The sequence below is a fragment of the Dunckerocampus dactyliophorus genome, chromosome 16 (assembly GCF_027744805.1).
Source record: "Dunckerocampus dactyliophorus isolate RoL2022-P2 chromosome 16, RoL_Ddac_1.1, whole genome shotgun sequence".
NCBI lineage: Eukaryota > Metazoa > Chordata > Actinopteri > Syngnathiformes > Syngnathidae > Dunckerocampus > Dunckerocampus dactyliophorus.
This window is the reverse complement of record NC_072834.1, coordinates 21621930-21736727: the sequence shown is the minus strand read 5'-3', so window position 1 is coordinate 21736727 and position 114798 is coordinate 21621930. Positions and strand designations below refer to the sequence as shown.

The 114798-nt window shown below is 40.8% G+C and overlaps 3 protein-coding genes across 4 annotated transcripts; 1 reads left to right on the top strand and 2 right to left on the bottom strand.

Annotated features, from left to right (window-relative positions):
* Nucleotides 1-10171: 10171 nt before the first annotated feature.
* eral1 (Era-like 12S mitochondrial rRNA chaperone 1) lies at nucleotides 10172-23468 on the bottom strand. Its single transcript, XM_054755990.1, has 11 exons — nucleotides 23246-23468; nucleotides 19707-19865; nucleotides 19482-19609; nucleotides 17235-17312; nucleotides 17121-17167; nucleotides 16977-17038; nucleotides 16775-16887; nucleotides 15444-15752; nucleotides 15205-15354; nucleotides 13065-13145; nucleotides 10172-11712 (listed from the first exon to the last, which is right to left on the bottom strand). The coding sequence occupies exons 1-11, from the start codon at nucleotides 23349-23351 to the stop codon at nucleotides 11587-11589; spliced, it is 1359 nt and encodes a 452-aa protein (XP_054611965.1). The 5' UTR covers nucleotides 23352-23468; the 3' UTR covers nucleotides 10172-11586.
* Nucleotides 23469-33392: 9924 nt separating this feature from the next.
* fam222ba (family with sequence similarity 222 member Ba) lies at nucleotides 33393-85725 on the top strand. 2 transcript variants are annotated; one of them, XM_054754176.1, is made up of 3 exons: nucleotides 33393-33519; nucleotides 73604-73731; nucleotides 82386-85725. In XM_054754176.1, the coding sequence occupies exons 2-3, from the start codon at nucleotides 73650-73652 to the stop codon at nucleotides 84038-84040; spliced, it is 1737 nt and encodes a 578-aa protein (XP_054610151.1). In that variant the 5' UTR covers nucleotides 33393-33519; nucleotides 73604-73649; the 3' UTR covers nucleotides 84041-85725. The 2 variants fall into 2 exon arrangements, with proteins under 2 accessions (XP_054610151.1, XP_054610152.1); XM_054754177.1 differs by lacking the exon at nucleotides 33393-33519 and adding an exon at nucleotides 33531-34675.
* On the bottom strand, nucleotides 85510-113228 carry trpv1 (transient receptor potential cation channel, subfamily V, member 1). Its single transcript, XM_054754175.1, has 16 exons — nucleotides 113065-113228; nucleotides 105794-106018; nucleotides 104956-105113; nucleotides 104733-104885; nucleotides 102612-102749; nucleotides 101437-101735; nucleotides 99119-99295; nucleotides 98889-99044; nucleotides 98717-98812; nucleotides 98557-98627; nucleotides 95757-95922; nucleotides 94456-94522; nucleotides 92470-92795; nucleotides 92270-92391; nucleotides 89004-89125; nucleotides 85510-88927 (listed from the first exon to the last, which is right to left on the bottom strand). The coding sequence occupies exons 2-16, from the start codon at nucleotides 106000-106002 to the stop codon at nucleotides 88821-88823; spliced, it is 2367 nt and encodes a 788-aa protein (XP_054610150.1). The 5' UTR covers nucleotides 106003-106018; nucleotides 113065-113228; the 3' UTR covers nucleotides 85510-88820.
* Between the last annotated feature and the right edge of the window lie 1570 nt (nucleotides 113229-114798).

Below are 114798 nucleotides of genomic sequence, written 5' to 3'. Positions count from 1 at the left end.
TTCATTTGGAGCCGTCAATACACACACATAATCCTGTCCTGTTCATCAAGGGCTGTAATATTTTAGACATAGATGCACATTGTAATTAATCACGAGTCATCTGAAAACTGTGATTCATTTGTTTAAAAACAGCAATTATTTGACAGCCCTAATATTATGTAATGGAGTGTAAATGTGCTGTAATAAATTATGGCAGAAGTGTTGCAACAGCGCCTGTTGCTGGTGAGTGGTGGCATGTGCGGATTGCTGCAGCGAGTGCCCAGAATTGTTAGAGGAAAGACATGATTATCCCAAAGACCAATACGCTCACCTGTTATTCCCCTGTGGAACTGTTGTTACAGGACAGGACGTACGGCCAATAAAAGAAGTTCATAATCCACCTGACTGTGTGGGATGCATTGTGGAGCTGCATTCCCCCACATCAAGTTGTGGACCGTCACAATTAGACCCTTCTAATTAATATGATGTAATATGAATGATTAAATAATACATTCCTGTATTAGCACCTTTATCCAGATCCTCACCAAAATCCTTCTCCCTTGATCTCTGTGTGTTTAATGGCAATCGTTCTGGCATTCCTAAATAAATAAATACGACTTTTGCACAGCATTGTAGATGTTTTGTAATGTGGGAGGAATGGGGTGGGGGGGGGGACAGAGCGGACAGATCAGATTAAGAGGAGTGGAAAAGCGTTTTTGCAGCAGATAAGTCAGCAACAGACTAATACACCCAGATAGTTGCTCGTGTTTCTTTATCTGTGCCTGCTGGAGGGCTCGTGATACACCAAAGTACGCGCCACACCCTAACTCGGGAGTGTGTTACCATGGAAACACCCAGGTTCCGCCTCATGATCAAACTTGGGTCCAAATATAAGGGGAATGTGGAGAGAAATGTGTAGTTCAAGGACCTTTTGGTCTTCTACGGATGTTAGCGTCACATAGAAATGTTAACGCGTGCTTTGAAATGCTTTTCGTGACCAACATTCTTCCACTGGAGTTTACTCAGCTGTCGTACTTGTTGCTAGTAGGAGAACATCTTCTTTTAGTTGACCATTTCTCACAATTTCTTTAATGACGTTCCTTGCAGAGACTAAATGTTTACAATAAACACGACACTTGGATTGCATATTGCAGAATTTGTCTTATTTGGTTTATTTGTGGCATCACAGTAAAAGAAGCATCATGTGTTCATTGAGGGAAGACAATATTGGTATCGGTAATAAAAAGCCAGTATCAAGTATCTTATGGCTACAGCCTTATTCCAAAATGGAATATATTCCATTTTCCCTCAAAATGATTGACACAACATCCCATAATAACAACATAAACACATTTTTTGTATTAAAAATAAAAGTAAAATAAATATGAATTGAAAGGCTATTTTAGTATAATATTATGCAATAATAATATGATATAAATAATATTTTATAAATAAAATATTTTAATATATTTAAAAATAAATACTTTTATTAATAATAAAACAAGAAATCACAGGCTCATTAATATTCGCAGACTTTGGCCGTGTGAATTCTTACACTTTTTTTCTTTCATTTTGAATACATTTAGGTTCATCACAAAAGTGATATCAGAAATGTGTAGATTAATTAATACTGTATCGTATTAGAAACATTATATTTCAAAAATGAATCATTTGATTAAAAACAGAAATAAAAGAACTCACAGGCACATCAGTATTCACAGCCTTGCTCCTTGGCAGCGCGAGTCCATACGCAGTAAAAGTAGTCAAATAATAAAACAAATATACTATTATATGAATAATTTGTATATTAATAATATATATTTCATTGGAAATCACAGCCACATTTGATATATTCACGTGTTTCATATGCTCACATATTCACAGCCTTGCTCCTTGGCAGTGTGATTTCTTTTTTCTTTTTTTAATTGTAAGAAATTTTATTAAAAAAAATATTTCATGATATTAATAATTTTCTATTAATAAGAAATATTTTATTGTATTATGAATATATTTAATATTTTATATATATACACATGCATATACTTATAGAGTATATACAGTATATATATATATATACATATATATATATATATAGATAGATATAATTTTTTAAAATAAATTTGGGATAATAAAATAATAAAACAAATAGTTTATTATATTCATAATAAATGTTATTGTATTGTATATTAAAAATACCTAAATGAACAATAAAAATAAAAGAATTACAGGCACATAAGTACTGACAGTCTTAGCTCCTTTGGCAGTGGGATTTCCTACGTTTTGTTTTTTTAATTGTCATAAATTTGCAAACATTTTTAAAAAACTTTTTTTATATTGTCATTATAGGAGGTTATTTGTAGAATTTTGAGGGGAAAAAAATGAATTTATTCCATTTTGGAAACGGACTGTACCATAAAATGTGGGGAAAGTGAAGCTCCGTGAACACTTTCCAGATGCGCTGCACAGAATATCTTATTTACGTCAATGCTTTTCCTTTTCCTGGCTTGAGATGAAAAGTTTATCACGTCAGAGATTCAGACAGATGTGCCACAAATCCGACCAAAACCTGAGCTACCCTCGAATGTAGGAAAATAAGTCTAAAAAGGCCGATAACGCGTCGTCATCTGATGAGAGTGTGACACGTTTATCTCCGGAAGCATCGTGCGTTCATCCACCGCTTGTCAGCAGCTCGTCAAGATGCTCATCACGTTGAAAATGCAAACTTTATTAAAGCACCAAACTTGTTTCAAACCGCTTGCTGGCCCGCACAGGACCGAATCCACAATAAACAAAACAAAATACAATAAACAAAAAAAATCAGAGCTTTTGAGAATAAAGCAAATTTACGAGAATAAAGCCGTAAATTTACCAGAATAGCGTTGAAATTTACGCGAAAAAAAGTCATGCCTTTACAAGAAGTGGAAGTTTACAAGAATAAAGTTGTAAATTTCCGAGAATAAAGTCTCAAATTTATGAGAAAAAAGTGGCAATATTGCTAGAAAAAAAGCCGTAAATGTACAACTTTATAAATTGACTTTATTCTCGTAAATTTACGACTTTTTTTCTAAAGTGCAAAAGAGTATTAGAGCCACACTGAAAAAAAAATCTTTGATTTTGAGAATAAAGTACATTTACGAGAATAAAGTTGTAAATTTACGTGAAAAAATGTTGCGATATTACAAGAATAGAGTTGTAAATTCCAGAGAAAAAAGTCGGAAATTTACGAGACTAAAGTCGCAAATCTCCGACAAAAACGTTGTGATATTACGAGAAAAAAAGTCGTAAATTTACGACTTTATTTAAAACTGTTTGACTTTATTCTGGTAAATTATGACTTTAAAAAAAATTGCTGCAGTATTAGGACCACATCGGAAAAAAAACTCGGAGATTTTGAGAATAAAATCGTAAATTTACGACTTTATTTTCATATACAGTTTGTACGACTTTTTTTTTCGAAAATACGACGTAGTATTACGGCCACATTGAAAAAATAAGATCTGAGATTTCAAGAATAAAGTACATTTCCAATCCAGTCCACTTTATTTCTATAGCGCATTTTATAAACTGTTTCCAAAATGCTGCACAGGCTAGTAAAACCATAAATAATAAGTAAAAGTACAAATGACTACAATAAAAACTAAATGATCAAATCAAAACAAAGAAACTTACAATAGTAAAATATTTATAATAAGTAAAAACAATAAAAGAAATTTAATAAAGTCCAACTATGATGGGAATAAAGTCCAACTATGATGGGAATAAAGTCAAACTATGATGGGAATAAAGTCACACTATGATGGGAATAAAGTCACACTATGATGGGAATAAAGTCAAACTATGATGGGAATAAAGTCAAACTATGATGGGAATAAAGTCCAACTATGATGGGAATAAAGTCACACTATGATGGGAATAAAGTCACACTATGATGGGAATAAAGTCACACTATGATGGGAATAAAGTCAAACTATGATGGGAATAAAGTCCAACTATGATGGGAATAAAGTCACAATATGATGGGAATAAAGTCACACTATGATGGGAATAAAGTCCAACTATGATGGGAATAAAGTCCAACTATGATGGGAATAAAGTCACACTATGATGGGAATAAAGTCACACTATGATGGGAATAAAGTCCAACTATGATGGGAATAAAGTCCAACTATGATGGGAATAAAGTCACACTATGATGGGAATAAAGTCACACTATGATGGGAATAAAGTCACAATATGATGGGAATAAAGTCACACTATGATGGGAATAAAGTCACACTATGATGGGAATAAAGTCAAACTATGATGGGAATAAAGTCCAACTATGATGGGAATAAAGTCACAATATGATGGGAATAAAGTCACACTATGATGGGAATAAAGTCCAACTATGATGGGAATAAAGTCCAACTATGATGGGAATAAAGTCACACTATGATGGGAATAAAGTCACACTATGATGGGAATAAAGTCCAACTATGATGGGAATAAAGTCACACTATGATGGGAATAAAGTCACACTATGATGGGAATAAAGTCACAATATGATGGGAATAAAGTCACACTATGATGGGAATAAAGTCACACTATGATGGGAATAAAGTCACACTATGATGGGAATAAAGTCACACTATGATGGGAATAAAGTCACACTATGATGGGAATAAAGTCACACTATGATGGGAATAAAGTCAAACTATGATGGGAATAAAGTCCAACTATGATGGGAATAAAGTCAAACTATGATGGGAATAAAGTCACACTATGATGGGAATAAAGTCACACTATGATGGGAATAAAGTCACACTATGATGGGAATCAAGTCCAACTATGATGGGAATAAAGTCCAACTATGATGGGAATAAAGTCCAACTATGATGGGAATAAAGTCAAACTATGATGGGAATAAAGTCCAACTATGATGGGAATAAAGTCCAACTATGATGGGAATAAAGTCACACTATGATGGGAATAAAGTCACACTATGATGGGAATAAAGTCCAACTATGATGGGAATAAAGTCACACTATGATGGGAATAAAGTCACAATGATGGGAATAAAGTCACACTATGATGGGAATAAAGTCACACTATGATGGGAATAAAGTCACACTATGATGGGAATCAAGTCCAACTATGATGGGAATAAAGTCCAACTATGATGGGAATAAAGTCCAACTATGATGGGAATAAAGTCACACTATGATGGGAATAAAGTCAAACTATGATGGGAATAAAGTCCAACTATGATGGGAATAAAGTCAAACTATGATGGGAATAAAGTCACACTATGATGGGAATAAAGTCACACTATGATGGGAATAAAGTCACACTATGATGGGAATAAAGTCACACTATGATGGGAATCAAGTCCAACTATGATGGGAATAAAGTCCAACTATGATGGGAATAAAGTCAAACTATGATGGGAATAAAGTCCAACTATGATGGGAATAAAGTCCAACTATGATGGGAATAAAGTCACACTATGATGGGAATAAAGTCACACTATGATGGGAATAAAGTCACACTATGATGGGAATAAAGTCACACTATGATGGGAATAAAGTCACACTATGATGGGAATAAAGTCACACTATGATGGGAATCAAGTCCAACTATGATGGGAATAAAGTCCAACTATGATGGGAATAAAGTCCAACTATGATGGGAATAAAGTCAAACTATGATGGGAATAAAGTCCAACTATGATGGGAATAAAGTCACACTATGATGGGAATAAAGTCAAACTATGATGGGAATAAAGTCACAATATGATGGGAATAAAGTCACACTATGATGGGAATAAAGTCACACTATGATGGGAATAAAGTCAAACTATGATGGGAATAAAGTCCAACTATGATGGGAATAAAGTCACACTATGATGGGAATAAAGTCCAACTATGATGGGAATAAAGTCACACTATGATGGGAATAAAGTCACACTATGATGGGAATAAAGTCCAACTATGATGGGAATAAAGTCACACTATGATGGGAATAAAGTCACACTATGATGGGAATAAAGTCCAACTATGATGGGAATAAAGTCCAACTATGATGGGAATAAAGTCACACTATGATGGGAATAAAGTCCAACTATGATGGGAATAAAGTCACACTATGATGGGAATAAAGTCACACTATGATGGGAATAAAGTCACACTATGATGGGAATCAAGTCCAACTATGATGGGAATAAAGTCCAACTATGATGGGAATAAAGTCCAACTATGATGGGAATAAAGTCAAACTATGATGGGAATAAAGTCCAACTATGATGGGAATAAAGTCACACTATGATGGGAATAAAGTCACACTATGATGGGAATAAAGTCCAACTATGATGGGAATAAAGTCCAACTATGATGGGAATAAAGTCACACTATGATGGGAATAAAGTCCAACTATGATGGGAATAAAGTCACACTATGATGGGAATAAAGTCACACTATGATGGGAATAAAGTCACACTATGATGGGAATCAAGTCCAACTATGATGGGAATAAAGTCCAACTATGATGGGAATAAAGTCCAACTATGATGGGAATAAAGTCAAACTATGATGGGAATAAAGTCCAACTATGATGGGAATAAAGTCACACTATGATGGGAATAAAGTCAAACTATGATGGGAATAAAGTCACACTATGATGGGAATAAAGTCACACTATGATGGGAATAAAGTCCAACTATGATGGGAATAAAGTCACAATATGATGGGAATAAAGTCACACTATGATGGGAATAAAGTCACACTATGATGGGAATAAAGTCCAACTATGATGGGAATAAAGTCAAACTATGATGGGAATAAAGTCCAACTATGATGGGAATAAAGTCACACTATGATGGGAATAAAGTCAAACTATGATGGGAATAAAGTCCAACTATGATGGGAATAAAGTCACACTATGATGGGAATAAAGTCAAACTATGATGGGAATAAAGTCACAATATGATGGGAATAAAGTCACACTATGATGGGAATAAAGTCACACTATGATGGGAATAAAGTCACACTATGATGGGAATAAAGTCACACTATGATGGGAATAAAGTCACACTATGATGGGAATAAAGTCCAACTATGATGGGAATAAAGTCAAACTATGATGGGAATAAAGTCACACTATGATGGGAATAAAGTCCAACTATGATGGGAATAAAGTCACACTATGATGGGAATAAAGTCAAACTATGATGGGAATAAAGTCACACTATGATGGGAATAAAGTCCAACTATGATGGGAATAAAGTCAAACTATGATGGGAATAAAGTCAAACTATGATGGGAATAAAGTCACACTATGATGGGAATAAAGTCCAACTATGATGGGAATAAAGTCCAACTATGATGGGAATAAAGTCAAACTATGATGGGAATAAAGTCACACTATGATGGGAATAAAGTCACACTATGATGGGAATAAAGTCCAACTATGATGGGAATAAAGTCCAACTATGATGGGAATAAAGTCAAACTATGATGGGAATAAAGTCACACTATGATGGGAATAAAGTCACAATATGATGGGAATAAAGTCACACTATGATGGGAATAAAGTCACACTATGATGGGAATAAAGTCAAACTATGATGGGAATAAAGTCACACTATGATGGGAATAAAGTCACACTATGATGGGAATAAAGTCACAATATGATGGGAATAAAGTCCAACTATGATGGGAATAAAGTCACACTATGATGGGAATAAAGTCACACTATGATGGGAATAAAGTCACACTATGATGGGAATAAAGTCACACTATGATGGGAATAAAGTCACAATATGATGGGAATAAAGTCCAACTATGATGGGAATAAAGTCACACTATGATGGGAATAAAGTCACACTATGATGGGAATAAAGTCACACTATGATGGGAATAAAGTCACAATATTATGAGAAGGAAATGTGTGGAGATTATTAAAGAAGTGAGTTGAAATATTTGGAAAATTTTAAAAAACAAAAGCAAAAATGGGGAAAAAAGAGACCGAAGTTCATACTAATAATACGCATTTTTACCTTTACGTCACAAAGTTGCAGTTTTTTTTAAAATACATATCACTTCTCAGCATGTCTACACAAAATATCAAAGTGGCAAAGTTGCATCCTTTCATTTTTCGCTATGTGGGCCTCGCTGGAAAACTGCACTGAATGAATAAAGGGTGTGGACAAGCAGGTCGGGACAAGATAAGACAAAAAGTCCAACCCCAGATGTCATGACGGTATGCTAATGAACTGGGGGAGGCCTTTTAAGATGAGGGGATGGAACGGGCGAGCCAGTTAGAAGCTGCACGTGGACAAAAACGCTGAAACTAGGAAGGGAGATTCTGCAGGAGCACATGTGAGTATTATTCCCACGGACCCTGAAGACTTGTGCCCCGGACAGGATATCATCTTATACTGTAAGTTCAATGAAGAGACACTACAGTATAGATGATGTACTATCCAGGGTGGCATTCTCTCATCTTGGGGCGGGGGCGCCTGGACGGATGACGCACACAATGCAGAGGGGTGGCCGTCAAACCGTTACCATTACTGAGTTTTAGTAATGGTAAGGGTTCAATGGCTCTCGCTCAACACCGGCTGCACCCGGCGGGACGACGGAAGCGGCGGCCACTGCTGTTGTCGCTTTTATTCATGTTCATAATCATCGTTTGGAAGATGTGAAATAAAAGTTCTCCAATCAAACGTGTTCAAAGTGCTTCTATTGGGTTGTTCGTGTGAGGCGTTCAAGGCCGCTCCTTGTCACTTCATGTGTTCATGTGTGCTTATCTTCAGGATGGGCGAAGGGGTTGACAGGTGTAGCCCAATTTAAGGCTTTTGGAAGACTAGAATGAATTTAAGACCCATTCCACATCCATACTGGCAAAAAAAGACAACTGTGGATGCACACGTACTTTCGTTCCGTTTTGTTGTTATGTCATGTCATAGATTCAGGTGTCATAGATTGCAGACATTTGATGAGATTTCAAGGGAATTTAAGACATTTTAGAGCCTTGAATTCAAATAATTGAATGTTAGACTGTATCAGACCCTGCGGGTACACTGATGTAAGACCCATTTCACTTCCATACTCTTATCTGTATCTTTAAGGGAATTTTAGACATTTGAAGGCCTTAAATTCAAATTACGGTCGTCCCTCACCACTTCACGCCTCAAATTTTGCGGCTTCACTATCACATCTATTCAACATATATCAATGAATAGATCATTGCTGTTTTGTGGTTGTCTACGGACTATTATTAGCCAAAAGTAGGCATTTTTAATGCATTTTTGCCCTAAATTAAGCATTTTCAAGCACAAAAATGACCTGCATACAAAGCAAACGCATTGGAAGACGCATTGATGTGTCGTATTTTATACTTTTATACTGTCAGTAATGTTCCATTAACCACCTCAAGAAGACCCGGAAGTAAAGAAGAAACAAGGAACTCTCCCAATGCTCACGTGTGAATCAATATGATGTCTTTTATATTGGGAAATATGAGTGCAAAGGTACTATAAAGGTGATTATAAGGGTGTTATTTTATGTCCAGAGGTCTATAATAGTGTTAAAAGCCGTTATGAGGAGGTCCTAAACAGGTTTTTATGCTCCAACTACGAACTACGACACTTATAAAAAGGAATCCTACTTCGCGGTTATCAAGCGATCATTGTATTGAATTGTGCACTTTTTTAGAACCATTTGACAGCTATACTGGTAGAAAAAAGTATTATTAGTCCAAAGTAGGCATTTTAAAGGAATTTTTAAGTATTTTTGCCCTAAATTAAGCATTTTCAAAGCATAAAAATGACCTGCATACAAAGCAAACGCATTGGAAGACGCATTGATATGTAGTATTTTATATTCGTCACCAGGTGTCAGTAATGTTCCATTAACCACCCCAAGAACACCCGGAAGTAAAGAGGAAACAAGGAACTCTCCCAATTCCGATCTCCCAATTCTTGATCAATTCCGACTACTTCATTTTCCGTTTTGTAAAAAATCTAAATATTTAAAAGCAAGACTGAGGTTTATGCATGTTAAATAACCATAACGTTAACACATTTTTAAGACCTTTAAAAAATCGTATTGGAGACATTTGATGAGATTGGATGAGGGAAGTTTAGACATTTTAAGGCCTTCAATTCAAATGATTGCATTTTGGAAATGCAGTGGATGTGCAATGCAATGGACGTTTGGAAATATGAACAAAAAGGTTGGACACTTAATTAAAAAAAAATTGTATTTGATTAGTTTTTGCTTTATTGTATCAGTACAGTAGTTTAGTTCTTTGGAAAATGTGCTTACCAAACATTTATAAATACACTTATTTTGTTTATACAAGGCAAAAAACTATAAAAAAAAATCTTCTGTTACTAAAAACAAGGTATATAAAAAGATGCTAAAGATACTAAAAGACACTGAAAAAAAATACTACACAGAAAAGTTTGAAAAATAAAAATGTTAAAAACACACAGATCTTCAAATTAATTTCTGAATAAATAATACATTCAGAATAAATAAAAAAAAAACACTCCACCAAAGCTATTATTTTTGATACAGCAAATGGCCTTCATGATTTTTTTTGTTCAGTATATATTTCTACAAATCCTAATCATGATTATTCTCTTTTACGCGTGTTTCACCCTCCAACTTGTAAGTACTTCAAATACTGCTGAAAGAGCCTGTCTTACGAAGCAGAGTTCAAATATCCTAAATATAATACTATATTTATAACGATAACAAGAATATAGAAATCTAATTTGTGAACTATTAGAACATTTATAGCTTTACATGCAGAAAACAATGTGAAATAACGTTTTTTGGCCACTTTGTGTCAGGTTATGATACACATTTAACAGACAACTCACTTTAACACCAAATTTGTATGGAGCATGAATAATTAGGGTGTTTACTGTATTTGCTGTGATGGAAGCCAGGTTCCCAGGTTAGAAAATCCATCACATTTGCATTTTATTTGCTTAGAATGATAAGCAGGGCCTTTGCACACTAATGATAATGATAATGACGCAACTACTGACCTTCAATTGCTACTTTTATTCCCGCTAATTATCATTTACGTCCATCACTTGAGCTGCAGAAGATGACACAGCAGGCTGGACTTGAACGTGCGTGCGTGAGGCGATGCCAGTACAACCTCCTGACAGTCGCAGATAAACCATCAGTTTGCCAAAGCACGCTGCGAAGCTTGTGTCAAAAAAATACATAAAAAAACCCCAAAAACAAGGTCTTTATTTTGTTTTTTCGCTGGATGCAAACAGTCATTCCTGTCCAATATTGAAAAAGTGGCCACAATATTAGGTACATCTTCCAATCTTGACATTGAATTATTCATTCAGCCAGGAAGACATTTATTTATCTGAATATGTTCCAAGTGCATTGCATCATACTTTAATGACCTTATTTAATGGCATGAAGGGCAAACTACAACCACAATAATAAACATCATGCCACCTCTCGGTGTTGTATGGGATCGCACTTGAGGGTGCAAATGGTGTTATTGGTTACAGAAAGGGATCTTCATGTGTCCACATACGTCTGTGTCCTTCGCTCGGTCCTGCAGGAAGCGTCTCCGATCCTTTCTTCCTCGTCATCCCTTCTTCATCTTGACCGAGAGCCTGAGCTTGACCTCTTTTAGGAAGATGTGCGTGAGCTGCTCGCTCGCCTCCTGGGCGATACGTGCGACCATCTGGCCCGCAGTGCCGATCACCATCCTCTAAGACGTGCAAAGACAGTAGCAGATCGCCACAAATACATTTGGACCACCACAGATACATTGGCAGCTCCTTTTTTTTTAATTTTTATTTGTTTTTAAAGATTTGTCTCTTCTTGTTTACATCTTTACACACCAACATTATTATGGTACTGTCTGTGTAGCTTGTCGTTCCGCTTTCCAGCACACCTCATAGCACAACTGACTTGGCTGCGCTGTTGTTAAACCCGTTTTAAATAGAACAGTAAGAAAAAAGTACACATCACGTCTTCCTGCTGGAAAATGTTGAGTAGGGATTAGGGTTGTCACAAGACACCCACCTCAACCCCATGAGAACGAGACGAGACAAGATTTTAAAGTTAATTTGAAGAAAAGTACAATGAAAAAAATATCGCTGGACAAACTTTTTTAATTTAACCCAGTCCCAAAACAATGCAGTGTTTTCAAATTGATGCTAATGATATCATTGTCAACATTTTTCGAGATCAAATAAGCCACTGTTATGATAATAATATATCCTAATGTGGCAAAAGCTGTGGACTTGGTGTTTGTGACGTGTTTTCTCACAGGCGATTAGTACTGTCTGTCAAACATTTGCAGCATTTCTTCAAATGCTGGCTTTTCAACTTGAAGAGCAGTATTTCTTTTGCCGTGACTTTCTGCGACCGCACACCATTTTGCGCTGTTTTTTGGTATTTACTTCGCCGACCAAGCGTCTGAGTGAGTGTTGACTGTCAGAACAAAGGCTCTGCATCTCCATGTGTACTTCTTTTTCCCAGATGGGGAAAACGGTGTCAGGTGGATCTATTTGAGGTGGGCAGGTTCCTTTTGTTGCCTTTTATGTTGCTTCCGCTTTCAAATAAATTTGTCATGCTGGCTCGTTCGTGTTGTTGTGCTCATTATTAACAGTCCCACACGGGCGCTGTGGCATTTGGCTTTGCAAGCATCTTCTTCCCTCCTTCCTTCTACGACGTTACCTTGCATTGCACCTCACGAGGCTCCACACTTTTACCGTGTGTATGCTAGGGACCCCGCCTCCCGCACAGAGACAAAACGAGTGTATGACTGACAAGAGGTGTCACTCTGTTAGCTATTGTTCAATAAAGCGTACAGACGCAGAACCAATGCACAAAGTGAACTCTCTTCCTGCCTGTTTGGAGGCGAGAAACGAGGAAAACAGACACGCATGCGCACGGCAATATATGGAGGCCGGCAAAATTGTTGTGTTGAGAGAATTGACTTGAGACAACACCCTTTTCCCCCTGCAGGTAGCACCACCTAACCACTTTCTATTTAAGCTACTATGGAAGAAAAAAAAAAGTATTTATAATTTAAATCAGAAAAAGTCCACTTACCAAATGAGTTTCTTTCTTGGTGTGAATTTTCACCAAAATGTGTAGCTGTCCGTTTTCATCCTCTTGGCAAAGCTCAACAGACTGAAACCAGAGATGTTAGAAAGCGATTATTTCTACACACGTGAAAGTAATTACGTGCTAACGCCTCCGCTACAATGATAACAAAGCGTTTCATACATGCGCCAATATTTTTTCCAGTGGTTAACAATCTAGACAAAAAAAAACAATGAAATGGGTGTACAGTGGTCCCTCTCTACATCACGTTTTTCACAAAGTCATTAATAAATGAAGGCTGTTTCATGGTTGAATACAGTCTATTAGTAAAAAACATTATGCATATTTAAAATTGTACATATTCTTGGCCTAAATTAAGCATTTTCAAGCATAAAAATGGCTAAATGAACTAAAATGCAAACACAAGGCAGAAGAAGCATTCCAATTGTGAACGTAGTGTTCTACACGGGCCACTAGGTGTCAGTAATTGTTGGGTGAGATAAAGGACGGACGTGATTGCAAGAACAAATTATAATTAATAATAATAACATAATAACGGGCTACTGTTGGGCCCATAACCCTCAGCAAGCTAAAACTCAGCTCTGAACCTCCGACATCTCTTCCTGTCCTCTACACATCTGTCCGCCTGCCACTAAGGTCCGCTAGGGAACACATTTACTGTGACACACACGAACAGGGGTTTTATTTACTCTTATTATGTCTACTATATTACGTAATATAGGTGGTAACGTTGGTGTAACATTTAAAGCTACCATTACAATACACTGAGAAGACATTAGCCACTGCAGGAAGTACGATGCCCAAACAAAAACAAGGAACTGCCAACATGTGAGTGTTATTTATGCTTGTTATGTCTAATATGTCTTCTTTTCTCTTATGTCTACTATATTGGGTAAAACAAGAGTAAAGGTCATTATAGGGGTGTTAGTTCATGTCCAGAGGGCTCTAATAATGTAAAAAAAACATTTAGAAGATGATAAACAGGTTTCTATGCCATAACTATGAAAATATTCCATTTATTAATATTGAGTCCTACTTTGCAGATATTCACTTATCGCGGTCGAGGTCGGTGGAGCCAATTACCCGCGATGAACGAGGAACGGCTGTTTTGTGTTAGTTGCTGTAGCAGAATCCAATACTGCCATGCTTTTGTTTTGAAGGTTACTTGGCACTTGAACAGGAAGTCAGTGTGTGCACGTTTAAATGCCGTGTAACCAGACCAGTAGTTATGTCGCTGTTGTCGTTGACAGTGAATTTATGCAAAGTAAGAATCTTTATTCATAAATGGAATATTTTCATAGCTGGCGCATAGAAAACCTGTTTTTACAGCCTTCTAAATATGTTTTTTAACATTATTAGAGCCCTCTAGACATGAAATAACACCCCTATAGTCACCTTTACACACATATTACCAAATATAGTAGACATAATAAGAGAAAATAAGCCATTTCTGTGATATAAATGTCTTCCGGTGCTACAAGGCAGGAAATAATAATAAATAATACAAGGCTGTCGTTCTGGCAATCAAGTCTGGTAGAACGGAACATTACTGACACCTAGTGACCAGCGTACATATCATCACAACATGTCTTTGAATGAGTCTTGTGAATGCCTTATATTTTGCATTTTACATCATTTAGCCCACATGTGTCAAACTCGTGCCCTGGAGGGCCGAGACGCTGCAGGTTTTTTCTCCAACCAGTTTCTTCAGCAGGTGATTTAATTGATGAGCTCCTTCCCTCAAACTGAAGGTGTTGATCATTAAAATCACCTGCTTTAGTGACTGGCTGGAAAGAAAACCTGCACTGTCTCGGCCCTCCATGGCACGAGTTTGACACCCGTGATTTAGCCATTTTTATGCTTGAAAATGCGTAATTTAGGCAAAACAAAATGTGTACGTTAGCTTAAATATGCATATTTTGGAGTAACAATAGGCTGTATTCAACCACGTAACAGCATGATTTATTCATATTCTTTCTTTTTGTAAGTGAGTGAAGCTGCGAAGTGGCGAGGGATGACTATATGTGGCTGAAAGGGGCACTTTTTAGTAATCAGAACTTAAGTAGGACAACATAGACGGGTTGTCGACATAAGCGGGTGGGAGTCATCGCCACGCTTGCGTCACCTGTGTAATCGCATATGGCACCTCCTGCGGCAGGTGCTCGAGAAGCTTCTCTCTGATGATGTTGGTGCACAGTTCCTCTGGACTCTGGTCTGTCAGCACCTCACTGTGGTACTGCCACGACCCACATTTGGCTGCAACCAGTAAGTACCTCTGGGGCAGAAAGAAAGGATTAGCTATTAATAAAAAAAAAAACTTTGGACGCCAGTGAGATGTACTCTTGTTCCTCATTTGTGACGCACCTTGAGCGTCTCCACATCCTCTCTGTCCACGGATGAGAGCATGAAGACATCCTTAAAGCCAGCCCAGCCCTTCTGGGTCCTCAGTGTCTTCAGCTGCTCTTTGTCCAGCCCGGTCTTGTCTCCATCGGCATCGTGTTCGAGCTCAGTGGCGTCCTCGTCCTGCAGCTCTTCAGAATACCGCTCGGGACTCTTCTCAGCACACGGGGGCTTGGTCAACCGTCTGACATGCAGTCGGCGGCCATTCACAACTCCACATGTCAGCTCTCCTGTGATGTCCAGCAACCTGTCCTTCGCCTTCACCTTGTCCACCTTTAAGACAGAAGAAAATGTGGTTTATTTGTTTCGGACATGCTTAACAAGTTACATGAAGGAGCGTCACATGGTTACATTTACCACTTAACATGCTGGAAGAGGAATAGGCAGAAGCAGAGCTTATTGAAAGGTGCATTTTGTTAGTTGCTGTGCTTGAATCTAGGCTAATACTGAACAGGAAGTCACTGTGCGCACATTTCAATGCTCTGTAAACAGTAGTAAGCGATAATGAATTTGACAATACTGCAAGGCATGTCGACATAAGTGGACCCATTTCTTCACAGAAATGATCCCTTTGGGTCTCAAATTTTATGTTGACAAAAGCAGTTTTGACTTTGCGTGTCCAATTTCACGGCTTCACCCTATCATGGTTTTAAAAATAATATATTACAAAATCATTGCTGTTTCGTGGTTGACTGCAGCCTATTAGTAAAAAAAAAAAAAAAAAAGAAAAAGCTTAATTACGCAAATTTTACGTACTTTTGGCCTAAATTAAGCATTTTCAAGCATAAAAATGGCTAAATTAAATTTACGACAAATACAAGGCATTCAGAAGACGCCTTCAAATGCATGCTGGGTTATGTAGTATTCTACACTGGTCACTAAGTAGCAGTCATGTGACATGGATGAGACAAAAGCCACTGCAGGAAGTACTGTACAGAAACCGGAAGTGAAAAAGGAACAACAAGGAAATCTCCCACTGCTAACATTTGAGTCCGTGTTATGTCTTATTTTCACTTATTATGTCTACGATATTGGGTAATAGAAGTGTAAAGGTGACTATGCTGTAGAGGTGTTATTTCATGTCAAGAGGGCTCTAATAATGTTTCAAACTGTATTTAGGAAGTTGTAAACAAATATTCCATTTCTAAATAAGGAATCCCATGTGTGGAAATTCACTTATCCCAGTCTGGTCTGGAAGCAATTAACCACGATAAACGAGGGATTACCGTGTATGGTAATGTCATGTTTTTGTCATGAGGGACACCTTAGGAGTATTTTATTCTAGGACAAGATACCTTATTGAGGACGAGCACAGCTGGGATGTTCGGGTGTCGTGCCAGGCATTTGAGCACCTCAAAGTCCAGCCTTTTGCACATCCATCTGTCCGACACATCAACCATGACCACCACTGGGAACAGACAGTTACAGTGGTTAACCTTTGATATCCAGGCCGCTTATTTCCTTAACTGAGGCAAAAAAAAAAAACGCAGCCCATACTTAAGTCGGCCTCCTTCACCGTGGTCCAAGGATCCAAAAGCAAAGATTTCTCCAGCTGGTGTCTGTCAAGGCGAATGGTCCATACACACGTTAGTAATAACCCGCACATAAGCAGCTTTCTTTCAGGCAAAAACAGCAGCGCACCTTTTGACTTTTGATTGCGTGGTGAGGCCTGGTGTGTCCAGTAGAATCTGAAATAAAACATATTAGCTTCAACATTGGGCTTTCAAATGGCATTAAATACATTAGAAGTCTTACGATCTGTGTCTCATGTTCTGTTAGGACCCCCAGGGAACGTCTCCTTGTTGTGTGTACTTTCTTGGACACAGCAAACACCTTTAATGGAAAAACACATAGGACTTTAGAATACAAAACTACATTTTTTTTTTTTTTTGTTAAACAGCAGCAAAAGATGGAAAAAAAAGAGTAACAAGAAAAACTGAACATGTTAATTCTTCTAATAATAACCATAATAGACTTTGTCAGCTATAACACATAGCTAACATGCAGACTGTTATGCTTTAAAGAGCATATCTACCTGTGTTGGTTTTAGCCTGTTTAAAACATACCCCAGCATGACAGTTTGATGCGCACTAAAACTCTTTAGAAAAATGAAGTTATGTACAGTAATCCCTCATTTATCGCTGTTAATTGCTTCCATACCCGACTGTGATAAGTGAATTTGCGCAAAGTAGGATTCCTCATTTATAAACGGAATATTTTTGTAAGAGCAGACAAAACCTGTTTGCAACCTTCTAAATACGTTTTTTAACATTAGAGCCCTCTAGACAGGAAATAACACCCCATAGTCACATTTACACTCGTAATACCCAATATAGTAGACATAATAACATGAAATACAACATTTCAGACATAAATAAGACTCGTGCTGGTGTGCGTTGCTGTAAATGTGTTCCAGTGCTAATGGAGCCGAGTGGGGGACAGACAGGAAGTGACGTCGAGGGTTTAGAGTTGAGTTTTAGCTTGGCGTGGGTTATGGCTACAACTCTAGCTCATGTTAAAGATTATTGTGCCTGTTGTGAGATAATAAAGTATCTATCTATTAACATGACTGACACCTAGTTGTAACCCGCCCTGCTTCACACTGCCCGCTCCGGGGCTCGAACACAGGACCTCTGCAACGAGAGACGAGAGCGCTGGCCACACGGCCAAAAGCCCGGACTGTCAACCGCGTGTTCAACGCAGCTCTCGAGGCAGAGGGAGTGAGGTTTTACCAACGTACACTTGCGCAGCCTCATAGGCTGGCATCCGTTACATAGTGACCAGTGTAGAATGCTACATATCATCACAAAGTCTTTGAACGAGTCTTCTGAATGCCTTACATTTGTATTTTAGTTCATTTAGCCATTTCTATGCTTGAAAATGCTTCTTTTACGCCAAAAAAGACAAATTTGCCTGAGTATGCCTATTTATTGACTACTAACAGGCCGTATTCAACCACAAAACAGCAATGACTTATTAATATATTTTTGAAAACCAGTGGAGAGTGAAGCCGTGAAATTTGAAACGCGAAAAGCCGAGGGATTACTACATTCTATTTCTAAACAATTTCTTTGTTCATAAGTAAATTTAACTTCACAACTGCAGAGAAAGTCCTGCAGGAAATTTCACAATTATTCCTGACTTCCACTTTAACTCATTCAATTCCAGCCATTTTTCAAAAGACAACCATTTTAGACCATTTTGACTGATCTTTCTAGGCACACAGATTATTGTGTTCTATGGCTATATCACCATGGAACCTACCAAAAGAAAGATTAGACTCCTGTCTTTCATCAGAATAAAAAAAAGGTTTGTTTCTACTTTTTTTTTGCTCTTTAGTAATCAGCAGTAGAACATAGGTAAGTTTCAGGAAAATATCAGTTCCCGACTAAAAAAGGGAGAAAACCAGCTTTTTGTGAAAAGATACATTTTAAGCATAACTTTCACTTTGACACAAATATTTTTTGCTTTTGTGGCAGCTCAAATATCTAAACAACTATACCACAACATAAACAACACAAAAAAAGGGTTGTTTTACATCAAAATAACAATTTATTTACAAATATCACACCATGAACTATTTACAATTTTCACATTTGGAACTGAACTACTCTGCGTGTGCACGTGTTAAAATCTCCCTACAATGTGTAACCTTCTGCAGGCTTACACTCCTCCACGCTCTCACTTCCTCCTCCCTGCTGTGTGTGATGTTCCGTTCACATGATCCCTGTCGAGCTCTTATCAAATGCACCTCTGCCACCTTGTGGCTTAAAAGTGCTGTGAAATGTCAATGCAGAGTTGCATCATCACCTCTTGTTGCCTCTCGTGCAAAAAAAAAAACAAAACGTAAAAGACGTATAAATTAGGTTGTTGGGACCCGGCGTTCGGGATTCTAAAAACGTATAAATACGTCTTCGGTATTGAATGAGTTAAGATGGCTTCATCAAGACAAAATGCATTGCGATGTGATGTCATGTTTAAAAGGACAATTAAAACAGACACCTTTCTGCCAAGAAGCTGGTTGGACAAAGTGGATTTCCCAGCATTCGGGGCACCAATTATGGCCACTTTTAATATCTTGGAATTTTCAGGCTGATCGGGACGTCTCAGCAAGAGTGACATTTGCTCACCTAAAAAGGAAAATACAAATTACATGGAAAGCCACACAATCCCCCTGAAAGATCAGGCACGTGGTGCCGTTCGTATTGGAGGCATCGGTCGGCTTACCGTTGTCTGGAGGAACGGAGGCGGGAAGGCGATAACAGCTGTCATCTGCCTCTGCAGGGTTGCCTTTCAGCAGCGTGTTTAGAAATGCATCTGATGTAATAAAACAGGCTGGAGTGAAGAGAAATGAGTTGCTTCTTCCAGAGTTACAGGCTGCATTTCCTGTAATGACACCAGCATCTCCATGACTGCACTGCCAGGAAAAAGGAGCATAGGCTGTGTCGCAAATGGATGACTTGTCAGTACACTTCCATATGTATACTATCTACGCTGCATACGTCCTTCCTTCCTTCCAGAGAAAGGCTGGTCATCTAGTCCAATTAATTCAGCTATTTTTCCAGATACAGTGTTCCCTCGTTTAACGTGGGGGTTAAGTTCCAAAAAATACCAGTGTTAAGTGAAATCTGTGTAGTAGAAGTTGAGTTTTTTTCAGGTTGTTTTATGTTTTTTCATTCATTATATATTTTTTTTGTTTACAGGATATGTTTTTTTCATTTATTATGTTTTTTTCGTTTGCAGTGCATGTTTTTATGGTTATTATATAGGTTTTTTCGTTTACAGCCTGTAAAACCCCTCACCCCTTGCCTTTGTCCATGGGCGGAATCAGCGATGTAGTGTTTCCAAAATAAGCCCTTCTCATCCATATTAAAAACTTGTTCAGGCTTATATGCCCCTTCCTCGGTGATGGCTTTACATTTGTTCACGTACTGTATGCCTCTGCCCCGGCATCCGCAGGGGCGGCCTCTCCGTGGTCTTGTTGCGGACCGTTAAAACCCTTTTTGTATCCTTGTTAAAACGTATTGCTGCTGTCGTCCTTAGATTCATTTGTTCCGTAACGGCGCCCTACAGCTGCGTACGTTCTACCTTCCTTCAGCATGTTCAGAATTCCAACTTTTTGAATGGTTAGCATCTTCCTCTGCCTTTTGGGTGCAACTGCAGGTGCCTTTGTCGGTGCAGAGCGTTTAGTCGACATTGTGAGTTTTGTCGGGGAGAAAACTTACAGCACTTAAAGAGCATCGCTGCTAGCGAAAATAGGAAAATAATAGTAAATTAGGCAAGCTGAACGCATTCTGTACTGTACAGGCCACATAGCGAGGCCGCGTAAAATGAACCGCATTATAGCGAAGGAACACTGTATTCACTTAGCCTTCTGACTGTCACGCACACACGGGCGAGGCAGTACTGCAAATTTTGGTATGGACCTGATACCAAGTAAATACAGTGCCAGTACTGGCGATTCCAACACGTTTTACTTGACATTTTTTCAAGTTCACTTCATGATTTAATCTTTTAATTAGATAATCAGAATAACACAATAAAACACAAAGACTTTAGGTCAGGGGTGTCCAAACTTTTTCCAGCGAGGGCCAAATGAAAGGATGCAAGGGCTGCTTTGATATTTTGTAAAGCAAAGCTAAGACATTTTTATATTGATTACATGAAAAAGGTGAAAAAGCCCATTATAAGTATCAACTTCGATATTTGATCTCCTCTCCCCCATTTTTTTTAAATTTTCCAAACATTTCAACTTTCTTCTCAAATAGTCTTTGGAAATTTTCTTTGGAATATTTTCACTAAACAGTATTCCCATAATATTCTAACTTTTTCCCCATCCCATTTTCCAAAAACTGCTTTGTTTCTCATAATATTATGACTAAAAAAAAAACACTTCATGTATTATTTAATATTTCAACTCTGTGCTCCGAAAATGACTGTTTTTCATCAAAATATTACAAGTTTATTTTATCATTCATTAATATTTTGACCTGACTTTGACTTCATTAATACTTTTACTTTATTCTCGTAAAATTAGATGTTTTTCCCCATTTCTGCTGTTTTTTCCCCCCAACTATTTCAGCATTCTTCTTGTACATTTTCTTCTCATAATATTATGACTTTATTACCCATAATATTTTCACCTTTGATAATGTCAAACTAATTTTCCAAAAATTTAAAAATTTAGTTTTGTCTGATTCTCATGTTACGACTTTTTTTTTTAGTGTCTATTTTCTTTAATATTTAAACTTTATGCTACTAAAATGAAGTTATTTTTTTCCTCATTACAATACAATGTTATTTTCGTATAATGATATTTTTCTCATTAGATTACATCTTTTTTACTTTATTTTTGTAAAATTACTGCTGATTTTTTGTTGTTGTTTTTCTTTAAATTATATTGAATGTGCCAATAAAGAAAGGAAAAACAGCAGCAGGGTGCAAATGGCCCCGAGCCGCACCTTGGGCACGCCTGTTTTAAGCCAACAAACACATTTTTTTTTCTTCCAATCAACAAAATTACTTGTGAACAAACTAACAACATATAAATGTAACAATATAAGACAATGTAACAAAATCAACAAATTAAAAAAAGACAACTGAAAAATATCTTGCTAGTATCATTCCAACACTAATACGACCGAGATGTGGCTCTTTTTATGACTGCATCTGGCTCTCAGACATTTCTTAACACCATAAAATGTGTTTATTTTCATTTGTTTTCCTGACATTTTAAAGTAAAAAATTTCAGAAATCACAGTGTTAAAAGTAACATTAAAAATATGCATTCTAATGCATTTTAATTCATCCATTTGATTTTGTACCGCAATGCCAGCTGTCCTTCCCATGTTTTCCGTGTCAGACACCAAAACTTTATTATTGGGGTCGTTCCTCCTTTAATCAAATAGTCAGCTAGCTAATTGTGCAGAGACAACCCTTTTGACGAAAAAGAAAACTAAAGAAAGATACGGAGTAGGGAGCAAAACCATGCAGCACCAGAAGTCGCATTAATGGTAAAAAGTAATTTATTTATTATTGGTTAGCTTCAATATAACAACATTATTAAAAACAATAAATTCAGAGATTTATTATATTCTAAAATTGTTGGTCTTCCTTAAATACACACACATTGGGTTGTATTCGAAATACATTTTAAAATATGAGGCTTTCATGGCTCTCTTTGCCAAAAAGGTTCCCTACCAATGCTCTGAGTCTATAACAATACGATCGCAATTGGGATTGATCCGCCCTCGTCTAATGCACTCTCATAGGCTGCTCACTTGAATATGTATACAATGTACAGTAGGTCGTGCACTTAGTTCTTCTGGACGCCAATTTTGACAGTCTAGCGCCATCCTAAATCGATTGCTGTCGTTGTGCAATTACCGGAAATGACGACAGCAATACGTATTGGCTTCCTCCTCTTTTTTAATTGTGAATTGCTGTCACCACTCTAGTTAGCAAGATGGCTAGTTTGAGGGTGGTTAGGGTTCATTGCTGCAAACTCACCATTTGCAGAGTGTTGAGTTAAATATCCGTTTGCCGTAAAATGTGTCAGTATGAAAGTGCGCGAATTGTGACACAATCGTAGTACACGTATTGGAATATAATCCAGCATTTAAAGGTTCACTGCCATGGAAAGAGCACTTTGTTCCACAGGACCCTGTTGATATAGTTGTTTGATCAAGTATGTGTGTGTGTTGAATATTAAAATGTAAATTCACAACAATTTGAGGACAGACCGTCGTACGATGTTCGAGCCTCACCTTTCTTGAGAAGCCATGACGCAGGTTCCTGGCGGGCAGACGCGACGAGCCGTCTGGGGAGGACAGTCGAATCCCTGCAGAAACGCCAGCACACTCTGAGCGCCATGGCACGTTATTGTATATTTATAACTACATATGACTCCAAAGTAACAAGCTGCGTCGTTGGTTGGTAGTCACAATGTTGTCAACAAGGAGGCCGCCATGTTTATATGACCAATGAGGCACAACTTCCGGTTTTGAGATTACTTATTCATAAGACTGCCTCCTAGCGACGGACATTGTAACTGCAAAAGAAATCCTTCAGTTATGCCAAAACTTCAGTGCGGTCAACTCATTATCTCCCCATTTGACCTTTAGTGACATTGTAGCAAAATTGTTTTAATTTGTTTGTATTAAACGTACACACAACATAGCAGATGCATTTGAAGACTTACATAAACTAGTTCACGAAAGTGCAAAGCGTTTTGAGGCTTCTTTTGCTCTGCTGTGCTACCTACTGGACAACATGTGTAAAACAGGCAAATTTGTTTAATTTATTTTAAATGTTTACATTTTCCATCCATCCATTTTCTATGCCGCTTCTCCTCATTAGGGTCGCGGGGGTATGTTGGAGCCTTCGGGCGACAGGCGGGGTACACCCTGGACTGGTTGCCAGCCAATTTAAATTTCTAAAATTACTACAATTATATATTTTTTACAAAACAAAGTGGTACATTTTTTACAATTAAGTCATAAATTTATAACTTTATTCTCATAAATTTACGAGTTAATTGTAAAAAATTAAAAAAGAATAAAGTTGGAATATTAGGTGTCATACGTGTCAGAGGGAAAATAGAGCATAGCTCTTCAGGAAGGAAGGAAACTTTCATCTTGCTTGCAGGCAAGCTTTTTTTTATAACATGGCAGCAAAACAGAGCAGTCGAGCACAGACAGATTAGCATGGCTAGCTAGCCCTTCTCACTTCCGCCTCCCTTACCCCACCCCCTTTGCATGCCAAAGGTCACATAAGTCTCCCCTTTTCATAGCTGTCTCAGGCAATGCTGGTAATTTAAAGTTGCTATTATTGTAATGTATGACTTTATTCTCAAAATCTCAGATTATTTTAAAACGCCGTCTTTACAGGTGTTGCCTGAGACAGCTATGAAAAGGTGGGACTTATGTGACCTTCAGCCTTGGGCAAAGGTAATATTAAAACTTTTTTTCTCGTAAATTTACTACTTTTTTCTCATAAATTTGCGACTTTACTGTTGCAAATTTCAGACTTTTTTTCTCGTAAAAATTTCTGACTTTATTCTCGTAAATTTACAATTTTACTCTCGTAAACTCGACTTTTTCTTCCTCATAAATATATGGCTTTTTTTCTCGTAAATGTACGACTTTATTCTTGTAAATTTCCCACTTTTTTTTCATGAATGTAACACCTTTTTTTTTGTAAATTTCCAACTTTATTCTCGTAAATTTACAACTTTGTTCTCGTGAATTTGTGACTTTATTCTTGTAAATTTATGATTTGTTTTGTCGTAAATGTTTCTCATAAATTTACGACTTTATTCTCATAAATCTACAATTTTTTTCCGAGTAAATTTGCAACTTTATTCTTGTAAATTTCTGACTTTTTTTTTCGTAAATTCAACAACTTTTTTTCTCGTAAATTTATGACTTTACTCTCGTAAATTTAAATTTTTTTCTCATAAATTTACAACTTTATTTTTGTAAATTTGTGACTTTTTTCTCGTAAATTTACGACTTTATTCCTGTAAATGTACAATTTTTTTTCTTGTAAATTTACCACTTTATTCTTGTAAATTTCAGACTTTTTTCTCGTGAATTTAGCAACTTTTGGTCTCGTAAATTTACGACTTTATCGTCATAAATTTACAACTTTTTTTCTCATGAATTTACGACCCCAAAGGTCATAATGGAAATACATGGAAAGACTGAAAATAATCATAAAAGGGAAAAATTGCTGCTACATTAAACACGCGTCTTTTAGTAATGACATTGGTCTTCACGCGAGTAATTAATGATAGCCACAAAAGAAATAATCAGAACCACTGGAAATAATCCAGCCAGTCAGGGAAGTGCATTAATTCAGCATGATGGCTCAGTGTGAGTGCGCTGTAAACCTTGTTACTGCCTTTTGCGCCATCGCTTTTTAATTTGGGAAGACACGGTGAAAACAGAACATTTATAGAGGCTAAAAACAGCACTTAGAGCCCATCATATGACATATATCACATATCATGTGACACTGCACAAACACACATCTGCTGACATGAAGTGTTAAAATAGATGACAGTGTTCAAAGGTTGCGTCTTCGTGAAGGATGGAGCGTCTTAACGATGAATCACGTTGCACTGCAGTCGTTTCTCTCCCTCTTCTCCCTTGAGCGTACAGAACAGAGGTGGTCCCGGAGGGGGGGCTTGAAGCACAGTTACGACAATGTTGTTGAGGATGTGTCATCCATGCTGAAAGTTAGAAAAACGCTGCACTGTCATGCAACGCTTTAGTACAGGGGTGTCAACCTGCAGCTTTTTTTGTTGCTGTACATTTTACCTACGTATATCATCATGTATTTAGACATTTCTCATTTATGGTGAATGAGAAGTGTTTTCTGCAGAAAAACACGTCCTTTTTCAAAGAAAAACTAAATTATTATGGGGTTTTTTTCGGCAAAAATCCGTAAATTTGCAGGGCTGTGAATGCAGAATCGCAAATGTATGGTGATCCCTTGTTTGTCAGGGTTAATTGGTTCCAGAGACAGCCGTGATAAGGAAGTAGCATGCTTTACTTATAAATGGAATATTTTCATAGTTAGAGCATTGAAAACCTGTTTACAACCTTCTGAATACATTTTTAACATTATTAGAGCCCCCTAGACATGAAATAACACCCCTATAGTCACCTTTACACTCATATTATATGTCTTATATTATATTAGACATACTGAGAGAAAATAAGACATTGCAAGACAATATAGACTCACACACATTAGCACTGGGAGAGTTTCTTGTTGTTGTTGCTTTCTTATTTCCTGTTTCTGTTTCATGCAGTGGCAATTGTCTCATCAGTGTAACATTACCGACTCCTAGTGACCAGTGTAGAACACTACATACCATCACAACGTCTTTGAATGCGTCTTCTGAATGCCTTATATTTGTATCTTAGTTCATTTGGTCATGTTTATGCTTGAAAAGTGTTATTTTAGGCAAATTAATACATAACATTTTCTTAAATGTGCATTTATTTTTACAAATAATAGGCCATATTCAACCATGAAATATGATTTATTAATTAACATATTTTTTTTAAAGTGTGATGGAGTGAAACCGTGGGCTGTTTTTTAAAAGTAATTTTTTATTAATATTTATATTTATTTTTTTCACTTTTATTTAAGTCACTTTTATTTTTAATTTTTTAAATTTTTGTCATTTATTTATTAATTCATTCTATTATCATATATTTGTAATACTTTTATTGAAGTCAAACCAAGCAAATGTATTTGAGTTTCGCCTATGTCATCTATTGAAACATCTTAATACAAAAAATGGCATGTCCAAAGCACATTTTAGAGGAATATTATTAAAGCATTTTGTCAAGGAAATGAGGAAGGACATGATGGCTGCATGCAAATTATCACACACAAACAAAAAAAGTCATTGGTTAAATATAGGCCTGTCACGGTAACAAATTTTGCTGGTCGACAATTTTGCTACAAATTATCGGCGATAATCGATGTTATCGTCAACATTTTTTAATTTTTTTTTTAGTTTTTTAATTCACATTTCAACCACTACAGTAGATGGTACTGAAGCATAGTGTACCTGTGTGAGCCAGAAATTGCCTGTATGTATGTATGTTGTTGGCTGAATTGCAAGCTGTTGACAGTAAAAGACGTTTGAGACAACCACGTTGTTCTTAATGCTTCACGGAAGCATCACAGTTATATGGCATAAAATCGTATTGAATGGTAGCATTTCTTTGGCAATGTAGCGAGCGACACTGTGAGCGCGCACAATTTTGCACTGTTTTCTTTATGTTTCCTTTGCCGACCAAACGCCTCAGTCAGCGTTGAATGTCGCCTTCATTTGCTTGTGCCTTCGTTCATGTTAGCATATGCTTTCTCACGAGGCTAATTTGGTGCGAGCACTCTGTGTTCACTCACTAGTAGCCCCGCCTCCACAAAGAGGCTAGTTAGATATTACATACAGTATCTTAATGTCATTTTTGACTCGCTGCCTGCGACCCACCCAGAATGGATCCGCGACCCACTTTTCGGTCCCAACCCACCATTTGAGAATCACTGCTACAGGATATGTGCATGTAGCATATATTGACCTACACTGGCTTGGTTTTAGCATCTTTAATGTGCAAAATGTATCCGAGTGTCCACCCTGCATCGTCCAGTGTTTCTGTATGCGGCCCTCGGTGGAAAAGATTTTAGTCCAGTGGCTTTCTAAACATGATGCATATGAATGAGGTTAATGATCAGCATATTGATTAATTAACATAACATGTTTTTTTCATGCGCCGTGCAAAAGGCAGGCCGAGCAGATGTCTTCACATCGTCCGTCAAACCTGCCGCCTGTTTGTTAGTCCTGGAGGACTTGCTCAGGGTGGAACGCACACCTCCAGCGGGGAAGATGATGAAGGATATCAGGTAGCTCGCAATCTGTCATCATCATAACACTAAAAGCTCTTCAACGACGAAAGAGAAACACAAAAATGTGAGCTTTAAGCTGACACTTGCTGCAGAATTCAAAGTGAACCAGACACCGAAAGGATATTTGAGGATCTAAACCTTCACTCCCACTCTCTCTCTCTCATTCAAGGCCTGCTCTCCCTCGGGGTTTTCTTCACATGGCCGTTCCACGTGGGCATGTATCATAGTTCTCGCTATGACTGCATTAACTTTGGCCTTCAGGAAGAGCACTCTCGCTTAAAAAGGTTTTGCCTGCAGACCATGAAATCATGAGCGTATTCCACTTTGCCATTTGAAGCAGCAGCCAATGACACTTCACATGCTGCCATCCAGTGGAATCAATCGACTGAATGTAGTTAATGTGCAGTAGGGTCGGGCAGTACCGCAAATTTTGGGGTTGATTCCATACCAGGTAAATACAGGGCGCGAGATCAACAAACAGGCGGATTGGTGCGACATCTGCAGTGATGCGGACTCTGCATCGGTCCGTTGTGGTCAAGAGGGAGCTGAGCCGAAAGGCAAAGCTCTCAATATACCGGCCGATCTACGTTCCTACACTCACCTGTGGTCATGAACTTTGGGTAGTGACTGAAAGGACAAGATCGCGGGTACAAGCGGCCTAAATGAGGTTTCTCCTTCGGGTGGCTAGGCTCTCCCTTAGAGATAAGGTGAGAAGCACTGTCATCCGGGAGAGACTCGGAGTAGAACCGCTGCTCCTCCGCATTCAGAGCAGCCAGATGAGGTGACTCAGGCATCTGGTCAGTATATCTCCCTGGGGAGGTGTCCAGGGCGCGCCAAACCAATAAGAGGCCTTGTGGAAGACCCAGGAGACGATGGAGAGACTATGTCTCTCAACTGGTTCGGGAAGGCCTCAGGATCTGCCGGAAGAAGCTGGACGAAGTAGCCGGGGAGAGAGAAGTCTGGGCTTCCCTGCTTAGGCTGCTGCCTCCGCGACTCGGATAAGCGGAAGAAGATGGATGGATGGTAAATGCAGGGCCAGTATTACCTGAGACCATCACTTTTTACTAAAATTTTTTTCAGGGTCATGGACCGATTTTTTTATTTCATCATTAATTTGTTGATCATGAGTGTAATCAGAAAGTTTTCCAGCCCTGATAGCCCAGAAGCTGCATGGGGTCATTAAGCAAGTAACATTCCTGCTAATGCTGTTGGCACCGTTCGCTCTAAGCCAGTGGTCCCCAACCTTTTTTGACCCACGGACCGGCTTGTGTTCCCACAAATCTCCCGCGGACCGGGGCGGGGGGGTTTCATACATTATAGCAATCTAATTTATCTTATTGTGTAAAACTAAGACATGAATAACATCAAATTAAAAGCACAAAATGAATGCCCACCCACCATCCACCAGTTCAAGCCTGGAGTTTTTCCAGAGAGATTATTACATGGCTGTTTGACGTGTGTGGTAAAAGGCAGTGCGCTAGCATGAATTAACTTGAGACAAATGTGCACATTAGCACTCAATAAGTCATCAAAACTTACCTTTATGCATTCACACATAGTGTCAGCATTTGACACCAAATATGAGGTGAAAGGAAAATGCTAAAAATACAGTAGTAGTCTATCTGTGCGGCATGAGTTAGCACACGCACAATGGACATCTGCAAGTAAGACGGATGTAACAGAGAGAATCCGGCCACTTTTCAAAATAAAACATTTAAAAAAAAAAAAGGAAATTATTATTTTTTTCTGTGCGGCCCGGTACCAAATGACCCGGGGATTGAGGATCACCGCTCTAAGCTGCACGCGTGCGCAATCGCGCACTGATCTTGTGCTCTCAGCGCACAGCAAGTCCTTGCAGTGCAACAAAATAAAATCCAACCTGAACTGTAAATAAAAAACACATAATTGATTCTGTACCATTTTGCAACGCAGCTCAGTGAGTGACAGGGAACAGCAAGCGGTAGCAACACAGTGGCGAACACTGTCCAGCCAATGGTGCGATCCTGTTGGTACATGTTTACTTACGCAGCCAATCAATTCGTTAACACGTCGTACATGCTGCTGTTTTTAAGGTGCAGCAGTTTTAAGAGAGCTAAATGCTGGTGGACTGGATGAAGGTGGCCTGAATGTCGGAGGATGTCAGGAAGGAACAAGAGTTGAATCTCGGTGAGATTTTGTTTTATTTTCCAATGAGAAAGGGCTGCTCTGAGCCAGTTTTTTGAGTTAAAAGTGCGGACTGAATGTGTGGCTTAAAGCAGGGGCGTGGGCCACATCGCAGTTATGGTTACCCTCAGAGGGCCACTTGTATTTTGTAATTTATAATTTTGTTAATAATAAATAATGATTTATTATTACATTCATTTTTCATTAGTAATTAATACAAAATAGTCAATTTAATTTGAATTTGACAACAAAAAATATAGTTTTCTGTCAATATTGACAACAAATACATTTAGCAAGAAAGATTGTCTTTTTGATGAAAAAAATGTTTTAAAGTTGTTTTTCTTAGTAATATTAATTTTGTTTTTACTTTGATAAATATATTATTGTATTATTTATTGTAAATGTAACTGTAAATGTTTATTATATTATAAGTATGTTTAAAATATTACATTTGTTGTATTAACAATATTTTTTTATATATAATTTTTTTAGTTATTAAATACATTTATATTAAATAAAAAAATATTAAATTTCAGCATACAACTATTCAAATAAAACTTAATACATATTATTTTTACAATAATATGAATAATATAATATAAGTAAATTAATGAAAAATAAAGCTTTAAAAGTAAAGACAAAATTAATATCAATAACACATTTACAATACATATGCAAATATACAAAAAAATAATACTAAAATAAGTGTCCTTTTGACGTGCATTATTTCAAGGTTTTTGCAGGACACCTAAAATGATATGGCAAATCTGGCCCTCGGGCCTTGAGTTTGACACCTGTGGCTTAAAGGGTCCCGGGGGCAGGCATTAGGACCCCGGGGGAAGCTGTAGAGGATCATGATGCAAGGGTAATATTCCTGGTAATACTGTTGGTATCTTTTAAGTAGGGGCAAATCAATCCGATACCAAGTAAATTCAGGTTCAATTTTGCCAATACCGATACTAATATGGGTCCTTTTTAAAGCAGGTCAAAGATGTTAGGCCAACAATATGAAGGAAAACCACAGCTATTTCTTAAAATGCACAGAGAAGTGAACAAAAAAATATCCATCTCATCATGCTCGTGTTGATCCGATACAGATACTACCCTGTGCGCAATATTTGTATTGATCCGCCCACCCCTTAATGTGCACCATGTGACGTACATAACAAACAAGGTGATGTCAGCTTCACTGCCACATCAGGTTCCGCTCCACTGATAAGACCAGCCGGGATTAGACATGCAATAACTGGCAGCTTCTCAACTAATAAGACCTGGCTGCTCATGAGGAATAACAAAGTTCATGGAATGATAAGCGCAAGCGGTGGAGGCATGTCAACAGGGAGCAGGGGTGGAAAAAAAGCAGCGTGTCAGTGCGTCAGAGCAGCCATCACTCTGTGATTGCAGTCAGAGGTGCGATGCTGCACAGCTGGCAGTCTGCAACCTTTCCCTTTTCACACTCACACATTTTTCTCAACAGATTAATGAACAGATGGATAACTTTATGCAGCTTTATCAAGGAGCCACAGCTCAACATCATGGCCGACTTATGGGATGAACCCCCAAGGTCTCTGAAGCCAGCAATCAGCGCTCTGGCCTTGCTCTTTTTTGAAAGAGGCAATTTAGGCCCCAAACTAAGCATATAGGTCACACTCACGCTCTGATTGTACAATCTTTCTCACAGCGGTGGAGCTCTAGTAAAGACTCGCAATCGATGGGACTTGTCTGTGGTGCGAATCAATAATGCCTCCCTTTGAAATCGTCCGTCATGTCATTGGTGAATATAAAAAGCATAATTGGGAACAGCGTTCCTGAGCATCCTGTATTGATGTCGTCTTTGCTGTGGAGAAAGAGACACCATTCTGCATCATTAACTTTGTATTATTTCCTGATGGCGCCTGCTGCTGCTGCTGCTTTCCCCACCTGCTGAACTTTAAGCGTTGCATGTGATTGGGCTTTCACAGCGCATTTTCGCTTTTTTCTCTCGCTGAAGCGGGAAGTGAGGCTTGTGGGATGAATTTAGGAGGAGTATTGGAATAAATGCAGTGCTACCCAGAGTTAGTCTTTGCCCGTGGTTTATTCCATAAATGTTGGAGAAGTTGACGACATGTCATTTCCTGTGGTTGGGTGGGTCGAGCCAAATATCGATTATATCGATACCAAGGGTAGGATCAGTATTGGATTGACGCTAGTATCATGAGATGACTATTTTTCAGTTCTCTTTTAGGTTTAGTTTCACAAATAAGTCTACTCAGATTGTTACATTGTTGATATTGTATTGTATTGTATGTAGGAGGGCTTTGGGGGTGAAAAGCAAAAGGATTTGAATCATACCAGTCGACACTCACGTTTTCTCCAGGAAACTCCAATATTTTCTCCTTTTTTCCTGTCGCCCTCCCGTTTTAATAGTTCATATTTCATAATAGTTCATTTATCATTTTCCCATATTTTCACATTCATGAAAAAAGATCACAAACCTACACAAACCTCGGGGTGACGTATCCTGTAGCAAGTCAGGCCTTCAAAGTAAAAGCACGGCTCAGAGAGTCATTGTGTGGTCACCATAGGCCAGGGGTATCCAAAATACGGCCCGGGGGCCACTTGCGGCCTGTGGCTTATTTTTTATTGGCCCGCGTTGTATTGTAGAAGTGAAATAATTTTTTTTTTAATACAGCAAAAATTGGAAAAATAGAGCAAAAAGGCACAATGTAAAGAGAAAAAGCGGAAATGTTGATACTAATGACGAATAATAACACAATGCTAAACATTTTTTTGGGCCTTTTTATAAAATTAAATATTATATATTAAAAATATCATAGTGGCGCCTCGCATCCTTTAACTTTTCGATATGCAGTCCTCACTGGACAAAGTTTAGACACCCCAGTAATAGGCTGTGCATTCAGTGACAGCTAATGTTAGTAGGTAAACTTTGCCAAATCGCTATCATGAGCTGACAACAGACATAAGTAATGCACGTGCGTGTGTTGCATCTACCTTCTGGGTTGTAATGCCTGCCCAGCAACTTAGGACTGGGAAACAGAAACATCATTTTAATCAATAACAGCTATCATTACTTATGTCGACTTAATTTTGTTGCTTTGTGTTTTTTTTAATATATAAAAAAAATCACCTGTAATCATTGCGGGGGACTTGGGAACTTTTTCGGGTGGCTGCACCCCCATGAAACCGGGCCTCGGGACGTCCACGCCTCACAGATGTCGCTATTGACTTGGTAATGATAGTATAACGTAAGCGTATAGTAAGCTGACTGTACCTTTAACTGCTGAGGAGACGTCGCCGGGTACTGCGCATGCGCCGGAAGTTGCTGCCGCAGACAGCAGCAGCAGCAGCAGCAGCAGTGATTCGGCATCGCAGAGCAACCGGAGTAAATCTGTCCGTTTTGAACCATGGCGACGAACTAAACGATGCCTTTCGCAGAGGTTGACGGAGAGTAAGTAGCCGCGTCTTTGCTGCGCATCCTGCTTGCTCCATACCGGGTGACACCGTCACTGTTTTATCCGCACAGATATTCGGAGAAGACGAGGAGGGAGAGGGCAACAATGGGACTATATGTTTGAGACGAGCTAAGTTAGCTAGCCACTCAGCTGGCACTCTTATTACTAGCAACCTGCGGCTTTGTAGCTCCGTTACTGCTCACCCTGTGCTTTCTGTACGTCTGCCCGGCAATCGGACGGCCTAGCGGCTCATTGTTAGCCGAAATATGTCATTCCAGGCCAGTCTGTGCATTTATACATTCATATGTCATATGCATAATAAGTACTGAATGAAACCGGTTCTTTATGTTATTGAGCTGCTTAGGTCAGGGGTATCCAAAGTGTGGCCCTGGGGCCATTTTGGGCCTGTAGATCTTTTTATTGGCCCTTGGCAATTAAAAAAATAAAATGAAATGAATTCATTAATGATGCTAATTTCACGTATGGCAAAAAGCTAAGATATTGTTTTGTTTATATAGTTTAACATATATTGGCCTGCATTGGATTGGTAAATTTAACAACGCTGGATTGTGGAGTCATTCATGACGCATCCATCTATCATATATTTATTTATTTTTATGGGTTATGCTTTTAGTTTTATGGCTCCGAGCAACTTACGTGGTGCATGAGCTGTGTCCCGGTATCAGAAATATCCACGTACTTCGGTCGTGTTTACATGAAATGGAAGTGGCACACACGTCAGTGTGTGCCCTGGTGTGAGTTTTCATCCGTAAAAGGCAAGTGTTAAAGGTGATAACAAAAGGTTGACGTCACCGGGCTCGTCCTGCTTGATCCTGCTTCACATCGACCTCGGAGTGAAGAGGAGGAGAAGAGGAGTGCTGTAGTTTGTGAGGAGCAGCCTTTTTTACCCACTCTAGCATCTAATGGTTGGTGTCTGGAAGGAAGAGGTCTGCCTCTGATCAAATTTCGGGTATCCTAAGGGCGCACTTAACTAATGGGATGCTATCGATGTTTCTCCCCTGATCTTTACACGGCGGAATGTTAATGCCGCTGCTGTTTTTTGGCTTCTCTGAGTCATGTTTTATTGTAATGTCATGGCCGGAGATGATTAAGGACTATGAATGGATAATGCTGAGGAATGCTTTCCATATGGTAAGATGACTGAAGTGTATGCATTGAGCTAAATCCATGTTTACAAGTGTATAATGGTCTTCGGCGTGATATGTGCTGAGAAAATATGGCGTTATCTTTGCTTTAACATAACAAAGGTTAGTCTTTTTTTTTTTGTTGTTTACGGCAGCTGGGAGGATCTGCCCAGAGAAATGTTTGCTTACTCAAGCAAGAGGCTGACCTTACTTGTCCAAAAGTGCAGTTCTGCAATGTAGCTTACTTCCCTAACATTTTTCCAAAGAGCACATAATTAAATTTCAGAACGTGTTGTCTGAGAAACTCAGGCCCCCAGACTGTGCAATTATCGAGTAGAAGGAAACCTTTTTGCAACGAGGTGCTATGTTTCCCAGCGCAATGAAGATTAATTAGGTCTTAGAAACAAATGACTCTAAGGCCTTTTCCATTTGTATAATGCTCTCATGTCACCTCTATCAAGGACAAAGCCTTTATGGTAGATACTTGGCGATATTGTGATGCTAACAACCTTAAACTGTACCGTAGAACCTCAAAGGTTGATCACAATCTCCGCCGATTTCATGTCAAAAGGAAGGAAATTGAAAGGGGTCAAAATGCCCCCATCATAAAACCTTTTATTAACTGCACAGGAAGTGTTTGAAGCCACATTATAACATACCAATATAGGCATGGGGTTCCGATACCAGCGCAATTCACTGATCGGAAATTTGCGATCCAGCCTGCGTAGATTTGCGATCCGTAAGCCATGCAAAATTGCCTGCAAAATGTAAGTGCAGTGTAAGTTACTAATCTGTGCCTCCACGGCGGCAAATAAACTACGTTTCTAACAAGCACGGAAGAGCAAGGTAGGACAGTGAAGCCATGCTACCCGCTACGTGAGCTTGAATGTAAAGTAGAGAGCATACAAACCGGACACAAGTGTCATGGTTTTATTGAGTGTCTCTGATATTAGGAACTTTTGATTTCTGCGGAATTGTGGAATTAATAAACTAATAAAACAGAATCTACTCTTAAACGCAAAACCTTGTGGAAATTGACAAATTATGAATGATGTGCTGTCATTGTGAGGGAGGTAATTCCCCGGCGGACCGCTCAATTGTGGCGGAATCTCATCACAAACACTAACCCGTACCCTCCCGCACCAATCATGTCAAAACAGCGACCTTTAACACTGGCTGAAGTTGCCTTAAAAACTTCGGAGCTAGTCTCTTACGGAGCATGAATGGAAGCTAGCCGGGTTAGCTTAGTTTAGCAGAGCATGCTAGTGCAGCTCAGGCTGTGTGAGTGTGTTTACACCGTGTTGTCTTGTTAGTGCAAATGACGTTGTGCAAGTTGTGAGTGAAATAAGGACGAGAGGCACGTTTATCCTCACTCCCAGCTCATCCTAACCGTCAACAGACATTCTCAACACTTACAACACACTTACGGACTTCAAAATAAGAGTGCTGTTCACCACATCCTGTCTAATTGTGTAAACAAAATAAGGGTGTCATAAAAAAGTATGTTACATTAATAACGCAATTGGAATTGCATTGGTGACGCCGTCTTCCATTAGTTTGTTAAGGATTTGTAGCAATCCCATTAAAAATAAAGCTAGCCAGGCTACATCAGTTTCTGAAATACTGGGCAAAATTGTTCAATGATGTATATTGCATCAATAAATGTAATGATTCTAAAAAAAATTTAACGGGGAAAAAAATGAAATGGAAAAGATAAAACAGACTTTTTTTGTGTCCTGTAAAATTATTTTCAATCGAAATCATTATTGATAAATGTGCTGTTTGCAAAATACGTACACAATTTATGCTGCACAGACAATATTGACCAAGTACAGGAACTTTGTAAATGCAAAAAATAGCTGCTTTCGTGTCCTCCGCCATCACGCTCGTTAATTAGCATAGGAAGCGCCTTGAGCGCCTTCTGTTTTGCTTCTAACACACACCAGCTACAAAGCAAGCTAGGCTATAGTTATGGCAAATAAAATCTTATTAAGTTAATTATGTATTGATTTCCTGCGATTGGCTGGCAACCAGTCCAGGGTGTACCCCGCCTCTCGCCCGAAGTCAGCTGGGATAGGCATTTGCATAACCCTAATGAGTCAAATTTGGACGCCCTTGCCAGGTTTTTAGTCGGCAGGTTTGTGTCATAATCCTACTGTGGCTTCCTGGACATATCACCCATCCCTAATCACAACATAGAAATATTTTACACTTTCCTGTTAACAGGACTTCCTGTTTTTCTGGCTTCCATTTCTGACCTTCAATTTACCTGAAGTTGCTTTTTGGGACATGCATACATGATTACATTTGTTCGTGTCTGTAGAGAGGAGGTTAATTAAGCTTCATAGAAGATAAAGTAATAATGCTCATAATATTATTAAAGCAAACAGAGCTCCTGTATTGGAATAGTACCTGTATCTTAGGTATCGGGATGGACTCGGAAATGAAAAAATGTGGATCGGTGCATCCTGATTGTTAACGGTGAGAAATAACCACACGGTCTGCTCACACTACAGCTAATGCTAGCAGTCACCGCATACCCTGGCGTCGCAGCATCCCTGGCATTCGATGAGTCCACTTACTCAACATGACTTCCAGTAACGATGACCTTGCAAGATTTGTTGAAGTCAGTCATGATGATGTTCGACGTCCGTGGATTTTTCGACATTTGAATTCCATTTTCCCCAAAATGTCGATCGGTTTAGGGGTGCTCCAATCCGGGTTTTATGCTGCCGATACCGATCATCCATGAGTGAATCGGCCAATACCGATCACATAGATTAACTCATTCAATCCCAGCCGTTTTTCAAAAGACAACCCCTTCAGTAGCGGCCATTTTAGACTATTTTTTTTTTTTTACCCCTGTCCTGTCCAGCCTTTAAAGCAGATAGAATTGTAGATCTAAATGCCCTCAAGTGCTCAACAGATTTACTCTGCCAGGGAGAAGTGTGATATACACTTCCCCTGTTATACAGAATTGATTTGACTTTGATGCTTGTTATTATGCAAATTTGGAGCAGCCGGACCGGAGCAGGAGGGGACAGAGAGGAAGAGAAAAGAAAACAGGGGGGGGATTAGACTCCCGTTTTTCATCAAAAAAAAAGTTTGTTTCTACCTTTTTCCGTTCTTTAGTAATCAGCAGTAGAACATAAGTACGTTTCAGGAAAATATCAGTTCCCGAACAGAAAAGGGAGAAAACCAGCTTTTTGTGAAAAGATACATTTTAAGCATAACTTTTGCTTTGACACAAATATTTTTTGCTTTTGTGACAGTTCAAATATCTAAACAACTATACCACAACACAAACAACACAAAAAAGGGGTTGTTTTACGTCAAGATAACAATGTATTTACAAATTTAACACCATGAACTATTTACAATTTGCACATTTGGAACTGAACTATGGGTCTGCACGCGTGTGCATGTGCGCATGCGCATGCATTGGTTCTCAATTTCCCTACAAGGCGTAACCTTTTTCGTGTATTTTTCGTGGCGTGTTTTGCAGGGCATTTATCGGCATATGCCGATCATGTGTTTTTTCACGGAAATCGTCCGATACTGATCGGTGGCCGATCGATCGGAGCATCCCTACTGTGGAGCATTCCAACTGTGAGTTTTCACTGAGAATACATAGTGTTGTTGGTACAGTAGTCATTCATTCATCCATCTTCTATGCCGCTTGTCCTTACTAGGGTGGTGGGGGTATGCTGGAGCCTATCCCAACTAACTTGGGGCAAGAGGCGGGGTACACCCTGGACTGGTGGCCAGCCAATCGCAGGCCACACATAGACAAACCGCCTTTCACATTCACATTCATACCTGTGGACATTTTAGGGTCTCCATTTAACCTAACATGCATATTTTTGGAATGTGGGAGGAGGCCGGGGAGAACATGCAAACTCCACACAGAGATGCTGTTGTGTTGTTTCTGATGAAGCATGCGCATGACGTGGGAGTTTGCACAGGCTACCTACAAAACTGAGCAGACGAGCCCGAATGTCAGACGCACCTGGTTCATTTGTTCATGTCACGCTGGTCAGCAGAGTAAATGACTGCTTTCCACCAAAGGGAAATACCACTTGCTCATGAGTCATGTGCTGACTCTTTGACCTGTCACCACAAACTCCAGAGTCTTTGCTGACGGGGAAACTGACAGAAAAGCAAAGTTTGCCTTTTGGCTTTCCTGCCAACCACTGACAAATGTATTGGAATTAATTGATTTCTAGCTTTTAAAGTGCAGCTTCTTGCCTTTTTTTTTTTTTGCACCAGCTGTATGTGCATATCCTGTACAAGGTTGAAGCTTGCAAACAAATGTTCACATTTTCTTCCCTTTGATCAACAAGTTCTCTATCTGGATGAACTTTTACCTCCTTTCAGCTACTAAAATAAGCACAACAAGCGACAACCTTCTCTGATAAGCGTCTGCACCTTAATATTGTATATAATTATTAAATACGACTTTCAAAGTTGCTTTTCAAATGCTGCCAAATCTGCAATTTGGACCACATCCACATGAAATTTTGTTGGCCCTCCCAGCTTCCCAATCCTGCATACACATAGCAATATATCAGAGAGGGATTTTTATATTTTAACGCACTGGAGCTTTAAAGGTCAAACACAATCAGTTCTGAGACGCTGATCCAATTTATTCATACTTCAAAACAATGTGCCCTATGGGAAACAATGGGAATAGAAGCAATAGGTACCTTTTTATTTACTTTACAGGCAATATTTTAAGTAACATTCCTAACTGTCACAAAATAATGCATTGTGCAGTCCAGTGTTTCCCCCAGGTCTGCAATCTTTCTATGGCAATGGGGGTGCGGGGCTAGAAGATGTCATTGTCTAATTTGCATAATTGGCCATGATGTGTGGACTGGTAAAATGGAGCTTTTTGGTTTGTGTCATAACAAATGTGTGACATTACAACAGAACATTAAGTTGTTGACTTGCGGGTGTTGGTTGCATTACGTGCAGCAGTAACAGGGTCTCCTCTCGGATTTTCTGAGGCTGTGGTTGGTGGGCTGCATGGGACTGCCGCTGCTCTGTCGTGCCGCTGCCGCGTCTGCCATATATTTTTTTTTTTTATGACAAATAAGAATTTGTATTCATTTACCTCCCTTATTTAATGTTTTTCCACAACCAGCAGAACTTGAAAGGCGAACATTGCAAAACTGTTAATTTAATGGTAAGCAATGGGGAGCATTTTTAAAGTCTAAAATGTTGAGCCTTTTGTTCCAGTAGCACGAAGAGATGATTAGTACAAAAGTACAGCATTTTGTACAATGGTATTTGACACAAACCTAAATTTAATTTGATGCCTGTTTTAGACCAATATGAATACTTGGGAAATGAATTGTTCAATAATATATTTTTTAGTTCAAATTAACACAATAACTAATAAAATAATTTCAGTATTTCTGTTATAGAAATGTGTGGTGTATAAAGAGTATAAATTGAGAGTCCAGGGTTATGATAGCACAGGTGCATCCAACTTGCAGCGCTATTAAAACTACATTGACAAGAGGAAAGGAGATGTGATGTATTTGTGTTTTATTTGACTGCCAACATTTAATTTGTACTTTATTTACAAGGCACGTCTCTACTCGGTGTGCTCATTTGTCATTAAATGCAGGCGTCATGTTTGAATAGAACACTTTTTGTGATTTTTGTGTTTAATAACTTAGGCACACATCTCACGTTTTGAAGACAAGCCCTAAGTACTATAATGATAACAAGAGAGCAACGTTGTTAAGTTACACTTAAGAAAGTGAGTTAGCCACTAGCTCTTTGACTCTTGGACCTCTCGGTGGCAGCTAGCTAGCTCGGAGAGGCAGCGAGAGGCGAAATGTTTAAACAAAGATGCCACAAAGTTGAATGACATTGAAACGTCAGCGATCACACACGCTGGCTTCACCTGTGCCGAGCTGTCGTCAATTCTCGTGATAATAAGGCATAACGTGAGCATGAACACAAGACGCGTACTTTAGTCAGACGTGCGTAAATAATAAGCTAAATTTGTATCCATATAGCATGTACAGTATATCCATTCATACAATATATTAGCATTTTTTTCAACTTTAAAAAAATAATTTTTAAGGTGTGGTGACCTGTAATGCTGACATGTGATTTAAAAAAAATAATACAAAAATCTTTCATGACGTGTCCTGGGCTCCATGTAAGTGTGCGCTGATTTTAAAGATAATGTACACGTCATTGTACATCTAGTATCACACTATGCAGCCCGCGGGGCATTTGCGTCCCGCGGCACATTTACAATTTTACAAGAAAATAAAAATAAATTTTAAAAAAAACAGCAAAAGGAAAAATTGAAAAATCGGCAGTAATTTTACTAAAATAAAGTCAAAATATTAAGAGAAAAAAGTTGTAATTTTCTGAGAATAACAAAGTAATATTATGAGGAAAATTATCATCATTTTAATAGCATAAAGATAAAGTCAAGATATTAAGAGATTTTTTTAAGTCGTAATATTATGGGAAGCAAACAAGAAAAAGTTATAATGCTTCTAGCATATAGTAAACATATTATGGGAATAAAGTCATAGTTACAAGAGCTGAACGTAAAACGTAACGTAAAAGACCAACGTTGAAATAGTTGGGGAAAAAGCAGCTTTATTTTACAAGAATAACGTCAAAATATTAAGAGAAACAAGTCGTATTGTAACGAGAACAAACTCACGATTTCATGAGAATAAAGTCGTAATATTATGATGTCATTTGATGTCATATAATGTCATTTTAGCATCGATTTGAAATATTAAAGAAAAAAATTAGATTTTAAAAGTCGTAATATTATGAGAGGTTAATTGGCGACTCTAAATTGTCCATAGGTATGAATGTGAGTGTGAATGGTTGTTTGTCTATATGTGCCCTGCGATTGGCTGGCGACCAGTCCAGGGTGTACCCCGCCTGTCGCCTGAAGTCAGCTGGGATAGGCTCCAGCATGCCCCCGTGACCCTAATGAGGATGAAGCGGTATAGAAAATGGATGGATGGATGGTAATATTATGAGAAACATAACAAAATAAAGTTGCATGCTTTGGAAAATTAGGCGGGGGAAAATGTATAATATTATGGGAATAAAGTCATAATACGAAAAGAAAATTACCGAAAAAAATATCAAAGTGGTGCTTGAATCGTTTCCTTTTTATGTGGGCCCCATGCTGGAAAACATTTGCACACCCCTGCACTGTGGTGTCGCGTTGAGGGGCGTCTCCACTGGTGTACGCAGCATGCCTTGTGGGCGCTTTGTAAATAACAGTTACGTGTTTGTTGTTGGTGCGTAGTTGTCGATACCCGCATAAAACGGTAGTCCATTGTTGTTGCGCATTTTTTGGTTCATACCATTAGTCTGACTGTCGTTCTGTTTGATGACCGTTGCCCTATGTTGCTGGCTATTGCAAACCGACGTGCTGCTTGCTGTTTCCTGGGTGACTTCAAGATTGTCACAGTATTGATGCACAGATGCGATGTATTGCGCAACCAAGTCGGTCTGCGTGTGAGGTGCTGTAACAACACGCTACACAGACAGTCCTATTGTAATGTTTGTGAGCGAGGGCGAACAGTAGGCCTGTCACAATAATCAATAAATCGATGAATTAAACGATAAAAAAAACAGGTTGATAATTATGGAGCCCTCGATAAATTGACATGTGCATGTACGCACATGTCGTCTCTCTGAGCCACACAGGCTGGATGACATGAAGGTTCACTCTGCATTTGTCTGTGTGCGTTGGTTCTATAGTGGAATGAACAGAACGAGTGGGCTCTCATCTCATTCAGCCCCTTTGAGGAGGCGGGGCTACTAGTGAGTGGATACAGAGGATTAGCGGTTAGCCTCGTGAGGCAGCATACGCTAACATGAATGATGGCACAGAAGCGATGGTTTCTGAGGCGAATGCCACAGCCGACAGCCCCAGTGTGGGAATATTTTGGTTTTAAACAGAATGAACACGGTGAGCGTGTGAACACAGACGACCGACACGGACAGTTTTCTCAACTGGGGGAAAAAAACTACCGATGGGGGTGCCTCGGGAAGCAGAGCCTTCGTCCCGACAGCCAACGCTTACTGAGGCTTTTGGTTGGCAAATGCAATGCAAAATGGTGCGCGCTCACAGACAGTGTCGCTGGCTACATTGCAAAAACATACTTGCAGGCAACTTCTGTGCCAAGCTAATGTGTCACACAGGCACACCATACACTGTACTGGAGTACCATCCAGCGGTTCAAATGTGACTGTGTGGCAGTCCAAATAAATGGCCACCGCAAATAAATGAATGTATGGGAATGTATGTCATCATTAACATTAATGCAGTCTGAAGATTTATTTTCTTATTTAAATGTATTTTTATGACATCATCAATATGCAGACTCAATAAAAGTTAATAGGTACACCCTTGGGAGAACCTGTCATAAAAACATCTATGTTGATGTGTTAAAGTTGGACACAAACAAACTCACGCCCAAGAAAACTGGCCCAACCTCCAGCTGAGGTAAATATTGCTGACCATAAACACCCACTTCTTCAAGATTACTTGAGTGGAATCTTGAGAGTAGGGAGGGGGAGTATAATGTGAATGCAAATGGGACGTACCCGCACAGCTTTCCAGATGCTAAATCCACTGGATGGAACTAGTAGCCAGCCATGATTGGTCTTACAAAATAAAAGCAACTCTTCTCAAGTGGCCTCATCGAGGCCCAGATGCTGTATACCGATGAAGGTTTGACACTCGTCAGCCCGGTGATCCTCCGCGGAACATAACGGCGGCGGTAATAAGAGGATAATATCAAAGCCCTACTTTATTCATGAGACGTCGGCGCAAGACGATGAATAACAGATCACAAGGTACAAAGAGTGTGGCGAACTTAGCTGTCTTTTATGTTTCAGATGTTGCTGGGGATTCACGTGGCGCTCGTTAAATCACACTGATTAGTCGTTCCTCATTCTGTTGTTGTTGATTGAAATGTCCCGGCAAACGTGCGTGTTCTTGATGCAGTAAATTATCTTTGCTGGAACCAACCTGATGTGGAATTTCAGATGTGCAATTTGAATTGGAAATGTGCAACCAGGCTCTCCCCACTTCTCATTTCCCTGCAAGGGGCCAATGAATGTTAAATCTCCAGCAGGTGTTACCTGTGAATTTCATGTGCACAGGAGATTTGATTTTATTTTTTTCCACTTCAGTAGTTTAGTTTTAGGGGCTATCCACGCGGAAACGTTTTCAGGTCAAAACGGGAAAGTATTAAGCCCTTCGTCCACACGGAAGCGGTGTTTCTGGGTGCCCGGAAACGGTATTTTCTGAAAACGGCTTCCAGAGTGGGAGAATGTGAAAACTAGGGATGTAAATATCTTTGTGGTAGACGATTCGATTCGAATCTAGATACACAAGTTACGATACAATTCAAAAATGCTATATTTTAAAAACAGAACGATTCAATTTAATTCTACTGATGTAGAGCAGGCCGTCCAGAAACCGGAAGGTTGGCCGTTCGATCCTCGCTCCCTGCACCCAGTCACTGTCATTGCGTTCCTGGGCAAGACACTTCACCCACCTTGCTTGCAGTGCTGCCCACACTAGTGCATCAATGTTTGATGGTGGTTGGCGAGGCTGCTACCGGCACAGGCGGATCCCTCGCATGTCAAACCGGATATCCGAAAATGCCAGCTTATCGTTTCCGTGTATACAAGCAACCCGCTTCTTTCTGAAAGCGATGACCAGAAGCGAGCTTTGACGACAAGCCAACATAATTTCTGAATATTTTGACTGGCATCCCAGTCGACATTCTTCTGATATTTTGTTGTCTTATACTCTAGAATGACACGCAGAAGTAATTCCACTTTGTCACAAGTCTGGGCGAGCCTTGCAAGGCGGAAGACGACGGACTTCTGCGCATGCGTTTTTTCTTCTTCTACAGTTTGTGTCACGTGGTTCCGTCTGTGTGTCTGTTTACAGCGCCACACGTAGGTGTGCCTTGTGTATTACATCGTTTTCACCAATTGATCCGTTCCCGTCTGGATGCAACCTGCCAAAAAAAAAAAAAAAGTTAAATCCTGGGAACGTTTCCGTCTGGACAAGGCCTTAGAAGAGCTGATTGTCTTCATATCCCGCCACCCACCTTTTCCAGTGTGTCCTCTCAGCTGTGTAGTGTGCTTTAAACAGGTTGTTTTTCGTGAGTGGTCAAAGTCCGGAGGCAACACTGTGAGGGTCAGAATCAGGTCAGGCCAGGAGTCAAAAACTGGGAGCACATGATCCATCCAGATCAGGTGTTGTGGACATTATGGGCAAGTGGTGCCGGGCCCTGAGAACAAAGAAGTCACCTGCAGGGCTGTAGGTCATATGGCATTTAGTTTGTTCACATGGCTAGATTTGTTTTTTTGCCAAATAACTGCAGGCTTTAGGTCTGGTTTTTACACCCTGTGCTTACCCTTGCGACATGATTGTGCTTTTTATTTTGTTCTGCATGGATTTGCATGTTGCAGGTTCCAATTAGGGGGGGAAAAAAATCTTTTCCATTGCCGGGTAGTTTGCATGATCAACAAACCTGAAGCCCCAAGCCAGGGAGGGCAACCAAAATACACAGACACAAAAGGCTTTTAGCAGTTGTTGTGTCTTCATCTTGAGGGCAATCATGGAAGAATGCAAGCCTCGCTGTGACATTCACAGGAGGCGTGAGGGCATCACTGTATGATCAGCCTCGGCGGAGTCACTGGAGACAACCGAGGCGGTTTATCCACCTCCATCTTTGCCGGAACAGCAGAGGAGCAGGGCAGATGCGGCTATCAGTTTATGGCACAAGATAAGGCCGTCTCAATCAGATCACAAGAGCCTCCACTGATCCGCTACACCCCCAAAACGACATTACTCCCTCTCTAATGAAAGCCTGCAAGGCGAGCCCCATATCATATTCTAAGCAATGCTAATAAATGCCATTATCGTGTCTGTGGTTGCTGCTACCCTTTTCCACTGTTCTTGCCAACCGTGCATATCAGGGCATCATTAGCTGCAGCTACAGAGGCTCTGAGCGTGACCCAGTCTGCGGGGTCACAAAAGAATGCCGCAACAAAGCACCAGTAAAGCCGCTGATGGTGGAGGGGATACAGAGACAGTGAGCTCAACGTGTCATACTTGGCACAGACGTGGATCAAGCTTCCAGAGGATTAGACGAGGAGGGGGGAGGAGATGTAAAAAGTCTGTCGGCTAATTGGGCTTTATTTTTAATATTTCAGACGGTTCATTAGAGACTGAATTTCTGCTCTGTTTGGAGTCTTTTTGGGACAGGCCTCACAAGCTGAAGAACAGGAAATCTATCTCCAGTTGGTCATGGGAGTCAGCTTACTTACATTTTTAATAGAAGGCAGCTTTTGCTAACTGGAATTTGAGTTGCATGACTTTTGATTCAGAATTTTTAGCTACAGAGCTACAGAACATTGTGCCCTGGTTTTTCAAAAAATAATTAATGATACATAATTGCTGTTTTGTGGTTTAATATGTTCTATTATTAGTAAAAAAAATGCATATGTAAGCAAATTGTACAAATTCATGCCCGAAAATAAGCATTTTCAAGTTTAAATGAACAAAAATACAAATATATGGTAATCAAATGACATGATATGAAGTGTAATACAGTGTCTGTGACTTGTGTGCGCCTTTAAGAAGCGGGGCTTGGGAAGTGACGTGTGTGACGTCAGCTGGCTAGAGTTGACTGTTAGCTGAGTGCTAGCAGCAGCTTCGCAGTATAGAGAGTGGTCGACAGCAGCTCCTGTGTGAATGTTCACTGCATGTGTTCCCTGCTTGTGAACAAAGCGATTGAAGTGTATCCTGAGTTTCTCCTTAACTGCAAACAGCGGCAGAAAAGTAGTATTCTACACTGGTCTCTAGGTGTCAGTAACGTTACACTGACAAGACAATAGCCATGACGAAGTACCTGTCAATGCTATGTGCTAGCTTATCTTATTTATGTCTAAAATGGCTTATTTTCTATTATTATGTCCACTGTAGTGTAAAGGTGACTATAGGGATGTTATTTCATGTCTAGAGGTTTATAATAATGGTAAAAACCGTATTTAGAAGGTCATAAACAGGTTTTCTATGCTCTAACTACGAAAATATTCTAATTATTAATATTGAATCCTCCTTTGCGGAAATTCACGTATCGCGGTTGGGTCTAGAGGTAATTAACTGCGCTAAACGAAGAGCAACTGTAAACTGATCCCTTTTTTAAATTCACTCACAGAAACTACTCAGGAAAGTATGTTTTTCCCCACATCAAGTTTTTCAGAAAGGAAAACACCGTTGTTTTACCAATTAAGTCCTTTTTAAAAGGAGAAAAAACATCACAGACACTGAAGCCCAACTGGTTTAGTTGGGCCTCAACGTTAAACATACACACCACGCATTTACAACAAAATAAAGCAGGGTCTTGTTAGGAATATGAACATGAACATAGTCTACTGACAGTTAGTCCTGCAGATCTAAACACAATTGATGGGGTGTTGGGATACTGACTTGCTAACTTTGCGAGCTGTATAAACTCACTCTGTTTACTTTCCGTCAGTGGATAGGGTTGGGACAATCTCTCTGCAAGTGTTACGATCTCCTGTGTCTACCCTAAAGATGGACCATATGGCCTCAAAGCCATATTGCGAGATGTATTGCAATATCATCTATCATGATGTATAGTCTTTGGCATATCAATGATAATTCCAAAGCAGGTTACAGGTTAGGTTCCTCCTTTGGTTGCTGACGGATGCAATAGTGTATTGCGTCATTTCCGGTTTTCTCATGCAGCCTGTTGTAGCTTGTCGTTCTCAATTTTGTCTGACACGGCTTGGCTACGTCTAGGCTACGTGCAACTAATGATTATTTTTGTAGTCAATTAATCTGAAACTTGTTTTGAGTAATCACAGGCCCTAGACCAGGGGTGCACAAGCCTTTTCTCGCGTGGGTCACATAGCGACAAATGAAAGGATTCAAGGGCCACTTTGATATTTTGTAAGATATGCTAAGAAGTTATATATATATATATTTCAATAAAAAACTGCATCTCAGCTTTTTGGTATGGGTGAAATAACCCATTGCTGGTACCAACTTTCATTTTTGCTTTTGTTTTTTTCAATTTTACAAATATATCGTAATATTAAGACTTTATTCTCATAAATAAATTTGTGGATTTTTGGAAAAAAAAATATTTTGTTTCTCCGAAAATAGGCAATATTTCCCACAGAAAAGACATCTGATTCACTTTAGGTGGGTAATAGTTTAATAATACTACAGGTGGAATGTACCACATACGTATACCACTGTTAAAAAAAGACCAGTATTTTATATATTTTCCAAAAATGACAACTTTATTTTATTTTTTGTTTCTCATAATATTATGACTTAAAAAAATATTATGAGTTTATTCTCATAAAATTGCGTCTTTTTGTGTGTTGAAATATGACTTTTCCCTCATAATATTTTGACTTCTCGTTAAATTACAGCATTTTCCCTCAACCAGATGAACGTGTAAATTTTCTCCTCGGAATTACGACTTTATTCTCATAATATTTTGACTTTATTCTCATAACATTAGAACTTTTTCCGCAACCTAATTTTCCAAAAAATTACAACATAATCCATTGCATGAGAAGGGAGGGGGGAGCGGTCAAAACGATCATGATAGGTTGCGCATTTTGATGTAGTTTTAAGCAGGTGAATTAAGACTAAAACAGTAATAAGTACTTTAAATTGAAGAAAAACAACCAATAATCAGTTTTTATGAGAGGTTTGGGCCGGAGGCAAATGCCTGTGTTTGCCTTGTTGTGAATCCGCCCCCTGCACACATCACCTACGACCCCGCTTCTTAAACGTGCACACAAGTCACAGACACTGTATTACACTTCATGTGCCTTATATTTGTATTTTCCTTCATTCAGCCATTTTTATGCTTGAAAATGCTTAATTTAAGCCCTCAATACATACAATTTGCATACATATGTGTTTGTTTTTTTTATTTTTTTACTAAAAATAGACCATATTCAACCACAAAACCACAATCACTATTTGGTATAACAAAATAACGGATAGAAGACGATAAATGTATGGCTTATAATTGTGGAAGGAGTCCTTCAGCCTGGTTTTGGAGCTGTGTCAGGATGCGATGGAGGCTACTTTGAGAGAGCTGCAGAGGGGAGCAGGCCGTCAGCCTTTTGCCGTGACCCTTCTCAAGGCCTGAGTGTGCGTTTTTTGTATTTTTTTCCCCCCCATGTGTGCGTGCAGTGCACCGGAGAGCAAGCGGCACTTAGAATGTGGCTGTTTATAACCTCCTCACCCTCTGGTCCTGTTTGCACCCATTGTTGACCACAGTGAATGGTATCTCCGTGCCTTGAAAAGTAACCAGATGACATTCTTCCTGTTGTTGGAAAGGGCCCGGGGTTGTGTGTTGAAAAGCAGTTGAAAGGATAGGCTAAGATTGTGACCTTCACAGGCTAATCTCTGGGCATGTCATTCGCTTGGCCGTATGAAGCAAACGCAGGCCTCTTTTCCTGTGATAGCTGTCAACCAAGTCAAACAAGGTCCAAATTCCTACGCAGTTTTCAACAGTTCCACTCCAGAAGCTGTTTTTTGAGGAATCGGAGGGGGGGTTTGTTGAAGCCCTACTGAATCATTATTCCCGACAGACAGTACGTCTGACACCTACATTGTCCAGACAGTCTGTGCAGCACATGAGTGAGGACTCTGTACATAAACCTGTGGCATCAGCAGCCCCGCTTCTCCGCGCCGTTATTGAAATACAACCACTGCTGCAAATGCATCGGGGATTGAAATGCACTTAGTGAGGCCGTAAACATCAGTGCGCCCTTCCAGCTAGCCGATGTTGTTTATGCTTCCTCCTCTTGGGTCTGTTTGTTGTCTTCAGCAAGTGGTGTGTCATGGAAAGTGCACAGATGCAGTTGGAACTCTGACGGTTCCACCGAGTTTTCTTTTGCGGCATACAAAGCAGAGCCTTTGCTTCATGCACATTAACATGTTTTAAAATGTGAAGGTGACTGATTCATTGTGTGTTTTTGCTCATCAGCCACAATCCTTCTGTGAGACGTGATCACACGTGTCTTTCTCTTTTCTGTGCGTTCTAACGATGTAAAAACAGGTAAAAAGAGGCAGGTAATATATGCGGGTAATGGGACACACCTAGACCGCCTAGAAAGACCGCTATTAAAACACCTCCAAAAACCTCCCACAAGGTTTTCTGGTCTTATAGCCATGCTGTGAGCATGTAGTAACAGGTACATTCATGATAACATGTCCTACTTACAGTATTTTGCCCTATTTTGGTCATTTTAAGCATTAGCGGAACTTCTTTCCTGGACTCATTGATTTCACACAGCAACATAGAAAGGTAACTTGTCCAAACTCAAAATCAAACACACAGCAGCAGTGGTAGCAGCTCCAATATGTAGCTTACCCTTCGGTAGTGGCCTGAGGCATTGTGAGCAAGTATGTGGTTTAGCTAGTCACTAGCTGATGTGGCGGGGTGAGGGGTCACTACTCGACTAACGTAGTTCTTTGGTGTAACAATGTTAACAACAATAATAATAATAACAGTGTCGCTGTAGCTTGGTTAATGTGCACGCCACATTATACAGTATACTGTAAATTGAGCACTTTTTGGAGGTTTTTTCAGAAGGCTTTATTGGCGGAATAGGTGCATCCCAGTACGTGCATTCTTAGCTACATCTTTATAGCTATTTTTATGTCTTTTAAAACGCACAGAAAAGAGAAAGACGTGTGTTCATGTCTCTCATAAGGATTGTGAGTGATGGCCAGAATTCCAAAAAAGTGCCCTTTTCCTTTAAACCCGATGATTGTTGACTTCCTGACAATGAGTCTCTATATTTTGGGCCCCATGATTTCCGCATGAACGGAATCGCGCAATTGGCCAATACTGTTAATTGGCCAATACAATGTACTGTTAAAAGCGGAATCTTGTTGAAATTGACATACTGTGAATGAAATGCTGTCATCATGAAGAGAAGGAATGTTTGTGTGGGGAAGTATTTCCCCGGCGGACCACTCAATCGTTGCCGAATCCAACCACAAACACTAGCCCGCCCCGTCCCGTCCCGAACTAAACATGTCGAGACAGTGACCTGAAAGACCTGCAAAAGTTGACGAAAAAACCTGGAAACTCCTGTCTAATGTAACGTGAATGGAAGCTAGCGGGATTAGCTTAGTTCAGCAGAGCATGCTAGTGCAACTTTTACCACTTGTTAATGCAAACGGGCGTTTTACGGTGCCTGCTGTCGTCGTGCAAGTTCTGACGTTTATTCTTGCTTCCAGCACGTCTTAACCGTCAACAGACATTCCCAACACCCGCAACACACTTCCTTCCAGCCATCAAAATAAGAGCATTCAAAGTAAGAGCAGTTTGTTGAGGATTTCGGAGCAAATATGTGCACAGGCTGATTAGAAAAGTTAGAAAAGTTAGCTAAGCTACATGCGTTTCTGAAATACTGGGCAAAATTGGCCAATCATGGAGTGCATCAATAAATGTAAGGATTTTTGCATTTAGTTAGTGAACGTTTTATTTACTGTCACAAAAGTACACGCTCTATGCTGATAAAATAAGTGTAAAAAAAACAAAAAAAACAAAAACAAAATAAAAAGTAAAAAAATCAAACAATTTGGTAAAAAATAAAATGGATTCCGTAGGGCCCAATATATTGTTGCAGTGAGGTGACCTTTTTGAGTAGAAAAAATACACTTTGTTGGCTTTCTTGCTTTTTAAATGATCCCCAAGCTGCTCTTTGAGCTGGAACAGAGTTTTCACCCTCGACCCTGTGAAAGACATGCAGCCTTCCTGTGTTAAGGCTTTGCCACCTGTATGGGGTTAAGATTGGGGTCAGATCTGTCACGGGAGTCTCCGGGGGCCCCTACTTTGTAGCAGCAAGGGACTGACATGGAACATGCCACAAAAAGAAAAGCCGTCAGGTTCTTAGTGCCTCTTTTGTCCGACATCTTTCAACGATAAATGATTGGCATATCTGCTGCCATTTCCCCCTTTTGTTTGCGTCCATTCGGTCTTGAGAGCAGATAATGAAATTGACCATTATGTGTTTGCAGCCCGTGTGCGCGCACACATGAAACCACAAGGTTGTTTACAAAGGAAGCATTGAATTAGAGAAGGAAAATGTCAACTTTTATCATGCCACTGCACAACCATTTTGCATTAGTTGGAAAATATCCCCCCAAGTAGTGCTACATCCGCCGAATGGGATGGAGATGGAGGACGGGTTGCGGTGGGGGGGACTCCAATTTGAAAGACATTCTTGTAAGTACTCATGTGTAAGGAGTCCTGCGGCAGGTCATGTTGCCGTGTGACAGGCAAGCATTCGTCTTGTTGAGTAGCTCACTTCCTGGGTCTCATTGCCAGGATTTGCGTGTCAGCTTTCTGTAATTAATAGCCAGTAGCCCCCACAGCCCATCGGTAGACCAGGTGCTGCTTGGATCTGGTCTGGCATTGAACAACAGCAGACAAGCTGGCGGTGGACGTTGTTATTGGGGACGGAACTCATTGCCATCTTTCTCTTTGTATACATATCAGCTGACTGTGTACATAGAAACAAGCAGGTCGCCGCCAAAACAAAGAGAGGTTTAATGGTTGTGAATTTTAATGCCGCACTGCTGATGGATATCTTATTGGTAAAGGATGTGGTTCATTTCGTCTACTTTGTGTCAAGCACCATTCCACTCATGTCCTGTGCTGTTTAGCAGAGCTTGCGGCTCTGACAGATTGCCGTCTCGATGGGGAGATTTATCCAGCCAGCACTGCCAAAGGCACTGACACCGTCATTAGGCTTTGATCAGCTGCAGTCTGCAAAAGGAAGAGGGGAGAGTAATATTCTTGATCTAATTACTAGGAGACATTTCAGGCAATGTAATATGTGATTTAACCTCTTCTCAGAAGCTATAAAAGGAAGCTGGGTTAATCTTCCTAGCAACCTCTTTTCCACACGGGGGAGAGCGCCTTAAATTTCCTTGGCTTGGAGTGTGTCGAGAGTCCGCCGACCTGTTTATAAGGCCCTATGATTTCTGCGTTAATGGTATTGGCCGGTTAAATCGGAATCGACCGTTAAACGTGGACTCTCGCACGATGTGAATGAAATGCTGTGAGAAGGAACGCTTGTGTGGGGAAGTATTTCCCCGGCGAACCACTCAATCGTGGCAGAATTGCCTGACAAACACTAACCCAAACGGCGACTGGACTCACCAGAGAAACTTGGCGAAAAAACTCTGAAACGCCTCTCTTACGGAGCCTGAATGGAGGCTAGCTGGGTTAGCTTAGTGTAGCAGAGCGTGCTAGTGCGGCTGTGTGTGAAACTCAGCCTGTATGAGTATGTTTATACCGTGTTGTGTTTTACCGCTTGTTTATGTAAACAAGCATTTTGTGATTCGGGATTTTTTTTCTTCCAAATTCCGTTTTTCCGTTTTCTTTACTTACTTTACCTTTTACAATTTTACCAGCATGGAGTGTGTACATTTAAGACAGTAAATAAAATGTCCACTGATGAAGTGTAGAAATCCTTACATTTATTAATGCAATACATCAGTGGCTAATTTCGCCCAGAATTTCAGAAACTGATGTAGCTTGGCTAACTTTTCTAATGGGATGTCAGCCTCTGCAGACATTGCTACAAAATCTTCAACAAACTGCTCTTACTTTGACCATTCTTATTTGGAAGACAGGAAGTGTGACCAGCAGTTGAGACCAGCTGGGTGCAAGAATTAATGCGCCTCTCGTCCTTCACTCAGAACTTGCACAGCGTCAGCAGGCATAGTAAAACACTCATTTTACTATTAACAAGCAGTAAAACACAACATGGTGTAAACACACTCATACAGCCTGAGTCGCACACAAACAGCCGCATTAGCATGCTCTGCTAAACTAAGCTAACCACACTAGCTTCCATTCACTCTCCGCAAGAGAGGAGTTTCCAAGTATTGTCCGCAACTTTTGCCGGTGTTTCAGGTCACCATTTTGTCATGTTTAGTTTGGGAGGGGGCGGTTTGTGATGTTTGTGATGAAATTCCACCGTGATTGAGAGGCCCCCCGGGGAGATACTTGGCCAAACAAAACGTTTCTTCTCCTCACGACAGCATTTCATTCATATTATGTCAATTTCCTCAAGATTCTGCGTTTATCAGTAGTGTCCCGTTTTTTTTGGCCAATTCCACGATTCCAGAAATCATACGATGCCCTCTGATAATTGTGAAGTTCTGAGTGATATAAGGACGAGAGGCACGTTTATTCTTGCACCCAGCTCATCTTAACCGTAAACAGACATTCTCAACACACACACAACTAGGCCTGTCAAAATAATCCATAAATCGATTAATCGAACAATTAAAAAAAAAGTCAAAAAGGAAAATTTTGCATACATGTGCATACTGTATATGCCTGTTTGTTTTCAGCATCTCTCTGTTCCACACAGGCTGGATGACACGAGGGTTCACTCTGCATGTGTCTGTGCGCATTGGTTGTATAGTGGAACTAAAGAACTCTATAGCCTTCCTCTCATTCAGCCTCTTTGTTGTATGCGGAGGCGGTGCTACTAGTGAGTGGATACAGACAGAGTGCTGGCGGCTGGAAAGTTAGCAAGCAAACGCTAATATGAATGAAGGCACAAAAGCCATGGTTTCTGTCACAGCTCCAGAGTGCCGGTGCAGCAGAGCCTTCGTCCCGACAGTCAACGCTTACTGAGGCGTTTGATCGGCAGAGAAAATATAAAACAAAACAGTGCAAAATGGTGCAGTCTCACAGCCAGTGTCGCTCGCTACATTGCAATAGAAATGCAACCTTTCAATACGGTTGAAAAGCCAACATTTTGGGAAATGTTAGTAATGTTTGACAGACAGTACGAATTGCCTGGGAGAACGTACATGTACACGTCACAAACGGCAATTCCCGAACTGTACCTGTATAACCGAGTGAAAGAAGACGTGTTGAAGGACATCACAAACATTGCATTTTACTCTGCCACTGCAGATATGTGGTCCAGCTCAAATATGACACTACATACTGTAACTGTGTGTGTGTGTGTGTGTGTGTGTGTGTAGTTTTTATTGGATTTTTTTTCCTAAACAGAGACAGGGTCTATTTTGTATTGTTTTGGGTTATTATTGTGATTTTTACTGAAGTGCAATTTTTTGCTAAAAGAGGCTGAGAGTCCATTTTATTTCCATTGAGGTTTTTTTTGGTCTTTTTTTGTTTTAAATTATGTAGAAGCTCTTTTAAATGAAAGTTTATTGCTTTTGATACGATGCACCCCCATTATTATGCCATACACTTCATGAAAAAATGGTCTAAAAAATGTTGTAATTTGCAGCACAATTATCGACCAGCAAAATTTGTCACGGTGACAGGCGTACTTACATTAATAACGCAATTGGAATTGCATCGGTGGATACCTTTTCATTAACTACGAGCATGGGCGTTTACGGTTTGGTGAGGATTTTGTAGCAATGTGTGCAGACGATGACATCCCATAAGAAAAGTTAGCCTGTTTCTGCAATACTGGGAAAAATTGTCCAGTGATGTATTGCATCAATAAATGTAAGGATTTTCACATTTAATTACCCAACATTTTATTTACTATCACAAAAATACACAAGCTATGTTAAAACGGAATTTGGGAAAACATAAAACGGATTTCATAGCACTAACTAATGTTAGCAGCAGCTCATTTGTTATTATGTGCGTATAGCTGCTACTAAAAAAGCTCTTCTTTGAGTTGTGTGCATCCTGCTAATGGATTATTTTGCAGGCCCTTTTGTTACCCGCTCCTCTCCTTTCACTCTACGGCGGGATGAGCGCTGGAGATTTGATTGAACAAATAGATTGTAACAGGAATCGAGGGCTTTGGGTTAATCAGTCAAACATAGTTAAACAATTCTTTGGACATGAAGAGATTAGTCTTGCCTACCCCTTAGCTCATCAGAGCCCATTCTATCCAGCGCAGGCCAGGCTTTTAGGGCCAAGGGCCACAGGCTGTGGCCTGGCCTGCTCCATGGAGAACCACACACTCAGCCCTCAGCATGCTCCATTGCCTCTGAATGCCCCGCTACTCTCCTCTGCCTTTGTTAGGGTACAATTGAAATGATGGATTAGCAAATTAAATGCAGACCTTTCTATTCTTGGACATCCTTTTTGCAACGTCTTCTCAGGATCTATGCCACACACATTCTCAGCTCATTAACTGTATGTATTTTAACTCTGCTTTCCATTTAAAAAAAAAAATACTCCACAGACTCTTGGCCACCATAAAGCCTGTGGGCATCTTTTCTACTGAGGCTGAAATCTTGGACATTCTCTTACATTTTTATGATGAAGCGCTGATCACACTGATAGAAAGCGACTACAGTTGTCCCTCGTTTATAGCGGTTAATTGGTTCCAGACCTAATCGCGATAAATACATTTCCGTCCCTGTTAATAAATTGAGTACTTTCGTAGTTAGAGCATAGAAAGGCTGTTTATGTAAATACAGTTTTTAACATTATTAGAGCCCTGGAGACGTGAAATAACATGCCTGTAGTCACCTTTACACTCCTATCATTCATTGTTTGCAACACATTGCGCAACTCTTATGCTGTAAGAACTCGAAACGGCAGCTAGCTAGCAAGTTAAAAAGTTAGCGAGCTAACCAGTTAGCCTCAATTTGATTTTTTCTAAACTTAAGAAACCATCAACTTACCACTTCCACACAGAATGGGAGGATACCTTTTTCCACTCCATCATGTCGGACATGCTGTGGGTGATTTCATGACTTCATGCAGTGCCCAAAGGAGACTGTACTTCCTGAGAAGACTGAGGAAATTTGGCATGTCCACCACAATCCTGAGTTGCTTCTACAGATGCACTATCGAAAGTGTCCTTACCGCCTCCATCACTGTTTGGTACGGTAACTGTACAACACGTGATAGGAAGGCACTCCAGCGGGTGATCAAGACCTCACAGAACATTGTTGGGGCAGCCCTCCCCTCACTGCAAGACATTTATAAATCTAGAGTCCTACGCAGAACACACAACCTCATCAAGGACAGCACACATCCACAACACTCATTATTCACACTCCTACCGTCAGGCAGACGCTACAGGAGTTTGAAGTCCAGGACCACAAGGCTGGCAAACAGCTTTTACCCACAGGCCATCAGGCTTCTCAACGAAGCACTCACACATTTTTTTACTAATATAGACCACAGTCTACTACGAAATAGTGATTATTTATTAATTAATTCCTGAAAAAACATGTTATAACGAGGGAGCGATAATAGAACCGTGATATTGCAAGGGATGACTCTATCAATTGATGTCAACAACTGCCCCTCTGGAAACCTTTAATCAATTTCACTGTTTTTCCAAATAGAAGTACAGTTGTCCCCCGTTTATCGCGGTTAGTTGGTTCCAGACCCGACTGCGATAAGTGAATTTCCGCAAAGTAGGATTCCTTATTTATTTTTGTAATTAGACCATCGAAAACCTGTTTTAAGACCTTCTGAATGGGTTTTTGTTTATTATTAGAGCCCTCTAGACATTAAATAACACTCCTGTAGTCACTTTTACACTTGTATTACCCAATATAGTTGACATAATAATAGAAAATAAGACCTCTTAGACATAAATAACACGTGACATAGACTCACATGTTGGCAACATCAGCACACTTGGTGGCTGTTGCCTCATCAGTGTAACATTCCTGTGGCCTAGTGGCCAGTCTAGTAGGATACTACTGCAATGGCATAGTGAACATTTACACAGGAGCTGCTGTCAGCCACAACTCATGCCAGTTACAGGCACTCTCCACATTGCTAACCGTGCTAACACTCAGGAACTCTACAGTAGCTAGCTGACATCACACACACACGTCACTTCCCAGGCCCCGCCTCTTTAAGGCGCACACAACATCACAGATATTACGCTACATATGACATCTTTCAAATACCTTGTATTTGTGTTTTTGTTCATCTTGCCATTTTTATGATTGAAAATTCTTCATTTGGGCCAAGAATACGTACAATTTGCTTATATATGCATGTGTTTTGACTAATAGGCTGTATTCAACCACAAAACAGTGATCATTATAATTAATTAATGAAAGAGTGAGGGCGCGATGTAGCAAGGGACGACTGTAATATCAGATACAGCCCTAGGTGTAACTGTGTTCGTGTGCATTCATAATAGAGTGAAGACTTTATTACCCATTTAAAACACATTCCACACATGAAAAATACCTTGATAATCATTGAGAAGTTACTGTGTAATGATTTTCCCAAGTAAGACACGTTTGCTGTGTCACTAAATGGATACATTTGCAAATGATCTGCGACCTTCACTACTTGTCTTTTGCATCAGTTTCCACTCTTTGTTTTTGCCATTGAGTTTTTAAGTCACTTTTTGTGGGTTTCCGACTCACCATTACCACAGGTCACTGCTCTCTCACCCTCCTCCTGCCCCACAGGCCCTCCTCCGCTCTTGTTTGGAGGGTGGACCACTGTGCACTGAACAGACCCCAATTAGCAGGACTACCAGGCCTCCTGAAGGTCACTCCCAGAGCGTTGGTGTGAGAACAAAGGAGTTCTAGGAGGATAAGGAGAGGCCCTGAGTTAAGTGTCTTGAGATTCTCAGCTGGATTGTGAGCACAATAGCCACCCTTTTATTCACACAGCGAAATCTTTTTTTTTTTTTTCATGTTCTCCATATTAAGATGGTGCAGGATTTGTAGGAATTGACTCAGGTTATTGCTAAAGGTCAAACCTTCTTGGTGAATTGTCACAGTACACTTTGACCATATCTTCGAGAGCCATTTGTCATTAGCTCCAAAGTCCCCCGCTTCATCAGCCCACGTCTGGTGTCGGCTATCTCGGCCTGATTGATGGCGCTGTCCTTATTGCAGGCGACAGGGGTCGATGGTGCTCTGCTCAGTGCTGCTCAGTGCTTTAGACCTTTTGAGCATGCCTCATCAGTCTTGAATCACAGGATCACCGGTCGCTGGAGATTTGGGCGATGCACGAAAGAGAGAGAGCGGGATACGTACGGAAATGTTATCAGTGGAGCTAACTCTGTTACTCATATGACTGTACCCATCTCACAGGGAAGTGGGGATATATTATTTTGAGTTACGCATACATTCCCAAACTGTCTTGAGGTTCATTGTTAATTCAACTTTGAAATTCATTCCTACAGAGAAAAACAAAGACGTTTATGCATCAGACTAGTTTGACATGTCGGAGCCCATTGCTTTGGTTTGCACGTGACTTTCGGTTTTAAACCAATGCCTGTGAAGAAGTCATAATTCTGGTGCCATGACAACGCCGGTACACAACTGAGCACTTGTGTAGGCTCATAGTTAGGCAGACCGAGGGGCTCTGAGAGGATCAGATGTTCCCATGCACACACAGGGGTGAGATGTTTGCCATGCTTGGCCTGTGCTTGCCTGCCTTTCCATAGAGTCACCGTTGGGCTGACCCTTCCCTGATGCCCAGAGCCAGTGTCTGCTGTGGAAAGAGCCAACGGCTGAGAGGCAACCACAAACACACAGGAAGTGGCGGTGAGAGCCACAAATGTCCTGTGAGTTGCCAGACATCTCGCATAGAGAAAGATCATTTTTATTCGTGTGCTGGTCTGTTGGAGCAAGGGGGAGAAGTCTTTTGGTCTAGCTGGAGGCTAGACTGAATGTCAGCGCTGACACGAAGACGGCTGACCTTACCAACCTTTCGAAGGCACAGGAAGGGGGTGGATCATCATCTATTGAACAGGCACAGAACAGGATTTGGAATCAGCATTCGTGCTTTTAAAGCTGCATTTCAATGTTTAGCACAGTTCTCAATAAAACTCACCAGACCCGTAGGCGGTCAAAGGACTGTATGCAGCATAGTGTAGAATATCAGAAAGTTCAGATAAATCAGCAAATTATTTATGACTACAATCCATTTTGGTGCATTTAGCTCCTCTTTAGGGTGGTTTTGTATGTCAGCGCTCACACATTTCTGCCTTACAGGGCTGCTTTGACCCCCAACCCTCACTACCTATGGTTGGTCCATCTGTGCTCACAAGCAGACCAGTCCTGGTTAACTCAGGGTCAATAATATTCATTGGGGTAGAACATTTTTCACTTCATACGTCAATAGGAAAGGAGTAGAAACGCAAGAGGAGGTCTGTGGGGCATCTGTGTGTGTCTGTGTGGGAGAGAGACTTGTGGGAACAGCTGCATTGATAGTTTTGTTTACAGAGCACTCAAAGCTGAGATATAAGCTGCGGGAACACCTGGATAGAGGGGATATGGTACAAGAGACAGTGGTGGTGTCAGCTCTGCTGTTGGCTCTGTACCAAGAAAAATGTGCATCCACAGACAAACACTTCTGATGTGTGAGTAAAGCCTTGGTTCCCGATAAACAACACTTAACAAAGCGGTCTGCTTTCTTCCTTTAATCCCAGGCTCAATTTGTCACTGGGGTGTCCAATTTGTCATAAGCGCTTTGACTGAGCGAGGCAAAGTATGTGTGAGGAGGAGCGCAAAATGGATGCACCTGCTAACAAATTAAATCAAACCACTTCATCTTAATTGTGTCTTTACCGCTGCCAACACAGAGTTTTTCCTACTTACGCGGGAGGAGGGCTAGTCAGCTGTTTGGAACAGGCTCTGAAGTCTGGGCCCATTTCAGGGTTACACCTTTAAGGAATTTAAGGCAGGAAACATACTCGATGCTAGGAGTGTCATGGTCATCAGGTCAAAAATATTGGGTTCACGAGACGAGACGATATTTTTAGGGCTGCGACTAATGAATATTTGAATAACTGATTAATTGGTCGATTATTTTTTGATTAATCGATTAATCGGATTAAAAAAAACAAACAAATTTTTCATTTCCGCCTCTTTGTTCAGAAATAGATGATTTGAACTGACAGAGCAAATAAGTGCACAAACGGCAGGTTGCCGCTTCATTATTCTGTTCAAATAATGTTAAATAACAAAAAATGTGAATGTTTGTCAAATAGCCTCAGTAAAACAATACAATAAAAAATACAAACATGATCATTTTCTTAGCTTGTTCTTTCAATTAATGGAGTAATCAGATTGGCCATAGATGGTCCAAATGAACTCATTCAATATGTTTTTATGAACCCGAACACGCGAGAGCACAAGGTGGCAGAAGTGCATTTGACAATGGTTCTTTTGCACGTAAATACACACTCGACAGCAAGGAGGATTTGAGAGAGCGTAGAGGAGTGTAGTGTGCAGAAGTTTCTGACTAATGAGGAGAAGCGGCATAGGAAATGGATTTATTTAGAGTTATTTTGATGTAAAACAACCCTTTTTTGTGGTGTTTATGTTATGGTATAGTTGTTGAGATATTTAAGCTGCCACAAAAGCAAAAAAATTGTGTTAAAGTGAAAGTTATATTGAAATGTGTCTTTTTCGCAAAAAGCTGGTTTTCTCCCTTTTCTAGTTGGGAACTGGTCTTTTCCTGAAACTTACCTATGTTCTACTGCTGATTACTAAAGAACGCAAAAAGGTAGAAACAAACTTTTTTTGTGGTGTAAGATGGGAGTCCAATCTTTCTTTTGGTAGGTTCCATGTTTATATAGCCATAGAGCACAATATTCCGTGTGCCTTGAAGTATGTATGTATGTATATGTATGTATAGTACTTTATTAATCCCGCAGCAGGGAAATTCAGTTGTTACAGCAGCAAGCAAGATACGCATGTAAAGAATACATAGTGACACATGGTTCAAGTGGTGCAGGTGTAACAGTCTGCTGCTGAAGGAGCTGCTAAGGGAACCCACAGTGTCATGTAGCGGGTGAGAGGTGTTGTCCATGATGGATGTCAGCTTAGCCCACAGTCTTCTCTCCCCCACTTCCTCCACGGAGTCCAGAGGACCGTCCAGGACAGAGCTCAATCAAAAGGGGTTGAGTTTTGAGAAGTCTCTGGGATCGAAGGAGTTGATATGAAGCAAACACCTACCGTTAGTGGTTTGGTCCGCAACATGTCGGAAAAGAGGCAAAAATGCCTGTTTTCCAAAGTCAAAGCTGATATGTGTGAATATCTTCTTTTGGCTAAAACACAAAGATAATAGGTCTGCTTTCATGGATGAGTAAGGAAATAAAAAAATAAAAAAATCACATATTACAGGCTGAAATCAGAGGATAATTACATATTTAAAAAAAAAAAAAAAAGGTTAATCGATTACCAAAATAGTTGTTGATTAATTGGGTAATAGATTAACATTAGATTAATTGTTGCAGCTCTAGATATTTTAACACTACTTTTAAGAAAACATCATTGGCAAAATATGGGATTGGACGAACAGGCTTTTTTAATTCAACTGAATCTCTTTAAATTTAGTGGGTGTGGCTTAAATACCGGTGCACTGCATAGTCTGGAAGTAATAGTAATAATACAGTAATACATTTGAAAAGTGTACTTTTGGATCACCCTGTATACGGTTTTTAGAGAAAATACTTGGTATTTTAGATCCCTTCCATTCGCCAGTACTGCAGTTATACAGTTTGTATCAGAGCGGTCACGTTCACCTAAACAATTTTATGAAACTCCCTTCTGAATATCATGATTATATCTCGCAGCCTCTCACACGCGCACGCTCAGATGACAGATTGACAGGCAGCGTGATGTCTTATCACTGATGTTCTTGTAAGTATGCCCTACGCCAAACACATGACTCACCCCATTGTTGTCTGCTGTGACTTGGGGATATGTGATGGTCACTGTGATGGTGCTGCAACGCCAAACAGATGAAAGGGGCAGTGATGCTCACGTGTTCAAGCGCTCAAGATTTGTGCTATCTTATGGTTACCAGAAGTCGGAAGACTGTCTAAAAGATAACCAAGCATTTTGATATTGGCTCTACATAGGTTACATGTATTTGGCAACAGTTCTCGGGACAGGCATTTGAAAACTTTCAGTCACAGACTATTCCCAGTCACTGGTTATTGTTGCCGATCTATAACGCTTTGAATAAAATAATGCATTTACTAAAATATGTGCCAAAATCACTCCAGTATCCTTGTTGTACCTTACATTAAGGGATCTGATAATATTCGGACCCAATAACATAAAAGGCTGCCATTCATCATTTTAAATGAAACATACAAAAGAAGGGTTACCATTGAATTAGGGGATTGTAGTAATTTGCTGAATGAGATTCATCAACGTTTCACCTATTGGAAATACTTGGAAAGAGTAATCACCCGCTCTGCACCAGTTAAGGCTATCAAAGAAGACGGTTCAATTATTGGGAGACGATGGAATTTGTTGAATTGTACTTCTATGTTGGAACGACTACAAACGTTATGATTATTTTGATTTTATTCAACATTTCAGCCACTATTTGAGGGGAAAAATGGCATCCAGATGAGATTTGCAAATCATACTGGATTCCAACATCACAATCTGCATATTTTCTCAAAGTCGTCGCCTTTGAGACCCGTTTTCAAATGTTTGTGCTTCTAGGTTGCAAATACAAGCCTGTTCGGTCCCTTGTGATTAGTCTGGACTATCCAACCTGGGATTATTTTCAGCATTGTGTCATTTCATGGGTTAATCGATGTTTACGTTGGGTAAATCGGTCTCGGTCTGCTGTTCTTTTCTTTTTTTTTTTCTTCTCAGTGTCACATTCCCCCCCCCCCCCCCCCCCCCCCCCCCCCCCCCCCCCCCCCCCCCCCCCCCCCCTCTAAAGTGGTTTCTGTCATGTCAGAGTAAACTGACCGTTTCTTCACTGAGCTCCTGGCTGCACTCCGGATGGATTTGCTGCAGATAAATAAATAACCGGGCTGGCACCCCTCACTTTGCATCCACACTGCATTTCATCAGGTGTAAACATGTCTGTCAAACGTCACAGCTAGGGGGCCTGTGCATTTTTTGGCATTCATGACACCAAGCGCTTCAGAGTCTGCCAACCCGACCTTGGCCAGACTACGCATGACTGAACACACTTTCCTCCATCTTCTACATTTTTAGAACTCTTTAGGAAGCTGAGTGGGCTTAAGTGGCCCGCTTGTGGATCTGGGCCCAAGGACCTCAGCTGGCTGTCCTAGCATCGGCATCGAGGGGGTGGGTTAATGGTCCTAAAATGGCTCTAGCCTTGATAAAAAGCTGGGCCAAGCTACTCACTGCAACTCATCCTGTTGTTCATTTCGGTGAGTCCTCAATACCATCCGAATAGTTGGGTCCGCAGGATTTAATTAGGACAAGACGGAAGAATAAGTTGAGGCGCCTCTTTTATCAAATGTCTCTCAAAAGCAGCTGTTCCAATGCGACATGTACTGTATTTAGTCAACAGATAATGTCTTTAATTATCTCTTTGTTGCAGGGAATTTTCACCTCATACTGGCTGAAGCCTAGCAGTTTCACATTGCCATTCACTCCCACAAGAGTGTTTTACACAGAGCCTCGTAACTTTATAAACCTTTTGTCATTTCACAGTCATTTGGTTTATACAGTATGTTTCTTTTAGTGTTGTCATTTGTTGGCTCTACTCGCTGTGATGATTGTGAACAACTCTATGGATGTGCTGTGGTCATCAGAATGTCTGAGTGCAAGATCCTGAAATGGGTTGTCTTTAGGGCTCCAACAATTAATCCAATTAATCGACAATATTGTGGTATCCGATTAATCTTTTCTTTATTTAAAAATGGACCGTATTTTCCGGACTATAAGTCACACTTTTTTTTCATGGTTTGGCTGGTCTGGCGACTTGTACGTTGAAGCGGCTTATGTTTTTTTTTTTCCACACTGACAGCCACGAGAGGGTCTTCTACTCTTGTGTGCCAATATTATATAGTACAAGTGTAATGTTGTTACACTTCAATGCCCCTAGATGGCACTAATGTGTTGCTGTCAGTTGTGTTGTCGCTATGCTAGAGACAGGATGTTGCCACCTGATCTGAAATCAAGCCACCCAAACAGCCAGTATCTCCTACTCCTATCACTCCTGTACCAGGGAAAATTTACAATGTAAACATCAACTAAAGACAATATGTATAGAGGCAGTACGAGAACGATGAAGTCATCGACCCACCACTGTCTCGTTGCCGTCACGTGACCAGCAGTGAGCTTTGACGAAAAGTCAACGTAGTATCTGAATATTTCGACGGACATGACTCACCTCAGTCGAAATTCTTCTGATATTTTGTTGTCTTATACTCCATAATGACCCCAGAAGTAATTCTACTTCTCGTAAGCGGAAGACGGACTTATGCGCATCCGTTCTTCCTTCTTCTATGGTTTGGAGTGTCACATGGTTCCGTCTGCGTGCCTGTTCACAGCGCCACACGGTGCTTATAAAGACAACTGAGAAAGACGGACAACAATGCCCCCAAAAAGAAAATTATATTCTGCAGATTACAAGTTGCAGGTTGTAAAATATGCAGCCCAAAATGCTGATCGAGCAGCAGAAAGAAAGTTTGGAGTGAACGAGAAACTTTTGAGGGACTGGCTAAAAGCGGAGGATACTCTAACTACAGTGAAGGAAACAAAAAAGGTAATCGCAGGCTAAAAGCTAGACGGACACAACTAGAGGAACAAGTTCACAAATGGGTGCTTGAACAACATGCTGCCGGGAGAGGCTTGTCAGCAGTGCAGTTACGGCGCCACGCCCAGGTAGGGGCCAAACGGATGAATATAGATGACTTTGCAGGTTGTTTTAATATGCAATGTTTAACTTAGCACCTATTCACGTTACGTTAGCCGACCCCTATTTAGCCTGTTGTTGTCCATTTTATTGGTATGGCTATAACTTTACTGTCAAGATGAAATGTCTGTTCTTGGTCTCTGATTTTATAAAATAAATTTCCTCCCAAAAATGCTACTTATAGTCCAGTTCGACTTAAATGTTTTTTACCTCTTCGTTGTGCATTTTTGGTTGGTGCAACTTACACTCCAGAGTGACTTGTAGTGCACAAAATACAGTAAATATTGTCTAGGTTCAGCCTCGCAAATGTGAATGTTGTTTATTTCCTTAGTCATCCATGAAAGCAGACCTATTGTCGTTGTGTTTTAGGCAAAACAAGATATTCACACACACATCAGCATTGACTTTGGAAAACAGTGATTGAGATTTTTGCCTCTTTTCTGATACAGTATGTCGCAAACCAACCCACTGTTTGTATTTGGTTCATAGTGATTTGGTCCGTGCAGGGCCTAACCGATTACTCGATTAAACGAAACAACAAGCTTCAGATTAATCGACTAAGAAAATAATCGTTAGTTGCAGCCCTCGTTGTCTTAGGGCAGGAATGTCCAAAGTGCGGCCCTGGGGCCATTTGCAGCCAGCAGCTGTTTATTTATTGGCCCCGTGGCACACACAAAATACAATTAATCAAGAAAATGATTTTTAAAAAACTGCCAAAATGAGAATAACCACAGTAATTTTACGAGAATAAAGTTGAAATATTAGGAGAATAAAATTATAATATTATGAGAATTACATAATATTATGAGGAAAAACATAGTTACTGAAATAAAAATAGATAATATATATGCAATTCAAATAAAATGTATTAAAATTACAGTTGAAATATGAAATACAAAATAAAATATTTTCTCAAGTTGTCGTAATATGTAAAGCAAACAAAAACAAAGAATAAATAATTTAAAAAAGTGTGTGCAGATATAATATTGCGAGAATAAAATAAAATATTCCCGGACTAAAGTCAGAACATTACAAAAAATGTAAATGTTGAAATATTTGGGGGAAAAAAACAACAGTAGAAATGGAAACACGAGCAAAAAAGTGTAATGTAAGAAGAAAAACTTTATACAAATAATATTAGGGGTGTCACCACATTGCTAATGCGCAGGCTGTGGGAGCACGGCAGGGAGACTAGAGACGGCCACAGCTGCATAGCATGCTAGCGATCTAACTAGTTAGCCTCCAATTCATTCTAAACTTAAGAAAGGGTTTCAAATGGAGTGGGGAAGAAAGACAAAGTAAGAAGCCAAAAACCACTTCCACACGGAATAGGAGGACAACTTTTTTCCCACTCTACGATGTCGGACACATCATCAATGTTTTGTGTCATAACTGATGCCTAGTGGCCAGAATAGTACATACAGGTATAACTTGTATTTCAATATTTTTTGGTTAATAATGAGCCATAGTCAACCACGAAACAGCGATCATTTATTAATGAATTACCATGAGAGAGTGAGGAAGCGATAGTCAAAGTAGCGAGGCACGACTGTATTCATCAGAATAGAATTGGGACAAGCAACTATGTTGGCTCCTCAGTGTCATTGCAGGCCAGCAAGCGGCCAGAAACGAGAGGGGGTAATCCAGCCCAAGTCCAGCACGGTACAAATGGTCTCGTGTGAGTTCGGCCCCTGACATTTTCACTGCTTCACGGCCTTCTACTCGCAGCTAGCAATTCCTTTTCAAACACTTTTGTTTGGAAAGCCAGACAATGGTCATCTCAATGTGTTATTTCTTGCTAACATGCTCAAAAGCCAAAGCTCTGTCCTCGTTCTTTTGACAGAATGCTTGAGCATTCATGAGTAAAAAAGAAAAAAACCCTTTCCTCCTGCTCCTTTTCTTTCTTTACTTCCTATTCACACAGCCGGCTGGCAAGAAAAGTAATTTCTCTCTCTGCCCCTGAGAGAATCCACACACTGAAGTTGCATTGAATTTCTACTTTTTTCTTGGCTCTATTTCAGACTCATAACCTGGGGGTAAACATGCAATTCCCCACCACTCTTCTCTCCAGCAGCAGTTAGTACAAGCACTGAACAACATGGTGACTTGGTTGTCCTAATTACTTTTGCTTTAATTGGTAAGGAAAGCTGCAAATATTGCACCAAAGATGCAACTTTTTGTTGTTTTTCTTCATGGCTCTACGTGTGCTTACCACTAACTTTATTTTGCTCGCCTTATTTAGAAATGCTGGTGGACTTTTCTGTTTGATTTCCTGTGTCATGATTGTGACAGTTGGAGTCAGCTGGTCTTATTTCCTAAATGACTTCCACCTTTGGTGTTCCTTCTCGTTTTTAACTACCGGTACTTCATTTTTCTTCTTCTTTACTTTCAGAAAATAGGTCAGCTTTTATGGGAAGAGTTTGACACAGCGCAAGACATCCCTACTTTGTTGTCTCACATTTTATTTGGCGAAAATGCAAGCCCCACAGTTATTTTGCATGATAGTATTGTTGTGCAGTGGCGACTTGCCGACTCGTCTAATACTCTGAGAACCATGTGTCTGCTGTCTGCACCAGGCTGATAGTGTGAGATGCCTGGCTAAACTCCACTGAACCCGTCCTTGCTCCACAGGTCTGATCAGCAGGCTCAGGGACAGGACAGAACGGGCTGTGTCTCTGCATCACAAAGGCTGCTAAGCCTCCTGTTTGTCTGTAGGGGCTGATGGCTGGAGGGCTCAGACCAGACAGAGCCCCCTGCCTGGTGGTCATAGGGCAGTCCATAACAAGAAGAAGCCTGCAGCCAAGCCAGTCAAGTGCTGACTACCTCCTGCAGAGAGGTGCCAGAGACAGCTCAGCCCGTCTGGACTCTGGATCTGTGTCAGTGACATTGCCATAATATTGGGAACACCTCCCAGTGTAGCCTGGTCAAGTTGTGAAAAGCTGTGAAAACAAAAGTCACACCATGGTTCCAAACTGTACTATGGAGAGCTGAACAGTACTTTACCACATGATGGGAGCAACTAAATGAACATAAAGGTGTGTAACGACAAGCTTCAGATTAATCAACTAAATAATCGTTAGTTGCAGACCTAGTTGTCTTAGGGCAGGGGTGTCCAAATTGCGGCCCGCAGCGTTTTTTTTTTTTTTATTGACCTGCTGCACATTCTAACAATATAATTTAATATAACAAGAAAACTACAAAAAATTTTAAAATCAACAGCATTTTTACAAGAAACAGGTCAAAGTATACATTTTTCTTTTACGAGAATAACATAACATGAGGAAAAATAATGTAATTTTAGCAGCATAAAGATGAACTATGAAAGATTTTTTTATCGTAATATTGGTTATATATGGAAATGAATAAAGTTGACATTTTTGGAAAATTAATTTACGGAAAAAGTTATAATATTATGAGAATAAAGTATAGTAATAAAGTCATAATTACCAGATGAAAATTTACCAGTTAAGTTGAAATAGAAAAGAAAAACAAACAAAAAGAAATGCAAAACACGGCTGTAATTTTACAAGAATAAAGTCAAAATATTAAGAGAAAAAAGTTGTAGAATACGAGGAAAAAAAGTCACAATTTTATGGGAGTCTGCTTTTTCACATATTACAAAGCTGAGATGCAGGTTTTTGTTGAAATACATTGGTGCCTTGGTTAACGTCATTAATCCATTTGAGAAGGTCAGACTCAAACCAAAACATATTCTAACCAAGGCAATAATGTAAATTCAATGAATGCGTTCCAGACACCCAGAAATTTTAACACAATCATTTGAGAAATGAGCATTTAACGTAATTTTACCTGTAGTGGCCACCTGTGGACAGAAAACAACCATATAGCAGCAATTTGCTAACAAAACAAACATAGTACTGCTGTCATATTTGACAAATATAGAGTAGATAAAAGAATGTAGTTAAATTGCATCCTGACTGCACCTATGTATGAGGAGGGAGAACTCGACATTTTATGAGTTGTGAAAATGTCCCACTTCCTAGATAAATAACCGAGAATGAACGTCCTGCAGTTACCAACATATGTTAGTCTAAAACTCCTTTTTAAGCTGTAAAATTTGGTGGTCTTGTGACCTTGTCTCGGTGCCCATCGCCTTCGGTCCATGTGTTTGTTACGTTGTGTATCTCTCTATGGCAGCAGCAACTCTGATATAAACAAACGCTGTTGCCCTAAAAATGGCGCCCGCGGCCCATAATGCATCGCACGATCACGTGCAGCAAGTATCGCGAGATTCGTCTGGGGCGCATGATCCAAGATGGCAGCGTAAACAAACCATATTGCATAGTAACCAAGCGGGTGAACACAAACCAAGACAACATTTTAGCAAAAATTTGGGATGTTCACCGAAAACCGCACGAACCAGGCCGGACGTTAACCGAGGTACCACTGCATCCTTTCATTTTTCAGAATGTGGCCCTAAAAGACTGGTTGCTAATAATAATACATTGGGCTGTGCTTTTGATAATAATGTTTTGTGTAGTGACCCCCTGTGCCATTTGTTGCTAGCATGCAAATAGAAACTTAATAGATACTTAGCATGTTAGCATTTGTCCTGTTTTCATACACTTAGCCTGCCAGCTACAGCGTTTCAGTCGAGCGTCCGCAGGATTTGACAGCGAGTGCAGCATCGCAGTTCGCGTCATCTTTGACAGTATTTACACGCAATTTCTCCCAAAATTTGACCTTTCTGGTTAATAACTACCACCTTGCACAATAGTAATAGACCGACTTGACATAAGCCCCATTGTTAGGAAGTTGCAGCCGTGCAGCCTTCTGTAATGAAGTGATGCCACACATAAATGGGTGGAAGCCAGAATGCCTTAGAGCTGTGTGAGTGCAGGTCAGCACAGGGGAGGCAGGGGGGAATCGTGCCCAAGCTTGGCACTGGTGAAATGGCAGTGGGTGTGGGTGTGCGTGTGTGCGCGCCCTAAATGCACAAGTAGCTTTGACAGTGGTGCTGGTACGGACAGTTGGGATTCCCTTCCCTCCTCTCTCTGCACTGTAAGGCAGCGTGTCATCTGGGGCATTACCATAGGCTGACCTTTGCCGCCACACTCCTCACTGCATCGTTTTCTGACATTCAGGGGCACTGTGGGTGACACAAGAAGGGGGTGGATTGACGGCAGGGTGGCTGTTCCTCACGTGTAGTGGGTTGATGTCTGTATGTTTTTATATAAAAAAAAAAAAGGGCGTACTTCCATGAACCCGTTCATATTGTGCTGGGCTTGACCGTGATTCCCCCCGGCTCTACTGGCCTCCAGTGCTCACCCTGAGCGTTCGATCAGCCCATCTTTTTTGCCATTACAGTCATCCCTCGTTTATCACGGTTAATTGGCTCCAGACCCGGCAGTGATAAGTGAAGTAGGAATCCTTATTTATAAATGGAATATTTTTGTAATTCAGGCATAGAAAACCTGACCTTTTAAATGTGGTCTTTAGCATTATTAGAGCCCTGTAGACATGAAATAACATCCCTATAGTCCCTTTTATACTATTACCAAATATAGTCAACATAATAATCGAAAATAAGATGTATTAAACATAAATAAGACATTCATGTACATAGAACCGAGGTACCACTGTATTTGTATTTTTGTTCATTTAGCCATTTTTTATGATTGGAAATGCTTAATTTGGGCATACAATTTGCTTATATATGCGTATATTTTGAAGTTTTGCCAATAACCGTGATCATTTAATAATTAATACATTTTTGAAGTGAGGGAGCCATGTTTGAACCGTGATGTAGCCAGGGACGACTGCATTTCCACAGTGCTTTTATTTTTTTTTATTTTTTAAGACATTTATAAATCTAGAGTCCTACGCAGAACACACAACCTCATCAAGGACAGCACACATCCACAACACTCATTATTCACACTCCTACCATCAGGCAGACGCTACAGGAGTTTGAAGTCCAGGACCACAAGGCTGGCAAACAGCTTTTACCCACAGGCCATCAGGCTCCTCAACGAAGCACTCGCACACGCCGCACGCACACACTCATAGCACTTTATTTATTGATTTATTTATTTATTTGTTTGTATTATTTGCTTGTATTAATGTCTCTTCTGTTGTTGTTGCTTAATTTATTGGTATATATGTTTATGTGTTTATGTTTCTTATGTTCTTATTCTTTCATTTGTTTTATTTCTTTTCTTGGGAGAATGAACAGAATAAGATTTTCATTGCATGGTATAACTGTTGTTTTACTATGCACATGACAATAAAACTCTCTTGTATCTTGTATCTTGTATCTTGCTGTGTTACTGCACTTTCCCTGACTTTGTCTATTATTTCCATTCACATTTTCATGCGTTCTGATTATTTTTATTGTGTAAGGAGGCAGCTGTCATTAATAATCTGAAAAATATAATATGCCTTTATTATGTCTCCAAAGGTACTGTGCTGGGGGTTTTGACTTGTATGATTTTGATTATTTCTATTTATTTCTGTTATGAATTGAGTCTGTTATCATTAAGAACTTGCGAGGAGCAATCCAAGCAGTCATTCTATGACTCGGCTATGTGCATGTGCATTCGTATGCAGTCATGTTGTGACCTGGTCCACCTCTTCCAACTACGACGCGGATCACAGCACTCACACTAACCAAACTCACCGGACTTCAGGCGTGAAGTCGGCCAAAGTACAGTGCGATTGGCCCTGGTGTCTTATTTGCCACCGCATCAATCCAACAGGCTTGTTGCCGTTTTCAGTTTTGAAAGCCAGAGCAAAGGCGGTGTTGTATCTGATGAGTTTTTTCCCCATCCCAGGGCCCCGGTTGTTGTCAGAGAGATTGCTGTTATCTTTATGTGAAATCTTGGCACCCTGATAAATGAGAGCTGGAAATCCTGCCTGCTGACATCAAGGCTCTGTGTACCTAAACTCCTTCCAAGGCTGAGGGAAAAGAATAACACATCAGACCAATTAAAGTTAATGTATGGTGACACAGTGAATCGAGAGCAGGGATTGCTGCCATATGGTGGTCCAAGCTGTAAATCAGAAAGCCGGGGAGGGGAAAAAGTAGGAGGCTCAGGGTGCAACTGCTCCAACCAACATCCTCGCATCTAGCCCAAGACTGCAGCTACACCGCCCACCAATCTAGCATTTACTCCCTATCCTCTGACACCCACCCCCACCCTGCTGCCATGCCCCTGCAGCACCCCAGGGTGCAACGCCCTCAGGTATCTGTGTAGACGTTGGCAGCTTCATTAAGGCTTTTTTTCCCCTCTTCTTGCTGGGGGGATTTAAATGAGCTGTCGTCGTGACCTTTTTGAGCTCCTGCTTTTAAAAGAAGTTCAGCTCCCCCCCAACCCACAATAACCCCACATCCAGAAACCTGCCACCTGCCCTGTCTATCTTTCCACCTCTCTGTCTCACTTTGTCACCCTTCCCTCTTCGTGTCTCCTTTCCCTGCAGGAGGAGAGACACTTTAAGCCATCACCCTGTGGCAGACAGGCATGCCAAGGCTGTTTTGTGGGTAATTGCCACCCTCATAGAAGCTGTTTGTCTCTGATTCCACGCAGTAAAAGCAGAGGGCACCGAATCTTTAGACTTAATTTGCTCCCTGACTGTTCTTTAGTGCTGATTAAGCAAGCATCTGTGTTGTTTGGCGTACAGCAGTAAGCCAAGTGGAGCATGGCTAACGTTTTCTCCCTCTCTATTACATCGGGGTTATTGCACAGAGTGGCAGGCATTTATTGAAGCGGCAGCTTCATTTATTCATTTCGTTTCACTCCACCTTGAACCAGCCCCATTGTCTTAATGCCTCCAAAACAAATGCCTGTGAGACTGCGGTATCGATCAGAGACTACCTCGTCAGCGCCAGGTCTCTTGAGTGTGTCCTTTTCAAGTGTACAGGAGTCATTAATTTGCTCTGCTGTGGTCTTGAGGGAACAAAGTGCGGGTAGCAAGGTCCTACAAGATGACTAACATGCTGTGCGAGGAAGTGGAGGGGTTTCATTTGAAGCCACCAGCCCCTCGGGCTGGTTTTACTTCAGGGGTTTGATGTTTAATTCAAGTCGTTGGTGACATCAAATGTCACCTCACCTGATGCTCCAGGTGTGAATCAGCGTGTAATGGAACTATGACTTCCTAAGGTGTTTTGCCTGTGATGATAAATTCTTGTAATCAGTACTGCTTCTGTGTCCCTAAGCAAACTAACCATCCACTTTTCTTTTTTTTTTTTTACTTTCTCTCGACAGTGTAAGGAGAAGTGTGTGTCCCATGTTGCATTAGTGTCTGTGTGAAATGCTGGCCTGTCTGCCAGGGCCAGGTGACCTCCCCCTCCAGCTTCTCCCCCACACGCAGATGAACACTGGACCTCAGAAATGTAAGTAGTGAGCAGTGGACACTTTGAGCTCCCAGCACCATTTTCACTATGAAGGAGAGATATTATTAGTAGGGCTGTCAATTGATTAAATCATTTCATCGCGATTGGTCGCGCGTCGTCCGTAGTTGCCTCATAAATAATCACAAATAATCACAGATAGAAAGGAGTTTTTTTTCTTACTTGACTTACTTGAGGCTTGCAAAACACTGACCTGCTCCCACCTGTGCACTGTCACATGTACACTGTAAGTTTGCACTTGTCCAACGTAATAAATGGAATATATCAGTTACAACAACGTAACGTTTCGGAGTGGGTTAGGACACCAATGTCTCTTGACGAGGATGGCCATGTGAGCTACAGTGCTAAAACCAGATTTTAACAGGCTGAAGAATAATGTTAACACTTTTGGATCTGATTGGCAGAGGACAAGGCTTTATTTTAGAATGCCTAGCGAAGCCTTTCCGCCCCTCTACAGCTGTCCTCGGTAAAGTTCTGGGCGTGTACACGGGGCAGATCAGAGACCGTGTCGTGCCCATGAGGAGGGAGGCTTTTCATTTACAACCGGAACATCAAAACCTACAGTTGGATTGCAAGGTTGTTTTTTTTGGTGTCCATAAACATGGGACACATTCAAGTTTTGTATTATAAGACACCTTTAAAGGAAAACTTCACTTTATTTTTTTTATTTTGCCCATCATCCACAATGCTTATGTGAGACATGAATACACGTCTTTCTCTTTTCTGTGCATTCTAAAGATATAATAAAAAAGGCAGGTAATTAACAGACATAATGGGACACACCGACAGTCATGGAAAAATGATTAGACCACCCTTGTTTCTTCACTTTATTGATCCATTTTAATGCATGGTCCAACTAAAAAGTTTAATTTAAGAGCTGATATCTAGCAACTTCCACAGTTATTCTTGATAATAACCAAGATCACTTAAATTCTTACATGAATATCTATAGCATTGTACTGCCAAAAAATGTATGCGCTATTTTTGTCGTCATTGTTATATTTGTCCAAACAAAGGTGCCTTTAGTTGTATCAGGCATTAAAATGAACAAGAAAATGAAGAAACAAGGGTGGTCTAATCATTTTTTCCATGACTGTATTCCACCTACAAAGCTTGCTATTAAAACACCCCAAAAACCTCCAACGTGTTTTCTATCCATGCTGTGAGCATGTAGTAACAGGTACATTCATGATAACATGGAATACTTGAAGTATTTTTGCCGTATTTTGGTCATTTTAAGCATTACCGGAACTTCCTTCCTGGGTGTATTGATTTCACGTAGCAACATAGAAAGGAACGCTACATACAACCTAGCGTTAACTTTTCCAAACTCAAAAACGCAGCAGCAGGTGGCGGCATGTCCAATATGTAGCGTTACCTTTCATTAGTGGCCTGAGGCATTGTGAGCGAGTGTGTGGTGCAGCTAGTTGCTAGCCGGTGTGGTGTGTCGAGGTGTCTCTGCGCCAGTAAAGTAGTTCTAATGTTAATAACAATAACAATGTTGCTGTAGCTTGGTAAATGTGCAGGTCACATTATGTAAATGGGGCATTGTTGGCACTTTTTTGGAGGTTTTTTTGTCTGAAGGTTTTATAGGTGGAATAGGTGTGTCCCATTACGTGCATTCTTAGATGCCTCTTTTTAGCTGTTTTTATATCTTTAGAACGCACAGAAAAGAGAAAGACGTGTGTTAATGTCTCACATAAGGATTGTGGATGATGGGCAAAATTCCCCAAAAGTGCAATTTTCCTTTGAAATACCCCCACCCCACCCACCATCAGGGTCAAGTGAGCATAGAAATCAGGGTCTTGAGAATCATCTGCATTTGTAAATGTGGCCCCACTTTGGGATGTCATCTCCACCCTGACGGGAGACCAAGTCACTAAGAGAGTAGTTTGTTTTCAAAAAATACCTGTATTTTTGTTGACATGGCCCCACTGTAGCTTCTTTTAATCATAAAAAGAGTTTACTGCAAAATGTCAGTCACCCCTGTGGCGATCCATTCAATGCGAAAAAGACTTCCTCCTCCGTCTCCTCCTGCCTTTTTCTTCACAAGTGGCAACCCAGCCTCAGCACGACCCATTTCTACAGCATTTTTTTTCCCCAACGCTCATCAAGACTGTAATTTCAGAATCACAGTAATCAGCCAACCCCCTGGGACATCAGCAAGCATGCGGGAGTCAGCTAAGTGCCAGCGTCTGTTGCCTCACTCAGGCAGGCGAGTGACATGGTGCCGCCATCAACAAGACTGTTACTCTGCCCCCCCCTTTGTGCAGCTCACCATGACACATCCAAGTGCAGGACCAAAGTGAAGTTCAATTTGTTTTTCCGTCCAGCGCTATAATCTCTTTTGGGGCTGGCGCGTGGTTCACTCACAGCACCGCTGGTCGTAGCTGTTTGATTTCAATCTGTCCCCCGCCCCCTCCAATCCTCATCATTCTCACATAATGGTTTCCCTTTTCATCCACGCTTCAAAGTATCATTAGCAGTCAGTGTTACATTAAAAAGCCCCAGTGCTCATTCAAAGCAAATGACTTTTAAAAAAAAAAAAAACCCACACACTGTCAAGTTAGCTCCAACTGTCCGGATCCTTGAAATCGAGCTTTTCAAACCTGCTTATGTCGACCAACTCATCAAGTCCTGGTCCGCTGTGTTCTTATTATTACCAAAAAGCGCCCGCTAGAGTCGACGTCCATACGGCATACACGGCTTTTTTTCAACATCAAATTTCAGATCCAAATGAAAAATGTGTCCTCGTAAAACTGCCACTTTTTTCTTGTTAGAACACGACTTTTCCTCTTGATAAATTGACTTTATTTTTGTAAAATTACAGCTGTTTATTCCATTTATGCTGTTTTTTTTTACATTTGCCAGCTATTTAAACTTTCTTCTTGTAAATTTTATTGTCGTCATTATGACCTCACTGACTAATATTTTGACTTTATTCTCCAAATTTTCCAAAAATGATTTGTTTCTTGTGACTTTAAAAGAATAACGTCTTTTTTTCTTTAATATTTCAACTTTATGCTACTATTTGTCCTCGGAATATTACCACACTATTCTCGTAAAATTATGACTTTTTCTTGTTAGATCACAGCTTTGTTTCTCTTAATTTTTTAACTTTATTTTTTGTAAAATGATTTCTGCTTTTTCCATTTTTTCTGTTAAATTGTATTTTTAGACTTTGCTGTGGGCCAATAGGGAAAACAGCCACGGGCCACAAGTGGCTAAATACTTGATGGGCGTCATGGTTTCTCACAGAGTTGAGTCACCAGGAAACGCTGCCCCTCGCACTTCGGCTGAGAATTGCACTGCGACTCCGACGCAGAACTTTGAAAAGCTCATGGCGGCATCAGAAGAGACGGCGTAGTGACTCCACAGAAGCATAAACCAGCTGGAGCCACAGCAGAGCGCTAATAAAAGAGGCACGGGTTGCAGACCCCTGAGCTATGTGAACCGCACCACTGTAGACTTGACCATCTTTCTGTCTGCGTGCGGCACAACAGGGGTGTAACATTCCTGGCCCTGAAACATGTGTGTGAAAGAACCTAATGAGATATTTGCTCCACCACATTTAGTTTAGTTGTCGCTGGAAATCACGTGAAAGACGGACAGAGTTTGTAGAGACATAATGAGCTCCTATTTTTGTAACCATTCAAGCACTGTCCTTCCAGCACCACTTACTGGATGTCCCGCAGAGTCCTGGACTGCTACAAACTGTCTTTGACACATTCCCCTCCCTCTATTTTTACCAAAAGCTCCAGACCACCAGGGTCGCCGCGCTTCTGCCTGCTTTTCCACGGCGGAGCCTGTGCATTAGAGAAGTCATTTAAAGTTAAGAGCTAGCAGGTTTCCGTCAGCGGCAAGGCCAGAGCAGCTGCTCTATTTATCATCAGGGAGTGCCTGTTAGCAGAAGATGGCTGAAGAGTGTATCAGGTGCACCGAGATACAACGGGGCCGTGAAGAAAAGGACCCATCGCACAGGCAGGATGTCTCAAATACCAGGAAATGGCCCTTGATCCTCCATTCTTCCAGGCAGAGCAAACATGGAGCCCCGCGAGGCCACTGGGCTGATTTCTATTTATTTATTTTTTTGCATCTCACTGAGATCAAAAGCCAGCCGTCTTTATAATATTTTCCTTTCTGAATATCTTAGTTCCCTGCTCCGTCAGCATGGCATGCTGCGTGCAGCTGCTTTTCAAGGAGGACTGGTGGCCGCGTGCGAGCAACTGGATTCAGCAGTCTAATTTGACACCCAGGCTTCAGACTCAATTTCCCGCTCCTGAGAAAAATTTGCAATTTACAGCAGCGTGAGCCGCAGCCCCCCGCTGCTTAAACCGTGTTCAATAAAAACAGTAGTTTGAATAAAAGGAGCCCTAATTAGAGCCTGCTGACTGTGCACTTGTGTGCCAGCAGCGGGGTAATTAACACGTGGCCAAACCAGCCCCTTTCTCCTCGCTGCTGGAGATCTGAGACCATGCGCTTGTCGCCACCAGCAGCCGCCGCCGCCTTCAAACTTCACTTATATCCTCATTAACCCTCCCTTGATACTTAAAGCTCTTCAATTAATCCAGGTTTGAGGTGAAGGTTGAAATGCTAATAGGCAGCACTTGTTTGCGAGCGCACATAATCAACAGTCTGGGCTTTAAGGCTCGTTCTTTGTAACATTTCCCCTCAACTTTTAGCCAAAGCTATTATTTGCCTGCCTGTCGGTGATGGTCATTTCTCTCTGAGTGTCTGTGTAGGCTCTCAGTCGTACAGGAGTTGTCCATCTGATACTCTGTATCAGAGTCGTTCATACCCAATTCAGGGAGCGACACTTCCCTTTTATCGTAGGTGTGAATAACAGGATAGGATTATACCACTGCTCCGCCCAGGCTTAGTGTAACGAACCAATAGGAGGAGGGTGTTGGCACACCAATTCCGCCCACTCTTACTGTATTTAAGGCCTAAGCTACCAGCACTTATTAGTTTGCTGACGAAGCTCTTCGGATGAGGAGCGAAACGTCCGACACCTTCTACACAGAAGTACAGATGACGTCTCAAGAAGCCTTTTCCTTCTCTCTGAGTGTTCTGAACTCCTGTTTCGATGAGCAGAATAAACCTTCCTGGAGTTGTGCGTGGATGCATCTCAAAGTTGAGTTCCACTTCAGAGCCTTTAGAGGAATAAAGCATGTCAATGATGATGAACATAAGATACAAGTCATTTCTCTGTGTCATTCTGTGTAAACGGAATGCATTAAAACGAATGCACTAGCTCAGTGCTAATTTACATTGGAACGCCAATATACACGCTAGCGATTAGCATTCTTATTACGACTACTTAGACATTTAGATGCACGTCCCACTTAAACAGGTGACGCATCATGAGCATAACATGCTCAACAAGAGACAAGGCTGGCTCATTGTGTTGGCACCGGCTGCTTCCCCGAGGACAAACTTGCAAATGAGACTCAAATAATATAATGTTGCAAACTTTGCACCAAAAAGAAGAAACAAATGTCAAAACGTCATACTGCAGTCCCTCGTTTATCATGGTTCGTTGGTTCCCGGCGTGACGGTGAAGTAGGATTCCTTAGTTACAAATGGAATGGAACAACCTTCTAAATATGTTTTTTCACATTATTAGAGCCCTCTAGACAGGATCTAACACCCCTATAGTCACTTTAGACTCGCAGTACCCAACATAGTAGACATAATGGGAGTAAATAAGCCATTTAAGACATAAATAAGACTTGTGTGATGTAATAAATGTGTTCCCTAGGGGAGCTGAGTGGCGGGTGGACAGGAAGTGACGTCAGGGGTTCAGAGTTGTTTTAGCTTGCCGTGAACTACGCCTGTAATAGTAGCTTGTGTTTTTATTAGGGATTAGTGTGCCTGTTGTGAGTGGGAATGCCTTATTTGTATTTTAGTTCCTCTTTTATGCTTGAAGTGCTTAATTTAGGCCGCAAAAATACAGAAAATCTGCTTCAATATGCATATTTTTGGATTAAAAATTGGCCTTATGATTTATTCATATATTTTTGAAAAGAATGAATGAATTTTGATAGAATGAAGCCACGAAATTGAAACCGCAAAGGGGACTGGCAAGGGACGTCTGCACACCTTTTGTTTGAAAAAGTTTTGAATGTCACCGTAAGTCTTTAAAAATGCACATCCCTGTGAATCATTTGCACTTTTTTCTGTTTTGACTGAGCAGTTTTGTTGAAGTTGTTACAAATTAAGTTCAAAAACATTTGATGCCTCAGTGTTTTGATAATCAGCGGGTTGTATGCAGAATGCTGCGGCGAGCAAATCATACAGTGGTTTGTACAGATAAATCAAACAGTTTTCCAAATTGGGGGGGGGGGCATGACTGGCTTGGACTGACTCACTAGCGCCTCTGCTCGTTGCAGCAAAGTAGCGGGACTCCATTTTGCCTGAAGACGTGATTAATCAACATTACGGCCGACCCTGCTGCCTGTGTTTTGTTGGCGGTGGGTGCATAATCCCTTTTCCAATTTAATGGATTGGTCAATTTCCAGATGCAATGCATTGCTTTTGCAACTACTTGCTACTGTACAGCAAGTAAACAAAACAAAAGCAGAGCGATCACCTGTCACGTCTCTGGCTCCCTTTACAGTCCGCTATCTGATCCACATCCGATACAAGAGCTATTTTAAATGTTGTAGGGCCGTTTTATGCTACACATGCATACGCCACAATCATGAACACTTGTGATTGGTCAGTGTGCTTCCTGCTATTGTGAATAATGTGAATAGCATTTAGTATTCCTGTAGTCAGCTTTCATGTCACGAAGCTCATTTATCATGAGCAGTGTTTTGACAGGTGAACTCTACGTGTGTGTGCTTGTGTGAAGGTGCGTATGCGTCCGTCTGTGTTTGCTTGCACTGGCATTTATTCAGTGACAGACATCAGGCCTCAGCGTTGGCGGGTGCCAGCTCAAGCTCCTCCTTGGCCCGGACCCCGACATTAATGGGGCTGCCATCAGCAGGCTGGACAGTTTGTCACACAGCAGCCAACGTGCACCACCCTATATAGACCCTGCACGTCACTGCACATTGTTTCCTGCTCGCAAATAAAAGGGGAATTAATTAGCCAGTTGGCGCAGGCAGTTCCTAGCTGGGTTCCGTGCCTCATCCCCCAAACCTCCCTGGCTCGCTGTGAGACTGGAACAGCCAAGGCCCTACGAAACCGCAATCTGCTGCCGGACGCTTTACGTTGCCGCTTCGTCAGCTGTGTGTAAAGTGCTTTTAATCAATTTGACCAAAACTGAAAAGGCGTTATGATTCCTTTGACGCCAAAGTGACTCAAACTGTAATCATAAATTCACGCCTTAGCTCCCTTAGCTTAGCTTTATCCACATCCCCACCCATGATTCCTCTTTAGTCTGTGTCGGGGGTGTCCAGGCCTTTCCCACCGTGGGCCACATACTGAAAAATCAAAGGATGCGGGGGCCACTTTTACATTTAAGAAATGTAAAACCTAAGAAGCTATGATGTTTTTTAGATTTAAAGGGAAGCGTTGTTCTCTGTGACAAAGCCTGTTATTCTACGTACAGTAGATCACTTTTTCTCATGACGTTACACTTGTTCGCCTTTTTTTCCTTTTTTATTTTTCCCAATATTTCAACTTTCTTTTCTTTTTTGCAACTTTATTCTTGATTTCTCCTAATATTAGGACTTTTAAAAAAGAATACATATTTTAGTCTTGAACATTTCAATGTATTTTTGCTATTTATTTCTCTGAGCCCTTTAAGCGCCAAAGTGCTTATTTTTGGAGGGGAGGGGGGGTCAGTGTTGATGCTGTCCACTGCTGATGGGAATGTCATCCAACTTAATGTGAAAAAGTCCAAACTATCCCTTTAACTTTGTCTTTATCGCTAAGCAGCCTGAAAGAAGCGCAACATAACTACTGTATTGTTGCACGCGCACACAAGACAGCCACTTCCTGTTCAGTCTCCGACCCGAGTTACAAGTAAATGTGCAGGCAATGGCTAGTTTCGCTTTCCATTTCGGTTGCGTCGACAACCGCTTATGTCGTCAGTCAGCGGAGCGCCGACATAAACGGGCACGGCTGTGCAAGTGAACAAACCAGTCCAGGCAGACAGGAGATAAAGATTTACCACCATCTTTGTTTCTTTCTCGCCATTTCAAACGACCTGCTAAGTAAAACACACCTTGGCGCTCAGTCATGTACAAACACAATCATGTTGTCACTTTGACTGGTTAAATATAGCCTGGATGCTTAGCAGGTGTAGCAAATGTCTGCTAGCTGAAGCCAGCAAAGTCTCCCCGCAGATCAGAGGCGCTGCTGCTGTATCTGATTACTCGTCTGCTGTCATGTCGAGCTCTCTGCGTTGTTGTTCCGTCTCCCCAATGCAGCCACAAGGGAACGTCACCGCCGCACTTTTTACCTCAGCCCAAAGAGGTTATTTTTTACCTCCCGTCTGTTGCTTTTGTTTGTTTGTCAGGGGGGTGGCGGGTTGCGCCAAACGGGGACACGGCTGCAATGGGACAGAGCAGCAGTGATATACAGTAGCTGTCGTGGGGACAAAATCGGGTTTATTCTACCTAAAGAATTTGTTTTCCCCACTAAATCCAACTAAAATCTGCCTCACCTTTTTTCCCCCCACCCAGGGGACACCACACAAAGGATGAGATCCACTCCCTTCCCAACCCCTGCAGAATTGGATGCCTATGCTAAGAAGGTTGCCAACAACCCCCTCACTATCAAGATCTTCCCCAACAGCGTCAAGGTCCCCCAGCGAAATCACGTGCGGCGCACGGTCAACGGGCTGGACACATCAGGCCAGCGCTACAGCCCTTACCCTTCCTCTCAGGCCAGCGCCAAGGCCGGCCTCCTCGCCATCGTCAAGGTGCCCACCGTCAAGGGCATCCTCAAAGATTTCGCCGGCAGCCGGGCTCGCTTGCACCCTGAAGTCATCATGAACCACCTCAGCGGACCTTACCAAGTGGCTTCGACCAGCACTTTAAACCATCACCCGACTCTGCCCAACCACAGCTTAACCCTGCAACCGCAGGACACACCTCAGACTCTGCAGATGCCACTCAGACACCCTCTCACCATGGCCCAGCACCCTCAGGGCCCACCTAGACTGCAGACTGTCTCTCAGCACCAAGTCCTCGGTCACCCTCAGGTGCCCCCGACTGTCTTACTTCAGCAGCAGCACCTTCAGCAGCAGCAGCAGCAGCAACCGCCGCCTGGCCTGCAGGGGAGCAGAAAGCTGCCAGATGGCGACGCACCACCCAATGTGACCGTCTCTACCTCAACCATTCCACTCCCCATGGCCACAGGGTTGCACCAGGGCCGCCAGCCGGACCTGAGCACCATTGTGCACCAGATCAACCGCTTCTGCCAAGCTCGGGCCCAAGGCGTTGGCTCGGCCTCCCTGTGCGAGGGCCAGATCGCCAACCCCAGCCCCATCAGTCGCAGCCTGCTTATCAGCGCCTGCTCCAGGGTGTCCATGCACAACAACCCAGCCACCTCTGGCTTCCCCCCGGCCAACTGCATCGTTGGCCCTCATGAGAAAGCAACCATCCCGGTGGGGGCCCTCCCTCCACCCAGCGTGACCATGAACCACTTGCCTTCCAACCACACAGATCTCAAGCAGCAACAGCACCCTCAGCAGCATCTGCACCCACAAGCCAATCAGCAGCTGCCACCGAACACGCAACAGAAGATGCGCTCTTGGAATCAGCATCAGTTGACCCACGTGCCCCATGTTCAGAACGGAGGGAGCCACCCTGGCAAGCAGCCTCCCAGGGAAGCCCCCTTCCCTTTCAAGGGAATGAGCTACCCTGCAGACATGTGCGTGGGTCAGCCATATACACTCAAACCTCCTCTAGAGCGGCCCACGCCCTCTCCACCGGTCAACAACAACAACGGCATGACGGGCCCCCTGGCCCACTACAACAACGGCCACTACTTCCAATCTCACATTTGGAACAGCAGCATCCTCCCCACACCCAACAGCGACAGCTCCGGGTCTCAGGACGTAGCCATGCCATTCCACGGGGCGGGCCCGGGGGGGTGCACCACACTCGAATGTGGGCCCCCTGGGGCTCCCCATTACAGGCTACCACCAAGCTCCTCCACCTCCTCTGCCCAGACTAATCTGATGCAAACCACAGATTACATGGGCGGGGACTTCCAGACGCCCTATTTCCGCGATCAGAATCTCGGGTTAATGGGCAAGATGCACGGGCCCCCTGTGAGCAGGGAGGTAGGGGATGGCAGGAGTGCTCTCATCCAGCATCCAGGGTACAGATAAGCTATGGCCTTGTCTCCACCACTTTGTTTAGTCTTAAAAGAACATCTTAAAGAGGGTAAATGAATATATTTCATTCATGAAGAATAGTTCTTTCTGTCCTTTTTGATAAATCTTGCAAGTGATCAATTCTTTTATTTAATTTGACTTTTTCTTAGTGAATGCTTTTACCAGGAACATTTAGGAGAAATCTACTGTGTCATTCCCTGCTTTCTTGCTTCACCGTACGTGTGCGCCTGGGTCGCCACAGATCCTGTGTCCCTTCCTCTTCACACGTTTCGAGGTTTACTGAACCGCAAATAAAAGAAAAGTCGATTCCTCGCTGAGAAGCAGCAGCATCCATTGTTTTTTTGTTTGTTTTTGGTTACATGTGAGGACCATCTACAGGGCAAGGAAAGACTTCCAAATCAAGTCAGTGTGCAACAATAGTGGAGACAACAGCCGGAAAAGGCAGAATTGTACTCTTTCCAGATGTAATTATTTATTTGTGTAGTAGGACTATTGAAACTTGATTCCTGGCTGTCACGTAAAGACACACAATCAGGTTGTATCTGCGTAGCAAGGATCCAGAAGGGCGCGTACGTGTGCGCTGTCCTGCTTCAAATGCTGCAATGAATTCAGGTGTTTTGGGGAAAAAGAAAAAAAAAAAAAAAAGTTGTTGCCAGGCCAGGAAGGCTTTGGCTGACAAAGCTGTCAAGTTTCAAGTAGAAAATCATAAAAGTTGAATAAAGTTCTCCAAAGTCAAACACTGACTTTCTGTTAGGGAGGTGTGCCATTTTATGTGACAGGTTTTTTTTTGTTGCTTCCCCCCCCCGCCGGAACCCATGACGATGTATTACTTGAATGTGGAGAGGATTTGCTTTGCAGGCCATACAATAGTTGCGAGTGCATCGTGTTACTTCACGGTGTAACGCGAGTGGCGAGTGAGGTGTCGTTGCTACTGATTCTGATGTGAAGACCAAATTGATCACTTGCAAGATCGCATGGAAGTGAACACAACAGACGTTATTTTGTTTTACTTTTCTGTTGAACAGCAAACGCATTGTTTATTTTATTGTACACTGGCTTACCTACTAGACTACTGTAACATTTCAAGTTTAATAAGCGTGACTGTTGCCGGGTTGTGCGTGTTGTGTGCGCGCGTGCGTGCGTGTGCAGTCACAATGAAACCCATGTTTTGTTCACCTAACAACCCCTAAAAAGCCTTAATTGTTTGGTCCTTGGACTTTCCTCAAGCATGGTGTTCATGAAAACCCCAAATAATAAGGAAGAAAGATAGTGAGGATCCACAGACAGCTTTTTTTTTGTTTGTTTATTTTAATTACATTTTATTGACTAGACAGAGCAATTCCTTAGTGATTCGTTATGGGAAGCAAGAAGAAAAGTGATATTTTGTAATTATACAGTATATTTTAGCAATGTGTAGTTACTGAGCTGTACCCCCACCCACCCTCACACACCCCCTCCCCAGGTTTCAAAGCTTCAGTTTGCCGTTGTGACTATTTATAATACTTGATTTACTTGTTATTTAAGTTTATTTTTTCCCCTCCTTGCTGTGAAAAGGAAGAAGGTCCATAGCCTATCTTTTTGTCATCTTTTGAAGATGAATAAGGAGCAAGAGCGTGAGAGTTGTGCTACTCTTTTTGTAATATTGTAATAATAAAATAAAATTCTAATTTATGCTTTCATGTGGGTCTGAGCCACTGTTTGCTTTATGTGTTGCATTCATTTATGCATGCAAGATTCAACCCTTCATCCTGATCAATGTTCAAAAGGAACAATGGCATATTTACAGTGCATACTGGGGATGTCCCGATACACGTTTTGGCTTCCGTTCCGATTTTTTTTTAATACGCTTTTGTTACAAACACGTATTTGTGGAATTGAATATGGTTATGAAAATAGCTCATCAAAGCATTACAAATAAGGCAACTAAAGTATTGCTGAATTTATGTTTTTATTACACAGCATGACCAACAATATTGTTTGGCTTTTGTAACAAACCTCTGTGAGTCAGGTCCCCAATCCAATAAAAGATCCAATAAAAGATAAAATTGGAATAAATGGGCGTGCAAAATACTTTAAGGGTAGGACTAATCATTTGACATGATTATACATCAATTTGTGGTGTGATTTTAGAATATGTGACTTTTTTTTAACAAACCAACCTATCTTCACCACAATCGTAATTTATTGACGGCCCCTAGTATAAACAACCAGCGGTTGAGCGGCACTTCCCGTGCGAGCACCCCGCACCATGACACAGCAGTCTGGGCACAGTGGGGGGGAACTACCGCTGTAGCTACGGAGTCCAATACCCAACGTGAAACTAATGTCACCACGGCGGACATGACATGTCTGCATGGTGGTGGTGCGGATTCTTCTTCTTGCGGGAGTCATTACTGCACCTATCATCTTTGAGTATGGCCCAGAGTTCCAAATGTTATACGGCAACCGGATCACAATCTTGTGGCGGAAACAGATATTGGATAGATATCCGAAACATCCCTAGTATATACAGTGGATCCCTCACGTGCTCGATCATATTTGGATCAAAACATTTCATTTGTGGGGAAGTAATCGGTGGAAGACCCATCTCATCTGCCGTATATCGGTACAACTTAAGTTGCACAGAATGTAGTCGGAGGCAAGCTTCAACTTGCTTGAGGAGATGACCAAAGAGAAGACATGCAACATAAAAATAAAACTGCAGGTATCGTAATACTAATATCCATGCAAAACAATACTATTTTATACCCATGTATAACCCACAAGGCATGCTGGGAAGCCCACACGCACAATTCCCCAGTTTGAAGTTACCCAGCATGCCTTGCGGGTTATAGAGTTGTATATACAATCATCTCTCGCCACATCACGGTTTTTCAAACAACAAATGATTGCTGTTATGTGGTTGACTACATCCTATTATTAGTCAGACAATATGCATATTGAAGCAAATTGTACATATTTAAAATACAAATGGAGTGTAAGCCATGAAGACCACCATCTTGTGAATGTAGTATTCTCCATTTGTCACTACTGCATATGTGTCAGTAATTGCTGGGTGAGACCACCACCGAAGCACAAAACCTGAACAACCGTCTTTTTTGCAGGTTTAAATGATCTCACCATTACCATAATAATCAGTGGTGGTTCTAGCTATGGGCCACATGGCCAATTGCCCAGGGCGGCATGAGCAAGGGGGCGCCGCCAGGGGGAAAGAAAGAACAAATCCTATTTATTACTGCTCAGCATCAAGTCAGGATATGTGAGACAGATGGGCGCCCTCTACAGGCGGGATACTCGCACCCCCATGCTGCTCAGACGTCATCGAACGTCCACCACGTGACCGGGGTGGGGGTGGAGGGAGGATTCACAGCGTCGGGCTGCCCTGGGCGCCATTCAAGCCAGAACCGCCACTGATAATAATCACACGGGTGGCTGTTGTGGCCATAGCCCACTACAAGCTAAAACTCAACTTGGAACTCCCAACGTCACTTCCTGTCCGCCATCGATTCTGCTCCCCTACAAGGTAAACAGTCTTAAATGTCTTATTTTCTCATATTACATCTACTATGGTGGGTAATAGGAGTGTAAAGGTGACTATATGGGTGTTATTTCATGTCTAGAGGGCTCTAATCATGCAAATCACGTTAGATTGTAAAAGGGTTTTCTATGCCATTACTACGAAAATGTTCCATTCAGAAAGAAGGAATTACCCGCTGTGGAAATTCACTTTTCGCGGTCAGGTCTGGAACGAATTACTCACGATAGACGAGGGACTTTATTCTATATTCGCTCTATCATGGATTTGCTGAAGTTTTTGTGTGCTTTTTTTTTTTTAATTACAGCATATGAACGTCGTTACAGGCTGAGCCTGGCCCTTTAAGAAGAACTGCATTGTGGGAGTTGAGTGTCTCTCTCTCTTGCTTCCCTCTCTCGTCTGTCTGCACCGCCCGTTGTTTGCTGCGTCCTGATTGGCTTGAGACAATTGTCAATCTGCCCGTGTCTCCTGTGTCATGCTAGCTAGCTTGCTTGCTAGCTTATAAATGGATTTTCGGTTGGAAGGAGGACTGCAGCAGGAGAAGTGCAGCAATATGTCTTAACCAGGGTCCAGAAACGCTACGCTACAGTGGAACGGCACCAGGACGAAAAGGCACGGTCACAGGAGTGAAATACAAGTGTGTGACTTAATAGGTCGATCATTAAAGTTCAAACAAAGGTTTGAACTTTTTCGAGAGCATTTAAACAAGAGAGAAATGTAAGAAAATGTTATTGCCTGTCTGAGAAACGTGCATAAAGTGTATGGTGAGGGGCTTTACAGCCTTAGAACATATACTGTACAATATTGGCGGATTTCACTTATTGCGGGCTATTTTGGGAACCTATCCCCCGCGATGAACGAGGGAAGACTGTACACCGAATGCGAGTTTGTCCAGGCCTGCCTGCCAGCCTTTTCCAAAATAGAGACAGGAAGTAGAAGAACATGCATCTCTAAATTGTCCATCGGTGTGAATGTGAGTGTTTGTGCATACGTGCTCTGCGATTGGCTGCCGACCAGTCCGGGGTTTACCCCGCCCCCCGCCCAAAGTCAGCTGGGATAGGCTCCAGCATACCCCCGCCACCCCAATGCAGCATAGAATGACAATCACCATCACACTGAACTCAATATATGTTCTGGAGCTAATCAAAATAGTTGAAGTCATTCCATTGACCCAAATGAACCTCATTAAGTAAGACTTAAAAATGGAAACAAATGATATCCTTTAACAGGACTCGTGGACTAACGTTGGCCACTTCCTGTGCGTTCACATAGGTGGATGTCCCTCATCTCCGTGGACTCGTACGCGCCTCTCCTGCTCTCTGAAAACAAGCCTCTCCAGCTCCTCCCTGTGGAGCAATGGGGAAGTGATCGCTACTGTCATACATCAAACCAGTCATATCATTCACGTGTCTAACGCAGCACCTCTGTTTGTTCTGATGGCCGGGCTGTCTGACGTCGACCGTCGGCCTTGGTCGCAGAAGCCGGGCTCCTCGTGGATTTTTCTCAGGTTGATGTTCCATTTGTTCCAGTTGACCTCCTCCACCCTGCCGTGGCAAGAGGACAGGTTGACTGTTGACAGTTGAGAGCACGTTGCCAGTTGTTCCACCGAGCTGTGCATACCTGTCAACCCCCCTGTTTTCCCAAGGATACTCCCGTATTTTGCCCTCCCGTGTTATTATTTTCCTGTAGTTAACTTTAATCCCAACAAAAATCCTCTCCAGTGCTGCATGTTGTAAAACAGTACAGTAATTCCTTGTTTGTCGCTATTAACTGGAAAACCTGTTTACGACCTTCTAAATACGGTTTTAAACATTATCAGAGCCCTCTAGACATGAAATAACACCCCTATAGTCACCTTTACATTGGTATTACCCAATATAGTAGATATAATATGTTGTTCTCCGCCAGAAGGCCCTCCATAAACTTCAGCTGCTCGCATTTTAACCGAAGTATTGACTCACTCCCCATCTTCACATCCAGACTCAGAACTCGGCTGTTGAAGACTGCGTACTCCCTTTGACTTGTTGATGTTGTTTTGTCTGCATCACGTGTAGTGTCCTTGGCTTTTTAGAAATTGGCTGTATTCTTCTTAAAAGAAGGAAAACAAGGCATTCAGAAGACGCATTCAAAGACGTGGTAATGTGTGGAATTCTACGCTCGTCAGGAGGTCTCAGTTTGTTACTGTGACGTTCGGTGAGACACACAAGCACCAGACTTGATCGCCGGCCCATGCAGGTTTAATTGATCTCACAACAATAATCCCTAACATGGGCTACTGTTGCGGCCGTAACCCACGTCAAGTTGAAACTCAACTCTGAACCCCATGATGTCACTTCCTGTCTGCGCCACTGGAACACATTTACAGCAACATACACGAGTATGAGTCTTATTTATGCCTCAAATGGCTTATTTTTTCTCATCATGGTTGAATATGGCCTTTTATTTCTAAAAACAATGTGCATATTTAAGCAAATTGTACTTATTCTTGGCCTAAAGGAAGCAGTGTCGTTTTCACTGTAGTATTCTGCATTGGCCACTGGGTGTCGGTGTTCAGTGAGACAGGAACAAGACTCCTCACTAAGGTTCCTCTGGGAACACATTTAAGGTGACACTGCTGGAGCAGGAGTTTTATTTACGTCTTACATGGCTTATTTACTCTTATTCTGCCTACTATATTTGCTAATACGAGTGCAAAGCCATTTAAAGCTGCAAGGAAGTATGATTGAAGTACGCTGTCCAGAAAACAACAACAAGGTACTGCTAACGTGTGAGTCTCTGTTATCTTATTTATGTTTAATGCGTCGTATTTTCTGTGATTATATCTGCTATATTGGGTAATAGGAGCATAACGGTGACCATAGGGGTGTTATGTCATGTCTAGAGGGCTCTACTAATGGTAAAAAGCGTATTTGGAAGATCGTTTCCACAGGTTTCCTAGGCTGTAACTATGAAAATATTCTATTTACAAATAAGGATTCGTACTTTGTGCAAATTCACTTACCACGGTCGGGTCTGGAACCAATTAACCGTGATAAACGTGGGAATTCTGTATATCTGTGGATCTAGTACAGTGGTTCTCAACTGGCGGGTCGGGACCCAAAAGTGGGTCACAGAGCCGATTTCATCAGGTCGTGGGTCTTTGCCTGGACACATTTTTTTTTTTTAAATAACGTAATGACCCAATGTCTGTGAATGCACCTCACGTTCTTGTCTGCGCTATTCGTTCACGACGTCACCGTGAGATGCTTTCCATGTTTATGGGCGACTTTGTCAAGCTTGAGTGGGAGAGGAATGACATCGAGACTTAACGTGGCGTCCGTCCGACACACAGTTGCAGATAGCTGCTGGAGAAGAGCGCTCCATGAAGAGACAGCCTCTCAGCACTGTAGCTCGCGTTGTGTTGAAAACAGTCCCTTCAGGGGTCCCTGACATGATTTATCAACTGTGCGTGAATATGTGATATATTCTTTGTAATGATGTTCTACATGGTTCCATTTTTGAAAGCGAACGGTTAATTCTCTCGCTGTTCAGTTTCGTTTCTGGAAGTGACGTCGTCGGGGCGACACCTCTCAGCTAAAGCAGAGTAAACAAAACGCTTCTCGAGGTAGATGGTCGACTTGGTTTAGTATACTTTTCATCAAAATAGTAGTCATGCCAAAATGTTGCGTTGCTGCTGGATGTTCACAGTATCAGAGTGATGCTGAAGTTTGTTTTCTTTTCCAAAAGAGGAAGCTTTAAGACAAAAATGGACGAAACAAGTGAAGAAAGCGAGAGACAAACGGACGTCCGCCTCAATTTCTGTTCTTTGCAGTGATCATTTCACTGATGACTGCTATGAAGGAAGGCCTTCACATGAAGCATTTGGCTTGAAAGTACAGTATAAAAGCATTTTGAAAAAGAATGCTAGGGGGGAAATAAAGACAAGAACGACATCAAAGTTGCCACAGAACAGAGTCATGTCTTGTTGACATAATGTCACCTAAACACTATTCTGTGATAGCAAAAAGGCTGTAAAGCATTATACATGTGAAATAAACATCCTTTGACAGTAATATGTATGTTTACTGGGGGGGGGGGGGGGGGCGTGATGAAATATGAAGTAAATCAGACTATGGAGACCCCGTCATTAATAAGCCGATTTAAAACGATAATTGAAGGATAAGCAACTCCACAGTCATTTACACTTACCATCCTGTGTTTTGAAGGCGACCAATCTTCATCTCCATGTCTTGAGTCCATGTTCTGCGAGTTCTCTACTTCATCTCCAAATGTTTCTCCCTTCTTTTCTCCTCGAAAACTATTGACGCACCGCTCAAATCTTTGCTATGATCACTGTAAACATCCTCTGTCTCGTACACCGCCATGTTTGTTTACCCGAGTGATAGCGCTGTGATCGCGTCACTTCCCGGATATGAGACTCAACAGCGAGAGCCAGCTGGAACTATAAATGTCATTTTTGCGAATTTACCAAATTGAAGAATGAGGAACATCTCAGTTGCCAAGTTGGATTGACGGTGAATGATTTCTGCCTCGCCGTTTTTGTCATATAAACCAGCGATACTTTACATTTGGAGCTTTTGGACTATGAATGTCATTTAACCAGCTTGGTTTGCAAAACCACAGGTCTGGTATCTTATTTATGCGTTCCGTGTGCTTAATTTTGGTGTTTTTTCTTTTATGAAGATAACCTGAAACAGCGGCGGCGGTCTGGTTCAGAGGCCGTGCCCAGGTTTTTGTCCACCCCGCAGCGAATCCTCTTCCTCAGACAGAACGGCAGCCTTTTCTCCATGTCCAGAATGGTGATAGCCCTCTAAACACACACACACACACACACGTCAAGCCCGAGCTGCAGGACGTGCTCTATTAGCCCACTAACAGCATGGTCCACCTGCAGCTTCCAGATGCTGGCGCTCTCCAGGGAGATCTTCTCCACGGTGCGGTTCATGAGGGCGATGAGCATGTTAAGTAGCAGGATGTAGGTGAGTATGATGTAGGAGATGAGCAACACGTAGAAAATCTCCTTGTACTGGTAGTGCTCGGTGAACTCCATGTCGCCCATGCCGATGGTGAACTTGAAGAGCTGCAGCGTGGTGTATGAGATGTTTCGGAAGGTGGGTTTGATGCAGTCGGCCTCGGGGTAGATGGGTGCGAACAAGCGCTGCTGCCTGTTTGTGGTGTTCCTCACTGGCGGCTCAATGAGCAAGGTGACCACCGCTGTGACAGAAGGATATTATGTCAATCACACACACCGACTGACATCACAAACCATTCTGCGGTGGAACCCGCCGACGTCAACAGAAGCCGTTGTCAACATAATCGGAACCGAAACTAGCCACTGCTAGCACATTCACTTGCAAATTTGGCCCTAGATGTAAGGAGAATGGGTTTTGTGTGTGTTGACATGTTTTTTTTTCCCCTCCGTTTGTGCATATTTTTATTGAGATTCTTGTTTTCCGCTAACGTGTGGGGAGACGTAGGGAGGCAGCTAAAAATGTATGATAACAAGGGCTGTGCGTTAACGGCAGTAACTAATTTATGTGGATGGAAGCATAGCGCAGTGTCCCCACACAGTCACACAAAGCCTGACGCTCTTTTATAACTTCATTCTGACCTGAACACATCAACAGCAGTGCAATTCCAACACCATATACTTGTATGTACTTGTATCTCCAACTCACAGAACACGTCTCTAGTCCTCCTCGGAACATCACTTCCTCATTGTCACACGACAGTCGCGAGATGCGTTCATGGACACGCGGAAAATCACAACAATGTCTTAATTATGCGTGTATGTGTGGTCTAAATAAACATAAAGACGAAGAAAAACAATAAATGGATATTCTTAACACTCACTAACCTAACTGTTACTACAGGAGTACAATTTGATGCATTTAAGTATGCTCGGGAATCCCAGATAATACACCTACACTCAAAACTGGAATCCATCTTAAATTACTTAGTGTCTTTGAACGCAACTCATCATGGCTCATAATAACAAAGTGTGATTCACATGTGCTACTATTAAAGAGACTAGTGTTAGGCTAATAGATGATTTGATTTGAAGCTGACAAATGTAGACAAATGTAAAGTATATGCAGTTGTGTCCTGTCATTTATCTTTTTGATCATTTATCTATTTGTTCATAAAATACAATAAAAATGGGTATATTTCGCACACAGTTGCAAATGGTGATTAATCATGATTAAGTGAAAAACTGTGATTAATTTGATTAAACTGTTTAATCATTTGACAGCCCTAAATAAATATTAATATTTGTCCATTGAACTGTATTATAAATGCATTCTCTGTAAGATTCTAATGGGTTTTTAGCCATTTCTGAAGTAAAAATCACTGAATTTGCACATTTCACATTTCTCAAATTGCACTGTAACTTGTATGCATGTTCAGATCAAATGAAACCATTACCATTACCATTACCATTACCAATGCAGGACAGAAACCTAAGATGAGGCTGCCGCAAGGGTCTCTTCTCGGCCTAGTGTGCAAGCACAGCCGACTGCCTAAGTGCACTCAGTGAGTAAACTCAGACCCGAAGGGGTGGGTGTGTGTGTGTGTGAGCTGGAAGGTGCTTGTCACTGCCTCACCACACGTCACTATTGTTTTCATATGATTTTTTTATAGGGATGTCCGATATCGGTGTACCACTATAATATAATGATGTTTATACATAGCTAGGACTAACCCTCTGAGGGCAACTATAATTCTAATGTGGCCCCTTGTATACCGTAGTTTAGCTCCCCTGATTTGGAGCATAGTCTTCCCAGTACTTTTGTCCAAGTATAAAAGTTTACTAAGCTAAAGCTTTTTCAAATTAATTTAAGAAATAGTAATCATTGTGTAAATGATGTGATACCTGCTGAAAATCCAAAGAGGAAGACCACATAGACAAACAGGAAGCGCAGGATATCGCTGAGGATCATCTGCAAAAAAAACAGCAGTTCAGAATAAGCCAAGTGGTTGATGTGAGGATCAGAGGTGGGTTATGTTTGCGGATTATTGTGCCTGTTGTGAGATCAGTCAAACCTGAAATAAAATCCTGTTGTTCCCTTGATCGTCTGATGCTTGTGTGTCTCACCGAACATTACAGTAACATCACTGACCCCTAGTGACCAGTGTAGGATACTACATATCACAACATCTTTGAAACTGCTTAATTTAGGCAAAAAAATAAAATGTGCTTAAATATGCATATTTTTTGAGTGATAATACGCCGTAACTGCAAAACAATCAATACCAAAGACGTATCTATACGTTTTTATCATCTCGAACGCCCGAACCCAACAATGTGTTTACATGTCTTTTACGTTTTTTTGCGCGAGAGGTAAAAAGAGGTGATGATGCAACTCTCCACTAAATGCATTTCACTTCACAGCAATTTTAAGCCATAAAAACGGCCACAAGGTGGCAGACATGCATCTGATAAGAGCCCGGCAGAGATCATGTGATGGAAAAATCACACATGACTGGAAGGAGGAAGTGAGAGAGCACGGAGGAGTGTAGCGTGCAGAAGGTTGCGCAACGTAGGGAAATTTTAACGCATACACACGTAGTTCATTTCCAAATGTGAAAATCGTAAATGGCTCATGGTGTTATGTTTGTAAATAAATGTTTATTTTGATGTAAAACAAACCCTTTTTTGTGTTATGTTGGTATAGTTGTTTAGTCACAAAAGCATAAAATATTTGTGTTCAAGTGAAAGTTATGCTTGAAATGTGTCTTTTCACAAAAAGCTGGCTTTCTCCCTTTTTTAGTTGGGAACTGATATTTTCCTGAAACTTACCTATGTTCTACTGCTGATTACTAAAGAAAGGAAAAAGGTAGAAACAAACTTTTTTGTCTGGTGAAAGATGAGAGTCTAATCTTTCTTTTGGTAGGTTCCATGTTTATATAGCCATAGAACACAATATTCTGTGTGCCTTGAAAGATCAGTCCAAATTGTCTAAAATGGCCGCTACTGAAGGGGTTGTCTTTTGAAAAGTGGCTGGGATTGAATGAGTTAACTAATATATTTCTGAAAAATCATGTTATAGGGTGAAACTGTGAAATTTGAAGCACATTGTGGTGAGGGATTACTGTATTCACGTGAGCAAAGGGACCAGAGTTCCTTTTTAACCCAAGTATGAATTAAGGCACCCTTAAACGGGGTAACTGTACCTTCTGTATCATGACGCTGTAGATGCCCATGTGTTTGCTGCCCCTGGCGAAGTAGAGCAGGTTGACCCAGCTGAGAGCGAGGCAGAGCACCAGGAAGCCCAGGTACTCTTGTCTACCCAAGACGTACAAGGCAGCCGCAACCAGGAAGAGGACGGCCTGCACAAAGCTGTAAAGAAACAACGGCAAAATCTCACAGAAGATATGAGTTTAGTTTGCCTCAGTGTATTATTTTAATGACAAATTCACCGGTCGCCTTCAACCGTGCTGCTTTTTATTACACAACAATTTGTTATTGTCGTGCAGAACTGCACCGCATCGTACTGACAGGTAATATTTGCACTGCGCCATGTAGTTGGATAAGCAGTGCAATGATGAAGTGGTGCGTGATGTATTCAGTGCTGTGCAAAATGTCACCACCGACTTTGTTGATTAAATCACTTTGGTAAATAACGACATCAAATTTAATGTAAATGCACATCAATTTTCAAAATAAAGGCAATTGTTTTCTGAAAGTTCCGATACCTTTCTCGATGCTTCCACAAATAGACTTACATTTTCACCTCAGTGTTGTTCCCAAATTATGTCTGTGTTGAGTGCGAGTGTTCATATTTGTTCTGTGTCAATTTCATTCCCACTGCCTATCAACCATTTGATCACCTTCTCTCTGGAGAAGACTCCAGGCTCGCACCATTTGTGACCCTCTGTTCATTTTGTGCTCTTAATTTGATGTTGTTGGAAGCTACTTGTTTTGAGACCCTTATTTTGTTCACTCCCCTGAACCCTGGTAGGATAACCGGCATAGAAAATAAATGGATGGATTTTGTTCAGTGCAGTCCGACAGGATGTGACGCAAAGTGCTTTTATCGTGTCGGTCTTCGGAGCAATTGTTTTGTTCAAACAATTCTGTGCATTCATTCATTAATTTTCTATGTTGCTTCATTCTGGTCGGGGGTATGCTGGAGCCTATACCAGCTGACTTTAGGCCAGCCAATCACAGGGCACATATAGACAAACAGCCATTCAAACTCACATTCATACCTACGGGCAATTTAGAGGAGCCAACATGCATATTTTCGGAATGTGGGAAGAAGAAGAAGCCAGAGTACAGGGAGACCATGCAAACTCAACACAGAGATGTCACAAGATTCGAACCCTTCCAGGTCTCCTGATCGTGTGCCAACATCCTAACCACTAGGCCACCGTGCGGCCCTCAATTCTGTGCAGTAGTAGGGAATTGTAATGTTTTGTTGTATTATTTTTAGGGCTGTCAAATGATAAAAATTTTTAATCAAATTAATCACAGTTTTCCACTTAATTCATCATGATTAATCACCATTTGCAACTGTGTGAAATATGCCCCTTTTTACTGTATTTTATGAACAAAAAGATAAATGAGAGGACACAATTAGATATATACTTGTATGTACGAATAGCTCCAACTCAAGCTAAAAGATAGCACACGTCTGTAAATTTGCCTAACACTAGTCTCTTTAATAGTAGCACAACATTTGAATCACACATTAACTGCGTTATTATGAGTCGTGAAGAATTGCGTTCGAAGACACCAAGTAATGTAAGATAAATTCATGTTTTGAGTGTAGATGTATTTTCTGGGATTCCCGAGCATACTTAAATGCATCAAATTGTCGCAGTAAGAGATACGTTAGTGGGTGATAAGAATATTCACTTTTTGTTTTTCTTTGTCTTTCTGTTTATTCAGAACACTCATACAAACATAATAAAGACATTCTTGTATTTTTTTGAGTGTCCATGAATGCATCTCGCGGCCGTCGCCTGACAGTGAGGAAGTGTCAATGAGGAAGACTAGAGACGTGTTCTGTGAGGTGGAAATACATATAAGGTGTTGGAATTGCACTGGTGTTGGAATTGCACGTCAGAATAAAGTTATAAAAGAGCGTCAGGCTTTGTGTGACTGTGTAGGGACACTACACTATGCTTCCGTCCATAGACATATATAGACGCCGCACCGAGTGCTGAGCCGTACGTCAACGTCGCCGCCATATTGGATGTGTCAAGGCTGCGCTGTAAATGAATACAAGTAAATGTACTTACTTTCATAAAGCCCCTTTCTACAAAGAAATTGAAGTTAATGCCTCTCGTTTATACGTTCACACACGCACTAATATACTTGCGAAACAGTGAGGCACCAAAAACAATCTATTTGATCTTCTCAGATGGCTAAGATAAGAACTTTATCGATCCCACACAGGAGTAATTCACATTACATCAGCACAAAGAAGTGCCGAAAAACTGTCCACAGTATAGTAGTTTAATGAGTAATTTTAATGCAGGGGTGTGCTCTATAGCCGATCTCATGTGAATTACTCCTGTGTATCTACAGTATGTCTATGCTTCCGTCTGTCATAACAGAGGTATGGCTTGACATGATGCACATGTGTTAGTTACGCTAAACATTTTAACGTAATCAATGAAATAAATTAGTTACCGCGGGTGACGCGCTGTTTTTGACAGCCCTAATTATTTTGTTGATATTGTTGCATTGTCTTATATTGTTAAACCGTTCGCAAATAAGTTTGTTGATAAGCATGATCAACAATTTGAAGGCAAAATCAGTCAATGATCTTGAAAGTGAAAAGTATCGGTATCTGCAATCCAGGCCCCTTATTTACTTGGTATCGATTCCAAGATTTCCAGTATTGCCCACCTCTACTGAAACAATGCTAAAACACATCCAAGCCTTTTGCACAGCATGCAGACACGAATGGGTCTGCTGCAGTGGTGGTGTTATCATCATCATTAGCATCAGCATCTTACTTACAAAAGAATATCATAATATCCATCAATCAGCAAGGTCTGCAGCTTTGGTCGTTTCCTCGTCATATCTAGCAACTGGAGACAAGATTTTAATAGATGTCGGCGTAAATGCAAGGTGAAAGCTGTTAGTATACTGAGGGAATGCGTGCGTAAGGCATACGTACACCTATGAGGAAGAAATAGCAGTTTGCCAGAGTTAACAGTATCTGTCCTGAAACATACAGGTAACCTGCAGTGTTGTGCTCCAGAGGGAATGGCGTCTGAAGACAAAAAAAAAGCAGTATCAGTGGTGTGAGGTCACCAAGATGAGATACCAGTCTACCTTATACGATCTACCTTCCCATCCTTCTTGTTGTAGGCCACCATCGTGAAGATAATCAGGTACACCAAGTAGACCAGGAAGTTGAGAGCAAACATTCGACCTGCAAACCTCTTCCATTTGTCCTCCAGGAGTTGCTTGAGAGGTTCTGTCTGGAGCATTTCGTGGCGGTTCTGGAAGCAGACGCATTCCTTCCAGAAGAGGAGTGTATATCTGCTAGGCTAGACTGCTACAAGACGGGACTCACAGGGATGTCGCTGCCATAGACCAGTATCTCCAGGGCTGACTTATCGTCCACGGAGTCCACAGAGGCCATGTCGTACAAGGAGCAGTGGACCGGCCCGTAAACCCACTCGGTGAATTTACGAGACAAATGTTTGGTGTGGCTCTCCTGGAACTCGCGCTTCAGGATGTGAGCGAAAATCTGAAAAATGGAGGAACGCCCCAGAAACAACATGAATTGACTTGTCCTCGTGAGGCGTCATGTGTGAGCTGGAGCCTATCACAGCTGACTTTGGGCGAGAGGCGGGGTACACCCTGGACCGGTCACAGGACACGCATACACACAACCTTTCACGTTCACACCAATGCACAATTTGCAGTCTCCAGTTAGTCCAACATGCATGTTTTCACAATGGAAAAAACCCACGTGAGCACATGGGGAACATGGAAAGGAAAGGCCTGATACCAGAACCAGGTGGCTGTGAGGCAGACCACACATTCAAAATAAAAAACTAAAGTAGAAAATTTTAATAAAAATGTAAAAAAAAACTAAATTGAATTAAATGTAATTAAAAATGTAAAAACATAATTTAATTTAAATTCAATTATATTTTTTAATTAAAAAAACATTTGTTATTTCTATTTTTTAAATTTATTTTTTTAATTAAAAGCAGTGTCATAACATAATTTAAATTATTTGTATACGTAATTATTTGTTTTATTATATATTATATAGAAATATTTGATGCTTTTATTTAAATTAATTTTATTTTAATAATTAAATACATTTAATTTAAATTTAATTCAAATTAGCAGGATGGCCTGGTGGTTAGCATGTTGGCCACACAGTCAGGAGACTGGGTTTGAATATCCATTGGGCATTTCTGTGTGGAGTTTGCATGTTCTCCGGGTACTCCGGTTTCCTCCCACATTCCAAAAACATCCATGTTAGGTTAATTGGAGACTCAAAATTGTCCATAGGTACGAATGTGAGTGTGAATGGTTGTTTGTCTATACCTGTATGTGCCCCGCGATCGGCTGGCGACCAGTCCAGGGTGTACCCCGCCTCTCGCCCAAAAGTCAGCTGGTATAGGCTCCAGCATACCTCCGCGACCCCAGTGAGGACAAGCGACATAGAAGATGGATGGATGGCTCCTTCTTGCTAGATAGCGTTTCAACTGCCACATAAACCTCAACGTAAACGAGCACTGACAAAGACAAGTGTGGCCACATGAAGATTGAGGCTTGAAATCTCTGTGGATTTTCTCCAGCTACTCCTGTTTCCGCCCACATTCCAAAATTATGCATATTAGGGTCACTGGAGACAACTGTTCATTTGAGTGTGAATGGTTCTTTGTGTCTGTATGCGTCCTATGATCGGCTCGCGACCAGTCCAGGGTGTAACCCTAACCATAACCCCCCTAACCCTAACCCAGGGGTCGGCAACCTTTACCATCAAAAGAGCCATTTTGCCTCCTCTTCCAGTAAAAAAAAAAAAAGCCCAAATAGCCGGGAGCCCCAAAACATTACGCAGCAAATTTTGTGTGCTGCCAACTTGGCGGTTTTCCAAACCCTCTTGGTGACTTATTTCCTCAAAAGCAACTGGCGACAGATGTAAAGGCTTTTCGTCACGTCGTTGGGAGATTTTTCTGGTATTTGGAGACGTGAAATGAAAGCAGCCGCGCCTGCACGCTATCCGCCTCTCCTGGAGTCCGAGCACGTACTGTATGTAGCTACAGCGCGCTTCTCGTAATAAAACATTTTGCTACGCTCTCGTTAATTAAATTGTTTTATTTTACTGCTCAGTTACTCGTTTCAGACTCAACTCAAAAACTCCCTCACCTTTTTTTTCTCTCCCGCCCTGTGAGACTCCCCCTACTCGCGCATCCAATCAGCAGTCAGAATGCAGTCTAGATGCGTTCACGGACTTACAGTGAGTCGGATATTTCATATTGTTTTCCACAATGCACGTTTCCCCTTCTTCGGTGTTCAAAAAATCACCGCGCTCGGCGAAGGGAGCCGCAAGAAGGAGGCTGAAGATCCGCACGTGACTCCGGAGCCGCGGGTCTAACCCTAACCCTGCTCACTTGTGGCCCATATGAGGACAAGCCGTATAGAAAATGGATGGATAGGCAAATAAAGGCCATTGATGCCCGTGTATTTATATTTATTAATACTGCAATTGAATCGATGCTCTGTATTACATGTAAAATATTCTGCATGGAGGCTGTAGTTTGTGGCGCTGCGCTGTACTGACAGCTGTATATTATGCTATTATGTCATATTATGCAGGTCTACCTAATGTTGTGTCAAGTGTGGACGGGTACAGTTGTGGTATCTTACCCCACTTTTTCCAGTTTTGGCAGCCAGTTTAAGAGGCGTCAGCCTGCTGTGGTTTTCCGTCTTCTCCAGGTTGATTTTGGGCCTCAGTCGGGCCGTGACGGTCAGGATGCGGTCGTACATGCTGGTGATGAAGTCTGTGTTCTCCTTGGTGTTGTCGGCCACCACCACCAAGGCGTGCAGCACCGTGTTGCCCTGAGAGTCGGCCATATTTGCATTGGCTCGCTGGTAGTCATTGTCCAGGAGGAAGGACACCACGTCAGGCTGGTTTGTGCACGCTGCCAGAGACAGAGGAAGCTCACCTGGGTGGTGAATGTGAGCAGTGTCACCATCAAAACACAAAACACAGTTCGCTACTTTGCAAAATACATGACTTTTGGACTTGATGTCACACTTTGTAAGCACTTTACAGGGCAAGGAGCCTTACTGTATGTGGTAACTTGGGCACCACACCACGTGGAAAATCTTTATAATGCAAGTCATGCAAAATGCCAGCTTTGAAGTATTTGAACCCTGTAAAATGACAGCACTTTGAGCTTACTAGAAGTTATTATTATTCATGATATTTAGTGCTTTGGCAAGAATAAACACTGCATTAGGTCAATATATTTGTTCTGACCGTGAGTGCAAATACACAAATGCTGCTCCCACGCAGGCCCAACGTTGCAACATTTCTATAAAAACGTACTAAAATGTAAATATTTCTAAAAAAGTTTCAGTTTCTGCATCATAGGTCTCCTTTATCAACATCTGGGAGGTGAATTATTATTCTTTTTGTTGTTGCTTTTTTTCCCTGTTTTTGGGCTTTACTACGTTAAAAGCCAAACTATTTGCTAATATTAGATATATTTTTTTTAAAGTTGTGTGATCAAAAATTAAAATCAGAGATGATTATCAACTACTACATAAAACTACTGGCCAATATATTTTTTCAATTAAATTTTTGGGGATTTTTAAAAAAATAAATAATTTAACAAATAATTCCTGACTATTGTGGTTCTTTGATTGGCGACTTTTAAAATAATTATTCTTGAATATTCGAATCAAGGCTGTTTTATAAAAGGTCTTAAGTGTCACATATCGCATCGACGTGTTTTCAAATGCTGCCTGTTTCAGTCCACACGTGGCCGGTTGTTTAAATGAACTTTGTGCGTCTCTCCACACGGGGGCGCGCTTACCAAAGTAGAAGTTTGGGCCATCATGAGGCTGGAAGAACTTCCCACAGGCCTTTGCGTGAACGTCTGCTCCTTTACTGACCAGAAGCTCGACGTAGCTCAGGCTCCTCCTCTCGATGGCGATGTGCAATGCTGTCTGCCCTGATCAATCATATTTCATCATTATTTCATCAGCCTTCATTTTCATTGACTGACACTGTGGAGTAGTGGTTAGCACAGGGGCGTCCAAAGTGCGGCCCGGGGGCCGTTTGTGGCCGCAGATGTTAATTTATTGGCCCACAGCACATTTTAAAAATATGATTGAACAAGAAAAGTAAAAAAAAAAAACACCAGCAGGAAAAATGGAAAAATCTGCAGTAATTTTCCAAGAATAAAGTCAAGCTATTGAAAGAAAAAGTTGTAAGCGAATGAGAAAAGTCGTAATCTCACAATATTAGGAGGAAAAATAATGTCATTTTAGTAGCATAAAGTCCAAATGTTAAAGAATTTTTAAAGTCATACAATGAGAAACAAAAAAACGTTGTAATTTGGGGAAAATTTGTCTGGGCAAAAACTTAAATAATTGATTTAAATAAAGAAATAAAATCATAATATTATGAGAAGAAAATTTCCAAGAAAAAGGGTTGAACTATCTATAAAATTATTTTTAAAAAGCAACAGCAGAAATGGTAAAAACAGCAGAAATTTTATGAGAATGAAGTCAAACTATCAAGAAAAAAAAGTTGTATTTTAACAAGAAAAAAATATATTTTACGATAATAGACTTGTAATATTATGAGGATAAATAATGTCATTTTAGTAGCATAGAGTTGAAATATTAAAGCGAAAATACATTATTTAAAAAAAAAGTCCTAATATGTATGTATTTTAAAAATATTATTGAAATAAAAAAAAAATTATAAATATCGAATTTTTTTTTTAAGACATGATATGACACACAAACAAAACAATTAAGTTGTAATTTGGGGGAAAGTTAGGTTGGTGAAATAGTTAAGTTATTTAATATTATTTATTAAATAATAATTCATAATATTAGAATGAAGTCTAAATATTGTGGGAATAAAGTCATAATTGTGAGAAGAACATTTACAAATGGAAAGTTTAAATAGTTGGAAAAACAACAAAAAAACAACACAAACGGCAAAAAAACGGCTGTAATTTTAAGAAAATAAAATCAAAATATTAAGAGAAAAACATTTCATCGAATGAGAACAAAAATTGCAATTTTAATACATATGTATTACAGCTTAAAAAATATTATAGAAATAAAATATTATAAAAAATATTGCAGACTTAATATTATGACAAACAAACTGTAAAGTTGTAATTTGGGGGAAAATTTGGTCGGTGAAAAAGTTATAATATTAGAATAAAGCCAAAATATTATGGGAATAAGGTCATAATTATGAGAAGAAAATTTACGAATGGAAAGTTGGAAAATAGAAAAAAAAACCAGCACAAATGAAAAATAACAGCTGTAATTTTACAAGAATAAACTTGTAATATCATGAGGATAAATAATGTCATTTTGGTCGCATATAGAGTTGAAATATTACATTTTTTTTATTTTTAATTTAAAAAAATATTAGAAATAAAATATTATACAAATATTAGGGAAAAAACACATTCTTTTTTTGAAAGACGCAATAATACAAACAAAACAATGAATAAAGTTGTAATTTTGGGGAAAGTTAGGTTGGGGAAAAGGTTCTAATATTAGAATAAAGTGAAAATACTACGGGAATAAAGTCATTACGAGAAGAAAATAAAAAAATGGAAAGTTGTAGTTGGAAAATGAAAAAAAAAACAGCAGAAATGGAAAAAAAAGAAAAAAAACCTAACAAAATCAAATCAAAAATAGAGAGAAAAAGGTTGTCATGAAATGAGAAAAAAAATCTACATTTCCCGAGAATAAACTTGTAATTCTGTTTTATGAGGGAAAATGTCATTTTAGTAGCATTTCACTGACATCACAAAGGCAAAATGCATTTTTTTTTTCCTTGAAATATAAACTTCTGAGCGTGTCTGCATGTGTTGGTTTACAAAATCCAAAAAGCGTCCGGTGGAACATCTCTAGCATGGAACTTTGCACTGAATCTTATTGAAATAAATGCAAGTAATGACCTTTGTAGTAACTGTTGGTGTAAGCTGCATTCACAAACTCTTTAATGTCACCCATCCTCTCCGAGACCTCCAATAATAATTCAACTGTGGGGTTCTTGCCGTCTCTGAGGTGCAGCAGGGCCTTCATCAGGGCGGTTTTACCATACGACTGATCTGGAAGTGAAAACAGAGTCAGGTTTGTTATTATTTAGGATTTCAGCGCCACAGGAGCCGTCAGACCCACACAAGGTGTCGGTGAGTTTCTTCATGTTTTGGTGCAGGTACTGGTGAAGGCCGTCCAAGCTGCTGACATCCCCGCTGGCCACGGCGTCAAACAGCCTGTCGATGTTAAACGACTGACTGTCTCGCTTGGCGTTGTTCTGCTCCTCGCCTCGGATCCCTCTGGAAACATCAATTCATTGGTCAAAAACACACGAAAACAAAGGTGACCTGCTCTGCGTATGGTGACATTTTAACACAGGAAGCAAACAAGCTACCAGGAATTGTTGGGGCACGGAGAAGGGGGAGAATTAAATAAGGATTAAATAATGTTGCAAATATGGATTCTTTAACACAGGAGTGACATCCTGAAAAATGAAATATGCAAGTTCTGCCAACAAACTTACATTGAAATCAGAGCAGAAATGTGAGTATAAGGTACAACTGTTGTATCGTTGATTTTGAATGGGGTTTGACAACAAAAAAATAACAAACTCCAACTGCAAAAACTGAAGAAAGTAAAAAAAAAGTCCCATTTTAAGCAACCATTTCTTATTTGTTTCCTAAAAAGAAAACATATCTTGTCTAGAAATTTTCACTTGAGAAAAACAATCTTATATTAAGAAAGTAGAGCTAGCCAAATCACAAAAACATTTAAGGATGTTGAAAAATGTAAAGTGAAACGTATTGGTGTCAGTATCCGCACCTGGTATCGGATCAACACCAGCATGTGTACTATCGCCCATGCGGCCCAAGTACATAGTGAAGGAAAATGGTTGATGTGACGTTGCTAAAGCAATGTGGCCTGCAGTGCTGCATGGTAGCATGAGTTTTACTGACAGAGACAGCGTGGAGAAGCTCACTTGTCAAAGTTGAGGTTGAAGCGTATTTGAGGTCGGGTCTTCTCCATTTCCTCCTGGTAGTCCGTGTCCATGGGGGCTTTGGGCGCCTCGAGGCCCACACTTAAAACAGACACCAGAACATCTTGCTGTGGTGCCGCGGGCCGACGTTTCTCCGACTCTGTCCTGTCGTCAGCCTCCAGAGAGAAGACGGACTTCTCTGACTTCTTCATCTTTAGAGCCAGAGGTCTACAGCAAATTAAAAAACATGTAGAGGTGCCATCAAGAGGCTGTATGTGCAGAAAGTAAGGATAGGCTCAGATGAATGCAGGAAATATTTGGAAACAGTGATGTGCATTGAGCAGTTTGGGTTTCTTGACTGATACAATTGCAGTCACGAAAGTGAATTGCAAAAATACTGCAGACAGGTGAATATCATCAAGGACGCAGCCCTTATGAAGATTTTGCAAGTCTCATTTTAAGTTGCACTGTACAAGGCGCCATCGAAAAACAACATGGACAAAAATGAAAACGCAACAATAATTAGTCACGATTAATTTAGTCATTATTAATCTATATGAAACTACATCAGGCATAGGATTAATCTGATTAAACAAGTCGCATCTGAAGTTGCACTGTACAAGGCGCCATCGAGACACAAGGACAAAAATGAAAACGCAAAAATAACTAATCACAATTAATCTATATGAAGCTACATCAGGCAATGGATTAATCTGATTAATCAAGTCTCATCTCAAGTTGCACTGTACAAGGCGCCATCGAGAAACAACAAGGAAAAAAATGAAAATGCAACAATTATTTAATCACAGTTAATCTATATGAAGCTACATCAGGCATAGGATTAATCTAATTAAACAAGTCGCATCTCAGGTTGCACTGTACAAGGCACCATTGAGAAATAAGGACAAAAATGACAACACAACAATAATTAATCACAATTAATCCACATGAAGCTACATCACGCATAGGATTAATCTGATTAAACAAGTCGCACCCAGTTGAACTGTACAAGGCGCCATGGAGAAACAACAAGGACAAAAATGACCATGCAACAATTAATCGTGATTAATCTATATTAATCTATGTCAGACATGGGATTAACCTGATGAAAAATTTACATTTTTATAAACACATTTTCATGTTACATGTCACTTCATTAGGTAAACCTAAACAAACTAATGCAGGGGTGTCCAAAGTGCGGCCCGGGGGCCATTTGCGGCCCATGGCTGTGTTTTTACTTGCCCGCTGCTCATTATAATAAAAGTACAAGAAAAGTAAAATTTTTAAAAAGTGTTTTAGTAGCATAAAGTTGAAATATGAAGGAAAAAAATATCAATGAAAAAAATCATAATATGACAAACAAACAAAACACAGTAAAGTGTTTCATCTTTCATCAGATTTGGTGCAAGGAAAACCTGCGGCTGTGAGTGAGGATTCCCCCCAAAAATTAGGCTGAATTGTTGGTTGTATGTGTTTTTGTACTTGGGATAACGCTTTAGTGGGACTGTTCAACTTTCCCCTTCATTTTGGCATTAAATGAATACGCAGACTTAAACCATAGCCATCGTGAGTGCACAAAAAGGTGAAGCACAAATTCAAGCCATTCAAGCGGAACGGAAGGATGCCATCAAACATCAAACCAGAATAGGATGATTACGTATTTATTTATTAGTGTTATTAGTGCTCAACTTTATCAAAATGCGACCACTCAAAATACACATTTTTGACGCAGAGTTACTATAACATAAATTAACCAATGAATTATGTTCAATATTTCTAAAAGATACTGTATGTAGGATGATTACTTATTTATTTATCAGTGCTCTTGTGAAACTTTATCAAAATCTGACCATGCAAAATCCTGTACACATTTTTGACTCGGAATTACTATAGAATTAAATAACCAACTAATGATGTTCAATATTTCAAGTGTTGGTGTACGTTTTGTAAGCGTGAAGAAGTAGGGTGTACATGGCTTCAGGATACGCCACTGTAAGAACTCTGTAAGAATTCTGCAACTACTAGAATGACCATAGCAGTCATTTTGGCTCTTTGTATATAATTTGGATTATCATCAAAAAGATCTAAAAATAAATTGGTGGAATAGGTAAAAAAAACTCGTCAGGACACTAAATGAAAACTATAGTGATTCAGTGTTTGATTGAATTGACACAATAACACTTCTCTGCAATTACACATGCAAACTCAAACTGCAACCATTTTATCTGAAGCAAGGCTAAAGCCTCCATAGCTGTCACCTTCTTTCTACTTGTCATTTTTGTGTCTCTTGGGTTTAGAGTGAAGCTACAGCTAGGTTTTAGCATCACAGAGCATAAAAAACAAACAGACAATAGAGCAGGAGGAAGGGCGGGAAAAATGTAGAAAAATAGTGAAATATGACACCTCCTGTAAAAAGCAGGCAGTCAATTTGACTGCTATGGTCATTGGAGGTAGTAACACTCAGATCTCTTTTGTGTTTTGAAATTTTAATGATAAAACAATGTTAGAATAAAATTTACACACATTTAGGAAAAGTCAGGGTCCTATGGGTACATACATAGGTTTTTTTTAACCAAGTTATGACATTGCAAATTTTGAAAACAGTCAAAATGACTGCCTTGGGAGTTCGCGTGTTAAAGCTACTGGAACAAGGCTCTGAGTTGAAACAGTTCAAGTGCGTGTCAAAATGATGCAGTCGCTATCCATGGTGCTGAACGTCTTTGAATTTGTGTTGTTTTATTATTAGTGGCCATGTAGCCTAATATTTTTGTTGTTCTCCTGGTTTGTTAATACATTATGTCATATATATATACGTACACATATATATATAGTTGCTTTCCTGGGTACCAAAGTTTGTAGGCGCCTGTTTGCAATTCCTGTTACGACAGAGTATTAAAATAAGATTCTCGAGACTTCGAGAATAAAGTCATGAATTTCCAAAAAAAAGCTCATAACTTTATGTTACAGGCATTGCCTAAGACAGCTATGAAAAGGGGGAACATATGTGACCTTTGGCCTTGGGCATGTGGAGGGGGCGGGGTGAGGAAGGCGGAAGTTACAAGGGCTAGCCATGCTAATCTAAATGCTAAATGTGCAACTGCTCTGTTTTGCTGCCGTGTTATTAATAAAAGCTTGCCTGGAGCAAGAGGAAAGTTTCCTTCCTCCCTGAAGAGCTATGCGTTGTACGTTGTGTGGAAACCGTACATAAAAAGAGTCTGTCCATAAAGATAAATGATAATCACACAGAAACACAGTCAACCAAAACAAAACAAAAAAAAATTAATCTTTTCAAGCCTAATTTTGTTGAAAAGCATGAATTTCTCTTGGAGATAAATAAAGTATCTATCTAATGGAGAGTAACATCCTCCCTTATCCACCTGCCAGGTGAAGGAGGCTGAGGAAATTTCCAATTAAGAAGTACAGCGGTTTGCCCCCTTCCTGATCTTACTTTTTTGCGTATTTGTCACACTTAAATGTTTCAGATCATCAAACAACTTTAAATATTAGTCAATGACAACACAACTGAACACAAAATGAAACTTTTTATTATTAAGGGAGAAAAAAAATTCAAAGCTACATGGTCCTGTGTGAAAAAGTGATTGCCCCCTAAACCTAATAAGTGGTTGGGCCCCCCTTCGCAGCAACAACTGCAATCAAGCGTTTGTGATAACTTGCAATGAGTCTCTTACAGCGCTGGGGAGGAATTTTGGCCCACTCATCTTAGCAGAATTGTTGTCATTCAGCCACATTGGAGGGTTTTCCAGCATGAAGCCTTTTTAAGGTCATGCCACAGCATCTCAATAGGATTCAGGTCAGGACTTGGACTAGGCCACTCCAAAGTCTTCATTTGGTTTTTCTTCAGCCATTCAGAGGTGGACTTGCTGGTGTGTTTTGGATCATTGTCCTGCTGCAGAACCCAAGTTGGTTTCAGCTTGAGGTCACGAACAGATGGCCGGACATTCTCCTTCAGCACAATTCATGGTTCATTTATCACAGCAAGTCTTCCAGGTCCTGAAGCAGCAAAACAACCCCAGACCATCACACTACCACCACCATATTTTACTGTTGGTATGATGTTCTTTTTCTGAAATGCGGCGGTACTTTTACGCCAGATGTAATGGGACACACACCTTCCAAAAAGTTCAACTTTTGTCTCATCAGACCACAGAGTATTTTCCCTAAGATCTTGGGGATCATCAAGATGTTTTCTGGCAAAATTGAGACGAGCCTTAATGTTCTTTTTGTTCAGCAGTGGTTTTGGTCTTGGAACTCTGCCATGCAGTCCGTTTTTGCCCAGTGTCTTTCTTATGGTGGCGTCATGAACACTGACCTTAACTGAGGCAAGTGAGGCCTGCAGTTCTTTGGATGTTGTTGTGGGGTCTTTTGTGACCTCTTGGATGAGTCATGGCTGCGCTCTTGGGGTCATTTTGTTTGGCCGGCCACTCCTGGGAAGGTTCACAACTGTTCAGTGTTTTGGCCATTTGTAGATAATGGCTCTCACTGTGGTTTGCTGGAGTCCCAAAGCTTTAGAAATGTCTTTATAACCTTTTCCACACTGATAGATCTCAATTAATCTCACTTAAGTTATGTTTTAAAGGGGGGGCAATCACTTTTTCACACAGGGCCATGTAGGTTTGGAATTTTTTTCTCCCTTAATAATAAAAAGTTTCATTTAAAAACTGCATTTTGTGTTCAGTTGTGTTGTCATTGAGTAATATTTACATTTGTTTGATGATCTGAAACATTTAAGTGTGACAAACGTGCAAAAAAAAACACTTTTTCACACCACTGCATGGATTTAGATGCAACTGATTGCAAGGGGGTGCCAAACAAAGCCAGGAAAGGCTCACTAGAGATATCGAAACTGGACCCCTTTTTAAGAGTATTAAAGATTTCTGACCAGAATGTGGCAAGCCTGGGACAAAACCAAAACATGTGAGAGTGGTCGGCTGGAGAGTGTTTACACTTATTGCACGCATCAGTTGTATTGGGGTACATCCGATATAATTTCAAATTGGTGTAGGGACTTTTTTGCACCGCTTCACACTGCAGCAGGCCGTGTTCACACAAATAGAGGAGAAGTGGACTAACCACGTCAGGCAGAATGGTTTCGAGTTCCTGCTCCCAGGACTCCTTGAGGGCAGACGATGGGCTATCAGTGGTTGTGCTAATGAGGCCATAAATAACAGACCCTAGCCGCTTTTGCTCGGGATCAAGGGCTCGTAACGAGTCAAGCAAAGTTTCCGGGGGATGACTAGCCATGAATCGATGCGTGACGGCAGAAACAAATGATTATAAATAAAACTGTAGGAGAGCGGTCTGAAGCCCTGTGAAGTCCCAGGCTCTTCATAACTTGAGTCCAAATTTGAATCGTGTTGGATACCACGGGGTCGGAAGTAAAGGTGGATATCGTCTAAGGGAGTTGAGCACACATCACCAAGTGGAGGGAGACCGGAGACGATGCAAGCTCCATGTCCACCCACAAGGGGCACCATTCATCCGCTGTGGTGTTAATCCAGTACAAATGTTTGGGAATATTACAAGAGTTATAATATAATAATGTCCACTGTCTGCAAGCTACTAATTTAATTTCTACTATGTTACACTCATCTGCACTCGGTGTGTATGCTAGCGGCCCCGCCTCCACCCACCAAGGTGCTGAAAGCAATGCACTGCAATGCCTGTTTGGAGGCGAGGTGTCATTATCATGTTCATTTTCATTCATTGTGTGATTAATTGATTTATTCATTTAGGCCTAGTGCCCACGAGACATTTTTTTCTGAATGAGAAATTTTGTCACGTTTTTACGACAGTATTAGGGCCACATTGAAAACAAGAGAGAATAAAGTCGTAACTTCATGAGAAAAAAAAGTGTAATAATACAAGAATAAAGTCGGAAATTTACGAGAATAAAATAATAAATTTACGAGAAAAAAAAGTGTCATAGTACGAGAATAAAGTCGGAAATTTAGGTAAATAAAGTGGTAAAATGAGGTGTGATGGTGTCATACGTGTCAGAGGGAAAATAGAGCATAGCTCTTCAGGAAGGAAGGAAACCTTCCTCTTGCTTCAAGCAAGCTTTTATTTATAACGTGGCAGCAAAACGGAGCAGTTGCGCATTTAGCATTTAGATTAGCATGGCTAGCCCTTCTCACTTCCACCTTCCTTACCCCCGCTTTTCATAGTTATCTCAAACAATGCCTGTAACATAAAGTTATGAGTTTTTTTTGGCTATGAAAACGGGGGACTTGGGCAAAGGTAATATTACGACTTTTTTTTCGTAAATGTACGACTTTTTTCCCATAAATGTATTACTTTTTTCTCGTAAATGTACGACTTTTTTCTCCTAAATTTCCGACTTTATTCTCAAAATCCCCAATTTTTTTTTCAATGTGGCCCTAATACTCCCATGAGATCTTGTGACAAGAGATCTTGTGACACGCCCAGTGTCTGACATACGCAAACTGGCCCACCACGGCGGTAGTAGCTAGTGCAAATCATGTACTCCACATCACACACTGCAGCTGTTGCATATTTGTTGATACATTTGTAAATGTATTACTTTTCATTATCTCTATTCTACTTTTATTATGCATAACGTTGGACTCACTGTACAATGAAGTGCATTGCAATGACAGTAGGATCATTCCGTTTAAACTGTGTGTTTGGAGAAGTGCACACTGAAGTCACCATGACACTGAGTCTAAAACATGACCGCAAGGAATCACCTCCGCAGCAGACATGTGATGTTTGCCCGCCAGTGACTAACAAAGAGTTAGTTTATAAAAAGATGTCCATGACTGCTGCACGCTTTAGCTGGGCTGGTGACCCGGCTCTTGCTTAGCACATAAAATAAATAATATTCCTTCAAAATGATTGCAAAAGATAAAGTAAATCACCCTCAAATTTGATTCATAAGAAGAACTCATGACTTTGTTCCCATTTCGTGTTAGAAAATGAAGGAATAGATGACTCAGTGTGGAAACTGAGAGATGCATATGAGGAACAAAAAGCAACCTAGAGGAAAATGATGAAAAATAGAAGCAAGCGCCGCAATATTAAAACATGTTTTCGTCTGTAATGCCATATTGAAAGTTGTTTGTGTTGTACTATTCATTCATCTACTCACTGACGACCACGCGGCAATCTGTGCACGCCAATGTCTCGCTGTCATAACATCACAAGCACGATACAAAATGTCCAGGAAAAACATTCCTTGGGATTTGAAGCAATTATTTGAATATTTTCAAACAAAAAAAAAAGATTTCACTCACCACAAAGGTCCACGATTCAGCTTTTTCAGGTGATTGTCCTGAAAAAAGAAAAATAAACACACCACAAACACATGTACACACACAATGAGTATCGAGTCTCCTGCGGAGGTTCTGGGTGTGTCTGAAGATGCACCCTTGGTGGAACGCACACAAGAAAAGGAAGAAGAAAGCGTGACCCGCCCTGGAGAATATCAGAGCACATTACTGGCGACGTGAGTGCTTGAAAGGAGGATGTATTGACCAGCTGTGCAACGGAGACCATATGCAGTGCATGGCTTCCTCACTTTCATGCACACAACGTACTGTCTCATGAAACACTTCAACACATCTACTGTATATAAGCTTTGTCAGATACAGACAATTCATAAAATGTGTTTTATTGTGCTTGTAATCATTTACTCTTGTGTAGCTAAAAAAAATGCTGATTTTTGGTCCAAAAAATATTTTCTCTGTCTTTTCTGCCTATTTTCCCTGAAAATAGAAAATGAAGGAATAGATTTTCTCTGAAAATAGGCAGAAAAGACATCTCATTGACTTTAAGTTGATCATTTCTAAATACGTGATGATACAGCATAACAGATGATACATGTCTTTATGCGTCACTGATGATGGTTTTCATCCAGCATTGAGATTTCGCACTTTGTTCGTCGGACACACCATAGTTGCTGTCCGACACAAAAGTGAAACTTCGAACATCGCTCACCCACTCTACTGCGTTTTTTCTAAAATTAAGCATTTTCAAGCATCAAAACTAAACGAACTAAAATACAAATACAAGGCAGAAGAAGCGTTCTGTTTGTGAATGCAGTATTCTACATGGGCCACTAGGTGTCAGTAATTGTTCATGATACAGGCACTAGACCAGGGGTGGGCAAACTACACCCCGGGGGCCACAACCGGCCCGCCAAGCGTTTGAATCCGGCCCGCCAGTTGCTCCTGAAAAGAGACACAAGCACATATAGAAGATTTTATGACACTTTCATAGATAAAATGAGACAAATAACTCAGGGTAGACTGTTAGAATTATAAGCTTAAACTAGTGCGTGTGTATCCAATATATAGTCTGGCCCCCCCAGCCAATTTTGTTAACTCAGTGCGGCCTGCAAGTCAAAAAGCTTGACTCATCACTAAGGTTCCCCAGGGAACACATTTACCGTGACACTGCTTGAGCAGGAGTTTTATTTACGTCTTAAATGGCTTATTTACTTGTATTATGTCTCCTATATTGGGTAATAGGAGTGTAAAGGTGACTATAGGGGTGTTATTGCATGTCTAGAGGGCTCTAATGTTCGTGTTTAGAAGATCATAAACAGGTTTTCTATGACCTAACTACAAAAATATTCCATTTATATATAAGGAATCTTACTTTGCGGAAATTTACTTATCACGGTCGTGTCTGGAACCAACTGACTGCGAAAAACGAGAGACTACTGTAATGATCACACAAAATGTTTGTCCATCGAACTGTTTTAGAAATGTAATTTATCGCTCAATTAGCAAGGGGAGGAGGGGAGGGGGAGGAGCAAGCCATGTGTTAAAAATAGATGTTTTTATTGGCATCTCAATTGTTTGCAGTTTTTTATGTTCATCATTTGCTTGTGGAGCAGCAATGTTACTGCGTTGCCTAATTGTGTTGTCTACGTTCTTGAGTCTTATTTGCAAGTGTTTTGTGTGCCTGTACGTTAAGTTTGTCCTAAAGGTGTTTCCATAGCCAGGAAGTAGTCAGTAATCTCG

Coding starts and splice junctions, on each gene's coding strand:
- eral1 (XM_054755990.1), bottom strand. CDS start 23,351: ATGGCGCTCAGAGTGTGCTGGCGTTTCTGCAGGGATTCGACTGTCCTC. Junction 17,039..17,120: donor ACGCAATCAAAAGTCAAAAG/GTGCGCTGCTGT, acceptor TCGCCTTGACAG/ACACCAGCTGGAGAAATCTT. Junction 15,753..16,774: donor CTGTGCTCGTCCTCAATAAG/GTATCTTGTCCT, acceptor TCTGTCTTAAAG/GTGGACAAGGTGAAGGCGAA.
- fam222ba (XM_054754176.1), top strand. CDS start 73,650: ATGCTGGCCTGTCTGCCAGGGCCAGGTGACCTCCCCCTCCAGCTTCTC. Junction 73,732..82,385: donor GAACACTGGACCTCAGAAAT/GTAAGTAGTGAG, acceptor CCCCCCACCCAG/GGGACACCACACAAAGGATG.
- trpv1 (XM_054754175.1), bottom strand. CDS start 106,002: ATGAAGAAGTCAGAGAAGTCCGTCTTCTCTCTGGAGGCTGACGACAGG. Junction 105,114..105,793: donor TTCAACCTCAACTTTGACAA/GTGAGCTTCTCC, acceptor TGATGTTTCCAG/AGGGATCCGAGGCGAGGAGC. Junction 102,750..104,732: donor CACCAACAGTTACTACAAAG/GTCATTACTTGC, acceptor ATGATTGATCAG/GGCAGACAGCATTGCACATC.